Genomic DNA, 130,734 nt, shown 5'->3' on the forward strand with positions numbered 1-130,734 from the left:
AACCCAGGGGACGCTTTCACGACGTCCGCACTTTGAGAAAGGGTCTTGCTAAATTATCCAGGCTGATCTCCAACTTGCAATCCTCCTGCCACAGCCTCCCAGAGTTGCTGGGATTACATGCCTGCCGCAAAGGGCAGGGCCTGAAGTGTGTTTTTTAGAAAGTTTTTGTGACGTTCTGCACAGAGATGCACATTTTGCTGTCCTGTAAAGAAGTTGGAAAATGGACAATTTCACCATGAAATTTAATGTAGCCATTCAGAATATCTCTGAAAAGTGTAAAACAGGGTGGTGGAAGGTTGAAAGCAAAAGCATTCTACTGTCATGAATAACTAATTAAATTTAAAAAAAAAAAAAGAGAGATAATTCACTTATATTTACTTCTTAAAAAAAAAAAAAAAAAAAAAGTAAACTAAACGGGGACAGACCTGGATGGATCAGTAATGTTTTATTAAGCACCTGAGGGGCATATTTTCAAGAGAGAAAATGGCAACTGGTTATAATAGGGGTCTGAATTTTATAGGGTTCAGTTAGACTTGAATCAGCAGAATGTGTCAGTTGGGCAGTCAGGTCAGACACTGTTGCTGGGAAATGGTGAAAACCCAGAGCCCATTGTTTCCCTTCTCTTCCTGGGTGGGACCCATGTCCTCCTTTATTCCCTAGGGATTGTGGTTCCCCTTTTTTCCCTGGGGGTTGTTGTTTTCCATATTGAGGTGGCACACCTGTAATCCCAGTGGCTTGGGAGGCTGGGGCAGGAGAATCATGAGTTCAAAGCCAGCCTCAGCAAAAACAAGGCCCTATGCAAGTCAGTGAGACCCTGTCTCTAAATAAAATACAAAATAGGCCTGGAGCTGTGTTCAATCCCTGATACCCACTTCAAAAAGAGGTTATATTATGATGGAAAGTGAAAAGAAAAAACAAAACCAAAAAACAAAACAAGACACAAATAGTACGCTAAATAAATAATTTGTTTTTTTCAAACTAGGCACAAAATCAAGACTGATATACAGTGATTTAAAGTGGTTATATTTGTGTGGTGGAATTGCAGTACTGTTTTTGAAAATTCTCATGTTTCTCAAAACTTTTTTTCTTTTTTTTCTCCATAGTTATGAGTATGTGGTACCAGACCACCAACAGCACTGCAGGTATAAACTCAAGACTTTCTGATAAAGAATGAACAGATCTTTCTGGTTGGTCTCCAGTTGCCTGCCTACTGAGCTGACGGGGACAGACCTGGAATCTGCATGTGATAGTGTTAGGGACAGACAGATGAGGATGGTGGAAACACGAGGTTAAGAGAATAATTCTATAAAATGGGCCTCCTATGCTGACCCCCCGATGCTTTTTTTTCCCAAGAAGCAATTTACCTGCAGCCCTGCCTGGCCTAAATGATTAGGATATGTCACATTCCTTAGCAAACTGCCTGTTCACTGGAGGAGAAATGCAGGCCCAAAATAATTGTTAAGAGGGACCCAAGTTACCCTGAAGGGGTAGACTTTTGTGACCAGATTCTGAAACTCTGGGAGATAAGGATTCCTCCTAACCATAAAATCTGTAGGAACTCATGGTTCTAATTAGAACTGGTCAGCATGGGCCAAAGTGATCTAGAGTTGTCATGGCAGTGGGGACTTGAAAATCTGATGTCATCCTGCTGTCAGTCAAAAGTCAAAAGGTGGACCCGGGCAGGAGTCTCAGAAAACTTCTCTGGGAACCCCAGTAAAACTGGAGTGCAGGACAGGCACATTGTCTCTCTCCTCTTTGAGGGGACCTACTGTCTCCCTTGAGAGTGACTCCTTTGCCTTTTCCTATCCCTTCTATAAACTCATTTCTGTTACTCTGAGAGACATATCTGAAATCTTTCTGACTTAGTTGCAAGAATCAGCGTTTGAAGGGCAGATCTTTGCACTGCCTCAGTTTCTTGGAAGCTTCCAGCTCTGTAACAATAGCAAAGGCACAAGATGAAGAGTGGGATTCAGGTACATCTATGAGCCTCAAGGGGTAGGGTCTTTTACACGGGGCATCATTCATTCATCTCAGGATCACAAGGGGATTATGCGGCATGGGATAATGAACAAACAGCTAGATCTACTAAGAAGGCTTCTGAGAAAACACCATTCCCAACCCAAAGCCAGGTTTCCATTAAGATAAGAACAATCTATGACAAAGTTAAGGCTGCAGAATTTCAGAATAGGCATTCTAGAATGCATATTAGAAGAAGGGAATTGGTTACATTTGTGCCAGCAATCAAAGGATTCCCTAGCCCCCAGGACACTTTGCCACTGAGCCCCTAGGCCCCTCAGCGTTTTTTAAAAAAATTTGAGATAGGTTCTCACTAAATTGCCCAGGATGGCCTTGAACTTAATCTTCCTGCCTCAGCCCCCCCGATTTGCTCAGATTACAGGCATGTGCCACAGTGCCCTGCCAAGAATTCCTTTTGACAAGGATTTTCCAGTAATCCATTCTTATGAAACCAGCAATGACTTTTCTCTAGGTTTGTTATCTTTCGACTGCTAGTATTGAGGCTTTCCAGCCATTTTTTTCCTGATAATTTTTAGTCTCTTGAGAATTTTCTTTAGTTTATAAACCTAATGTTTTATCATCTAGGAAGTCAAGGGAAATTGGGTCACCCAAAATTTCCTCTGGTAGACTGTCCAGATGTTTGTTAATCCCAGCCTGCTTTCTGTTTCTCTTACCAGAATTACTTGTAGGATATTGCTCTTAAATCTGAAATGTTTATTGAGATGATTATACATTCACATGCAGCTGTAAAAAACAATACAGAGATCCTCTATACACTTTACAAGTTTAACCAATGGTATCATTTTGCAAAACTATTCTACAATATCACAACCAGGATATTGACATTGATAAAATCCACTGATCTTATTTCCATAATTTTTCCAATTATATATTCCAAATTTTTTCCATAATTTTACTGTATTCATTTTTGCATTTATCATACATAGATTCACATATCCACCACCAGTAATATACTGAACACTTTAATAAATAACACAAGAATTGCTCTTTTTGTGTTCTTAGGTCTATTGAGGGACATCTGGGCTCTTTTCAGTTTGGAGCAGTTAAAATTAAGCTGTTATGATCATACATGTACAGGTTTTTGTGTGATCATGTTTTCATTGCTGTGGAATTCATGCCTAAGTGAGCAGTTGTTGACTACATTGTAAATGCATAGTTTTTTATTTTCTTTTGAGATGGTTTATCTCACTATGTTGTTCAGGCTGGCCTCAGCGTCCTGAGTAGCTAGGATCACAGGCACATGTCCTCACACCTGGCACATATTTAGTTTTTCTTTCTCTTTTTTTTTTGGTTACTGGGATTGAATTTAGGGGCACTTGACCACTGAGCCTCATCTCCAGCCCTATTTTGTATTTACTTAGAGGCAGGGTCTCACTGAGTTGCTTAGTGACTCACTTTTGCTGAGGTTGGCTTTGAACTCCTGATCCTCTTGTCTCAGCCTCCTAAGCCGCTGGGGTTACAGGCGTGTGCCACCATGCCTGGACATAGTTAGGTTTATAAGAAATTGCTAAATTTTTTTCTAGAGGGACTAGACACATGATCAAATCAACTAACAACACATTTCTTAGAATTTATTCCTGTGATTAAGTGACCTGTGACTTACTTGTAACCAGTGTTCATAGCAGTACTTGTATATCAGTGTTCATAGCAGCAGTATTCACAACAGCCAAAATGTAGAAGCAACCCAAGTGTTCCAATAGGTGAACAGATAAGCAAAATGTGATATACACACATACTGAATATTATTCAGCCTTAAAAACAAATGAAATTCTGATATATGCTACAACATGAATGAACCTTGAAATCTTATGGTAGGTGAAATGAGCCAGGCATAAATGGACAAATATTGTAATCTACCCACATATCTATCAAGAATGGACAAGTTCATAGAGAAAACCAGAAGAGGTCATGGGGGTGGGGAAAGGAGAAATTGGAGAGTTTGTGTAATGCTTGTGCAGCTTGGGATGATGAAAAATCCTAGGGTTGGATAATAGTTGCACAGTATTTTAAGTATCTTTTAGTTCCAATGAATTAGACATCTAAAAATGGTCAAAATAGTAAATTTTATCTTGTGCAGAGTTACTGCAATATTTTTTGTTAAGAAACCGAGCATCTTTTTGTGTGGGTCTAACTACTTTTCCTAATTCCTAAAATAGATTCTTTCCACAGTTCCCCACAGTACCTTTATCCATGCTTATTTATCTTCTTTTTTATCTTAAAATATTTTTAGTTGTAGGTGGACACAATATCTTTATTTAGTTTATTTATTTTTATGTGGTGCTGAGGATCAAACCCAGTGCCTCACATGTGCTAGGCAAGAGCTCTACCATTGAGGCACAACCACAGCCCTTATATATCTTCTTAAAGATAATAGGATCACCAAATAGTTTCCCTCACTGAAATTATTCTCTCTCCTACAAATAAGCAATATAATCAGTGGTTCCACTTACTATCAGAAATGAAACTGAATTGAACAAAATCAGAAGGAATTGCTGGATTTAACTGTCATTAGTCAAATCACAAACCTCAACTTCTTTCAAAAATAGCAATATTATCCTTAATCAAATAGGTCATGAAAATGCTTTGTAAACTGTGTACTGCTCTTTAGTTACCTGTATTATTTTAGTAGTAAGGCATTTTATCTTTATTACTACAGATTTAGCTGTTTTGCCTCATTTTGGAAGTGCTGCAGCCTAAAACCATGGTCCCATTTGGCCTGGTTTCATTGTTCTCCATTTTGAATCTTTTCAGGTCTAAAATACAATTTGGTTTTTATTCTGTGAGTCTCTTTGGGCTAGACTTGAGTCATGGTATCGATGACAGGTAAACCAGGAACACTAAGGCACTAGTTTATATTCAGGTGTTGTGGCCTATATCCAAAGCTTCTCCCTTCTCATAATCCGACACTCATGAAGACAAGAGTCATCACAAAGGTAATATGAGCCTGAATTAAGAGCAAACAGAAGCAAATTGCCTTATTTTTGGCCCAAGATTAAGCCTGATTAAATTATACTGCTCAACACTTATTAACCCACATAGATAAAAAAATGTTCATTTACTCCAGGTTCAAGCCCCTTCTTGATGGACGTTCTGCGATGGATTTGGCTTTGTTGGCCACTAACCTCCAACAGACTCCCCCAGCACATTTTGTGTTTTAGCCTAACATCGTTTTGGCCATTATCAAGTCTTATTTTACCCATGGAGCTATTCTAAGATATGTTTATATGTACAGTGATCTCAGTCATCATGTTGACTTTATTAAAAAACTCAATGTTCTGCCAAGACTTAGCAATCCTTAGTCCCAAGGAACTCCTTGATGGATGAGATCTACCCTGGTTTTCCACCAAGCCTTCCGCACAATAGATTAATAATGTAATTTTCCTCCCTAATTTCTCAGTTTTGTTCTTGGCTCATATGTCAGTCTTGCAAAATATTTGGATGAGTCACCTGATTTCAGTAATTATCTGTTTCTGTCCTGTTGATGAGGTCCCCAAGGCTTCATGCACTTACTGTATTTACCATCTCCATAGTAAAGAGTATATGTAGGTGAGACCTCCTCAACCTCCTTCTTAGAAAGGCTGAAACAATATTGACTAGCATTAGGTGGCAAAAAACAGGTGAAGGGCCTAGTGATGGCAACAGGGAGAGGAAAAAGGACAAAACTGAATGATGAGAGAGATTCTGCTAATGAAAAACGGATAGGACTTGGTGATTGGTTTAATGATAAAAGAATAGGAAGAAGGAAAGATGCCCAGGAGATGACAGTGAGCAAGGGAGGTATTGCTGACAGGATGAGTGACCTAGGAAGGGCCGCCAACAGGGAAGACAGCAAATATGGTATGAGATGAGGTGAGATTAAACATCATTGAAAGGCGTGATGGCAAAAATTTACTCATTCAGTTTCACCAAGGGAAAAAATCATCAAAGTTATGAAAACTCACAGAGAGGACTTGATCCTGGGTTCCTCCAAGGGGGATAACCACATGCTGACCTCTATTCTAGACCCATCTATCACTGCTGAATTTAGAAGAAATTTGCCTCACTTTGTTATTGCTAAAAACAAATTCTTTCTTCTCTCCTTAGTGTTTAAGGGTTAAAAGTCTCTTTTTTTTTGGGGGGGGGGACTGCAAATAAAAAACTTAATTTCAGAACCTGAATCCATCATTTATACAGTCTCTCTTTATTTAAGAAGGAAACAGCTGCATGTACAGGGCTGGTTCTTCCCCTACACTGATCCCAGGTTAAAGCATTTACTGGGAAAATAGCAATCCAGTCAAGGCTGCCACACATTCAGTTTACCTTTTGAAATTTGAAGGGCTTTCAAACAGGAAAAGCATATAAAGTTATTGACAATCCCACTATTGGATAACTTTAGATCAGCATGGTTTTGGCCTAGTAGCTATGATGTAGCTAGGGCTATAGATTTACATGGGGATGAAATCTAAATTCAACTTCCTCAAACTATATGAGCAGCAGGCTCATCTGTGAGATAAGAGGCAAGACCTACATGAACCAATCCTCTCACGGTGGAGCTTGGACCACTCCAAAATTCTGGCTTTGTGTTAAGGAAAACTATACTTAGGGACTCAACTGTGGACTCAAATTCCAACTCTAACCACTAGAGGTCGCTGTTGCTCAGAAATTAGAAATAGGTATAGTCATCTCTGGGTAACTTCAGCAGATAGGTCCCAGGACCCCTTGTGAATATCAATATTCTTGGATTGTCAAGGCTCTTATAAAAAATCGCATAGTATTTGCATGTAATTTATGTAAATACTCGAATAAGTTGTCTCTAATTATAATACATAACTCTCTCTCTCTATATATATATATATACACATAAACAGTTGTTAAATTGCTTTGTTTATTGACAAGAAAACAGAATCTGTACATGTTCAGTAAATACACATTTTTTTTCCCTGAACATTTCTAATCCAAAGTTGAATTCATGGATGTAGAACTTGCAGATATGGAGGGTCAACTCTTAACTTTTTTCTAGGGGTGGCAGGACTGTGAATGTAAAAAACCCAAAACCTTCTCTAAATAATTCAACAAAAATATACTGGATACACCCATGCTTCAACATCCAACATTAAGCCAAGAAATCTAATTTCAATGAAAATCAACATACCATGTCCTTAAAGTAGAATATTGCTTTCTTGAGGAGACCTCTTCCAACCCCAACCCTGGGATAAGTCCTTCAACCAGATGTCCGCATTGCATCCCGTACCTAGTAGTCATCATGTAATAACTTATTTAAACCAGCCTCCCCTCCTAGACTTTGTATGTGGAGAGGGCAGGGCCCATTTCTCCTGTGCTGCTGCATTCCTATACCTAACCCAGTAATAATGGCAACAGCAACCACCAATTGAGAATGTATCACATGCCATGTTGAGCCCTTTACACTTACTACTGCTATCTTGTCCTCATTTTATAGATGAGAAAACCATGGCTGTTTAGTTAGAAGTGGCGGAATCAGGATCCCATTCAATAAAACACAGTATCACAGCCACTTGAGCCACTTCTAAGAACTTCCACCCTATTCATCCAACTTATTTACCATTCCCTCCTTCAGGAAAGCACTCCCACTTATTTTCTCTTGATCATATAATGCTCATTATCATCTCAACACTTCACCTTTATTCTATCACAACCCTCTGCCATTTGTCTAGAAAAATGATTCTCAAGTTAATAATTAAACAAAATCAATAGGGTACCTATCTAGTAAAATGACAATTTTCTGAAAACAGAGAGAACATAGAAAGATAAACACCAAGACTAGTATAACTGAACATAGAAAGATCAACACCAAGACTAGTATAATTGAAGTTTTGAACTTACTAAAGAATTTGAGCAGACAAGCAAAAAAAGAAAATTCCTTATTTAGGGGAAATTTCACAAGACTTAGGCTTCTCTATGTCAATATTTACAATATTCCCAAGAAAAATGTAAACTAAGAATTTTATATCTAAATTGCTTTTTACTGTGTAAAGGTTACAGATAAAAATATTCAAACATGCAAAAATTCAGAGGAATTTTTCCATATGTCTTTCTTGAGGAAACTATTAAAAAACTATCATTAATTTCTGCCAACCAAGAGATTACTGAGAATGTTTGTCTGTTTTCAATGTTTAAATTGTAGAACCAGAGAGAAAGAAGTGTGCAAATGGCAGAACAGAACGTAAACATTATATATTCCCACAATGTAGAAATGAAACAACTAATAAAACTCTCGAAGGTAAGGAGAAAGAAGGCATGGGATATAGAATAAGTTCTCTGGTCATGTAATCTCTAATGGTTGGCAATCAAGGCCTATCAGTTAAAAGCTGAACTGACACATCAAATAGAAGTATAAGCATATTTAAAACAGTACAAGAGAAAACTCTTAGGAAAGATAATATTGGCTAGTATTAGAGGTGGAGGGGAGACTACACTAGTTTTAAATATGGTTCGTATGGCTGCACAGGGATGTGTGCCTGTAATCACTGTGACCCAGGAGGCGAAGGCATGAGAGTTTTAAGTTTGAGGCCAGCCACCCTTGGCAATTTAGTGAGATCCTGTCTTAAAACAAAAAATAAAAAGAACTGGAGTTATTGCTCAGTGGTAAAAATCCTTGGGTTCAATCCATAGTAGCAAAAACACTAAAAAAATAAAAGAAATTGCTCATATGAAATTATTAGTGGCTGCAAAGAATGTTACAACTGCCAGAACAAAAACTACCCACAAAGAAAGCATATCATATATTAAAATACCTTAAAATTCACCTAAATAGCAAAATATAATTAAAGTAAGGTACAAAAAAAGGGGGAGGACAAATTTCTGAAACTTATTCCCAAATTTGTTCCTTTATAAAAAGTTTATCTTTCACAAAACAATTGCTAAGATTGCCTACGAGCACCTTGTTATCTGTCCAAAGCTGAAAAAAATAGTTTCTAATTAGAGCTCATAATGACCTATCAGCTAGACAGGACCACAGAAGTTCTCTAGTCTAAGCTCTCATTTCATGGGTAAGAAAAGACTAGAAAACTCTGATTTAGTCCAGGTAATTCCAGCATTAATCTTACATCGGCCAACATCTCAAGTACCTAAAACCAGTTGGTATGAACCATATTACTTACCATCCTGGGATTTTCTAAAAAAAAAAAAAAAAGTTCCAAAATAGTAGATTGTTACTCTTCTTACGGAAAAAGTCAATCCATCCAATCAAAAGACACACACACACACACAAATAACCATTTGCTCAGTTCTAGGGACAGCATAATATAGTGGAATACTGGCTGTTCAGCAAGGCTGCTCAGGTTCTAGTCCCACACTTAAAACCTTCTCTAGCTACATGACCTTGGGCAAGTTGCTTCTGCTATCCTTGCCTCAGTCTTCTCACTGTGAAACAAGAATAATAGTTCCTACCTCTTAGGGTTGTTAGGAAGCTTTAGTGACACATATAAAAAGTTCTTAGAGCATGTGCGACACAGTAAATACGCAATATATATTATTTATTATTTCCACTTTATAGGTATTCTTAAATGGTGGTTCCTACAAAAAGCATAAAACATTGTTTTTTTTTGGAACCTAATTTTTGTGCTACTCTGAAGAATGAGTTATTTTTCCAAACAAACAGATACAAGACATTTGATGTGTTCGTTATTTTAATAACCACACATATACCATGTTATCACCATGGAATGTAAGTTCAGGTTAGACAAGGGAATTTTACAAGTATACTAAAACACGCTATAGTTTACCAAAGCTTGTGTATAATGTCTGACCAGACCAGCTTGCTCAAAACCAGCAATCACTTCCATTTTAGGTAATTTGTTTAACACTTGCAATTCATACAGAGAAAATAATTATACTGCACACATTAAAACCGTGTTCTTAATTTACCTTTGTATTAGCACTTAAAATACATATTTCTCTTTCAAGATAACATTTAAAAATTATTCTAATACAACAGCAAAAATATAATTCTGCAATTATAAAAGAGCTAAAGTGGAACCAATAATTAAATTATTATGTTTATAAGTGTGATTCTGAAATAAATACTACTTCTATGCAGTTCTGTTGTGAGCTTTCCAGGTATGGATTAAACACACACACACTCTCCCTCCCTTCCTCTCTCTCTCTCAGTTGTGGGAAGATTTACAAGTTACATTTCATGCACGTTTGTGAAATGTGAAATAGTTCTTTAAGAGCCAACTAACACTAAAAAACTGAAGTTCTTAAACCAGTTCACAAGGCAGGTAGAAAAAAGTTAAATTAACTGGGTTAAGTAGGATTCCCACCCAACATTCAAAATATGTGTATGATATTCTGTAGTAAACTGGGAGTAATTCAGGCCTGGCCTTTTGTCTTCTTTAGAAGTAATTTCTTCATAAGCATTTAAGAAGGTGAGTGTTGTAACACTATCCAGTATATGTTTCTTTTGTGTTAACTTGACTTCCCTGAATGATCCAGTCAATGAAGTCATTAATAATTTGATAACCAGGCAAATCAAGTGGGCAAGAAAAGAAGCCATTATTCAAAATACCGTGTTACAGCCTGAACCCACTCAAGGGATTTATTTTTTGACATAAACATATAACTTTAACATAACAAAAACAAGCACTTCCAACAAGACCAAGACAGCATCTCTTCTTCTAAGGTTTAGGTTTTGCCCAGAATTCCTTATACAGGGAATAGCCCATACCTAGAGAAAAAGAATGCTAGTTAAGTATTAAAATATTCTCTTCAATAGTAAGAAAATACAAAACATTCACAAAATAGCTAAAAATAGTACCCTTGCTAGTACAGAATATTTACAAGAGGAATAAGATCCTATTTTCCTAAACAATTTAAATTTCTAAAACTCTTTTTATATATAATTTCTCAAGGCTAGTATGAATATATCACAATGTTACAATATTTGTTTTAAAGATCAACGAATATTGATCTAGCATTTTTAAAAGGAGTCACAATGTTGCCATAACACCAGATAGTCAATAAATTATAGCCAGGCATAGTGGCCCACACCTGTAATCCCAGTGGCTTGGGAGGCTGAGGCAGGAGGATTATGAGTTCAAAGACACACTCAGCAAAAGCAAGGCACTCAGTGACATCCTGTCTCTCAACAAAAATACAAAATAGGGCTAGGGATATGGCTCAGTGGTTAAGTGCCCATGAGTTCAATCCTCAGTAGCCTCCCTGCCAGAAAAAAAATTATAATGCCAACCAAAGCATATATATAAAAACATTTTAAAGGGCTGGGGTTGGGGCTGGGGATGTGGCTCAAGCGGTAGCGCGCTCGCCTGGCATGTGTGCGGCCCGGGTTCGATCCTCAGCACCACATACAAACAAAGATGTTGTGTCCGCCGAGAACTAAAAAATAAATATTAAAAATTTCTCTCTCAAAAAAAAAAAAAAAAAGGGCTGGGGTTGTGGCTCAGCGGTAGAGCGTTCACCTAGCACATGCGAGGCCCTGGGTTCAATCCTCAGCACCACATAAAAATAAACAAATAAAGGTATAAAAAATTAAAAAAAAAAAAACCATTTTAAAAATCTTTTTCATCTTTAAAAACTCAGTAAAATAGCAATCAGGTCTTTCTCAGAAAACTGATGTTACTACCAACCCTATTTGCATGTCTAGATTCTTCAATGAAATTATAAATTCAGTGATAGACTTTAAAACCTAAATCTTTCTTTAAAACCTTAATAGGATATGTCATAGACAGTAAAACTGTATCACACTTTAATTATTTTTATTAATTCAATTTTTAGGTGAAAATGACTTGTATTTTCAAACTGCTTCAAGGTCTGCTAAAAGTTCCTCTCTTGTTTTGTTTTTAGAGAAATACATTAATGGGAAACCACCAATTTGAAATTTCCTTTAGAAACCTACCCAGAGTCATCGCTCCTACAACAAAGCCTTGGGCTGCCACACGCATGTGAATCAGGTGAATGGACATTTTAGTATTTCCCCTGTTCTTTAATTTGTATAATCCATATGCAACAATTGCTGCAAAACCTGCCATTCCTGTAAAACAAATAGTTGTAAATATGTTAGATGCATAGAGGAAGGGGACCAAGAGGATTTTAACATTAATCAATGTCTTTTCTATTATTTCTATAAGATAATTTATCAGATCATTAATTAGCTGAACACAAATAACAGTTTAAAAAAAATTTCCCCCTAGAACCCAAAAATCTATAATTGATAGCAAACATTAGCAAATTCAGAAAGTCAGGGTTATTTTTTTATAATGTGGTTTGTGGAGCCACTAAATAAAGTCCTTTTAAAGGTGTATCAGGGAATAATAGGAATTAAGCTAATGATTATTAAAACACAACAAATATGCTCAATGTCTTATATGTTATGGAATGAGTTTATAACTCTTCCTTCCTGTCCTACTGCTCTTCCTAAAGGCAATAACTTAATATCACAGAGACAATCTATACTTTACCAGCACTGAGAGATCTTGCCTATATACTTCAAAATCTGAGATACTATACTGGAAAGTATAGCACTGCATAGACAAAGCAATAGAGCAATACTAAGAGTTTGAATTAAATGGATAATGACCCTAACATTCTATGCAAGGCCAAGCTCTCAATCATTTAGAAGACAAAAAAAATTCAGGAATGACATGATCTTGGATGTTTTCAAAGTGTAATCACCCATGTACTTATATAAAACCTTGAGGAAATAAAAAAAAAAAAGACAGTTCAAGAAATTAATAAGTGAGAAAGAAATAAACAGAGTGTGAGATATGGTGGAAAGCAATAGAGTTAGTAAATCCTATGAAAAATACCTGGGTGTGATGGAGGAAATTAATAGTAAAAATTAATAATCTGAAATTAAAGTTATAATTATTATAACAAAAAATATGTGTGTTGAAAGTCTTGAGTTAGGGAATGATTTACGTTCATTTTTACTTTTGAAGTAAGTGAAAAAATACACCCCAATTAAAATTGTAAAACTAACTACCAGTAGTATAGGAATAGCTGAACTTCCAAATCATTAAAAAAATAAATAAATAAAAGAACAAACGAAACAATAAGCACAACAGAAAATAAAGTATATAGTAGAAACAAAACTAAGAGAACTTATTACAATAATATCAACATAGGTTAATGTCCTCTTCTAGGTTAAAAAAACAAAACCTGGACATATTCTTCCAGGAGACATAACTAATTTACACTAAAGAGTTAAAAATAAAAGAATTTGCCTAGATAAGACTAGGCAATGCAAACAAAAAGAAAGCAGGGGTGTCAATACTAATATCAAAGTAGAATTCTAGGTTAAAAAGCACTGATTATGTAATACATGCAGGCATTTTATAATAAAAGGTTAGTTTATAATAGTCATAGACTTTAAATAATCTAATCAACATAGCAACAAAATAAATGAAGCCAAAAATTGTTAGCAACATAAGGCATATCATACTTGAAGATGACAAAAATGGGAAAAATAATGTTTCTTTTAGAAAATGACCAAATTAAATGGTGTCATTATAACTTTACTAAATTATAATATTTTAAAATAAATAAAATTCAATATTTTAATTTAAAACATAGAGATCACCTATTCTTTCAAATGTCTATGAAGCTTTGGCAAAATGAGAACATGTATTAGGCTACAAAGAAACTTTCAAATTCCAGAAAGGCTGTATTCCAAGATTGTAAACACAAAATCAAAATTTAGCTATCAAAATAGCCATATATACACACCACTAACCACTGAGAAGTTAAGTACTTCTACTTGAGTGTGGAGGTTAAAATAAAACCTGAGAGATTAGGAAATTCAAGCAATTACATTAGCACTGAAAAGGATCAAGAGTACAAGCTCTAGGAAGACTAACCAAAGACAAAGAAAATCAAAAGACACCATTAGAAATGAGAAAGGATTTAAGGAGAATGGAGATCTTAGAATGTGGTACATTTATCAATTTCCATTCAAACCTTTTGTGTCCTTAAATACAATTTTGTAGTTTTAATTTCTCTAGGTAAGCCTTAAATATTCCTAGATATTTTGTGAGGCATTCATGAAATTGATTTCAGTTGTTCTTCACTTATTTTCTTAGATTTCCTATACAGATAGTTATACATATAAAACTATATGTAACTATCTGTATAGGAAAAATACACACACACACACCCCACTTCCTAAAGTATGTACAGCTTTTTTCATGTACTTATACAACTTCAAACAACAATAATAGTGTTCACATATATTCCTGTCTTATTTCTGACTTTAAAGGGTATGTTTTTAATGTTTCAACTCTAAAAGTATAATTTGTATTTCTTTTTGATTTCTGGAATAAACTTGATTCTAATACACCGATTTTAAGATTTCAATTGAGATGATCACGTAGTTTTGTATTTTATGTCTTCCAAGGGACTGCATGCCTATGTGACTCACCCCCAGTAAAACCTGAACACCAAGGCTTGGTAAACTCCCCTGGATGGCAGTACTTTGCATATGTTGCCACATGTCATTGCCAGAAGAATTAAATGTCACTGTGTGACTCCACTGGGAGGGGATACCTGGAACATTATGCTTGGTTTCTCCTGGACTTTATCTCACATGCCTTTGTTGACTTTAACCTATAACCTTCTGCTATAATAAACCATAACCATGACTCTAATGCTTTTTTGAATCTTTTGAGTCTTGCTAAGTCATTGAGATTGAAGGTAGACTTGGGATTCCTCAACTCCTCACTGATATATGAGTCAATAAGATAAGATGTCTGAATACACACAGAAGAATTTTGTATTCGGCATATTTCAATAACATAATAAAAAATACTTGAAAATAAATTATTTTAGGATGTGCTCAATGAATAAGCTTATCATGCTTTCATTGTTTTAAGCTTATAGCAGACTGAGTATTAGAATATCGAAGTCCAACTTACCAATAGGCACAAATGGTGCTTCTTTAGCTTTTCGGATAAATTTAGATCCCTGATCTTCATCATATGAAGAAAGAGAAACATCTGTGTTGGTTGACATAGTGATTGCTTGAAGAAACTTCCTGAAAGAGAATTTCTATGAGGTTCTATAAAAGCATCTAGAACACTATTCAATACCTGAATGAATGTAAATATTCCTAATATCCATGAGTAACCTGATATGTGTTATTCATGAACTTTGAAAAATATTTTTAGAAATTACTATTTTAAATCTATAGCCATCTTTAGAGTTGTATATATTTGTTACTCCATAATTTTACCTTTTCTCCCAAACAACCAATTTCTTTTAAATGTCATCATACTATTAAAAACAGTACTCAAAACAAAGTGATAATTCCTACTGACTCTTCAATATCATGTTGGAAATTCTATTAAGCACTTTAAAGTATAGTTAAACACAGTTTTAATTGCCCTCAACTGCTGATTTGGTAACTCCAACATGCCACCTTTGAATATTTCCACTGTATTTACACTAATCTCTGCTATTGATGGTGGGATTTTTTTAAGATTATTTCAAATAGCCAAATTTTCTACCTAGTTTATTATTTATTCCTTTTAGAGACAAAGACTTATTTTAAATAATGTTGCTAGAAATGGCTCCTTTTAAAACTACTTTTTTCTTATATTGTTCCTTTAATGGTACCCAAAAAAGCAAGTGACCAGCCTGACACTTATCTGAACTGCCCATAAACTTTACCCTACAGATAAAATAAAGAAGTCAAACACAATACATAAGTGCACTGACCATATCACATTATCCATATAAAATCCTACCTTTACTTCTGAATTTCTCATGTGCATCACACTCCCTTCAATAAGAGAAGCCCTCATCAACAATTTGCTATTCGAACAGGATAAATGGCAGTAAGGGCCCTCAAGAAAATGCAATTCTAAAGGGGGTGGTATTTTTAGTATTTCTTTAAATTAATTTTTTTGTTCTAATTTGTTATATACAACAGCAGAATGCATTTCAATTCATAGTACATCAAGGGCATGTTTAGTTTGAGAATTGAATTCATCCCTCAAAGCCCCATTCCATTGAGAAGAACCATCTAACAAAGAAGAAAACTTTACAGGGGAAAATTCAAATTAGACTTTTTTTTTTTTGGTATTCCATTATTTCAAAAGTGAATAAACTCTTATTAAATTTTATTATATACAAGGCTTAATAAGGTCCAGGTCCAGAATGCTTGGTATATTTAAAGAGATAAATATAAATACTAAAGGAACTAATGGTTCAAAAACTAAGTACTATTTAAAAAGAAAAGTGAAAATGTGATTAATTGCCAATAATGTAAGAGACAAAACTGAATTTCAAAGGAGTGATGTCTAAAGAAGGCTTGAGAAGTTTCATAAAGAAAAGACATGAGATTTGATTTGAAGAACTAAACAGAGGAATTTAACACTGAGTTTATTTTAGGCTGGGATGTTTATTAGCTGCCTTCATACCTATTCATAAACTTCTCAAATATATAACTGTGTGTATCACAAATCCTCTTTCCACCTTTTTTTCTCAATGCCACATTGTAATGACATTAAATCTCTTAGATTTTCTCTATACTTCTGGCCTTTGCAAAAGCTGATTCCTTTTCCTATGACAGTTTTCTTCTCTCTCCCCACTTTTCATCTCCTTCGGAAACTTTCTTAGCTAACCCCTATTTTTTCAGGTTTACATCCTTACTAGTTTCCTCTGGAAAGTCCTCTTTGATCCTTTAAGTCTACAATATGTACTTTGGTTATGCAATCCTATACTTTCTGTATCTATCTCCATGATTTACTGCAACGACCTGCACAGAATAAGTACACCACAAAATGTTTGTTGATTAAAAGTTATGTTTCTCAACAATTAAAAATAAGTTATATGTATTTGTAGAGTTAATCAGTCAGTATGAAAAAACCAAACTGTATATACTTCAGTGATAATTTCTTTTTTCTTTAAATTTTTTATCTTTATTTTATTTATTTTTATATTTATCTTTATTTACTTTTCTTTTATTTATGTTTATAATAATCAAACCCAGGGCCTCGTGTGTAGGAGACTAGTGCTCTACCACTGAGCCACAGCCACAGCCTCATTAATTTATCTTATTATTCATATATATCTATGAAAAAAATAAATGATGAGCTAAGGTCTTGGTTTCTTGCAGCCTCAAGAGACAAAACCATTACAGACCACAACACATTTTCTTTGGCAGATACGTTTTCCTCCTTTGCCTTAATTATTCCCAATCTAAAATATCTCTTGACTATTGACTTTAAAATTTAGAAAGTTGGTGGGTTTTCCTCTAATTATTTCACATGTGGATGACTATAATCATCCACAGATCCATTAAGCAAAAAGGTTTTCTCCTTTCAGGAAGGGGGGAGATAACTCTCTCTTTACTGTATATACAAAGAAGAATAGACGAAGTCTGTCATTTTCCATTCCTTATCTATGATACAGACTCTGAAATTTGTATGAGTAGTATATTTGATTTAGCTTTCTGAGAGAAGCTTTGCAGTAAGAATCAGGGTGTAGGGCTGGGCACAGTAGTACACACCTGTAATCTCAGTGACTCTGGAGAAGGAAGAAGGATTTCAAGTTTGAGGCCAACCTCAACCATTTAGTGAGACCCTCCCCCCACCAAAAAATAAATAAATAAAAGGACTGGGGATATAACTCAGCTGTAGAGCCCCTCTATGTTCAATCCCCAGGACAGGGGGGTGGGGGTGGGGAATCAGGGTGTGGAAAACCTTGTGGTTATTATTTGCTTTAAAACACTAATGATTAGGAGCTGTGGCTGTGGCTCAGTGGTAGAGCACTCGCTTGGCACATGTGAGACACTGGGTTCGATCCTCAGCACCACATAAAAAATAAATTAAAGGTAAATAATGATTATCTGTCTCTGATCTGGAACACATCATGTACACATTTCAAGATAAAAGTCAGTAAAGATGAATATTAAAAATCTAACACATATCACAGAGTTGTTGTTCTAAATTCAAATTATAACTCTATATTATTTTTATAAATGATAATTCTAATGAAGTCTATATATTCTATATAACTAAAATACTTTCTGAATATAAATTTTTGATAATTGTCTTAATGCCACCTAGAGTTTCCCAAGTATTCATGATTTATAGCTACTAAAATTGAAAATGTCATTCTTAAAGTTTCAAAGTCAATAACCACAAATCATATAATTTGAAAGCAACACGCACCAGATGATTATCAATACCCTTATTTTATAGGTGGGAAAAGGGTCCTGAAGGATTATATGAATTGCTCAAAACCAGGAATACATCTCAGGGAGAATAGAATCAGAATAGTAGGATTAGATCCAGCTCTCCTGATAGAGTCCAGGGTTCTTTTGGATTGTTAAGAGATTACTAAACCATCATTCTATTGATGCTGGTACAAATTTAATCTGAAAAAATAAAAGTACATTCTTTAATTAAAACCCACAACACTCTCTTTGAATTGTAAAAAATTGTTTAAGGCATGTCTACATTAAATAGTCTTATTCCCTCAATGATTTTAACTAATCCAACAATTTTTATTTCTTTGATTTTCAATCGTCTTTTTCACTAATTTTTCTTTAGTATCTCATTCACCCACAGTGATTACTCCAGATCTGCCAGAAAGTTGAACAGAGACAAAAAGAGGAAATGATAACAAGATATTCAGTTTGTAGAACACCAATTATTCTGTAAGCTTACTACTACTAGAAGAGGTGAAAGGGAAAATGAGCTGCCTAGCATAGGGTGATGTAAAGGATCTGGTCAGAGTAACTATGATCTAATACAGTGTGTCAAACTTTGATTCTGCATCAATCACCTGTCAGCTTGTTTAAAATGGCTGCCAAAGCCCCAGCCTGGAAATTCTGATTCAGATGATTTGGGACAGGACCCAATGAATCTGTATTTAAAGAGGCCCCCTTAAATGATTCTGGTGCACAAAAAAGTATGAGAGTATCTGCTATACAGGACTCCGAATTCGTGTTGTGCTGAACTACTTCAATTTTCATAACTTTGCCACCAAACCGGTCACACTGAAAAGTGCCTTGGTACTTTCTGAAGCATAGATTCCTTTGGTGGGTATTACCCAGAAGAAGGAAAGAGCTCCTTCCAACCAAGAATAAAAGCGAAAGACGAATAATACTGCTAAATCATTTTGGCTTCTCACAGTTTTGAACTCACGCTACGCATTTGTAACCTCCAACTGGCAGGTTTACTTGTCAGAAAGAAATTTTAATGCTGCTACAGATGGTTTATACCAGCCTTAGGCCTTCTCACCTTCACTGGGTAGGACAGGGTCGCAAAGGATGGAAGGAAACACCGGACTGGGGATCAGGGAAGATCTAGGTTGGAACATCCTCTGGTTCCACGCCCTTTCCTCAACCTTTCACCCTCTTGTCCTCTCTCTTCCCGTGACCTTGTCAGGGCTCCAAGGCCGGAGCGCTCACGCTCACTATCCCTCCTCAGCCCCGGATCCCAACACGGTTCCGAGCTCAGGGCGTGCTCAGGCTCCTCCTCCCCACAACCGGCCCCAGTAGCATCCCCTCCCCAGGGCCCCAGGGTCTCACACTTCTCTTGCTTCAAACCTCTCTGCCTCCGCATCCGCTCGCCGAAAGGACCCGGCCTTGTCTACCGACCCTTCCTTCCCACGATACGCGAGACCCGAGGCCGCCAGCTACACGTTCCTCCCTTGCCCCGGCCATCGCTCCCCTTCAGCCACTGGCCCCAAACCTCCCAAGATCCTTTAGATCCAGCCCAGCGCTGCCCGCTTTTTCTGGGGCCGCCGTCGGGTTTGCCGACTCATAATGCCCGCCTCACGACCCTCTTACCGAAAGCGACAAAACCCTTCACCACCGGACCCGCTTGTGTACCCAGTCCGCGCGCCCCGTCCGCGCGGCTACTCCAACTCCAGCCCACAGCCCATCCCAGCCAATCAGAAACTGGCAACCGGTCGCGGGGAGGGTCGTGTCCCCGCGTTGCGTGCGTGTGTGCACGGCGCGTGAGGCTACCGGAGCGGATCCCGGATTGGCTGGGACGTCGCGGGCGGGCGGGCGGGGCTCACGTCCCTGGCTCTTGCGCCTAGTGCGTGTTAGACGTGAGGCCTCACAGTTGAGGGTTGGTACTGGGTTGTTCCCTGGTTGCTGGAACCGGTTCTGAGGCTCCTCAGATTTCCTCTCTCTTTTCCCTTCCGGGAGCGGGAGCGAACTTCGCTCTAGGCCTGGTTCTGAACCCGGCCTCTTGCGGAACGCCGCAGGCACGGAAGGGCGGGCGGTGAGCGCGTGGGTCGCAGCTTCTCGGGAGGCGGCGAGTGTGACGGGAGCTCGCGCCGGTCCCGGGGCGGCGGGGCTGCTAAGCTTACTATCCATTCCGCGCCCCGGCGATTATCCGCTCTGAACGTGTGCAGTCTGGTCTCTTTGGAATCCCTTCAAGTTCACACTCCAGTGGAGCAGTGGCCGCTAGAGTAGCGACTTCATACAGGGGTGGGGAACTTTAAAGAAAAGTCAGAGGCCTGTGGCTGCCAGTTTCTGGGGACAGGACTCCTTGTTTGTTAATAGGACAGATAATCAGTGAATACTGACGAACTGATGGAAAACGTTGTCGATTGCATTGTGGAGGTATCTGTGAGTAAATTGGAATTTAACAAGGCTGACTGCTAAGTGCTGTAGCATACAGGTAGGTACTAAAATGCCATGGGCTGAGGATTTTGAAAATCATTTGAGTTAAGCCTTGTTGGAAACAGTTCATGCTATGTATGATAAATTAAAAAATCCGTACTTTGATTTTTGTGGTAGCTTTCACTACCCAAAGGGGCATATTTATTTTTTGATCCTGGTATTTCCTTGTACACTATTTGTGTTCAGTAGGAACCCAATAAAGGTAAATGAAGTAAGACGAAACTGCTGCAATAACTGGAGAACTTTAAAGATAAACTCAGGAACTCATTTAGGATTATTAAAATTAAAGCACCCCACTGACTAATACGAAGGTAAACCAAAAGTCATTAAGTCCTTTGATTCTGGGAATACAAAATCTGACAACCACAAAGACCAAAGATTAGTCATTCCTGAAGGGGATTCATACACTTTACTGCTAGGTAACTTGCTTAGTTCCAGAGAATGAGATAAGGGGTCAGGCAAATCTGAGTGGAAGTCCCAGATTGGCAACATGTTAGTTATGATCTTGAGTTTAACTTCTCAAAATGTCATTTTTTTCACTTTTAAAATGGGTAACAGTTGTGATGGTTAATGAGAAAACACATGTAGAGTGTTAGCTATTGTGTGAAAAGCAGACCTTGCCCTCTAGGAATTTATGTGGTAAGTATATGCACCTGTAAAGCCAATTACTATTAGACATGATGTTGGGTATAAAGTCATATAGCTACTAAGTAACAGAGTTCCAGGATGGTAAACTAGGAATTTTGTTTCCACAGCAGGTCATTTTTTAGAAGTAGAAGTTTTATACCTACTGAACTCATTACTCTAAACATTATATATAATATTATTTAGAGTTTAGATTAATTCTGGGATGACCAAGCCACTTAGGTAATTTAAGTAGAGTTAGGTAATGCACTTCCTTTGCAGCTGTGACTATGTGGAAGATACACACATATGTCCTCAAATCTTTCTCTTGAGACTATTATGCATTATTTGACATAATTTTCATTGATCTGACCCAACTTGAAGTGATATTAAATTTGAAGGAGAATAAAAGATTCATCTTTTGACAAAAGTATAACAGCCCTGTCAGTTTGGGTTAAGGGAGAAAGTATGAACTGAGTCAAGAGAGGATGTCATAGAACATTAAAAACAGCACTGACAGATATTTTCTCAATTTCAAAACAATGCATCATTTAAAATCATTTTTATTGAGATTAGTCACATAAATGGTATAACTTTCAGTCCAGTCTATTAGTATTTGATTGAAATATGAATCAAGTAAAATGTAATCAGTTTTTGGATGAAATTGTTTAAAAAGTTGGGTGAGTAAGTAAACAGGCCTCATTTCCTTTTTTTTTTTTTTTTTAAACAAATCACAGATATATCATTGCCCTTTCCTATACCCCAGATTTGTTCAGTGCCTAACAGCCCTTGTCTAGCTAGGGGTGTTACAATAGGACCACATTTGTTGTGGCAGGCCCTTAAGGAAATTATTGGGATGGATACAGTTTTTCTTCAGGTAATCATACCTTCATATTATTACTTTTTCAAGAGAGATAAAGTGTAAATGTTTATGAAAGATTTTAAACAACACATTTCTAAATTTTTTTGAAGATTTAGACTTGTGTTATTAAAGGGACCTTAAAAATCATCTAGTTCACTTTTTATGCAAATAGAGATTTTGAGAATTTAAGTGAATGATTTAAATGACACAGGCAGAACCTAAATAAATGAGCCTTCCTGAGAACCAGCCCCAGGTCATGGGGTCAGACCATTTAGTATTGTAATGTTGTAATGCAGAGTAAAATGAGAAATCTTTTTTTTTTTTTTTCCAGAGAGTGAGAGAGAGAATTTTTTAAAAATATTTATTTTTTAGTTTTCGGTGGACAAAACATCTTTATTTTTATGTGGTGCTGAAGATCGAACCCAGAGCCCCACGCATGCCAGGCAAGCGCGCTACCGCTTGAGCCACATCCCCAGCTCCAAAAGAACTCGTACACCCGAGAAACCTTTAATGAAAGTTTTTAACCTTTTGATTTACATCCTTGGATGTGATAAAGTGATTGATTTAAACAGTTATGTAATGTGAACAATGCTATTAATGTTGGTCTTGATTGAAATGAGCTCTATTTTAACATCAGGGCCATCAGAAAAAATAAGATAATTTTCAAATCAAAATTTGTCACAAGAGCTGTAGTATGGCCTTGTTTTGATTTTGATTTTTTTTTTTTGTTTTGTTACCTAGGATTGAACCTAGGAGCATTTAACCACTGAGCCACATCCCCAGCCCATTTTTAATTTTATTTAGAGACAGGGCCTCACTTAGTTGCTTAGGGCCTAGCTAAATTGCTGAAGTTGGTTTTGAACTCGTGATCCTCCTGCCTCAGTCTTCCACGTCAATGGAATTACAGATGTGGGTGGGCCACTGTGCCTAGGGATTTTAATGTATTTTTAAGTAAGTCTGTTACAGTGGATAATATTAAATTGTTTTAGTTTGCCCTCCATCGTCTGTATACAAATTCAAGAATTTGTAACTCTAGTACACTATGCCTTTATTCTTTTATGTACTGTTTAAATACTTCACTGTTTCAGAATACGAAAACTCAAAACTACCTTATTTGTTAGGAAGTTGTATATTTTCTGATCTCTGGCAAGGAACAGAATATGGAATTTATTCCATAGTGAGATGTTTTTAAGTTTTACATCAATGACCTCAGTCTCATCCTAAGAAACTTTAATTCTTGCAAATTAGAACATATTACAAGCTTAATGTAATAATAAGGGACTTCTGTTTGTGCCAATTTACTTGCGGTTTTGTTGCCAATTTGTGTGAGAAATTATTTTTCTGTTTAGTAGGTAGATACCCAAAATTTTTATAAATGTTGATAAATATCTGAAACAGATCGGGGGGGGGGGGGGTGACATGCTGGGAAGCACTTTACCACTGAGCTACATTCCCATACCAGAAGACTTTTTAAATGGAAATTGTTCTTCTACACTTTATTCCATATCATGTTGTAAGAAAACAATAGCAAATTTACATTTTTTATAATGTCGACATTATAATTGTTAACAAATGTGTAAGATTATTATTTCATTCTCTTTACTGTGTGTCATTTTGAAATCTAATTGATGCAGAAGACTTTAAAAATGATCTGGGTTCTAAAGTATCAAATCAACTCACCTATAGTTTATAGAATAAAGAAAAGCAGTGCAAGAATGTCTGCCAGCCTTGCTCTTGTCCCCTCTTCATAGAAACTTTCTGTAACTTCTTATGCTCCAAGTAGCTGTCTAGACATCATCATATCAATTGCAAGAGAAATGGGCTTCTAAACTTAGATGTCTGTTTAAGCTAAGGCCCAACGTAAAGGGCATTGACTTATTCTTGTCATCCTTTTAAAATACTGTGCTGTCTTTGTTGAACTTTGTTTAAAACAAATGTTAAATCTTTTGAGATGATTGGTAATATCTACAGGTATTTTTAAACCAGAGTTGGGAGTCACCATCAGCAATTATTGAACATTATTGTGCTGGGTACTGCACTGGACTCAACCTGCTTTGAAATAAGTTATAGTGTGAGTAGGTCAAAGGAATGGGTATATAGACCTAGTAAAGATAGTCTGTAAGTGCTTTGAATGGAATTTCAGGTCCATATCATAGTAAATGGAACAGTTTCAAAGGCTTCTTGGGACTAGGATTTTAATGGGCTCTGGAGAATAACTAGAATGCAATTATATTGGGAGGGTATTTCTGAAGGAGCAAACTGGGGGCAGAATGGAAGTAGACTATGTAGCTCTGTTGACAATAAGTAGGAAAAGGAAAATCTTTGTGACCAGAGTCAGAATAATGGAAAGTAGACTTGAGTAACAGTTGGGAGGACCTTAAATGCTAATTAAAGTATTAATTGGACAGTATTCTATTAAGTGTCCCTTGAAGGTTCTGGAGCAGGATGTTGACAAGAGCAGGGTGCATATGAGGTTCTTGGTAGTAGAGTAAAATGGATGAGATCTGTCCATTCTCTCATATGAGAGGTAGTGTGACACTGCTTAAGACCACAGACTCTCAAGCTTGCTTTGCTTCTGTGTGATCCCAAGCAAGTTATTTAATCATTCTGTGCCTCAGTTTCTTCATTTGTACATTAATAAGGACTTACCTGGTAGAACTCTTAGGGAGTGTTAATAGTACCTAAACCCTAACATTGCCTGGCACGTAGTAAATGCCGTATGTGTTCATCATTATATTTGGTGGGGGGTTGGTTTATAGATTTTTTTAGGTCCCACTTAATTACCTATAAACAGTAGTTTCATTTTGTGTGTATAGTGTATGTATGAGCTTTACGTTTGGTTATGGAAGATTTCCATAAAAATGATAAATATAGGATGCTCAGAACTAGTATGGTATACTTGAGCAAAAAAATAAGCAAATAATAGGTACTTTTTATCTCTAGTTTACATAGTCTCCTATTTTTATATCACTGGTTTCAGTCAACTGTATAAAATATTTTTTCCATTAGTAACCACAGTAACAGTAGGATTTATGTATTTATGTCATAGTGAACAAAGATATTATATTTAAAATATTTTAGTCTTGAATGGATTTTTCCACTGATGCACTTAGTATGATTTATTTTTGTTCAGGGCAGTAGAACACTTAGCAAGTACTAATGAGAAAAAATATAGAGTGGAAAGAGGCCTGGCTTGGTGCTCCATGATTGCTACCACACATGAGGTCAGAAGACATGGATTTGAATACCAGTTTGAATGCTGATTAACATTATGACTTGCACAGGTTATGTAGCTCTTTGGAACCTCAAATTTTTCATCAACAAAATGGGGGTATTAATAAATAAATACCTTACAGGATTGGTTTGAGAGATCTAAAGGCCCTTATTACACCACCAACAGTGTGTTGTAAAGTATTAATTGGACAGTATTCTATTAAGTGTCCCTTGAAGGTTCTGGAGCAGGATGTTGACAAAAACATGAGGCTCCCTCTTTAGGCAGCCTCCTTCCACTTGCTGCCATGTCTCTAAGCAGTAACCAGTGATGCAACCGCAGGAAAACCACTTTTCTTTAGACCTTCAAGTTTCCTGACCCCATGCTCAAAGTTGTCCTCTTGTTTATCTCTGTTCAGCCTGTTCTTCCCTTCCCCTGATTTCACCACTAACCCTTTTCTCTGAGTCCATTGAGAAATTATCTCAACTTCCTTACCTCTTGCCTCCACTTGTATACTTACATATACCCTTTTCAGTCATTTCTTGTGGTCTTGAGTACCATCTTCCTGTGCACAGCAATCATTGCCAGCTTTGGAGAAAAAAAGTAGCACATATTCTCTCAACCTCTCCCCCAATCCATACCATTAAGCAAACCCAATGGTTCTTGTTCCTATACTTCCAAGCCTATGATGGTGAAGGACATCATTCAATGTACATATTTCAGTTTCTCTGTTCATATCCTACTTGACCTCTGACATTATTGGCATTAGGAATCTTTGATTGGCACCTATATTCTTATTCTTCCAATCTGGCCATTCTTTTCTCAGTTATTGTTACTGAATTAACTTCCTCTAACCTTAAATATTGGGATGTTCCAGGATTCTGCTCACTCTCTTTCTTTCTTACCCTCTTTCTTCCTCTTGGAGTGATCTCATGTACCTTTGTGGGATTTTACTTTCATCTGTATGCTGATGTTCTCTTTGCTGTACTTCTTGTGTGAGTTCCAAAACTATTCAGTTGTGTGTTAGACATTTCCATCTTCAGATTCCACAGACAACAAGTTCATGATGAACTGAATTAATCATCTCTCTTCTTCCCTCTGCTTGGGATAACCCTTTCCCCAAAGCCTGCACTTTTTCCTAAATTCCCTAACTTGATTGGTCAAACTGCTATCCACCCCATTCATCAAATATGAAATGTATAGATCCCTGATGCCGTGCCCTCCTTTCTCCACATCTAACCAGTGACATCTTTGCTGAGAACCAAATGATGAGGGGACAGCCCTATAAAATTTATGGCCATAATGAGACTGTCTTCACTTTCATAGCACTGTGTTCTTACCAGACTGGGCCAGATTTGCAGTTTCCATAAGCATCAATACTAAGAGGGTCATTTGAACAGGAAAGCACTTAAACAGACCTAAGAAAGACATTTGCATAATTTTAGGCTTGACACAAGATGGTTTTAATGGCAGTATTTTCAAACAACAACCTGTGAGATTGTCACTTAAAAATGGATCTTGGATATATCCCAGCTCCTCAAATTCCTGTGGGGAGAATGGGCAGGTGGGGTTCAGACTTTTCCTGACTAAACTCAAGTTTGCCTTCTTTTATGTTTTGAAGACATTATATTCAGAATGAACAACACAACCATGTCTTAAAAATGTACATAATTTTATATCATTTTGTCATTAAATATATTTTCAGTAGATATTGAGAAGGCAAAATTTGATCTTTTTAGTATTCAGTTTTATGTGGGACATATCCTGATTTTTAAAATTTGGAAAGTTATAACTTTAATTAATAAGATTGCTTTATTTATAATCTGTATTTATACAGATATGAGAGTATATTACACAAAAACATCATTGATTGCGAGGCTGGGGCTGGGGATGTGGCTCAAGCGGTAACACGCTTGCCTGGCATGCGCGGGTCGCTGGGTTTGATCCTCAACACCTCATAAAAATAAAATAAAGATGTTGTGTCCACCGAAAACTAAAAATTAAAAAAATCATTGATTGCTAGAAGCAAAAGCTCTTTATTGACCACAGGCAAAAAACTCTCTCAAGTGGAAAGGATAAACATGATTTACTACCTGGGTTCTCTGGCTTGTTGCTGTCACGTGGGATTATGTTGAGCACTGTGGTTATGCATGGACATTGGGTTACAAGTACCCTGGCAGCAGAACTCCTGCTGTATCTGTATTTGTAATCTTCCACAGAGCTTGCTAGTGTCCTGCACACAGAAGGCCTCCATGCAACACTGGTTGAATGCTGCAGGCTGCCTCTTTGCAGAAGCAAGCAACTGAGTACAGTGACAGTGACACTGGCTGCATTCACAGCTGCTAGTGCTGCAGTGGTCTCTGACCCTCTTGATCACCTGCCACCTATAATCTTCCTTCCATACCCCTTGAATACTGATACCTCTTGGATACTGATCTCTCCCACTGTGTCTTCCCAATAATGACTTATGGTGATTTTTATGGTCTACTAATCCTCCGAATGAGCTAATTTTCCAGGAGGCACTGCCATACTCAGTGGTACTGCAAATAGGTTTTTATTGACTGATCTCCAAGCTCTCCAAGCCATTCTGCCCTCATACTGATTACGAGGCACCATCTGTTTGTCTTGACAGCTTAATGAATTGAGGGCTCATAAGTGTAGCTGACATCTAAATTAGACCCAAATCACAGTAAGGACAGGGTAATGGTCTCCTTTGCCAGAGATGAATTAGCAATTACTTTTATAGCTCTAGGAGAAAAATGAATTATGCAAACAGATACTTCACCCAAATTGGTGTCCCTGAGTGACTCTCCCTGTGCTAATGATTTTGCTAGGAACAGGAAACTGCTTGCCCTGTTTGAGGGAAAATCAGAAAAAGATGATCTCTGCTTGACCCAAGTAAATCAATAGTTAAATACTAACTATGAGTTATGAGTATTAAAATAACAGTCTAGTAAACTGAGCTAGTAACTTCTGTCTATTGCTGAGTACAATATGGCTGACAAAAGAGAAATTACAAATCAGTGAGAATGAACTGAGTGCACTGTGCAGCTTATGGTGTCTCCAGAAATTGTGTGGGCTGTTGCTTTTTTTTTTTTTTTAAAGCGTTGCTGGACCTTAATTTTATTCATTTGTTTATGTGTTGAGAATTGAAACCAGTGCTTCACACAGGTGAGGCAAGCGCTCTACCACTGAGCCACAACCCCAGCCCCTGGGCTGTTGCTTAAGGACAATTTAATAGTTTTCAAAAGGCTTGTTACCATTTCTGGCTAATGTGCTCTTATGGCTAACCAGGATCTGGAATCCTTTTGATCCATGGGCTGAGTGAGTTGTTCCTGGCCTCCATCTTACTTGGATATATTATCCACCAGAAGCAGCAGAATTATCATCAGACTCACTGGGTCCATCTCTTGGTGGGAGTTGAATCAGATCAAGACTCCAAGAATACTTGTCACATAAAGTGAAATTTGTTTGCAGCAAGTAAGGAGAACACAGGGAATCATTTCCAAAGCTAGGACTCCCCAAAGCTAGCAAACTTTTTTTTTATTTGTGCAACAATGTATATTCCCAAGGGGAAAGGGCATCCTCACATGGGCAGAATGGTCCTGCACAGGCACAGTCTGACAGCATCTCCTTTATACTTTCCATAGAAACAAGGCTTCAGCTCTTTCTTGGATGCAAATTTTTGGTATTATAATGAAGTAAAGTTTGCCTCTTGGTCATTGATGCATGCTCATTAGGGTAGATTGTGGAACATTGTATCTGAAAAACGTCTTTTAAGGGGATTTCTTAAAAAAACTATGTTAGAGCAAAGGAACAGGATGGGAGATGGTCTGCATCCTGCTTTCTCAAGCTACTGAATGGGAGAGACAGTTTACATCTTGTTTTCTCAGGCTGCTAGTGGTGAGAAGCCTCATCCTGCTTCCTCAGGCTGCCCTTCTGCTCACAGAACCACATGAAGCTATACAGACACCTACTATACAACACCATCTCTTGTTCAGAAACTACCATTCTCTGGGTATGCTAGTAGATAACTTGATACACATAGACAAGGTGTGTCTGATAATCTAAACTACTTATCAAGTAAGTACAATTATACCCACTAAATACAGGAGAAAACAAGGTTAGCATGGTTAAAAACTTTCTGGGGTTCCATAGAGGCAGAGGGAGGATTTGAACCCAGTCCTTTGAACCCAGCTCATGCACTTTCTGGAACACTCTTGTGTCTCTGTCCTTTCTTTTCCCTGCCTGTGCTCATATTGTATTTTTTTTCTCATGATTTTTTTAACCTTCAATTTCCCCTGTCAGAACACTCATCAATCACATTTGTCTATGAATATATTTATGTTCATGTACTTTAATATTTGTATTTATATTTATCTACTTTATATTTATGAATAAGATATACTCCCCAATTGGTAATGGTGGTTTAATCTGAGTAGTAGAATACTTTGCAATTTTTATTTTCTTCTGTGTTTTTCTATATTATTAAATGAAATTTATTACTGTGATCAGAAAAAAAATCTTTAAAACCTTTCACATGCTTTTAAGTTCATATGCTGCTGTCTGAATACAATCTTTTCTTGATATCCAAGCTGATCCTTTCTCATCCTTGTTTGAAACACATGCCTTTCCTTGAGAGCTTGTTTGGAGGTTCTAGCAGGGGAGCACAGCTACTCGTATACCCTTGACCGAAGAACGGTCCTCCTCTATTGGGGAAGGTCGTCCTCTTCGACCGAGCGCGCAGCTTCGGGAGGGACGCACATGGAGCGGTGAGGGAGGAAGGGGACACCCGCCTAGCCAGCCAGATCAGCCGAATCAACCCTGGCGATCAATGGAGTGACAGATGTCGCAGCCAGATCACCCTCACATCCGAAAAACACATGCCTTTCCATAGCATGTGTTTCCCATGCCTTTTGGGGTCATTTTTAGTGTTTTGCTGTATAGTCTGTGAAACTTCAATTATTCTAGGCCCATCAACTTAAAAGAAAGAGAGAGGCACAGCTACCAATAAAAATGATAGCAGAATAGTTGTTACTCTAAGGGTCTGGGGTATAGCTCAGTTGTAGAGTACCTGCCTAGCCCTGGGTTCAAGTTTCAGCACACACACAAAAAAAGTTACTCTAGTCACACTCCCTCCCTCCTCCCCATCATGATAGCATGATAGCTAGGACTTTCCTGCTGTGTCTCTTCCTATGACTTGAAAGCTATGTCCTCCACAAAGCTGATCATTTGACATGGGTCAAACATGCGCACTTGGGGGTGCTGGGGATGTGGCTCAAGCGGTAGCGCGCTCTCCTGGCATGCGTGAGGCCCAGGTTTGATCCTGAGCACCGTGTACAAAGATGTGTCAAACAAAGATGTAGTGTCCTGTTGAGAGCCACAGCCAAAGGGGCCCCAGCAAACTTCCAGTTGCCAGCTGATGATTGGCTCACAGTGGCCCCAGCAAACTTCTAGCTGCCAACTGATTGGTTCCTCTGCGGTGATGCTCATTGGGCTGTTTCCCTACCCTTTCAGACCAGGGAGCTACTCATTGGGGAACTTTTTTTGGCTCCGCCCACGTGACCCAGCCAATGGGCCTCAAGAGCAGGAGGATTGGGGGAGGTGGAGAGGCTTGTGGGAAGCTGGTGGTGGCAGTTGGGCTTTGAGGGTTTTTCTGAGGAGCTGTGTGGTGTGGTATGTGTGTGTTCTAAAAATAAAGTTAGTTTCTTTTGACAAGTGGCTCCTGAATTGTGCCCAGCCAGACTGCGGCAGTGTCCGCCAATGACTAAAAAATAAATATTAAAAAGTCCCCCCCCCCTCTCTTTTTTTTAATGCTCACTTGGTATTTGTCTTTGCATGATGCTGTCCCTCTTCCATCACTTGGGCTAGACTAGGTTACATTTCATTTATTGACAGCCAGACCCACCACATCCCAGTTTGTCTCTGGTCTTTTTCACTTTTCTAAAAAGGGAGAAGGACTCTCTCTTCCCACCCAGGTTGTATTTTTTAAAAGTTATCTCTTGCCTGTTGAGTGTTATGAGTGAGCTGTACCATTAACATGTCAGAATTTATTGAATAATAGTAAATTCACAAGCTTTATCTATTTCATCAGCATTGATTCACCAAGTACTTATGGCTCACTTGATAGCCCTGAACAGGGCAATTCAAGTTCTTTAATTCTGTTCCTATCTTAATTACTAATATCTGTAATGCTGAAGTTACACATCATACTTTACACAAATGATCTATAGGTTATGAAATGAATAAGAAAGTGTTAACAGTGGCCATAGGGTTTAAAGAGGTAGCAAGAAAAGCAAAATAACAACATTTAATTGTAGGTCTAATTAGCTTTTATTTGTGATTTATGAATCAAAGAAGCCTTTAATGAAAGCTCACTTGGTATTTGTCTTTGCATGATGCTGTTCCTCTAATTTAGTTGTTTTTTTTTTTCCCCCCAAGGTTGAAGAAGAGGCAACTTCCTTGTTCTTTCCAGTAGACTGTAATCTACCATTTTCAGGAAAAAAATTTACTGGTCTGTTTTGGGGTATATTTCATTAAGAGTTTCAGTGTGATGATGTGGCATTTGGCATGAATGGCTCCATTTTGGTTTGGTCTGGTCTGTTGGGGCCTAGTACAGGAGCTCAGTCCAAAATAATTCTCTTAACATAATTTTTGTTTAACAGTGCTAAATTAATTCAGGATTCAGAGTAATCTGGTCCAGTCTCTCCTCAACTGGGGCCCGAAAGGGTTTATGACTATTGACTCTTCTGTCTGGTAAATAAAGGTGTGACTTTCATTTTATAACTTATTCCAGTGTCTCTCCTTGGCAGACTGTCAGCCTTCATCTCTCCAGTCATTCTCTTCCTTGGGAGGCCTGTGTGGGACTCCCAGAACTGGAAGTCTGGTGGTTTTCCCCAACACGCCCAGTACTTAGGTAGGCATACAGAACCAAACCTCTTTTGGCCCTCAGTTCACTCTTCTAAATTGCCCCATTAACTTCTAAACCTCTCCCTAGGAGAGGAGCTGTGTTTTATTCAACTTTGTATACTCTAAAGCAATTAGTACAGGTACATAATTGGCAAGGACTCCCCTGAATTAACTTTCTTTTCTTTTCTTTTTTTTTTCTGTTCTTTCTTTTTTTTTGATGGGGTCTCTATACATTGCCCAGGCTGGGCTTGAATTTATTCTCCTCTTGCTGCAGCCTCTCAAGTAGCTGGGTTACAGGCATCACCATAAACTCAAGTAGCTGGGTTATAGGCTCCATAAACTTTTGCAAAATGTATTACTAAAATCTATTGCTTTTTTTTTTTTGTAGTTGGATGCAATACCTTTATTTTATTTATTTATTTTTCTATGGTGTTGAGGATCGAACCCAGGCTGCATATGTTAGGTGAGCGCTCTACCACTGGAACACAACCCCAGCCCCTCTATTGTCTTTTATACTCTGTTTTTCTCCCTTAACATGATTACAGTGAACAAAAAAATTTAATTAGTACCACTTTGTTCTATACTAAATATGTAATATTGTGATTCTAATACCATGACCTGGGTCTGAGTTTTAAAACACTGAGATAATTATATATAAAAATTCACCCATCTAAAGTGTAAAATTCAGTGGTTTTAAATATATTCACAGAATTGTACAATCATCACCACTGTCTAATTCTGGAATATTTTTTATCATTCTGAACACAAGTGACACCCATTAGCTGTCACTCCCCATTGCTGTCCTCATCTCTACCCTTGCAACCACTGTTTTATTTCTCTATGTATTTGCCTATTCTGGAATTTCACGTAAATGGGATAATATAATATGTGGGCTTTTATATCTGGTTCTTTTACTTTGCATGATGTTTTCAAAGATTCATCCATGCTGTGGCATGTATTATTCTTTAAAATGGCTGAATAATATTCCACTTCAAGTATATATGCCACTTTTTTTTCAGTTTTCATTTTTTTTCATTCATCGGTTGATGGACATTTGTATTGTTTCCACTTTTGGCTATTATGAATAATGTTGTTAGGAGAATTCACATACAGTTTTTTTCTAGGGACATATGATTTCAATTTTCTTGGGCATATTCCGAGGTGGATAATATTTAAATTTTTCAGAAACTGCCACGTTATTTTCCAAAGTGGTTGCAACATTTTATATTTTCAGTAGCACTGTGTAAGGAGGTTCCATTTCTTCACACTTGTAATTATCTTTCTTATAAAATTATAGCCATTTTTAATGTGTTTGAAGTAATATCTCATTGTGATTTGTATTTCCCTGAGAATATATATTATTTCAGTTCTTAAGATATTGTGTTCAACTACAACTAAAAAAATTTTTTAAATTTATTGTGACTTGCTATGTAGTCTGTCCTGTAGAATTCTCCATGTGTCCTTGAGAAGAACATGTATTCTACTGTTGTTGGGTTTGACTCTTCTACTTATATGAGTTTTTAGATGTTCACTTTTCACCTGGTAAACACTGTTCATCTTTGGAGATTGAGGTCCAAAGAATTTCATCTATTTTATCTTTCTTAACCCATCTCCCTGTGGATTAAGAAAGTAATGTACAGTTTCCTCATTTGAACTTCTATCACTTGCCAGTTTTTATAACTGTGTTATAATATTTAATACAAGTCAGTCTTTCTAAATTCTGATTTTAGGGTTTCTTTGTGCAGGGACTATTTCTGATTTCTTCCTCTGAAACTTTATATCTGTTGGTAGCTTTAAAGCATGCCACTGGATGGATGAAATAATCTAGTGGTCACTGAGGACCTCTTAAACGGTGAGCCTCTTAAACATAGGCTATGTACTGTGGAGACTGGAGCAGAAGAAAGGCAGTGCATTCCACCTCTTGGGAATCTACAGTTTAGTTCAGAAAACAATATGTCTACAAGGGAAACCTTAAGACAGGATTTGACCAAGTGCCAAGATGGGGGCCCTAGGAAGTTGGCTTGTCTACTTTATCTTTCTCCCTATGAATGAGAAAAAGACTTGTGAGGTAGGAACAACCCTAGAGTCTTCTGGTATCTGTTCATCAGCCTCCACTTGGACACTGTCACCCAGAGGGAGAGGCCCCAACACTCCTTGTCAGGACTTGATGATGGTTGTTTGCCAACTTTGGGTAGTGAGGAAAAGGCAAATTGCCTTTTAATTGTAATACGCCCTTCAATATTCTCCATAAAAGAAACTATAAGCCCTAAAGAATATCTGAAAGTCAACAGGGAGAGGAAAGCTCTGGTCATAAGCTCTAACCCTGCTGGAATAGGTAAAAGGATGCTTATATTACATTTCAATTACAGATGAGGAAAGTCAGATTGAGCTCACCTGAGAGGGTCACATCAGGAGGAGCCCAAAGGGGTTGTTTTCAAAGCCTGTTTTTCTCCTAGAGCTCACCTGTTTTTTGAGGCCTGTCAGGTCTGAGGGCATGAGACCTGGAGGGGTGGATTCATCTCGCATGCCAGCTAGACACTTTATTCTTTCAAATTTGGGACACAAACTGATGATTTCTGGGATAATTGGGGGGTTCCTGGTGCTTTCTTATCAGATACAATGTGATGAAGAAGGTGTCAAGCTAGATTTAAGCTCTTCAGTAACCTGAGAATAGAATTATTTATGAAGTGTAAGACCTTCATTTTTAGTAGTACCCATAAGTAAAGCAGGAGGACAATACAAGCAGGGACTCACAGTTTTACAGAACAGTGGATTAAAAGGTATCTTTATAATGATGGTCATGGACACATTTATTGACAGCCAGTTGAGGGCAGAGCACTGCTAGGAGAGGGGAACATCAAACATACTGAAACTGGAAGGAATTAGAGCATTAGAAGAGGCACAGAGCAGGTCTCCTGGTATAGAATGGATTTGAGCAGGGTGGAAAAGTGGGTGAACTTTACATGGAGAGAAAGGGGAGAACACCAGGGGTCAGCGGGAGGACCATAGAGGTTGGCATGTGTAAGATACACATTTCATCAATGCAGAGTATACAGAAGGTGGCAAATTGGACTTTGGTAGGGGTAAGGCACAGGAAAATTGCTGTGTACATGTTCACATAGGTGTGTCAACTTCCAAACAAGATTAGCTCACTTGGGGCAAATAAATGATCCACATAACTGTGCTCCAGGCAATAGCTGATGACTCAAGTAATCCTTCTATGACTTCTCAAATTTTCTTCCTGAGGAGGTCAGGAAAAGGGGAGAGGGTGGGCCAGGAATAATGGGCAATTCTGGGTGGGTCCAGGTGAGTCACCTCTTCCCCAATGCTGATACCAGGAGGCCAGGCACAGAGCTTTTGCTTTGGCTCCTTATTCTCTTCACTTTCTTCCCAGTCCCAGCTGTCACCTCTTTCACACTTTGATTTTTCAGGTGGGCTTCTGGAGTGTAGAAGCTCTCATTGTATAGTTAGGACAAGGGACAGATTCTTCCTAAGCATGAAGATTTCAGAGTGAAGACTAGAATGGTCTATTGAACACCAGCCCCTTTCATCTCCACTCTATGCTCTGCCATGTAATTTTTTTTTCCGAGTCTCTTCATGCCATCTGAGAGGCAAAAGGGACATAGAACAGGCCATAGGGAAATTTGAAGGGGCTGTCCTTTGACTGACTGCAAGGTGTTCCAGGGAATATGTGTAGAGGTAGAAGGAGTTTGACGCATTCCTCCCAAATGTGTCATAGCTAACAAAATATGAAGTAACAGCACCTCTCAGAGGAGCAGAGCTGTAATGCAGGACACCAAGTGCCCACCTGGTGAGATGTGGTAAGGTCTTTTGTGTCCTTCCTGCCTCCCACCACAGGTGACACTGTGTTTAAGTTCCATCCCTGGGCTCTTTCTCTTTTCTGAAATGTTTTGCTGTTTCTGGCAAACATCAAACACAGGACCTGTTGGTCTGTTGGACAGTCTGAACTCTCTTGTATCCCTCTTCACACTCTTCAAAATCAGGTACATTCTGTTTTTCTTTAGTCCCAGTAGATGTCTATGAGCAGCTCCATGTAGGTGAAGAAGGGAACTCTAATCTCCCTCAAGCCAGTTAATTCTAATGTTTTTGTTCTGTAATATTTGGATTGGTGTACCAGAGATGACTCACAACCCATGGTTTTCTGAAAGTGATCCTGGAACTAAAATTTCCTGAAACAGAAAAGGGAACTCTCATCATGGCCAGATGGATTCAGAGATCTGAGGAGACAAGGCTTAAACGGTAAAAGATGGACTCTTTTACTGCCCCCCACACCCAAGAGAATTGGCAAAACCTCATTAAGGATATCAGAGAAATTCTTTTCAGGGAAAAACTTCTTATGGACCCATTCAAACACCCCAAGAATGAAAATACACATCTTCCATCTCTAGAGGAGGTGTGCCTGGGGTCGCTTAATGCCTGCCTTTTTCAAATCTTCGCTGCTCTGATTGTGATGAATGAAAATCTCTCCCTTGCTGCTGCTACAATGTTAAGATTTACCAATGGAACATTTTGGCGGGCAATTACTTCTATTGTTGGCAGAGAAATGCCCTCTAAACTTTGCCTTCCAGTACTCCAGTTGTGGAGGGTCCTACTGGTCAAGTCATAGCCCAGGGTTTCCTGCCTGCCAGCCCCAGCTGCTGACTGTGGACAGCTCTGGCTGCAGCAACCCAGTAAGCTTCTCTGCCATCCAGTGGCTGCAGTCACACTCTCCCTAAGAGATCTGCATCCTAGCCTTGAAAGGAGCCCCTCCCCTTTCAAGGTAATGCCTTCCTTAAATATTCTCCTGCACCCCATGGTATTTATTTAGAGTTCTCTTTTATTCTTTTGTAGTAGTTATGTCTCCTGAGTTAATAAGTGAACAGCTTCCTGTTCAAATTACTGTGGTTACTGTCCTGACTCTCCTTCATGGACCATGATGCCCAAAATGCAATTATTCGTATTAAGAAATTTCTTTTTATTAGGTTTTGGTAAGTTCAAAATCAACTGAACATGTGGAAAAACATGGGTCCTTATAATACTAGAAATTAAACAAAATAATGCAGTACCAGTTTATTCAGTCAGAAACCATGCCTATGAATTTTCTACTTAGAATTGGTTTTAAATTATCTTATGGTTTTATGGTAGTGAAATAAAACTCTGGAGACTGAGATTCTTGGAGAGAGCTAATTCTCCCCTTTTTCTAAGAGTATCTGTACCCAAAACAATCTAATAGCAGAAAGCGTTCATCTTTTAAGATGTTAGGGCCATTAGCTGTTAGAAATTCAGTGCCATCAAATTAGAATGGAAAAAGCAGCACCAGTCCATCTGCTAGATTCAGGAACTACATTACTACACACAGAATGTACAACTAGGAGTGATTCCAGACTAGGTCTATTCAATAGAAGTAAGTGAGCTATGTATCATTTAAAATTCTCTAGTAGTCACACTAAAAAGGTTAGGAGAAACAGGTGAAATGAAAGCACAAAAAATTGAAAATGTCATTTCAAGATGTAAGCAACACAAAAATATTGCAATCTTTTCCATTCTTGTGCTTGTATTGTCTTCGAAATTTGGTGTGTATTTGTATTAGGCAGCATATTATTAGTACAATGAAATACCTGAGGAAATTAATTTTATAAAGAGAAAAGGTTTTGACTGATGGTTCTGGAGGTTCAAGTCCAAGATCAGGTGATTCCATTGGTTTGGATATTTTGTGAGGGTGGGCATATCATGAAAGGAGTGTGCTAGAGTGAGCAGAACAGGGAATAGGGCAGGGTCCTACTATTCCCTTCAAGGGCATGTCCCCAATGATCTAAACCACACCAGTGCTTTCTACTTTTAGAACTTCTCAGTTTGGACGAGTCACTTCTCAAGTTCTCAATGGCCATATAATAGTTAGTGGCTATTGTACTGGACAGTGCAGCTCTAAAATACAATTTACATAACTAATGAGAGTGACAGTCTAGGAGACAGTATTTAAAAACAAACTATTACAAAATCAGACTCTATTCTGTAACTTTATTGATCATATTAATATTGTATTGAAAAACCATTTTCTTTTGTTAGATAAAAACGTTATTGATTACATGTATTTTTTCTAGGAATCAAGATTTTCAACATGAAAGAAGTACAAACACAGAATACCACACAAACACAAAAGTACGACACAGAACTTAGGAACACTGTTGTAAGAATTAAATTTTAGGTATCATATGAACTCTCACCCATATGTGGAAAAAAGTATGTATGTGTTCAGCTCTGTCAGCTGCAGTAGCTCAGTAGCAAAATCATTTCATGATTCCATTTTGACTTTAAAATGCCTTTATTCTGTTAATAGGGTCCTTAGAAAAATGGCAGATTTTATGTTTGGGAGCTTGGAGCACTCTTGTGTATCTGCCAGAAAACAAGGATGTTTTAAAAAATTAATATGATTATCTGAAAACGACCCAGGAACCAACCAAAAGACAGGTTTTAAAAACTGAGAAGTTGTGACAGTTGAAGCATCAAAAGGAGAATATGGCTGTGAAATACTTGAAGCTGTTAAAAGACATGAGTTCATAAGAATAAGGAAAGCGAAAAGTGAAAAAAATATTCTAAGAACCAGGCATAGTGACACATTTATAGTCCAAGTACTCAGGAGACTGAGACAGGAGGATGGCTTGAGCCCAGGAGTTGGAGGCCAGCAGGGGCCAGCCTGTCTTTTAAAAAAGTGTAAGAGATAGTAGATGGCTTGTTCCTCAATCCTGTTGATGTTAAATTATTTATTAGTATCATGGAGAATACAGAAATATTAAAAATAGCAGTTAAGAGACACTTTTTGACTCGTGGAATATTAGAATGAACCTGTAAATTCTGATCTTGAGTCAATCAAAGTCAGGTAAAATATCCAAAATCTAGTTGGATCTAATTTTAAGGATTCTAAGCATTTATGTGGCCCTATGAATATGAATGAATATGCAGTTCTATACAGTGTTAATACTGTAAAATTAAACAGAGACTTTACTATGGAACATTAAGTTTAAAGATCTTGAGGTATTTATATATCTTTACCCTTAGATATAAATATGTTTACATATCTTAATATAGGTACATTTATATGAAGATTTCAAACTGATGAACTTGGATAGGAGCTACAGACTTTTAAGGAGAAAAAAATGGATAATATATAAGTTGAATACAGGGAAGTAGCTTAGATGATCATTCCCTTATTGATGTAGTTAGGTATGTATTTATATGGAAGCTTTCTTTTCTGAAGTACTTCAAAGCAAATCTCAGACATCATCATTCAACCCAGTTATGGCCCCCTTGAAGTTATGGAATCATTAATATAATTATATAGAGAGTCTGGTGTTGCCCATTGGGGTATCAGACAAGATCCTCAGCCTCTTATAGACACTGTCTGCTAGTAAATAGGTTCTGGTGTAGTAACTGCCTTCTTAGGTGAGTAAACATCTTTTAACCTAGAAAGCTTTGGAATAAAACAAATACTTAAAAGACCCATTTGTATTAATATTTTGTGCATGTTAAGAAGCTACTTTGTATATTTGCTCTTTTATGTATTTGTTAAAGAAGGACAAATTTAGTTGGGGAGAATGATGACTCTGTCAATCCAATTTGGAAAGTTTGAAGAATTTAGATGTTTTTATTTTAAGGTGAAATCTTACTAAATTATTCTTACTATTGGAACATCTATGTTACTTTTATTTATAAGCTTAGTGTATTGGGTTTATTAGTATGAATTAGTACCAGGAAAGTTTTAAATTAAAGCTGTTGAAGTACATGAAGATAAATGCTTGAGATAAAGCAGTCCACCTGGGAGACACATCCACAAGCACACTGTTCTGATCCTCAACCCCTTGTCACTTTCTATGTTGAGAATGATAGCAGAGGCCTGCATAGAAAAGGCTGGCTGGACACCTGTATGTCCCTTTCATCTAATATAGCCTACATTGAGGTCCTGCCCCCTGCCCATCTAAGTCTGAGCATTTTATTAAAGGACAAAATTCATCGAATAAGAAATGTTTGGTGTGCACCTGGGTTCGCTGAACACATGCACGCCCTTTCTTGTGTCACTAGGAGTAAGGGAAACACCCTGTAAGAGCACTGGAGTGTTGGAAGCCATCTGCTGGATCTGAGTAGGCATGATTTATTCTCCAGGAAGTCTTAGGAGACCCCTACTGGACCCTGTATGCTACTGCAGTCAGAAGAATTTACCCAGAAGTTCAGAAAAGATCCTCCAATCTAAACAGACTAATATTCACATTTTGTGGGGCAAATTTTCTCAACGTGCATATAAACCACAAACAGTATACCACTTAAAAACTTCAAAGTTGCAGTGAGATAGAGCAAGTCTGCAGCATTAAAAAAAAACTTTGCAATAAACAGGCTTGCAGTGGCCTGAAGCCCTTCCAAGGATTAAGGTGAACTTGAGCTGCAACTCCACAATCCACCAGGTTCCAGGTCTCAGGCCCTGTCAACCTAGTCATCTAGATGGTGTTTCAGTAGTTTCATTCCACCCCAAGGGGTTTCTTTTTTGTGTCCCTTTCTTACTATCAAGGTGCTCATTTAGGTCCTGGGTTCCTCTGCTGGCCAGGGCACCTGGAATCCATACAGCATGCTATTCTAGCGGGATACAAGATCTATGAAAGGAATTTCAAGAAAGCTCAGGCGGAAAGAGCCCTATGACATTCTCTTGACCAAACAAGCCACAAACAGAACAAAGTGAGCCTGGGTACAATTCAGAGACCACCAAAGCCTTGTGGCAGCTTAGCATAGAAAGGAAAGGGGGCTACTATGTGGGATTCAAGATGAACTCAGAGGCTGAGAGGAGAGTTGTGAGTTCAAAGTCAGACTCAGCAATGCTAAGTGCTAAGCAACTTAGAACTTTTCTCTAAGTAAAAACTGAAAAGCGGCTGGGGATGTGGCTCAGTGGTCGAGATGCCCTGAGTTCAATCCCTGGTACAAAAAAAAAAAAAAAAAAGATGAACTGAAAGACAGCTGCAAGGTTGTTTCACAGGACTGCAGTAATATTCCAGAGGCACAGCCTGAGGACTTGTGTGTGAAATGGGAGACCACTGGGCTCATAGCCACCATAGTGTTCTTATGTCCTTACCTTGCTTACCTCTGTAGTTTACTGTGCCCATAAAGAAGGTCCTTCTTTGCCACTGCTTCCCACCATGTCTTTCTTTCAAATGTCTTGCAGTGGTAACCCAGTAGTTGGTGTGCAACAGGTTTTAGCATCTTCCCTAAAATTCTGATTCTTGCATGTATCACTTTTGGGACACAATGTGTAAAACCCCATAAAATTTCTCCCATCCCTGAATGCCTCAGACTTGGATCTTCCCTGGAATAGACTGTTTTGGTTAATGGAATTCTTTGACTAATAAAGGATATTTGTATTCAGGATATATAAAGATCCCTCTAAAAATAGTAAGAAAATCATGGATTTATGAGTTTTTTTCTACCTCTGGTCCTGGGAATTGAGATTGTGAACTTGAGAGGCTCATTTTAAAATTTGTGGGGATTCTTGAACAAGGTCTGTGGACTTAGGGATGCCATTGTGGGTTGACAAACTAAGGAATTGTCTCTTGCCTCTGTAAAGGAAAAATAAAATGGCTCATGAACTCATAATTGTGGCTCAAGGTAGATAGAAAAGGATACCCATAAAATTACAGGGTTATCCCAGGATCTTTGTTCCACAAGAGAGGAACACTCCTTTAGTTGGTCAGGAGATCCTAGACATAGGTGGGCACTCATTAAAAGTTATTAGTTACAAATTAATTATCTAGGTTGCAAGGTGCATTCCTAATGTACCTGTTATGCTGCTTAGGGTTTGCTTGTCATGTTATTAAACAAATCTCCTTCCCACCTCTTAACTTTTTGAAAGGCTAGAATTCTTTGTAATGTCAAAGGACATATTTATAGTCTACTAAATATACACTGTAGCAGAACATCTATAAATGGTAGGAAACAAAGAGGAGGGCACTCATATTGGTCGTTTATTCCAAAAGTTCAAGTCTGAATGGACAGAAACCTTTAACATTTGACTTTCTGTACAGAAACTATGACCATTCTTATAAACCTTCAGTGTTTTGCTGGGCATAAACCATAACCTTTTAAAAAATGTATTTTATCAGAACCCCTTTCAAAGAACCTTCCAGGGGCTGGGGTTGTAGTTTAGTGGTAGAGTTCTCACCCAGCATGTATGAGGCATTGGGTTCAATCCTTGGCACCACATAAAAATAAAATAAAGGTTATTATGTTCACCTACAACTAAAACATATTTTTTTAAAAAAGAACTTTCCAAAGTTTTCCATTATAGGCTCATGAATCTTAGGCCTAACTATAAAAACTAAAATTATGAAATTTCTAGCAGAAAACAGAAAAAATCTTTTATGACATTAAGGTAAACAAATATTTCTCAGCTAAGGCACCAAAGGCACACTCCGTCAATAAAAAATAAACCATTTGGACTTCACCAAAATCAACAACTTCTAATATTCAAAAGACATTGTTAAGGGTTGGGATATAGCTCAGTTGTAGAGTGCTTGCCTTGCATGCACAAGGCCTTGGGTTTGATCCCCAGCACCAAAAAAAAAAAAAAAAAAAAAAAAAAAAAAGTGTTAAAAACACATCACAGACTAAGAGGAAACACTTGCAAATCATATCTCTGAAAATGTAATACCAAGAAAACAACCTGGTTTTGTACCAAAAAGGGGGGCAATATATTTGAAAAAATACACTATCAAAGAAGATATATGGGTGGCAAGCAAATATGATCAACACCAGAAGTTTGCAAGGAAATGCAAATGAAAACCACAAGAGATACTGCTTCACCTTAGAGTGGCTAAAAGTAATAAGACTGATGATATCAAGTACTTAGGAGGGTGTGAAGCAATAGAACTGATATTTTGCTGGTAGAGATGTGAGAAGGTGGAGCCCCCCTGTGGAAAATAGTTTGGCTGGTTTCTTACACAGTTAAACATATTACAACAGCTATTCAATTCCTATGCATTTACTCAATTGAAACGAAAACCCATGGACCCCCCTGCAAAATCTGCACATGAATGTTTATGTAAACATAATTTGTAAACATAAATTGTAAATATATGTCCCTCAGCTACAGAATGGATAAGCAAATTGTAGTACGTCCATCATGTTGGAGGGAATGTGATTGGGTACAATTATTTTGAAAAATGGTTCTTCAGTATTTACCAAAGTCAAACCCAGAAATTGCATTCCTAGAAATATACACAACAGAAAAAGCTTATACAAGAATGTTTACAGCATTACTACTCATAATAACCCATAATAAAGAGTATATAATAACTTAGAGTATCTAATAAAGACTCCAGTTTGGACGTTCTTCCATGACAACTTTCAATCCCCATCACTCTGCTTTCTCTTTTGCCTACACCTGGATATGCCCATAGGAAAGCCCACGGTTCCCTTCCTTGGCACAGGTGGGAAGTTCGACCTACACAAACTCCAGCCTGGATCCTCCTGCCCTCTGCCTGACCACCGTATACACCAGAGCCACTTGCCCCTTCTTTGGCCCAAGCCAAACTGCCCCACTTGAGGGTGGGCCTGCCTTTTGAACCCTCCTATGAGTGTGTAGCATCACCAGTCTGGAGCTCTGAAGAAGTTTGGGGTCAGGGGGGTGATAACTTCCCTCCACAGAGCAGCCTCGAAGCAAACCGTAACCTGGAAACTACTCAAATGTTGAGTGAGTGAATGAGTGGATAAAAGAAAAAAAAAAGCCTATTTACCTAATGGAACTTATAGAATAATGAGAATGAATTACAACTTCATGTCTCATGATGTTGATCTGAAGAAACCAAACACAAAAGAATATAGAGCTGTTCCTCAACAAAGATCCCTGATAAACCCATTACAAGTTGAAAATAATGTTAAATTGAAAATGATTTAATACATTTAAATTGCCAAGCATTGTAGCTTAGTCCAGCCCACTTTAACCATGGTCAGAACTTATGTTAGTACCTAGTTGGGTAAAATAATCTAACACAAATGAAGTTCTGAATATTTTGTGTAATTTGTTAATACTGTACTAAAGGTGAAAACCAGAATGGTTTTGTGGGTACTCTGTCTCACCATTGCAAAGTTGAATGGCAGGATGTCTGTATTCCTTGACTACATTTTTAGAAGCGACCTATTATATGCTGGCAATCAGGGAAGTTACCACTATTATTAGGGTGGTTAGGACAGTAGGTGACTGTAAAGGGGTACAGAGGCAGTGCTTTTCTGTATGTAAGACTCAATCTGGGATGGTAGTGGGGAAGGAGAGGGAGGTGAGAGGGGTAAGAGAGGATGGTGGGATGGAATGGTCCAGCTCTGAGAAGTTCCTTGCTCCCATTTCAGCAGATTGAGTGTGAACCAGCCCCGCCCAGTGGACAAATGTGGAAGTGCACATCAAAGCTTAATACTTTGGGTGGCATCTCTCAAAGACCTCTGGTGGTGGCAGCTAATTTTGGGGATGGGGTGTAGATTATGGACTCAGCAAAGGAATAGAGAATCCCCAAACACTCTGAGGCCAGCCTTTTTTTTTAAAGAGAGAGAGAGAATTTTTAAAATATTTTTTAGTTTTCGGTGGACACAACATCTTTATTCTTTTTATTTTTTATGTGATGCTGAGGATTGAACCCAGCGCCCCGCGCATGCCAGGTGAGTGCACTACTACTTGAGCCACATCCCCAGCCCAAGGCCAGCCTTTTTGTCGTACTACAGAAATCTGGGCTCATCCATACTGAGAAGACAAATGACATCTCACAGGAGAGAAAGGAAAGTGAGAGGGAAGGTGGACCCTATACCAGCTTGAGGGCTCCACTGTCTCCAGCCTTGACCTCTCACCAGGCAGTCCTGGACCGGTTTGGGAATCACCTTTACTCAGGTGCTGGATGCTACTCTAGGAAGGTAGGTAGTAATGCCCATTTTACAGGTGAGGGAACGAAGGCCCAGGTAATTTGGCTTATAAATGGCAGAGCTAGGGTTCAAACTCAGTTCTCCTGACTCCAAGTTCCAGCTTTAAACCATGACTCTCTTCATAGAGCGTGTCAACCTTTTTTTGTGTGTCATGGCTCCCCCTGTCCATCTGGCAAAACCTACGGGCCTACCTCAGAATTATGTTTTAAAAATAAGTAGAATAAAATACTTATGATTACCAGTTCTGTTGAAATTGCCAAGAATTCCAGTCTTACTGAAAGATTTTTTAAAGTTGTGACACACACACATATATATATTATTGATTGATGTCTTAAATTCAAGATCTAGCTGTGGTTCTGGGAAAAATAAAGTTTCCAGGAAGTGATTATAAATATTTTTAGATGTCTGGTATGATGGTAATGTGAAATGAAACTGTCGTGAATTTTATGGGTGAAAGAGTCATGGGTCACATTCCCATGGAAGGAAATGCTAAATTTCCATCAGAGGTTAGAGAAGATAAGGGCGTAAACTTGTTCCCATCGGAGCCCGAAGATTACTCTTACATGCTAGGTGTGGGCCCACCAGGGTCTGTGGACCCTGAGTTAAGACTCTTGGAGTCTGTTGCCTCTGACTCATTTCCCCTTACCCTTGTCTATTCCCAGGTTTCTCTAGAAAACTGCCTGCAAGTTGGTAACTAGCAGAGAGAGCTGGGTGCTCACTAAACAACAAGGCCACAGACTCCACAGACACTTCCTGAGGCCTTCACTGCCTCAATGGTCTGTTGGACCCAGAGATACATAGAGGAATAAGATGCAAACTTCCCTTTAATAAGCCCCCTTCTGGTAGAGGTGAGGTCCCTTAGTAGCTTATAATGAAACTTCAAATGAATCAGCAGACAAGATGTGAGGCTCTGGGAAAAGAAGCTTCATCCCATGGCCAGGAAGTCCAGGTGGAGTCTCTAAGAGGCAACACAGGCGCTGAGGATGGTGATAGGTTTGTGGGGCAGTGAGCTTAGTGATTAGGTACACAGACTCTGTCATGAGATGGCTTGGGTTTAAAACATGGTTCTATTGCTTACTAGTTGTGGAACTTCATGCAAGTCTCTCTGATCCCTCTGCTCCAGTTCCTCATTTGTAAATGGAGGTGACTCTGATACCTCCTAGCAGTGGTATAAAGATTAAGTGACTTTAAGTGCTGTTAATTATGATGATGGGTTTGATGGCCATTGGAGAAGTGGACAGAAGGGTAAGGCCTTTCTAGGTGTCAGGGACAGCTCGAGCTGTGCAGAGACTGGAGCCTTTCCTTATGAAAGGAACTGGGTAGGGACTAGGGGCTGCCGGTCTGATGACCTAAGGTGGAACACAGACAAGCATGCTTTTATTTTATTTTGCATCGGGAATAACATCAAACCTGTGATTTTACCAATATTACTCCCAAAGACAGGGTTAGACTGAGTAATTTAGGTTTTAAAAAGTGATAATTTGATTAGAGAGTGCATTCATACGCCCTACGCCATGGCAAAAAAACAGGGAAGCTGTAGTGATGGCTGCTTTGAGTCACTGTATTGGAAGATGGGAACTGCCTTCACTTAATGGAATTTTCCAGATTCTCTTGGCTCAGCCCAAGAATCCCCCAAACTCTGAATAGGACCCAGAGGTTGATGCAAACACATGGTATGTGGAAAAAGCCCAGCAACACCACACCCTTTAATTTCTAGTAACACTAATAGGCAAGATTTCAAACCTCAGGTCACCACCCAGAAGTGGGTTATGAAATTAGGGTCATGGCTAGCATTTAGAAATATGAAACAGATTAGAATAAACGTATCAAAGTGCATTCTGATAGTTAGGGTTATTATTACTTTGAGACATCTTCAGGTGTGTGCTTGTGCACCCAGATGACCAATAGAATGCACTTCCTACTGTTGGTTGCAGGCAAAAACATCTGCTGCATTGGAACCAGACCTGGCTTCTCCTCCTGCTCCCCCACTGCTATCTCACAGTGTGGTCCTCGGATCTCTGAGCCTCAAAGGCATCAAGTGGCTGAGAAGGTGAAGAGCTATGTTTATGCCAGGGTTTCTGATTTAGCCAAGGTGTTCCTGAGCCTGCCTGGATGCCACATCTGTGGGATCGTGTTCTCTGGGAAGGAAGATGAGGATCAGGACAGTCATACTCCTGGGCTTTCCGCAGTCCCCCAGAGTTCCCTTTTCCAGACTTCAAGTCCACACCCAGGGTTTCTGCTTCCAAACATTCCATCACTTTTCCAGTTACAGCGTTCCCTTATCTCTCATGATTTCCTTCTTTTGTGGACACCCTTCCCACTGTGATATGTGATTGGGTGGAGTGCTGCTCACTCTTGAAGTGGTCTCTCTGGGCTCCATCTCCACCTCTCCAGAGACCCACCCACTGTGCTGTGGAGTTGGAGGGTTTGGCGGGGGCTCCTGGGGACTTTGGCTCAGCAGTTTCCTCCCAAAGACTCATTCCAAGTGTAGCTGGGTGGCGACCTGAAAGACAGTTTTTGGATAGAGTATGTATATAATTGTTGTAATGTGGGTCATCCTGGAACAGCTCTAAGATAAAGATTTGAGTGTAAATTTTAGGTTGAGCTATATTACATTGGCATTTTTTTCTTTAAATTTGTTCTTTTTATACATGACCGTGGAATGTATTTTGACATATTATACCTACATGAAGCATAACTTCCCATTCTTGTGATGTAGAGTTATACTGGTCATGGATTCATACATGAACATAGGAAAGTTATGTCCAATTCATTGTACTATCTTTTCTATCCCATCCTCCTGAAATTGGCATTTTTTATAAGTCAAAGAAGGCCAAATATCAGTAATATCATATGATTCCATATTTGCTTATTTACATTTCAGAATTGAGGATTGAACCCTGAGGGTACTCTCCCAATGAGCTACATCTCCAGCCCCCTCCCCTTTTTTTTTGAGACTCCATAAGTTGCCAATGGTCTCACTAAGTTGCTGAGGCTGGCCCCGAACTTGTGGTCCTCCTTCTTCAACCTCCCAAATTGATGGGATTACCGGTATGTGCCACCATGCCCTGATCTGCTAATATTCTATTTGGCAGGTGAAGGAGACATGAACAGGAGAGTGGAGGAGCGAGGCAGGAGAGAGAAGGCAGCCAGCAAAAAGATTCATTTTCTAACCACTTTCTCTGTGGGCAGTTGAAGCTTCATCCTCTTGGATTAATTGAGGGAGACAGCACACATCACATACCTCATTATCCCACCAGAGGAGCAAGGAAAGTGAGTTTTTATACACACCGACCTTAGCCTTTGGTTGGGAGTTCTTGGGAGCCAGGGGCTAGGGACATTATGTTCTTGGAACTGCTGGCACACTGCACTGGTGGACTGGGGCACAACAGGCATTGTTCACTACAAAGACACAGCCAAAGACACAGCAGTGTGAGTAAGGACTGTTGGATATCGGCCATGGTGTCCTGAGTACGGGAGGGAAAGGGCACCAGAGGGCTGCCAACAGCACGTGCTGCAGGAGCTGTGCCAGTGCATTCCAAAAGTGCCTCTAGTGTGCACTTTGGGGCTCAAACTCAAGTCGACAAGAAAATGCAATCACTTTTTTCCCCCAACAGTTGTTTTCTATCATGGGACCCCATTCTACAGAACTAGGGAAGTGAAATCTCAGCACTTTGACAGTCTTACCCCTTTCCTAGAATTGCATCAATTCCAGGCAATTGGTTGATGCCCAGACCTAGGATCGTGGTGGGCTCTGGTTCTTGGTGGCATCTGTCCTCATGAGCCTCTACTTAGTCCTCATGTCCTGCTTTCCCTGGTGATCATCAGCCCCACACATCCATACTCATGGTAGTCCACCAACACCTTCAGGCCGGACTCTTTATTGAAGATATCATTTGTTTGCTTCCATGCCAGTCTAGGACATGGACTTGGGCTACCTGTGGCCTTGTTCACCTTGGACTCACCATGTTTCAGCTTCCTCTGCCCTTGATTCCTACCAACTCTAGGATTCTGGCCAGGAGGCAGGAACAGGGTCCCTCTGATGTCTACACTGGTCTGCGTCCCTCTTACTTTCTCTTCCCCAGTTCTGGGAACATTTTTTAATTTTATATGGGCTAGAAAGAGAACCTTAATTTCCTATACTCAAAATCCAAGAGAAAATTTGGAGATCTTCCCTAAGGTCTGGCCATTTAGGTGGCAGGAAGGCCATATGGGAGAAACATGACTGAACGTTTTAAAAGGTTATCTTGCCTTAGCCCCCAAGGAACACACCCTGGCCCCAGATGAGGCATTGCAGCACTAACCCTCCACAGGTTCCCTGTCTGCTACTTTCTGCCTTCTGGCCCTGATAGTTTGTGTGATGCAAGAGAGAAAGTTGTTAACTTAAACAATTAGGTCCATGGTATAATTAACTTGGAGTCCATGGTATAATTCAGGGGATCCCTGAATTTGGATGGGAAACAATTTACATTTTCATTTTCATTAGCTCCCTTCATTAGCCTCCTTCAATTACAACCATAGGCAACAAAGCACAGTAATATCCGCAGGACCTGCCCCAAGGATCTTGAAATATCGTTCATATTCCTCACTGCCCTGGACTGGGTGTGTGTGTCCTTCTACCCTCCATATGTTGGAACCTAATCCCTATTGGGATGGTGTTTGAAGGTGGAGGCCTTGGGTGGTGTTTAGGTCACAAGGGTGAGCCCTCCTGGATGGGATCAGTATCCTTATGAAAGACCCCCAGCAAGTTCCCTCTTTGCTCCCTTCCCTCAGAAGGGACCTTCAGCAGACACCGAATCTGCACGTGCCTTGACTTTAAACTTCCCAATCTCCAGAATTGTAAAAAATAAATTTCCAGAATACACAGTTTATGGTATTCTGTTACAGCATTCCCAAGGGACGAAGACTATCACTATTGTGGCAGTTGTAGGATCCATCACTAGGTCATTTTTCATATGTTAATCTTGATAATGCATATATTGCTATATCATGAGGGTTTTAAAATGTTAGTAACTATTTCAGAATAAATATTTAACATTTTTTAAATTTTTAAATTGTGGATGGACCCCAATACCTTTATTTATTTATTTATTCATTTATTTATATGTGGTGTTGAGGATTGAACCCGGTGCCTCACACATGCTAGGCAAATGCTCTACCACTGAGCCCCAGCCTCAGGTTTAAATTTTTAAGATACATGTGGTTATGGATCTGTAAGAAATAATACAGAAATAATCAAGAGTACTTTCGCCCAGTTCCCTCAGCAGTGACCTCTTGCATAACTGTGGTGTACCCTCACAACCAAGGATTCCACATGGATCAAATCCACGGGTCTTATTCAGATGTTTCAAGTTTTACATGCACCAGTTTGTGTGTGTATTTTGTTCTGTATAATTTGGTCACACATGTAGATTCATGTGACCACCACCACTGTGAACACACGGCACGGTCCTGTGGCCACATGGATCCCTCACATGGTCCTTTGAAAACCAGACATTCCCCCCTTCTCCCTTCCCTAGGCCTTGCCATCCACAGATCTGTTTTTTATTTGTATAATTTGGATTATGTAAATAATGTCATGTAATGGTATCTCTTACCTTTGGAAATTCATGACTCTCAGAAATACAAAACTGTTGAAATTGTTTTTTTTTCCCCATCCAGCACAGTCCTCTTGCAACCCATCCGACTTGTTTGTGCAGATCAACAACTTGTTCTTTTGTCTTATTGGGTGATGTTCCACAGCAGGCATGGACTGATTGCTTAACCATTTGCTTGTTGAGTGACCTTTGGATTATTTCCAGATTGGAGCTATAATTGTTTTTTTTTTCCTAAGTGTATTTATTATTTTGGTATTGAGGACTGAACTCAGGGCACTCTACCTCTGAGCTACATCCCCAGCTCTTTTAATATATTTATTGATTTTTGAAAAAGAGTCTGTCTCAGTTGCTGACACTGGCTTCAAACTTGTGATCCTCCTGCCTTAGCCTCCCAAGTAGCTGGAATTCCAGGTATGTTCCACCATACCCGGTTATAATTTGTATTAAATATATTTTATTTTATATTAAAAGAATATTGTTCTGAGAGGGAACTCAAAGACTTTGCTGGACTGTCCAAGGGACCCATTGGTACAAAATGTGATTCTAAGGGGAGAAGCATCTTTCCCTTCACATGATTCCTTTCTGTCCACAGAGACTGCGTGGGAATGGAAGCAGAAAGGGGCAGAAATCTGAGAGCTTTACCACGTCCTCTGAGCTCTTGGGGTGAGATCTGAAGCAGATAGTCCCTGTCACTGAAGGGACAACCAGAGTTGAGCTGCACTATAATGACAGGAAGTGAGCCTGTGGCCTAGGGAGTCAGAAGATGACAAGGGACCCAGCCTCAGGGCAACTTGAAACCTAATCACGTCCCAAACCTCAGGAAAATCTGCCCTGCTCAGAGAGCTTTGAGGAGAGAAAGCACAGAGATAGACAGAGCCCCACTCCTGCATACAGAGGAATGAGAACAGCTGCAGTAAGTGAGCAGTGGAGAGGATGGGAAGTTCAAGGAGCAAAGGCCCAGAGCTAAAATGACAGATCCCAGGAACTGTGCAGGGGCCATCCCCAGCTAGAGACAAACCCATTGTCAAAGGACAATGTGATATCAGCTGACACTGATTTCATTTGTTGAGAGTTTTCTTAGTTTAGTTTTAGAAGTGAGGAGAATTCCCTTAGTGATGACCTTCCATCCTCCCATCGCCTAAAACCAGCCATCCATTGGGCAGTTTCAGGTGGAGTTTGTATTCTGTCTCCTCTTTGTATGCCCAGCCCTGGGTGGTACTGTGGCTTGCGTAGGGATCTGGTAGCCAAGTGCTAAGGAATGCCAGTAGCTAAGAAGCCATTTAGAAGGAAGATGCTCAAGCAGATAGGAAAGGGTCTACAGGAGGAGAATATGTCGTCAAAGTTAAGCCAGGTTCCTATCACACAGCCACAGAAGCACAGCGTCATCTGTGAAGGAGTCTGGTGAACATCTTCAAACCCAAATCTGATCACACCTTAGACTTTCACTTTAAAGGAAATGCAGAGGACAGAAAGCCATGCTAAACAATACCAGAGGATGCAGTCAACAACATCCAGACCTTGGGAAAATTAATGTACAGCAGGAACAACCAGTTTCTTCAATAAATAAGTTGAAAGGGAAAGCATGAAGATGGAGTTGGAGAGGGACTGGGAGATGAAAAACATCTGTCTACAATCATCATCATCATGTGCAGCTATCGTCTGTCTATACGCATATATGTATACAGGTACGTCAATCACTCATAGCATGGGGACTTTATTTGAATTCTGATTCAAATACATGATAAATGGAAACATTATGGCATTTATATGGGAGTGACTAGATATTTGATGATAGGGATTCAGTGTTGACTTTTTTAGGTGTGACAGTGGTCAGAGTCCTTATCTTTCAAAGGTACCTCAAATATTTACAGATTACATGATATGATATCTGCTATTTGCTTCAAAATAATACCAAAAGTAGTAAGTAGGTGGCAGAGTAGGCAAAAGAGATCGGCTGCTCATTGGTCATTGGTGGGCTGGGTGGGGGATGCTTTGGGAGCTCATTATCCCCATCTGGCACTTTTGGAGGACATATTTCAAAATTGCCATAATAAACAACTTATTTAATAAAATGGCAGGAAATATCTGGTGAGGAGGGGAAAACATCTGGATTCAGAAGGGAGGGTGCAATAAACCAACAGGGTGGAGGCTGAGGGTGGAGTTGGGGATAGTCGGGTCCAAATCCCAGCCCTGAAATTTGGAATTACCTAATCACTTTGTGCCTGATTTTCCTCATTTTAAAATGGGGTTGTAGGAGGATGGGACAGCTTAATATGTGTGGGTCATGGAAAGCAGATCTAGTCCAGTCAAGTGCAAGGTAAGCCCGAATGAGTATGTTATTCTGCCTTTTGTGCTCTGTCTGGGGTGTGGCCCAGAGAGGTACTTGGGGAGGTCGGGTGAAGAGGTGAAAGAGTGGTTGGGGAAAGGTCTCCAGTTCTCAACTGTTGATTAGCAGCCAGCTTTTTGAGTTTCCAGAGACACTGAAAGTATTTAAAAGGAAATAACTCTAAAGAAATTAGACTGGCTACTCAAAGCTGGCAGCCATCCACCCACTTCCAAGCCCAAATGCTACTATTTGCCATTCCTGACCTTGAACTGGCTGGGTGTCCAGTTTCCAGTCATGGGCTTGCAGAAGCACAAACAGCAATCTCCAAGGGTAAATTCTTAGAGTCAAAACAGGATGTCACAGATGATGGGCGCATGGATATCACTGAATCCCACCCTCTACAACTGGTCCATGGCAGGGAAACTGAGCTCCTGGGAATTCTGGGGTGGTGGGATCTTTGTATATAAGAATCATTGAAACTGGTGTTAGGTAAAAGCAGGTAGCCTGGCCTAATCCCCAGAGAAGATATCTGGAAAGCCACACTATAACTCTAAAAAGTAATATATGGCTGGAATAAATGTCTTGATTTCAAAGAAATACATTTACATCAAGGCAAGAGATTGAGATCAGGGGAAGGGTTACAAACTCCCTGTTTAGTGTCAGCAGCCCCTCCAGAGGCCCTGAGCACAAGTCCCTATGAAGATGTAATAAAGAGGAGACATCACAGGTCTGGAATGGACAGACAGCCTGGGGGCTGTGCAGAAAGAGGAAATGGGAGAGGTGAGCTGAGAGACATTTGCTTCCTGTTGTGCCGTCAATGGAGCATGATAGGAAGAAGTTGGTCTGAGACTCCGGCAGAACATCTAATCAAAGTGAGTAAATATGGGCACTAACCAAGCTTCTAAATTGGTGGGTAAGTTTGTGGTTTAGGAATTCAAGAGTCTTAAGGCCCTAGAGGAAGACTTGACAACCTGCTCATAGGCTCAGCTAGAATGAGATGAGCTTTGTCTCACGAAGACAGAGAAATGGAGAGAAAGAGACAGAGTGAGCTAGAGGATGAGGCAGGGCCAACCAGGCCTCTCCCATCAAAGTGCCAATCTGCAAAGTGCCAGTTGGGTGATGCTGGCAAATCAACTCCTGCTCTGCGTGGGGACAGTGCCAGGTACTCCATGCAGATGAACAAGACCCTGACTGTGAGGAATTTGCAGTGTGGTAGGGAGATAGATGTGTCCCTAAATGATACAGGAATGAGAGCAGGGGAAGAGAGAGGCCTGGAGAAACTCATGGAGGCTCCCAGGGGGTGGTGGGCCTAGAGCTGAGTCGGGGGATGGGGCGTGGGGGGGGCGTGGGAGGGTGCAAGACAGGAAGGATCCTCTGCAGCCCAAAGGTTCACAGGTGCACACTCCTGGCTCAGCTGAAGAGAGAAGCAGGTGTTTTGAAAATATGATGCTAATTTTCACTGTAACTGTGGATGTAGCCCATATGTTAAGAGTGGAAGTATGTTAGGAAGTACATCAGAACAGTGAAGGAGTCTAGGTCTACTCTGAAGGTGAGGCAGCATTGCAACCCTGGGAGGAGCCCTGTGTACCCAGCTCCTGACCTCAAAAACTGGGTCCACTTCTCTCCCAGGGCAAACAGAATCCTTGCATGTCTTAAAACAAGAGAAATGTATCCACAGCCTTCTCCCTTGGGCTCACTTCAACACTGGCAAATGCTTCCTTTCCTGGGCTAGAGCTTCTCTGGCAGCTGTGTACTGCCTTGTCTCCTTTGGCTGCCCTTGTAACTGGTGGAGAGCAGCTGGTAATCATCCCTTGGGTGGAGAGTATTTCCTTTGCAAATTAGGAAAAAACTTCGGGTAGATGTTGCCAGCTGCCTGCTGCTTTGGCTTCTCAGCCCAGCAGGAAGGGGGATGCAAGCAGGAACAATTCAGGATGTGAGTTTGGTGGTGCAGAAGGGAGGATGAATGGCTGGATGGCAAGTGGCAGGACCAGAGGCCACCTGGCTGGGTTCAACCCTATCTGTAACTTCCTGCCTATGGAGCTATGACACATGTTCCCTGACTGCAGCCTGTCTATTCCAGGAAAAGGTCCCATCCTTGCTGGGATGGTGCCTTGGTGGGTTCCAGGGAAACCCAACTACCTGCCAGACAGTGTTTGATGTGTTCTGATTGGGAAGTGACATGGAGGGCAGGTGACTTAGCCTCTGGACATGTCTCATTAGAAAGTTGGTGCAACAGGAAGCAGATGGGTTGAGATATTTTAAAAAGGATGAGACAACTTGATGAGCAAGATAAATAATGATAGTAATAGAATTAAATAAATGCCCTTGAATCCCTATTGATATAAAAAAATAAATAAATTAGGAGAAGGACCAAACTCTTTCTTATAGCAAAACTCCAATTAATAAATATGGAAAGAATGAAGGAAATGGAAAATTGTCAAATGGCAAACACCACAGTAAAGATTGATTGTTGGAAAGTATCATCAATGGATACTAAAATTAGTGGGCAAAAGGATGATGAGAAACAGGATAGTTGCATCGTTTCCAAGAATCTGTCCACAAAAGTCTTACTAATTAAAAGGAATAAATAGTAATTTTACAGTGGAAAAACTTGGCAGATACCAGCTTTCCTAAATGATCAAAGTTAACACCACCAGTAAAGAGACATACTGAAATTGTGTACCTCTGATATATGATGCAGTGAGGACACCCATCACTTCTGTGCTGCTCTACCCAAAATGCATAACCCCAGTTAGATCATGAAGAGACATCCTAAAAGAAGTGGACAGCATTTTTTAAAACCATCAAGGCCATGAAACATCAATGTTCACACTAACAGAACATTAGTGTGACAGTTGATGAAATTTAAATAAGATCTGTGTATGAGTCCATCTTATGTTGCTATAACAAAATACCCAAGGCTGGATGCTTTATAAAGAAAAGAGGTTTATTTAGTTCACATTTCAAAAGCACAGTGCCACCATCTGCTCAGCTTTGGTGAGAGGACTTCAAGGCAGGTAATATCATAGTGGGAATCCGTGTGGAAGAGATCATGTGGCAAGACAGCATTCTTTGAAGAACTAAGCTACTCTGAGAGACCAACATTAATCCCTTTCAAGGGCAGTATCCCCATGACCTAACTACCTTCACTAATCCCACCTCTTGAAGTTCACTATCTCTTAATACCACTACACTGGGGGCCATGAATCTCTGGGAGGACATATGGCTCAAACCATAGCATTCTGTAAGTTAATAGTATGGTGTCGATGTTCATTTCCTGGTTTGGATCATTGCACTATGACTATATCAGATGTCAATGCTGGGGAAAGCTGATTGACAAGTATACAAGAATCCTATATATTATTTTTTGCAAATCTAAAAATAATTTTAAAACAAAAACCTAAAAAGCAGGAGTGGTGAAGAAGGAGCCCAGTTTCTAGAATTTAATTGTTGTCTGAGAGGTAGCCAGGTCTTCGTGGCTCTTTTGGGCAACTCTCTGGGCCTTATTCTCTGGAGCTATTGATAATTCACATTTGGCCTGGAAAGATTTAGACATCCATCTTCCTAGAGGATCCCCTGCTCCCCTCTGTCTGAGTGAACATTTGTCATGGGCTTGATCTCTACTCTGGGTGGCCTGTGGACCCCAGAGAAAGGCATTGTCTAAGTCCATGTCTACCCCTGGGGACATTCAATTTCCTGATGCCAATCTGAGGGATCAACCCCACCCTCAATACAGATGCAAAAACAGAGCCCCAGAGAGGTGAAGCCATCCTCTGTAGGTCACACAGCTGGTAAATACAGATCTAGATTCAAGGCCAGCTCTTTGTGACCCCAATACCAGGGCCTTGAATCCACTTGGCATTACTGCTGTACTACATCTGCTATGTGTCAAGCAAATAGCAGCCCTGGAGTTGAAGGTGTCCGAGACCCTGATCCTGGACCACATGGGAGGGGAACCTTCATACTTCTGAGCATATGCAGACATTTATTAAATCAGTCTCTGCTTTTACCCAGCCCTGGGCTTGAGCTAGAGGATCAGATATGGTCCTTGCTCTGAGAGCTCCTTATCCAGTGAGGACACAGACAACTAAATCTAGCTCTACAGTGCTGGGATGGAGTGGTGTGGGGAGAAGGAGGGGAGGAGGAAAGATGGTTTGGAAAGTCAAGGAGTTTGGATTATTACTGTTACTCTGGTTGAAACTGACAGCATAACTTGGAGAGAGTTATGGCTGGAGGAGATTCGGAGGAGTTTAGGGTAGAGGAAGATGGACAGGGGGATCCTGCTGGGGGCATGTCCAGCGTCTATGATGCTGGGTGTGAGATATCTGGCAGTGGGGCTGGAACACCATCCAGATGGAGGACACAGTCAGACCTTGAGGTCTGGACTGGGTGTTATTATCCTTGGTCCAGCTGCTAGGGAGTCATTCCAGAGAGATCTGGTTGGGGATGCACTTTTTCCAAAGTAGTTAGAATGTCCTTGGGGATTCTCCTCCTTGAGGTGCAGTGGGGTGGGGGTTCATTCAAGCTTGACACATTTGTCAACTTCTGGGCAGCTGATGGGAGGGCTGGGGCTCTAGTAAAGGGATGTCCTCCCCCGACCCCACCCCACCCCACCCCACCCCAGTCTTAAAGCAGGATGTGTGCAGCCTGCTGTTTAGAGAGTTGAGAATCACTCCCACAGCACTTCCCCGAGGAAGAGGCACCGGGACTGCTGCTCTCCTCCCAGGCTTGGGTTACATTTCCAGGAAAGTCTTTCTGACCCTGGTAGGTTATGGCCATATTCAGGGAAGGGTGGGCCTGCCCAGAGGCCACAGGGAGGGACAGATGCAGTGGCCTGGGGAGTGGGCACCGGTTCTGGGAGAGGGAGGCGTTAGGAAGGGTCCTTGAGGAGCTTCCTTTCTAGTGCAGTTTTTGGGATGATTGCCCCAGCACCTGGAGAGCAGGTTGGTTAGCTGGCCTCTCCCCCCTGACTCCCCCTGGCTCTGAGAATCTTATTTGTGGATTTCCATCAGTCCTGTCTGCCTTCTGCTTCAAGCAGAGGCCCTCTGCAAAGAGCCTCGTTCTGCTTACACTGTGCCTCTGCCTGGTTCTGGTTCTGGGAGGCTGCCTGTCCATCATCCACCCTGGGAGCAGCACATTCAGATAGAACATGATTTATAAATTGTGGTGAAAACAGTAGCAGGGGCTGGGGATGTGACTCAGGCTTCGGCCTGCCTGAAGCCCTGGTTCAAGACCCAGCATCACCAAAAAAGGTAAAACAGCAGCAATCCATCCTGACATTTTGGGGGAGCTGAGAAAACTGTGGCTCAGAGAGGTTAAATAATTAGCCCGGTTACTCAGCCAGTAAGAAGTGGATTAATTGATCTTCTGGCTATATCTACCACTCTTCCTGCAGGTAGGGAGGTGTTTCATTTTGAACTCAGCATCCTGCTGAAATACAAATACAATGTCTGCCTTCTGGTTCAAGCAGAGGCCCTCTGCAAAGAGCCTCGTTCTGCTTGCACTGTGCCTCTGCCTGGTTCTGGTTCTGGGAGGCTGCCTGTCCATCATCCACCCTGGGATGGCTCCAGCACAGGACAAGGACGCATAACTTTGGCGTCTGTGGGGTAGGGAAATTGCGGTCTCTGGAGGTCATCCCAGCCAGGGGTGGGGTTTCACCTGCACCTGCTGTTCTCTGTCATACTTATTCATGTGTCACAGGTCTCGAGACCATCTTCAGTCCCTTCCTGCGTGCATGCGTTTTATTCTGCTGATAAAATCAAGGGAACCGAAGTTTCCTTCAGTGACTATTTTATCCATGTATTTGCCTCAACTCTGGGAAAGAATTGTTTTCAGATTGGGATGTACTGTTGCCCTGACTCAGTGATCTCGTCTTGGTGCTTTTGCTGCCTGGCTCCAGCTTCTTGGTGTTTCTGCCGACATAATCCAGAAAGAAGGCTGAGCTGAGCTGACTTCCCAGCCCCTGGCATCTTATCTCACTCCCAGAGCCTTGAAGGCTGACACACTTTTTTAACTCCTAATTTTTTGACATTACTGTTAACCCTGCAAGAAGGAGAGCTAACTTAGCTCTGTTATTTCTCCTGAGAGGTTATAATCCCTGGACCCTTAGAGGGCCTGCTTTTTATGGGAGGTCCCTGGCTGTGTCACAAGGGGGATTTGTTCCAGGACACCCTCTGCCCCCAACTCTGTGAAAACAGAATCCTTTGATGCTTTAGTCCCTTATAGCATAAACTAGCATAGTACTTACATATAACCCCACACGTCCTCCCATATACTTTAAGTCACCTCCAGGAGACTTATGCCCCTTAATGCAATGTACACGCTACTATGTAAATAGTCGCTGTACTGTATTTTTGAGAATATAATGACAAGAAAAAAGTTGGTACATGTTTAATACATATGGAATTCTTTTAAATATTCTTGATCTTTACTTGCTTGAATGTATGGATACAGACTCTGTGAATATGGAGGGCTGACTGTACTTGCTGTGTGCCCTTGGGAACGTTATTCTCCCTCTCTGAATTTCAGTTCATCATCTGTAAAATGGGGCCTATCTCATAAAACTGTGAGTCATCAGTTTATTAATACATGTAAAGTTCAGAGGAGGAAATCCACAACCTGCTGGCTATTTTCTTTGAGAGGTAGAGTATTTAGTGTTTAAGTGCACGGATTCTGGCTTTCAAATCCTGGTTCTACTACTCAGTTGCTCCATGACTTTGGGCCAACTCTTTACTCTCTTTGTTACTTTTGTGTCCTTGGTTGTAAAACAGAGCTATTCTATCCGTGTATTTACTTCTATAAGCTAAATTGTGAAGATGAAATAATTTAAAATATTTAGAGCCCTTTCGCAGGGCCCAGTACATGGTTAGGGTTCAGGATTACATCAGATTGAATGTTCATAAAATCCTTTACTGTACATACGGATCATTGTGTGGGTGAGAAACTTGACTAGTGGAAGACGAGGGCTCTGGATGAAAGCCCTGCTTTGTCCTGGGAAAACTTTGGCAGGGCCTGAAGGTTTAAGTCTGAAGGCACCTCAAAACAGACTGGGGAAGTAGAGCTAGGTCTGCCTCCCGAGGTGGCCACCCACAAGTTCTTGTCCCTAATGTGCCATTCCTAAGACACTAAATGGCTTTCCTGTCTTCCATGTGGGACTGTGCTGCCTTTTTCATTCATGGGCCATCAGCCTTCTAGCCAGCCTCCCATTTAGACCTCCTAAGTAACAGCAGTGTGGTCTCTCATTACTTCTCCATCTCTAGTTTCGTGAGCTAGCTTAGGCGTTGGGCCTAGATTCAAATCCCAGATTAGCTATTTATTAGCTGTGTGACTTTGGGCAATTTCCTTAGCCTCTCTGTGTCTCAGTATCCTCAGATGTAAAATAGAAACAATACTACTTGCCTCCTAGTGTTATTGCAAAGATGAAATGAATGAATACAGGGAAAGTTTTGAGAATAGAGACTGTTCTGTAGTATGTGCTATATAATGGCTGCATGTCATTGTTGTATAGAATTTAATATCTGGGGTTCTCCTGGCCCAAGAGAAAGAAAGAAGAGAGCTATAACAGTTGCCAGCTTCCCCAGAGGCAGGTTTTCTGCCATCTGGGTTTAATTTCTCTGGGCCTCTTCCAAAGCCAGAGGGCATTTTGCAGCCATGTGCTATGGTTGGGGTGTGGATCATTTCAAAATTCCTGTCTCGACTTTTCCAGCCACAATCAGGCCAGGAGTGCAGCATGGGAAGGCCAGAGTCATGGGCAGAGGGCTTGGGGGCCATCCCAAGCTGAGCCAGGACTCCATCTCTGTGCACGCGCGCGCGCCCACACACACACACATATCCTCCCCAAAGGAGCTGCAGGGCTGCCTCCCTGACACAAGTCAAGAAGGCTGTGCCAGCTGGATGCAGCACTTAAACATGGTTCATGTGGAAACGGGGGCTCTGAGTCACACTGCCTGGTCACGGGCTCCAAGGCTGCAGGGGCAGAGCTGGCCCAGGCTGGGGAATAACTCATAGAAGGAGGATGTATCTTGGAGAGTGGTGGAGGGGCTAAAATACAGGGAAGGAAAAAATGACAAGGGAGGAAAGAGGAGGTTGTGCTGATGGATTCAGCCATCATCTGCTCAGCGCCTCTCAGATGCCGGCCCTGTACTGGCATGTCCTGGAGACACGACTGTCACCCTGACTAACAGGGGAGGCAGGAGATCGTCCAAAGGCATCTCTGAGGCTGAGGAGTGGCCTTTGGTGAATGCTTGCTCAGAGGTTGGGGCATGAATTCCCCAGCCAGCAGTCTGACAGGCTCCTGGGATGGGAGGGATTAGGGGGCATTTTAAAGGATTTCCAGAGTCCAAAGAAGCCAACATTAGCATTCTCCTCTAGGAATAATCCTAAATGATGTTCTTGGATTTACATTCCAAAAACTGGTGTGCCTCTTGGGGTCAGGTTTGAAATTGTTTGTTTGACCAGTGTGTTTTATCAGGTGCCCAGTAAATAGCACACTCAGCAAAGGTACACGCCTAGCACCTGTGACCCTGTCCTTAAGGGCTCTTGGCTGGATAGGGAAGGTGGCTGCAGAACTGATGTGGGAGGTGGGAGAGGAAGATGTGTGTGTGTGTGTGGGGGGTGCTGTGCTAGTGAGATCTCACAATAGCTCTGGGCTGGGAGCAGGTAGGTAGAAGAGGAAGGTAAGGAGGGGAAGCCCTAATTTAGAGTATTTGCCATGGCGTCAATATTTCCCATGCCAAGCAAACAACTTAACATCACTGAATGCAGAGTTGGTATATTCCAAGATCAGTTGTTGAATGCCTCTGAGATGCTACACTGCTGGTTCTCATAAGCCTGTGGGAGCTAGCCCTGCACACTACTGGCTTTGAGTTTTCTCTGCCACTTGTTGCTGAGGCCAGAACTCCCATCCTCTGAGCCTCATCCTTCAAGTTGAAGTTTGATCCATTTTAAAAGAGGAACCTCGGGGGAAGGGCTCACCAATTCCATCCAATCCTGGGTCCATCATTTGCTAATCTGAGGCTGTGGGCAGTTGGATATCAACTCTGTAAGCCTCAAGTTCCTCACCATTATGGAGACCATAATGATATTGCTTCCCAGGGCCATTATGAGGATCAATGAGAAGGTTACATGTAAGCGGTCAGTCACAGCAGGAGCTCAACTTACATGGCTGCCTCCTTGTCTACATGGACATAACAATATCTTCCCTTTAGTTGCCTCAACTGCAGCCTCTCTGAGAGACCTTTGGTGGTAAACTCTGGTTACCCAGCAGGAGATATTACTTTGTATCCAGAGATTCTTGCAAAGCCAAAGCTGCAGTTAGCAGAGGCCAGCAGCTCAGGAAGCACCAAAAAGATAATGTTACTGCCCCAGAGATAAGCTGTGGCTTGCCTCTTTGACCTTGACCCTCCGTATTCTATAAGGCCTCCCTCTCCAGTCCCTATGTAGTTCTCTGGATTCCTCAAAGCTTACTCTGCAGAATTTCACCCAGGATTGCCTTCCTACCTGCTGCTTTATACTAAGATGTAAATGACTTCACTCATTTCCTATCAAGGTGTTGCTGGAAAGCCAAATGAATTCAGGCAATAAACAAAAGTGCAAACAAAAAAGGAAACAGAGGGGGGATAGATGGGGGACATTTCAGAGAGAGGTGAATCAAGATCTGAACCATAGTCAGGAGCGTGGGGTTTAAAGGCTCAGACAAAATGCTCATTGCATGCTTTGTACCAGTCATTCCCCTTCTTCAGGTCTCAATCTACCTGCCTGTAATGCAAGACAGGTAGACAGGATGCACTTGTGTTCTCTCAGGCCAAGGTTCTCAGAGCACAATAGGCCTCTGGAAGTGCATTAATTTCCACTGCTGCCGCAACAAATGACCACACATTTGGTGGTTTCAAACAACACAGATTTATTATCTTGCTATTGTAGAGGTGGTAAATCTAAAGTAGATGGGCAGGGCTGGGCCCCGCAGGAGTTTAGGGGATCTGCACCTTGTTTCTTCTGGCTTCTAGAGGCTTCTGTGCCCGATATGTAGCCATTGTGCCATTCTGACCACCTCCCCCACACTTACTTCTCCATGCCTCCTTCCCTGTTTCTGACCTTCCTGTTCCCTCTCACAGGGATCCTTGGAATTTTGTTGGGCTACCTGTGTAATCCAGGGCAATCTCCCCATCTCTAGGTCTTTGATTGACTCTATAGATATCTAAGGTAATGTATCCACAGGACTCAGGATTAGAATATGGATATCTTTGGTGGTAGGGAGGGGGTGTCTATGATTCTGGCTTCAATGGGGGGCTGTGTTTCACAAGGAGGCTCAAGAAAGCCTTGACATTGATGTCATTCTGACATCTAGAGTCTCCGGAACAACCAGCGAGGGTAATAATTCAGTCATACTTTCCTTAGTGTCCCCTTATGGTGACAGCTGGGTGGGGTAGAAAAGAGGCTGAGGATGAGAGGAAACTGGGGGCAAGGTACCATGTGCCCAGAGTCTGAAGATCCAAGTTTGGGGTCCTATGTACCCCCGGACAAGTTGCTTTGCTTTCCTGGTTAAATAAGGCCACAGCCCTCCCTGATTTGTGTTATAGGATGACCACAGCTGACATGAAGGTGTCCAGCCAACTACAGTGTACATATGGGGTGCTGGTTGCTGAGCCATTGTTGATATTATTGATAAAAGTGATAGCTCGTTCCACAAGCAGGAGGACCTGGAAGGATTCCCAGAATCAAAGATCAGAGGGTTGGAGGCCTTGGGTGGGTAGGGGTCAGAGTGTTCCAAGTGAAGAGAGACTTTCAAAAGTGGCCTGGACCAGACCAGGTTCTGCTGATTCTGACCTTGAGTTTTGATCTAAACATTCGTCAGTCTCATTTGTTTGCTAAAGCAAAAGATTGCTGAGCAAAGAGACTTTGAGAAATTGGATGAAGATCAAGGCCAATGCTGGCAGCTCAGAAAAGAGTGGTGTGCAATTACTGTTATCCTGACTAGTAAGTCCCGTGTAGACCTAAGAAGGGCACCCCCTCCTCCTCCCTGGCCCTCCCAGCATCTCACAGACTCCCAACACCAGTCATGTGCTGGGATGATCTTATCACTGCCCATGGGGGAGGGGCTAGGGCTCAGATGCCCAGGATGGGAATAGAAGAAGGCACAGGACCAAGTTCCTGAGGCTAAGGCTTGTCAGAAGCAGAGCTGCTTAGATAAAGCTGCTCTAACTGAGCCCCTGGAGTGGGGATAGGACACATGTTATTTTACCAACATCTGCTTCATATGCCGTTTGATAGGAGCCCAAGGATGGAGCAGAGGTTCATGGTTGGGAGGACTCTAGGGCCCTGGAGAGAGATTCTGCCTCAGCAGCTATGAAGGTTTCCATCACAAGTGAGCTCACAGCATCGTGAATACTAAAAGGATCAAAAGAAGCCCTCTCAAGTCAACAGTTCTTTTAAAATTCTGCCTGTTAACATTTCTTTAAAAAAAAAAAAAAGGAGGGGGGGGGGAAACAGAGCAGGGTGGTACTATAATCCCAGCAGCTCAGGAGACTGAGGCAGGAGGATCAAAAGTTCAAAGTCATCCTCAGCAACTTAGCAAGGCCCTAAGCAACTTAGTGAGACCCTGTCTCAAAATAAAAAACAAAAAGACCTGGGGATGTGGCTCAGTGGTTAAGTGCCTTGGGTTCAATCCCTGGTACCCCACCTCCTGCCAAAAAAAGGGCAAAATTTCTGCCAGAAAGGACTAGGGAAAATATTTGCATTGCACATGAAGAAAACAAAAATCCATACTACATAAGACCTCTTATAAAATGAGAGCCCCACCCTTTAAAACCATAAATAATTCACAGAAAAAATACAAACTGGCATTTAACGTATTAAAAATTTCAATTGCAGATTAAATAAAAGAATATGAAATAAATGCAGAGGTACACAGTAGAGTTGATTTGCATTATCTTCACCAGCTGACGGGGCTCACTTTAGTGACTCTCCATAATTGTCTCTTGGGTCCTATGCACCTTTTTAACTTCTTCCTCTCTTTTCCCCAAAGCCCCTTCCCCATTGGTGGACAATCTAATGTGCTCAATAATTCTTGGTTTATGACAGACTTGCATCCCTGGTTCATATGAGGTTTTCTTTTAAAAATTACTTTCAGTCTTCAAGACATAAGTCTGGGCAAAGATTTTTTGGATATTACCTCCAGTGCAAAGGCAATAAAGTGAAACTAGACAAATGGACTTATTGCAAACTAAAAATCTTCTGCATAGCAAAAGAGACACTCAATAGAGTAAAAAATATTTGCAAACTATCCATCTGATAAGTGATTAATATTGAGAGTTTATAAAGAACTAAAACAACCCAATAGCCAAAAGCCCCCAAACAATCTGATTTTAAAATGAGCAAATAATCTGAATAGACATTTATCAAAAGAACACATACAAATGGCCAAAAGGTATATGAAAAAAAATTTCAACATCACTAATCATCAGGAAAATGTAAATCAAAACCACAATACAATATCACCTCACCCCAGTAAGAATGGTTAATATAAGAAAGACAAATACCAAATGCAAATGCTGGTGAGGATGCAGAGAAAGGGGAACTCTTATACATGGCTGAGGGAATGTAAATCAGTACAGCACTTATCAAAAACAGTATGGAGGTTTTTTGAAAAACTGGAAATAGAAATACCATGATGCACTCAAATGTGAAATGTAAAAAAGTGGATCTCGTGAAGGTTGAGAGTTAAATAGTGGTCACCAGAAGCTGGAGAGAGGGAGAAGAGAGAGGGCTGGGGCGAGGTCTATCAGTGGGTACTAAGTTAGGAGTAAGAAGTTCTGCCTGCTATTGCACAATAGAGTGAATATAGATAATTATGGTGTGCTGTACATATTTTTTTTAAATGTTCAAAGAAGGATTCTCATTAGAAGATGGTGGAAGAGAAGTACCCTTCACTGGACTCCACAGGAGAAAAAATTCAGGGCAGCAAAGGAGAAAGTATATTCCAAGGAGAGCGAGGAAGAACTCTGAGAACTGATAAAGTAGCCATGAGAAACCTAAACAGCACAGAAAATCGGAAAGGCCAAATAGAGAAGTGGACAAAGCAATTTTCAACCTCAACTCCTGCTCCTCAGCTGGGGGCAGGGAACCAAAGGGTGCGGAACATAACCTAAACTGTAAAGTGCAAGTGGCCATGGTAATAATGGCATCCTGCAGTCCTAATTGTAAGAGAAATAAATTCATGATCCTTACATGCTTTAAGGGGTTTTGGTCTAAATGCGACTCCTGAACAAGCTTGCTTTAGAGAACAGATTCACTACATGGTTTAGCAGATACTCAAGACCTAGAATCAGGAGCCATCTCAACTAAATTGCTCTGGGGTCAGAAAACCTAGAGTACTCACAATTCAGAGGACCTGATTGGGTGGGAGAGGGTACCTGAGGCAGTGGTGGCTTGGAGATTGAGGGATATCTGACAAGAACCCCAGGGGAGCAAGGGCTGTGATATGAAGAGCAATGGAGGGAACAAGGTCAGTGATCCCACCCACTGTGACAAGAGTGACAATAGGTGCAGTGGTTTTGCACTGGGATCAAGTCTGGAGGCTCCAGGACAGAGGCTCGCAGATGACAAGTTTCTGTTCCTTCACTTTCCAGTGCGGAACAGTGGTTGGCTCCTCCAAACCTGAGGCATGCTGGGGACACTTAGATGATTGCCAGGCCTCGGGGGCACACACTGGAAACCTCAGACTTGCCTAAATACACTGAAACTTGGAAGAGAATCTGATGAAAATTGACAAGGCTCCCCACACCCCGGGGGACCCATACTAAAAACCTCCAGAGGGACTCCAGCCCTGGTGCAGTCAGCATTCCCTCAACCTGTCCAGCAAGAAGCTCCAGGCACAGCATATTCTGCTCTGTTCATTTGGTGTGACATGAGAGGACGCACAATAGGTAGTAACTGAGATCCACTACCCCCAACACCCAGAGCATCCCAGGAGGCCCAGAGACAAACTTCTCTGAGAATCCAGCTAAGAGCTATTTTTTTATTTTATTTTATTTTTTTTTTTTAATTCTTTTTTTTTTTTTTTTTAATATTTATTTTTTAGTTTTCGGCGGACACAACATCTTTGTATGTGGTGCTGAGGATCGAACCCGGGCCGCACGCATGCCAGGCGAGCGCGCTACCGCTTGAGCCACATCTCCAGCCCTTATTTTATTTTTTTACAGGTTTATTTTGGCTCATAGTTCTGGTGATATGAGATCTAAGAACCTCATTGACCTTCTTGCTGGCTGAGTCCTGAGAATGATACAGAGTGTCATATAGCAAGAGGCAAGGATTGCCTAATGTCTGTCTGGTTTTGCTCTCTCTTCTAATTAAACCCCCAAGATGCAGTCATGCGGGCTTCACCCTAATGACTTGTTGTTGCTGTTGTTCTAATTAGTTACATGCCAGTAGAATGCACTTTTATATATCATACATAGATGGAATATGATTTCTCATTCTTTTGGTTGTACACGATGTAGAATCACACAGGTCGTACAGTTATATATGTACATAGGGTAATAATGTTTGATTCATTTTACTATCCTTTCTATCCCCATACTCCCTCCCCTCCCTTCTACCTAATCTAAAGTAACTATTTTTCCCTAGGCCCCCCTCCTTATTGTAAATTAGCATCCTCTTATCAGAGAAAACATTTGGCCTTTGTTATTTTGGGATTGGCGAATTTCATTTAGCATGATATTCTCCAGCTCCATTCATTTACCAGCAGATGCCATAATTTCTTCCTTCTTTAAGGCTGAGCAATATTCCATTGTGTGTGTGTGTGTGTCACATTTTCTTTATCCATTCATCTGTTGAAGGACATCTAGGTTGGTTCCATAGTTTAGTTATTGTGAGTTGAGTTGGTATAAACACTGATGTGGCTGCATCACTGTAGTATGCTGATTTTAAGTCCTTTGGATTTAAACCAAGGATAATTGCTGGGTCAAATGGTGGTTCCATTCTAAGTTTTCTGAGAAAACTTAATGGTTGCATCGATTTGCAATCCAACCAGCAATGTATGAGTGTGCCTTTTCCCTCACATCCTCACCAACATTTATTGTTGTTATATTCTTGATAATTGCTATTCTTACTGGGGTGAGATGAAATCTTAGAGTAATTTTCATTTGCATTTCTCTAAAATTGCTAGTGATGCTGAACACTTTTTCATATATTTGTTGATTGATCTTATTTCTTCTTCTGTGAAGTGTCTGTTTGATTCCTTAGCCCACTTATTGATTGGGTTATTTGTTTTTTTGGTATTAAGTTTTTTTTTAATTTAATTAAAAAAATTTAATTTGTCATACATGATGGCAGAATTCAATTCATTTCATATTACACATAGAGTACAATTTTTCAAGACACTGATTGTACACAAAGTATTTTCACACCATTTGTGTCTTTATACATGTACTTAGGGTAATGATATCTAACTCATTCCACCATCATTCCTACTCCCCTTGCCTCCTCCTTTCCCCTCCCTCCCCTTTGCCCTGTCTAAAGTTCCTCATTCCTCCCATGCTCCCTGCTAGTTGTCATTATGAGTCAGCATGCTCATATCAAAGAAAACTTTCGGCCTTTGTTTTTTTGGGATTGGCTTCCTTCACTTAGCATTATATTCTTCAACTTCATCCATTTACCTGCAAATGTCATAATTTTATTCTCTTTTAATGCTGAGTAATGTTCCATTGTGTATATACCAAAGTTTCCCTCTCCATTCATCTACTGAAGGGCATCTAGGTTGGTTCCATAATTTAGCTATTATGTCATTTTAAAAGTGAGGAAACTGAGGGATGATAAGTGTTAGTTGGTTCTGGGTTCTTTAACATGAGGGATCACACTTTCTCTTATACATAGAAATATTGGATAAAACTCTTTAAAAATATTAATTGTTTATAAGTGAAACTATTGATATAAAATTAAATATTTTAAAACTATCAAGATCAAAGGAATTCCTTACCTGTTAAAAATGAAGAAAACCCCAAAACAGAGTGGACATGGTGTACATTTATAGATAAGAGAAATCCCATTGAAGGGAAGCTCTCATTATAAAAAATTAAAAGCCAAAGAAGGAAGCATAATTATAAGCTGTGCATGAGGAAGATTCAGGGGACACAATAAATTGGTGAATTGGTATCCCTAAACAATAAAGGAAAATCTGAAAGACATTATCAATCATTTTAAATGATGAGGGAGGAAAAATAAAGCATTGAGACCACAATGAAAGACCTGAATACTTTACCAACACCTTAATGATTAAGGCACTTATCCAAGGTGACACAATGGTAAGTGGTAGGGCTGGGCTTCCAAGCATGTGCTCTTATTTGCAGGTTCTGCCCTAGATTTGAAGAGTCTATTAGACATTCCAGGGCAATAGCCAAAGTGGGTTTGGAGAGAGGCAGGGCATGCAAAGTCTCACCATATTTTTCTCTCACAGCACCGCAGAACTTCAGTACTGAGTGTGTCTTCTCAACATGGCCACCGCCATCTCCCCTCTGCCACTCACCACCGAGGATGCCAGTTCTGAGAACAGTTCCTTCTATGACTACTACTACCTAGATGAGGTGGCTTTCTTGCTCTGCAGGAAGGATGATGTCCTGTCCTTTGGTAGAGTCTTCCTGCCAGTCTTCTACAGCCTGATCTTTGTGTTGGGCCTGAGCGGGAACCTCCTTCTTCTCGTGGTCTTGCTCCGTTACGTGCCTTGCAGGCGGATGACTGAGATCTACCTTCTGAACCTGGCCATCTCCAACCTCCTGTTTGTGGTGACTTTGCCCTTCTGGGGCATCTCCGTGGCTTGGCATTGGGTCTTTGGCAGTTTCTTATGCAAGATGATGAGCACCCTGTATACCATTAACTTTTACAGTGGCATCTTTTTCATCAGCTGCATGAGCCTGGACAAGTACCTGGAGATTGTTCATGCTCAGCCCCTCCACAGGCTGAGGACTCGGGCCAAAAGTCTGCTGCTTGCTGCCATAGTGTGGGCCGTGGCCCTGGCCATCTCCATCCCTGACATGGTCTTTGTACAGATACATGAAAACCCCAAGGGTGTGTGGAACTGCTACGCGGATTTTGGTGGACATGGGACCATTTGGAAGCTCTTCCTTCGTTTCCAACAGAATCTCCTGGGGTTTCTCCTTCCACTTTTGACCATGATCTTCTTCTACTCCCGCATTGGTTGTGTCCTGGTCAAGCTGAAGCCCCCAGGCCAGGGCCGGGCTCTAAGAATAGCTGCATCACTAGTACTGGCTTTCTTCTTGCTATGGTTCCCATACAACCTCACCTTGTTTCTGCACTCACTGCTGGACCTGCATATCTTTGGGGACTGCCAGGTCAGCCACCATCTGGACTATGCACTTCAGGTGACAGAGGGCCTTGCCTTTCTTCACTGCTGTTTTACCCCTGTCCTCTATGCCTTCTCCAGTCGCCGTTTCCGCAGGTACCTGAAGGCTTTCCTGGCTGCTATGCTCAGGCGGCGTCTGGCACCTGGTACTGCCCAGGCCTCATTGTCCAACTGTTCTGAGAGCAGCAGGCTTACTAACCAAGAAGAAATGACTGACATGAAAGACCCTGGGGAGAGGCAGACTGAAGGAGCCATTAACAAGGGGACTGAGGGGAATAGTTCAGCCTGAGTGGCCATACCACAGTCTGGAGAGAGAAGATGACGCCTACTCAGTTGGGCTTCTGCCTGAAGCAATCCCTCTGAGGATCTCAGTGACCATGCTGCTAAGCCCAGTGGTCACTTTTTAGTTCCCAACCATCAGCATCACCTTCTCGCTCCTTGTTTCTTCCTTCATTTTCTTCACTGGCTTTCAGGACCACACACTCTCACCTGAATTGCTGCAATAGTTTCCCAACTGATCTCTGTATTCCAGTCATCGTGTGCTTCTGTTGCTTAATGTGCCTCCAACAGTCAGAGTGATCATGACACTCTTGGCTGTCCTTTCTTCGCCCTCAGAGTAGCAGCTCAAGTCCCTACAGTGCTCCTTAGAGGGCTCTGTGATCTGTTTCCCAGCCTCTGCCCTCATCTCCAGCCCACTCCCTCCTGCTCACTCTGCTCTGGACACACTGGCCTCCAGTGCTGTTTTCAAACATTCCAGGCATATCCCTTTAAGGAGATTCCTCTGTGCCATCTTCCTGGAATACCCTCCCCCCAGGAAGAGCTTGGCTCATTCTCTCACCTCGTCAGCTCTTGACTCAGCTCCCATTTTCTCTATCAGATGTTCACAATATTTAATGCACAATCTGTTGTTTCTAATCTTCTTCCCTCGGCTCTCCTTTTTGTTTTTCAATAGCACTTACTACTCTCTCATATTCTATATATTTCTCTTATTTTTATGTTTATTGGTTATTGTCCCTCTTATGGTTTGGATTTTCAATGACCCCCTAAAGGCTCATGTCCCTAGTGCATGGTCCCCAGTGCAGCAATGTTCAAAGGTAGGTCTTTTAGGAAATGATTGGATCATGAGGGATCTGACCTCATCAGTAGGTTAATTAATTGAGGGATTCATAATTTGAATGGACTGTTGGGAGGTGGTGAAAACTGTAGGAGGTGGGACTTGATTGAAGGGAGTGGATCCCTGGTGCCGTGCCCTTGGGGACTATATTTTGTCCCTGGTTTAGCCCTTTTTTTCCCTCTCTCTTTCTTCCTGGATGCCATGGGGTAAGCAGCTTTGCTCTACAACAACCTCTCTACAATAATGCTGTACCTCACCAAGGCCCAGAGTGATAAACCATGGACTGAAACCTCTGAACTGTGAACCAAAATAAACATTTCTTTCTTTAAGTTTATTTTTTTCAGGTATTTTGTCACAGCAATGCACAGCTGACTAACATAGTCCCCAATCCCGTTGTTGCAGTGAGCTCCACAGGGTGAGGATCTTGGTGCACAGCTCACTGTTCTTCCAAAGCCCCCAGCATAGGACCTGGAGTGTAGAAGGTATTCAGGAAATATCTTTGGGATGTGTGCATAGAGTTTTTTTTTTTTTTTTTTTTTTTTTTTTTGGTGGCACTGCTGGAGAAGAAAAGCCAGAGGTCCTCCACCCACCAGAGTGCCCTGTTTTCTGCATCTCAGTTGGGAAAAGATCCTTGTAACCTTGATGGCAGCTCCAGGGTCTGGCCATCAGAAGAGGCTGCAGATGCTCCTCCCAGGGAACAGCCCAGGAACTTGCACAATCTACAGAAGGAAACACAGTGAACACACCCTCTTCCTGCCCTGTCTCAGGAGCCTTTCAGTCTCCCTGGGGCCTAAACAATCAAGTCCAGAAGCTTTGTCATTCTGCCCTGTGCTTTGGGTGGAGGTTGGGTACAACATAGGGCATAAACTGCTATGGTTTGGATAAGTGTCCCCCAAAGGCCCATGTATTTAAGGCTTTGTCCCCAAGGTGGCGCTATTGAGAGGTGGTGGAGCCTGTAAGAGATGGGGCCTAGTGGGAGGCACTTATGTGATGGAGTTGTGCCCTTGAAGGGAATTGTGAGACCTTGGCTTCTTTCTCTCTCTCTGTCCTTTTTTACTTTCCTAGATCATGGGGAGAGCAGGTTGCTGTGCTATCTACTCCCCATCATTACTCTGGCCCACTACAGGCCCAGAGTAATGTTCTGCCTGATCTTGGACTAGAATCCCCAAATTAGGAGTCAAAATAAACATTTTCTCTTTTAAAGCTCATTAGCTCAGGCATTTTGTTATGGTACCACGAAGCTTACCATATAGAGACCAGTTACAGCCTTCCATTTCCCTTGCCTTGGTGCATCATTCAGGGATGGGCATATGACCTAGGAAGAGCCAGTAAAATATGATGCAGCTAGAACATGCTAGAAACAAAGTATGAAACTGACGATGAGGGGGTATGAAGTCTGGAGCTGCTCCTTCATCATCTGAATTTTGGAAGATGAAAGGAATAGCACAAGTGAGTGAGCAGAGCCTGGGGACAGTATCTGTGCCTCAGAATCAAGGCAGGCTGACACTCATGCCAAACCTGAGATTTTGACAGTTGCATGAACCAATAAAGCCCTTCCCAGTGTGGACTCATGTTGTTTTGTTGCAACTTAAAGATTCCTGATGAATATTCCCCACCTGGATGCTTTTCTCTTCAATCTCCCATGGTTGCCATCTTTCTGCCCTCTGACAGGTCCCCTGAGAAACCTTTCTCTAGGGAGCCCCCAAGACCACAATGGCACTCTCTTTCCTGAGCTTCTAAAATGCTCGCCATTTCCCCTACCTCACAGAACCACCACAGCTTGGCCACATCTTGAAACTTCTGTCTTGTATGACCAAACAAAGAACCTGGGACACAGGAAATGAATCATCTAGGAGGATGGAATGGGGGGTAGCATTAGATGATTGGGTACTGCAAGAACAGGGACTTCACCATGTGAAAAATCTCTATCCTCCGTGTTGCTACCAGTGCTGCTCATGATGCAGTAAAATTTCACTAAGTACTTCTTGTACTGTCTTCCTCTTATGTTTTGTTCTTTACCTCTTCCTCCTCCTCCTTTTCTTCCTCTTCCTCTTCTCTCTTCTTTTCTTTCTTTCTTTCTATCTATCCATCTATCTATCTCAATTTCTTACTAAGCACTATTTTGAATGAATGGCTAATGAACTGAGCCACAGTGAGGATTCTACCCACTCTTTTCTTCTCTTCCCCTGAGCGTTGTGTGGCCTACTCATGGTGCATAGGTTGTGAGCTCAGCTGCTGTTTGATGCTGTCTGAGTTGCCTCTGGTGCTCTTCCACCTCTGCCTTTCCTCCTCCATCTCATTCACCACTGGTGCCTTCAGTTCTCCCTTTCCAAGGCCCCAGATTCCCCACTGTCAGGAAGGACTCTGAGCTTGCTTAGTCCCCTGGGAAATGAGGTGGTGATTTATTTGAGGACGTGGAGGATGACATTCTATTTTAGAACTCCTGAAATCTTGCCCCACAACGGACTTCTGACCTGCTCACACACCAACAATGCTGATGTGATGCAGCTTGAGCTGTACCAATAGGTCTAGGTACACCCCCCCAAAAATCCCTAACTTTGTGCCCTTGGTGCACTGATTGGATGGAACAAAGTATGCCAGGTAAGGGACATCTGGCAGGGCTTGTCACCAGCACTGGTAGGTATGTGGATGTGATTGTATGTTAGCCTGTGGAGTCTGTGTGCATGTCTGTGTTGATATGCCTGCATGTATTACTGTGTGAGCTGTGCACAGTATATATGGATTCAAAATGAATATGTAACTCTGTTCTTGTGGTGTGGGTATGTGCCTGTGGATTTTCTTTCTTCTTGTGTATCTTTGTGTGTGTATGTGTTTACACACATGTGTGTACTCCCTGCAAAAGACAGATGTATAGTAAGTAGTTCCCACAGGGAGTAGGGGGTCTGGCCCTAAGTACATTTGTTCCCTCTCACTGTCTTAAGTGCTGTGTACCTAAACTCACCAGCGATCCCAGCCCAGGCCAAGACAGAGCTTTCTCCGTGTTGACCTTACTTCCCAGCCTGGTTCCTCTTCCTGCTCTCTGTCTTCCCAAAGGTCTGACAAGGCTTGACTCCCCAACTTCACTCTCTGAACCTTCTCCAGGGGTCTCAGAAAACCCCCCTCAATTCCCTTGACCCTCGGGCTCTGAGAAAAGCCGAATTCTTCTCTAGGGCTCACTCAGAAGAAAATGCAGGGATGGCTTTGCTGTGGGCAGGGCTGCTGCCACCCTTCACTCTGTGGAGTGTTCTCGCCTGCAACCCTCGCTGAAGAGAGCTGGGTTCAAAAGAGCTGGCTGCAACATTAAGCCGAGAAAACGGTGAGAAAGCACAGAACACAGAAGTAATTTTCATGTCAAGGGTAAGACGGCCCTTAGACTTTAAGGGTCAGCTTCCATGCTGGAAGGCGCTGAAAAGAGAGAGTGCACCTGGAATCTCTTTATTTTTATAGGGGGGTGGGGGCGACACAAAGGAGTTTTGATGGAATGTTCTTCACCAAATAAGGCAGGGGATAAGATTTCAAAGGAGGGTTGTCCAACCCCATTGGGTAACACTCAGATCCACAGCTGAAGCAACTTCTTTGCTGAGCGAAGGTGAAGGCCACTTGTTTTGCACAGTGTGTGGCATGCGATGCCAAACCAAACACCTCCCTTACTCAAGGCTGAGAGAGGACGCTCAGCCCTGGACAGGCAACCTCCCACAGAGTGTGATCTGCATGTTCACAGCAGTCACTCTGTATGGAAAAAAAACATCTCTTTTCTCTTCCAGAATTTCTCTGCCTAGAATTCCACCACTGGAGAATAATACCTGATCTTATTTTGTTATAAGTGATCCTCAGAGAGAATACATTTTCAGGCTTTACTCTGAGGTCCTCATGAGAAAAGGGGTGAGAGGGAGAGAATATTTGGTACAGAAATGAGGAAGCGGGGTGCAGAACTACTGGGTCAGGGCAGGTGGTGACTAGTTGCACCTTTGGGGATCTCAATCTTCTTACTGCCTCAGGGCCTCTTCCAGGATTGTTTTTAGCCATCCTCATGCAGAAGGCACAGAATCAGAGGTGTCCCAATTCCTCCCCTGCCAGCAGGTGAACACTAGGTTCCATCTGCACACCCCAATCTGGGATGCATGCTGTTTCCTGGGAAACCCACTGTTTACATTGTGTATCCCTGACTGTGGGATGGAGCACCTGTGATCACATTACACCTAACCCTCTGAAACTTCCCTTGGTCCCAAACATTCTTTCTGGGCTCTCAAACAGGACACAAAGTCCATGAATTTCCTTAAGATTTGCATATGGTCACTCCTAGTTGAGTCCTTTTAGTCCTGACTCAGTGGACTCAAGCTTCAGCAGTGTCCCAGCCTTTCCACAGGCCAAGATCCTGCTCCATTTTCTCTTGGGTGTGGGGAAAGGGAGGGGACATGGCACTGAGATCTCAGCAAGGGCAAGGAAGGTACCTTGTCCCCTTACCCTCTTCCCTATTGAACACAGGGCCTGGCTGTCTGGGGAGGTTGTTGGTAAGTCCCTTGCAGATGGCTTCTGATTTCCAGCCCCCTTCTCCTCCTCCTCCTGTGCCCTCTACACAACTCCTCTCCTTGTGCTTCTGGACCTTGTGGAATAGGATGGGATATCCTAGCCTTTTCTCCAGGCAGACATCATCATTTGGGGACAGCTAAACCCAGAGAAAAGCAGACCCTGACCCAGGGTCACACAGCTAATTGGGGGAGAAGCCAATGGGAGATGCAGGATAGGAGAGAGAAGCCCCATTGGCTGGACCTTGCTGTGAGGTTCCATGCTGCCTGGGCCCACCTTCTCTGGGACCCTCTGTCCAGCTCCCACAGTTACTCCTCGATCTGTCCCAATTCCAGATGGCTCTATCAGATAGCTGTAGTTCTGGCGGCAACACCCTCCCAACTCCTCTTGGCCATGATAAGCATGCTTCCAATGGGAATTACTTCCATTTCTTTTTTTTTTTCTTTCTTTTTTTCCCTGATGTCATTCCTTTTGGTCTCTATATTTGGCTACAGTAGATATCTCTCATAAACAGAATTATCTGGTATTTTTACTTTTTGTGAATTACTATTTTACTTAATATACTATCTTAAAAGTTGATCATTGTAGATATTGTATAATTTGTTATCTTTGTAACATTTTAAAACTTTTCATAGTTCATTTTAGATTGGCTTCATGTAGTCATGTGAAATGTGATTTGATTGGCTTGCCACATTGGTCTCTATTGAATGTTGTTTTAATGAGAATAGATCTGTAAATATATTTTGATTTGACCATCAAGTTGTGGGCTAGTTGATGTACTTTCAGTTTTATTACTCGTGACTTCCTCATTTAACCTCCAGTTAATATAAATCTATTGAATATGTAACTTTTATTATTTTTATATAAGGAAGCTTTTTTAATTTTAATATGTGTAGTTATGTGTGCACCCAGAATATTCCATAGAATTGTTTTTTTTTTTAATTTTTTTTTATTTTTAATTTTTTTAATTTTTTATTGTTGGTTGTTCAAAACATTACAAATTTCTTGACATATCATATTCCTCACTTTGATTCAAGTGGGTTATGAACTCCCACCTTCACCCCATACACAGATTGCAGAATCACATCAGTTACACATCCATTGATTTACATATTGCCATACTAGTGACTGTTGTGCTCCGCTGCCTTTCCCATCCTCCCCCCTCCCCCCTCCCCACCTCTCCCCTCCCCTCCCCTCCTCTCTCTCTACCCCCTCCACTGTACTTCCATTTCTTATATCAGAAAGCTGAGGCCAGGGAGGGGCAGGAAGGGATTTGAGGACACAAAGTAAATTAGCTGAGACTAGAAGTCAGGGTGCTAGCATTTAATCTACATTTAGAGAATTGGGAATCATAAAAATGAATAAGATATCATCCCCTGGTGGGCTCCAGTCTGGGACAGGAGGAGGCAGTCAAGACATAAAGCAATGACATATATGTTCTGTGATACCAGTGGTACTAGGAAACCCAAGGGGACAGAGGTCATTTCTGGGATGGGGTGGTTGAAACACAGGAAACCTTTTAGAAATAGCTGGCACTCGGGTTGGCAGAAAGCAATCCTTCTGCTTTAAGAACAATTCCATCAGAAAAAGTTGAATTTCACTGGATGGAGATATTTGGGGACCAAATATGGCAAAACTCAAATGTTCAGTGTGTAGAGGTGATGGGGAGCCAGGAAAGTAAAAAGGTAGCAATCAGAGGTGCTTTTGGAAAAGGGCCTCTAGTGGCTGTATGAAGCAAGGACAGGCAGGCCTAATGTAGAGAGAAATGCAGAGGTGTTACCAGAGTCCTAAGCTTGGGCCTCACTTGTCCCAAAAGCCAAATGGGAAAAGGAATGGTGGAAAGCAGGAAAGGGACTCTCATCAATGTGACCATATTGGGAAGACCAATGAAACCAAGCACCTCAGCCCATCTTGGGTGTTGACATGAACTTTAGGTTTAAATACAGGAAGTACTGAGGCAGGGGTGAGAGGTGAGCATAATTAAGCAGTTTCGGTCAAACTGTGTTCTGGTGGATCATTATCTCAGTTCTGGTTCTGTGAGGTGACTCTGGAAAAGTCCTTTATTAATTGAGGGGGCAATCTTCATCTGCGTCACAGAATTCTTATCCATCAGACTTTTGTTTCTGGAAGGGGGACATTCAGTTCCCATGAAACAATTGCTTCTAATTGCTGGGGACAGTTTCATCATACAGCAATCTGCCTGGGAGGCTCTGCTGTTCCTGGAAGGTGTAGGGCAATGATTGGAGACTTCTAGGCTCCATTCCAGGAATCTGGAACAGATTATTGTAAAAGCTGTCCAAGATTTTTGATGTCGCTTAAAATCTTGAAAATACCCTGGTTTTCCTTATTTTGATGTCTTCAGCCTCCATAGGGGGAGGATTATTAGCTTTGGATGAACATTCCTTAAATATTTACATGCCTATATACAGAGCTGAGCAGGGATGAGACCCAAAGCTTAAGGCAATAAAGGAAACATACAAAATGAAGGCAGAAATGCCAAGTTTTATGCTGCTTTCAGTTACCCACTGAGCATCTGCATGCCCAAGTAAAAAGTGAGTGCTTTTAGCAAAAGCAGCTTTTAATTCTCGTTATAAAGTCATGGGTCTAAAAATTAGCTGTGGGTAGGAGGAGAGGATACATTTCAGGGCCATTACAGGGGATTAAGCTGACTGGACAAGGGCCTAACTATATGTGGGGGAGGGCAAGAGAGGGTGAGGGTGTGCCTTTGGCAGTGGGATGTGGAGGAAAGTCCTGAGCAGAGAGAGGCAGGGAAATCAGGACGGAGTGTTCCGGACAATTCCGGACAGCGCTCAGGAGAAATGCTTTATTCTGGGAGGACAAGCTGGATCAAAGGTTGTGGTCTCCCATGGGGAGATGGAGGGTCTGGGGCTAGAGAAAGCTCCAACTTAGCAATGGTTGAGGTAACTACAGGGAGATTGAAACCACGCTGGGGTGGGGGTGCACAGAGGAGATGAGGGCACCAAGGAGGGACCTAGAATAACTCTTACATCAAAGGGAGCGTTTCTCTAGATCTGCGTGATAGCCACCACCCACCCTTGACTACTGAGTGCCTGGAATGTGTCTATTTTACATTGAGGAATGCCGCACTACCAGATTTTGAAGATAGGACAAAAAAAAAAAAAAGAAAAGAAAAAGGAATGTAAATTATTTCATTATTTTTTTTTAATATTGGTCACAAATTGAAATGTGAGTTCTTTAGATATATCGGGCTAAATAAACATACAAAAGAAATTTTACTTTTATATTTTTGAAAAATATATCTACTAGAAAATTTAAAATGACATACATGGCTTGCCTCATATTTCTATATGACAATACTGTTCTAGAGCCTGAGTTTCAGGGCCAGGATGTAGCTCAGTGGCAAAGCATTTGCCTCACATACATGAAACTCTGGGTTAGACCCCCAGTTCCAAAAGGAAAAGACACCCCCCCACACACACACACACAAAAAAAACCCCACCCCCACCTCCTCAAACCCCACAAACCCCCAAAAGGATGTGGAATAAGTGTCGTGGAACAATGTGGGGTGAGAGTTCCATGTTTGCAAGATGCCATGTTCTGCGTGGGAGCCGGTTTCTGTATGCAGGACTACTCAAGGCAGGCACCATGTCTCAAACTGAATTGCTCTTAGACATCTCCCCTTCTGCTTGGACTTCCTGCAAGAAGAGGGTTCTGCAGAACCCGTTGGGAGAGATGGTGTTTTAAAGGAAGAGTGGTAAACCTGACAGATGGCTAGGAGGTCAGACAGCAAGGACAACAGGATAGAGTCAGAGTGGCCATAGAACCAGAAGGAGGGATAGTCAGAGAGGGCCTGGAGCTGCAGAAGAGTGAGAAAAGGCGAGAGACCACAGTGGGCCCATCTGACCAGGCTTGGCTGCCTTGGCAGAGCTTATTCCATACACTTTAGGCGGTATCGGAAGCGCACATCGTGCCTGGGCTGTAAGGTGCCAAAGCCCCAGCGCTGTGGGTCCATAGAGGGCACAGGTGTATCAGGGTCCATCAGCTCCAGGTCAAAATATGTGACCATGATCAAAATAAAGAGTTTAATTTCACTGAGGGCAAAAAACCTACCAGGGCAGATGGAGACGCCTGAGCCCCAAGGCATGTTGTAGTGGTGGATCTTCTTGCCCTCCTTATAGAAGTGCATTTTTCTGCTGCCATTGGGGTTCAGGAATCGATCATACTTGAAGGTAGTGGGCTTGGGGTGGATGTCAGGGTCCATGTGCACTGAGAGGTAGGGGAAGAGAGCCACTTTATCTCCATGACGGAGCAGGTACTCTTGTCCATTGGCCATCTTCAAGATATAGTCCTTCTGTATTGCCCTGAGGAGGGTGGGTGAAGCTGCCAGCCTCAGGGTCTCCTCCATTACGCTGTTCAGCACTGGGGTGTGTTGTAAGGCGCTCAGTTTGAAGGTGAAGAACTGGGTGGCTTCCAGCCTGGCTTCACCTAGGACCTCAGTGGCCTCCTTCCTCACAGCCTGCATGGCTTCTGGGTGCTTCAGGAGGAACAAGAGAGCCCAGAAAGAGGTTGGCCCTGTGTTCCCTTGGGAAGCCCAGAGCATCATGAAATTGAACTTGTCCTGCATAGCTGGGGCCACTCCCTGCTCCCTCAGAAACTGAAGCATGTAGCATAACCAGCCGCTCACGCCATCCTTCTCCAGGTTGTGTTCCACAGAGAGTGTCTTGTGAAAGAGACGCTGGAGCTGGCCCACTTCTAGCCACTCCCGGGGACTCAGCAGAGAGTAGACAAACCTTGGAAAAAGAAGATCAAACCTGCGGAACTTCATGAATAGCTCTTCTGCCTGTAGCAGGTCCTGTGCCACGTTCTTTGTATAGCCAAACAAGCTCAGGTAACCAGCCTTGAACAAGGTATTGTAGCAGAACTGGAAGAGACCATCCTCATGCCAGAAACTGGCATCCAGACTCCAGCCTTTGGGCCCCAACATTATCAAGGACAGGCTGTTCAGCATGACCTTATTGAGATCCTCCAAGCTATCTCCCATCAGATGCTTGCTACTGGCTGAATGTATCATCTGGTGGTCCCCCTCTGTTGGTTGGTATCCAAATACCTTTCGTACCAGTTCTTGCGCATACTGCACAAAATCTAGTGTTCTCTCAGTGTCCTTGATGATGGGGCCAAAGGAGAGGGGATCCATTACAAAGGTGAAGTACTGGCCCCCTAGCTGCACTGTGAAAACATCCCCATGCTTGGCCCGCATTCCCTTTAAGAATTCAAACATATTCTTCCGGAAAGCTATGGCATGGCCCAGCCAGGGCACAGAGCCCTTGTCTAGAGGAGGTTCCTGGGGCTTGCGTCGTCGGAGTAGCCCTGGAAGACACAGGTATCCCACAAGGATCACCAGCAAGACTCCCAGCACTTGACCCCAGAGTACCATGGCTATGCTCCTGCAGGCTAAGCTCTGGTGTTTTCTGGATGCCAGAAGAGTTTTGTGAAGCTTTGACAGGTCGGGAATGCAAAGGTCTGTCCACCTGAACCTTGCTCTGTGGATGAAAATTGTGGTAAATAACCCTAGTGAGCTAGCACCTGGGAGAAATATATGCTCCTGATTTTACACGTGACTGAGCCTGATCAGGTGAGAGCAGGAGGAGGTGCCCAGAAGGAAGGTCAGAGAGAAACCTCTAGTTATGGCCACAGCCTGCTTACCAGCTGCATTCTTTGCTGTGAGCTGGCACTTTCTCTCTAAGCCTGGCTCGAGCCTACTCCTACCTCTATGACCTATTGACAGCTCATGTTGTGTTGGTCATCTTTTTGTTACTGTAATCAAAATAACTGCCAAGAACAACTTAGAGGAGGAAAAGTTTATTTTGGGTTCATGGTTTCAGAGGTTCAATTCACGTCAGCCTACTCCATCGCTTTGGGCCAAAGGTGAGGCGAAGCACCGTGGTGGAAGGGAATGGTGGAGGAAAGCTGCTCAGCTCATGGGAGCTCAAAAGCAGAGAAAGAAAATGAAGTACAAGGGACCAAATATAAACCCCCAAAGGTATGCCTCCAATGGCCTACTTCCTACATCCTACCTGCTTACAGTGGTAAGTATAGTAATACTCAACATAGTAATCTTTTCACAATTATTAATCAAATGGGTTTATCCACGGATTAGGTACAGCTCTCCCAATCTAATCATTTCACATCTCACCATTCCAGCATTATCTCATACATTAGCTGCCAGCGAATACATCAGATCCAAACCATAACACAAATCTTTATTTACTCACACATTCGTTTGCTAGCTCATTCACTCAGCAGATGTGTACCAAGCATTTACAAATTTTCATATGCACCCCTTTCTCATTCTTAATAGCTTCACTAATGCTCCCCTTCCTAGTTGGTTAGGTTACTTAACCTCACTGTGCCTCCATTCCTTCATCTGTGAAATGGGGACAGGGAAAAAGAGATACAACATGGAAAAGACTTAGAACAGTCCCAGGCTCAGATTAGTATTCCATACATGTCAGTTCATATACTGAAACCTCTTCTCATACTTCTACCCCGCTCCCCTGGCCCCCAGGGCCACTTTGTATTTATTGCTTCATCTTTCCCCTAGTCTGTCTTCCATTCTGGCGTCGAAGATCTTTTCTGGGGGTGGGTGGAGCCTTGTGGGAGTCATGTTTGATATTTGCTTCTAGCTGCATACATAGTCCAAGGCCAGGGAAGAATCAATGTATGTCTTTCCATGGTGGCTTTTGCTATCCTAACCCAGAGGGAAAAAGCAGCAATGCTGGGCTTTAGACCCTAGAAAAGCTGAGCAGGTGGAGGGGGGTACTGACTTCATTTGGAAGATACTGTGAGTGAATTTCATCTGAGGGGCTCACAGAACTTTCTAGACTGAGGATCCTTCAAGCAGAAGCTCAGCCCTTAGTCTCTGAGCCTCTCACCTGGAGCCCTCCCTCCCATTGGCTCCGCTGCCTTGTCTGTGCACTTCTCTAACAAAAAGTCAGAATACCAGAATTACGAGATGCCAAAGCCAATGGGGACCTCAACCAATAGCTTCCTTTTACCCCGAGGCTCTAGGTTCAAGTGCAGCAGGGACTTTCTCTGATAGCTGTTCTTGGCCTGTTGACCAGGGGTCTTCCAAGGGGTGTCAGGCCAGTTCCTGCCAGCAGGCTCACTGAAGAGAAAGCTATGACATTGACACCAAGGCTTTAGTCAAGCAGCCTAGCCTACTGGTGCAATTGATGTGGTTCAATCAGTTCTGAAAACCTCTAAATTATTCTTTAACTTCCTCACCTGCAAACAGGAGCTCTGGCTCCTCAGACAAACATCAGTCCTTATGCCTTCCTGATTGAGAGCTTCCTTGCTTGTGTAGTTCTTCTTGGTAGAGAGCAGGAACCATCCACATTCTGCCTCCAGGAAGCCCTCTCTCACTGCAGCTACAGCAAGAACTTAGCACTATCACTTCTTAGCTTTAGAATTCACAGTCAGAAACCTTGGGCCAAATCCATCGAGCTGAAATGCATTCCCTGGCTTTTAATGGGTGAAAGGCTATTTTACATTCATTCTTACCTTCGTTCATTCATTCTTGCCCATATCCACTTGTTCCCTCCTTTCTGGATTAGCCCTATCCATCCACTCAAAAGGTATTTATTGGTCACTTACTGGCAGAAACTTTGCTAAAAGCTGGAAATATAGCCATGAGTGAGAGAGACACAATCCCTGCCACTTTTGGAGTTTATGGTCTAATAGAGGGAGAAAGATATTAAATCATTGCCCAAATTAAATAATTGTGTTAAATGCTGCAAAAAAGGGCAGAGCATGAAAGGAGATGAGGAGTCAGGAAGTCCACGTGGATCAGGTGGTGATCAAGCACAGTCCTGGAGGGCTAGGAGACCAAGTCCATGTGTGCTGTGAGTGGCAGTGGTGATGGGAGGGGAGGTGCTACTCAAGGGACACTGACAAGTTTGTCCCAAGGTGCAGGAGCACTGCCCTCTGGGGCACTGTGGCTGCAAAGCTCAGAAAAGGAGTGAGTCTCTCCCAGGGTCTTTTCCGGCAGGCGTAGAGGAGATTCTGTCTTTGACCAGGCATAGAGGGGATTCTGTCTTTGAAACATCATGCGACAATGATTCCTGTAATGCCAGCCGGTCCAGCCACCTTCCTTACTGGTAGTGAATGTTGGCTCTTCCTCCAGCAGAGCCTGGCCTGTTCCTGGGAAATCTGCCCACGGGCTGTCAGCCTGCCAGCCCTGGGGACTAGCGATCCCCAGCTCCGTGGGAGGTTAAGGGCGGAGCTACGAGGGTGGGCGGAGCCCAGGAGGAACCACCCACACGCAAGCCGAGGGGGCCTCTAGGTGTGCTAGAGGGGGGCGCGAGCTGAGGGCAGGAAGGTGGGTGATGCATTTCCGGCTCTGAAGACCTCCGGGACAGCAGGCCTGGACAGGTGCTGGGGTCCTGTCAGTGCCAGAGGCGACCTGGCCGCTGGTCTGCGGTCTTTGCGCCCAGGCGAGGTGTATCTGTCAGTCGCGGGGCCAGCCGGGAGGGGATGGGTCCGGGGCTGGGGAAGGGCGCGAGGAGGGGACTGATTCCTCCCCTCCACGGTCGCTGCTCTCCACGGGCGCGCTCAGCCAGGTCATCTCTTCAGTCCACAGCCCCGGGAGTTTTCATCGCCCAAGGTCCGCGGGAGCGTCTTTTTGGCTGTCCTGTTGCATGTTTTGGGTGCTCTGTTCTTGCTCACTCATTGGCTCATTCCGTGGAGGGCAGGAGGGTGGACTGAGTTCTCTAGACTGGGCCCAAGTGGGTCTCTGGTCCCGTCTGATCTCGTCTTTTGAGTTGCATATATGATCCAGAATTTTGAGAACCGACCGAGAATTCTCTTAACAGGCTCTGGTTCCTATATAGGAATTCTTTGCTGTAGGCTTCTGCTCTCTCTTTAGTCCTTTTTGTGCCTTTTTCCAACTCTGGAATATATTAACTGTTCCCCCAGGGTGTGCCACCTTCTGCTCACTGCTTTACCCCTCATCCCACCCTCGGAGTAATACTGTTGAATTGGAGATGCAGAGGAGAAATCATTTCACCCTGCCTTTAGATCAGATAATGTGCGTTTTCTTTTTATGGCTCCTTTTCCTTTCTAGCTTTTCATGTTCCTCGCCCCCCACCGCACTCTCGCTCACGAAAAAAAGAAAAAAGAAAACCCCTTCATGGCAGCTAGGTTCTTGACAGCCTGGCTCAAGGCTAACTATATTTATTCGTAGCCTGCCTCACATATACCAGGCGGCAGTGAAGCCAATGTAGGACATCAACGACAAATTTGGTTTCTTCCCTCAGCTCTCACTGACCCATGACATGACTTGGACCATTTCATTTGATCTCTTTGGGCCTTGCTAATCTGATGTGGCACAATAGGAGACTGAATTTGAGATACTTGTTAGTAAAATACTATTACAAAGGTGTCAGGTTGTGTATTCAATAAGAGGCTAAGAGATATGAGAGCATATAGTGGGAGAGGATGAAGGGATAGGGTTTATGGTTCTATGAGCACCATCCCCACTGCCACCAAAACCATCCCCATTCTTATTTTGAGAACTGTTCATGACCTAGGCATTATGTTAAATGTTTTACACATATTAGGGCATTTAATGTTCATATTAACCCGTGGCAGGGAGTACCCAAGACTATCCTCACAATCCATTCCCTAGAAGAATTCATGGGACTCAGCATGTGTATATTCATGCTTAGGATTTATTCCAGTTGTATAGTAAGGACACATATCCAGATGATAAGGGGAAAAGAAACAAATCGAGTGTAGGAATCCATGTGAAAGCTTTCTAATGCTTTCTCCCTCCGGTGATGATCACACAGTGCTCACTCCTAGCAATGAAAATGCAGCAACATGTATGTCACATCTGTAGCCAGGGAAGTTTGTGAGAGAGTCAGTGCCCAAGGACCCTCTGCCTAGCACCTACCAAAATTCCAGACTCTAGGAGGAAAGTAGGTGTTCAGGATGGACCATATTGTTTATGTAAATAGTCTAGGCATAATGAACTAACACTATGGTTAAGTGTAGGTGTATTTTAAGTGGAGTTAGATGAACACATGTTGTCTGGGAAGGATAATTTTAGGAGCATGTTGGAAGATCCCAGGGTTACATTAAAGAAGTTGACAGAGGGAAAAACACCAGGAATCTGCTCATCTAAACAACAATTATATTGGTAGAACTGTTGGAGGTGACTTGTTTTGAATTCTAGAGTCTATTTGGATGCTTGCTGCTTCCAGAGGGAAGTTTGACTGGTACTATGCTGTGGTAGTACCAGTTGATTTCAGCCTTTTGCATGGTAGCAGCTACCCACCCCCCAAGTCTCATAGCAGGCAGCTGCAGCATGTTTCCAATGTGGCTTGCTAGAGCCAGAGTGCACTGGGGCCAGAACCCCTGTCCTCCAAATATCAGGATTCTGTGTTGTAATTGCTGGTTCCTGATCAATGAAATGTAAGCACAGAAGCTGGCTACCATTGTTTGGAAGCAGTTTCCAGAACACTTAAAGCAGCTGTACGTGTGTGTGTGTGTGTGTGTGTGTGTGTGTGTGTGTTTAATTAAAAACCAATTCTGAACATGGGGCTGGTTGGAAAGCCACTAGGCATACCCAGGGAAAGACTTGGGTTCAAAAAAGACCTGAGAAAACCTTAAACTTCTACTTAAGTCTGTTTCCTGGCAGAGAGATACCCTAAATAACTTAAAAAAATTAAACTCTGAGATAAGCAGGGAGGATATGGTTTCCAGAATTATTCCAGTATATGAATATTCCAGATTCAAGTGTCCAGGTTCAAAAATCACAACAAAAATTAACAAAAGCTTATGAAGAAACAGGAAATTTAGGCCATTCAAAGAAACAAGATAAATCAATAACAACAAAAAATAACCAGAGGAAGCACAGAAATTGGACTAAATAGACAAAGATTTTTAACAACTGTCTTAAAAATACTCAAAGGGCTAAAAGAAAACATGGAAAGAAAGGGAAATGATATATGAACAAAATCAAAATATCAATAAGGAGATAGAAATTATAAAAAAGTAATCAAAAAATTCTGGAACTGAAAATAAATTCATAACTGAAAGGGAAAATACACTAGACAGATTTAAAAATGGATTTGAGCAAGCAGAAAAAATTCAACAAATTTAAAGATAGGACAACTGAAATTATTGAATCATTAAAAAGAGTGAAGAACAGTGAACAAAGCCTAAGAGACTTACGGAATGGCATCAAGCACACCAACATGTACATATAATGCGAATCCTAGAAAGAGGAGAGAGAGGCAGAAAATCAGGGAAGGGTTGAAAGAAAAAATATTGGAGGAAATTTATGTCTGAAACTTCTCAAATTTGATGAAATAAATGAATACAAATCCAAGATCCTCAGCAAACTCCAAATACAATAAACTCAGATTCACATTGAAATGCATTATTATCAAGTGGCCGAAAGTCAAAGACAGAGAAATGTGAAAGCAGTTAAGAGAGAAGTCCCTTGTCACATCCATGAGGTCCTAGATAAGGTCATCATCTGATATCTCAGAAAGCATGGAAGCCAGAAGGCAGTGGGTCGATATATTGGCTGAGGGTGGGTGGGTGGGCAGAGTTAGAGCAGAAGGAGGAGGAGGAGGTGAAGGAAGGATGGAAGAGAGGGAGGGAGGGAAATGAAAAGAAAGTAAGTCTATTTGGTAAAACTGGCCTTCAAAAATAAGGGAGAAGTTAAGGCATTCCCAGATAAATGAAAAATGATGTAGGTTGTTACCACTAGACATGTCCTACAAGAAATGCTACGGGGAATCCTTCAGGTTGGAATAAAAGTTAACTGGATAGTAACTCAAAGTTGTATGAAGACATAAAGTCTTTGTGAAAGGTAAGTACATGGACAATAGGCAATAATAAGACCTAGTATTGTAATCTTGATTTGTAACTACTTTAAATTTTCTAAATGACTTAAAAGACAAATACATACCCCTTCAAATCCATTAAGAAGGCTACTATTTAAAAATATATAGAAAATAACCAGTGATAAGATATGGAGAAATTGGAAGGTTTGTGCTTTGCTGGTGAGAATGTAAAATGTAGCATGTGTGGAAAATGCTATGGTTAAAAAATTAAACAGAATTACCACATGATCCTGCAATTTATCTTCTAGATATACACCCCAAAGAAGTGACTTAAGGTATTTGTACACTTATGTTTACAGCAGCATTATTTACAACAGCCAATAGGTGGAAGCAACTCAAGTGGCCATTGCCAGATGAATGGATAGATAATATGTAGTATTGTACATACAATGGAATATTATTTGGCCTTAAAAATGAAGGACATTTTGGGCTGGGGTTGTAGCTCAGTGGCAGAGCACTTGCCTCACACATTTGATCCTCAGCACCACATAAAAATGAATAAACAAAATAAAGATATTGTGTCAATGTATAACTTAAAAATATTGTTAAAAATGAAGGGCATTTTGTTTTGATACTAGCTATAACAGAGATGAACCTTGAAGATATGCTACATGGAATAAGCCAGTCATAACAAGACAAGTACTATGATTCCTTTCACAATAGTTTCCTAGACTAATCAAATTAAGAGAGACATAAAGTAGAATAGTGATTTCCAGAGGCTAGGAGAATAGGGCGTAAGTGCTTGATGGTATAGTTTCAGATTACAAGAAGCAGGTTACAAGATACAAAGAAGGACATTATATATAACTAAAATATTGGGGCTGAGGTTGTGGCTCAGTGGTAGAGCACCACAGCACCACATAAAAATAAAATAAAACAAAATAAAAGTATTTGTTCATCTACAACTAAAAAATAAATTAAAAAATAAGAGGTTCAATACAGCAGAAAGGGTAACAGTTATAACACATCTACTAATAGACTCTTAAAACACATAAAACAAAATTGATAAAATTGAAGGGAGATATTTTTACAAAAACTATGGAAGACTTTTAAAAATATATAGACCAATCAGAGGATAAATAGGAAAATAGAGAATGTGAACATCTCAGAAAACCAACTAGACTTAACAGATGCATATGGAACACTTTACCCAACAACAGCAGATGATATATTCTTTTCAAAAGTACATTGAACATTTTCCCAGAGAGACCAAACATTAAGCCACAAACAAGTTTTAGTAGATTTAGAAAGACAGGTATTATATATTTCTTCTCCAACCACAGTGGGATGAAGTTAGAAGCCAGTAATGGAAGGAAAAGAAGTAAAAGATATCAAAATTAAAAAGGAAGAGGTAAAACGATATTCAAAGATAACATAAACCTATATACAGAGTATCTCAAAAGAAACCAAAAGAGAACTATCAGAGCTAAAAAAAAAAAAAAAACTTATCAAAATTGCAAGGTATCAAATTAAAACACAAAAATCAGTTATGTTTTTATATACCAAAATGAACAAAAAGAAAACTAAGAAATCAATTTTGTTAAGAATACTTAGAACTAAATCTAACCAAATTGATGAAAGATTTATATGCCATGACTACAAGACATGGCAGAAAGAAATTCAGAAGATCTGAATAAATGGAAATATATCCAGTGTTCATGGGCAGGAAGACATTTTAATATCATTAAGATATTAATACTGCTAGGCATGGTGGCACATGACTGTAATCCCAGTGACTCAGGAGGCTGAGGCAGGAGGATTGCATGTTCAAAGCCAGCCTCAGCAAAAGAGAGGCACTAAGCAACTCAGTGAAACCCTTTCTCTAAATAAAATAATAATAAAAAAAAAAATAGGACTGGGGATGTGGCTCAGTGGTCAGCTGCCCTGAGTTCAATCCCCGGTATCCTCCCCCAAAATATGTTAATACTACCCATAGTGATCTACAGATTCAGTGTAATTCTGATCAAAATTCCAACAGCCTTTTTCACAGATATGGAGAAGCTGATTCTTAAGTTCATATTGAATTGCAAAAAAGCACTTTGTGTTACTCTGTACCTGATACTATATCAAAATAATAATTTATAAACACAAATTTATTGTACATAGTTCTGGAGGCTAAGAAGTCTAATATCAAAGTACCAACAGATTTGGTGTCTGGTGAGGCCCATTCCTCATGGATAACACCTTTTTGTTGCATTCTCCTATGGCAGAAGGGACCAGGAAGCTCCCTTCAATCTCTTTTATAAAGGCGCTAATCCCATTCATGAGGATGGAGACCTCATAAGTTAAATCAGTTCCTAAAAGGCCTTACCTCTTAATACTACCACATGGAGATTGAGCTTCAGCATGAATTTTATTTTCTTTATTTTTTTGTTACTGGGGATTGTACCAAGGAGCACTTTACCACTGACCTATATCCCCACTTCTTTTTATTTTGATACAGGTTTTCACTAAATTGCTGAGAGTCTCTCTAAATTGCTGAGGCTAGCCTTAAATTTTCTCTCCTGTTTCAGCTTTTGAAGTTGATAGGATTATAGGTATGTGCCTTTGCACAAGGCTCAACATGAATTTTAAAGGAACACATTCAGACTACAGCACTCTGTCCTTGACACTCCAAAATTCATGCCTATCTCACATGTAAAATGCATTCATTTCATTTTAATAGTTCCATGTGTCTTAATAAATTCTAGAATCAACCCCAAAACCTAAAGTCCAGAGTTTCATTTAAACTAGATGTGGCAAAACTCAAAGGTGCAACTCATCCTGAGGCAATTCTCTTCCTGTTGGAAGTTTGTGACATCGAATAAATTATGTGCTTCCAAAACACAATGGTGGGACCAGCCACAGGATAAACACTTCCATTCCCCAAAAGAGAAACAGGAAATTTGAAAAGGATAATAGGTTATAAGTAAATTCAAAATTTAAAAGGGAAAAGAGCATTAAATTTTAAGGCTAGAGAATCATCTTTGACCCCATGTTCTACCTTCTGGACCCATTGGGGTGATGGTCCGGTCTCAGGGCTCCAGCTCACCTCACCCCCACAGCTTTGCTGAGTACAGTTCATGAAACAGTTCCCTTGGGTTGGTGTCTCATGTGTGGCCTTCCTAGGCTGGAGTTGCCCACAGATGGGTCTTCTAGTCTAGGATCTTGGGAGTGGTTCTGCCACCGTGGCTATACTCCCAACCTGTGGTGCCACCAGGACTGAATAAGGAACTGGATCTGCAGTCCAACCTGGCAGCAGCAAGATGGGGTGAGTTGGCCCTGTTTCCCCAACTGGCAGAAGAGATGAAAATGGAATTGAACTTCCACCTCATCAAGCAGCAAAGCAGCAGAACTAGGCAATACAAAGCAGTACTAGCTGGTACTTTGGTTTTTCTGCTGGGGAGGAGTCATGGGGTCCCAGTGAAACCTGACCTTCCACCCCCATCTGAGACATAAGTAGTATGGTATGGAACACTGCTAGCTGCCACTCTATTCCCCCAAGCTCTAACCAGTGTCAGTGGAGTCAGGCAGGGCATAGGACTTCTACCCTCACTTCAGTAGTGTACAACTCAAGATCATCAGTTGAACTCTTAATTTGACAAGTCCCCCTCAAAAGTGCTTCCCACTTAAATATAATGTGTAATCATGAGGTTCAGGAATGGAAGAAGGTCCCAGTTGGCTGCAAGAGTCCCAAACCACATAATTCATCATTCTCACCCTATTTTTCTTCTCATGCCTATTCCTGAGAAACTGGACTTCTAAAATTTGAAAGTAAGAAACATGAGCCAGGGAGTGGGAGAAGAATGTGTTTGTGTGTTTATTGCTATTGTCACACAGATATACTTACTGGATGTGGGCAGTTACAGATTATGATGATGATAGTGATATGAATATGAGATGATAGCTCATGAGGTGGTTTTGGCATGGCCCACATGTCAGGAGGGAAGGAGATATTCCAGGATGCTACAAATTGCATAAGAAAGGAACTACTGGGGCTAGAGTACGTTCAGTGTGTGCTTAGCACGCATGAGGCCCTGGGTTGAATTCCCAACATATACATGGGTATGCGCACATACACTAGAAGTCCGGAGCTAACTAGGGATGAGTCTTAGTGTATTGCTGAGGTCCAGCCCCGGTGGTAAGTAGAGGGGGAGTAGTGGGATTCCAGGGGTCCTGAAGGAGGAGTGACGTCAGTGAAAGAAGAGTCGACAGGTTGCAAGTTATGAGCAGCCTCCAGAAAAAATCTCTGCTGCCCCTGGACGGATCTTTATTTTTATACCTTTTTTTACAGGTGTTTTTTTTTTAGGTAGTTAATGGATAGCTTCAAAGCTCGAAACTTTTTGATTTACATAATTTTCAAGAGTTACAATCTTTTCTGACATACATTGATTACCTAAGATATTGAGTACATTATTCAAAATATTTTTTCTGTAACCTTAGTCAATCATGATTAAGCTTTTACGTTTTCACCTCAATCACTAGGTGCTAGGCGACGCAACTGGACTACATGACTCCTGACCTATTATTCACTTCTAACTTTAAAGCATACCTATAATTATTTCATTAACCTTAAACTTTAAAGCATACTTATGATTATTGGTAAGCTTTCTTACTTCTAAACTAAAATCCCAGTAAACACACTTAAAGTAGTGAAAGTCTATTATTTAAAAGCCTACTACTCTGAAGTGCCTCTAAACTATATCTATGTTATGCCGCAGTCCGGCTGCAGCAAAATAACCGGGGGGTGACGAATAACTTGTGTACGTTGATACAGCAGGAGTAGGAGCCGTTTATTGCAGGACAGGAGCAGTATTTATACATTCCACACAGCTTATCTAATTAGCATAAACTAGATACATCAGTCAACCAATCAGGAATCTCTACACTTAATGGCTCGGTTTTGTTACTTCTCAAATCACTCCCTCTGACATTTTGCCAGGCACCATCCAGACTTGTTTACGAACTCTAACATTCCCCTGGCAGAATGCCAGGTGTTATTTTGACTTGTTTACAGACTCTAACAATGTTAATTTTACATTATTCTATTTTTAATTTCCAAGGTAATTTCTTTTTTTTCATATGACCTATTCAACTGCTTTCTTAAAGAACTTCCTTGATCCTTGGTCAAAGCACACCAATTCTTACGTCTTAGTAATCTTTAACTAAAGGGCATGCTTTACACCTCAATCCATTTGTCATTTATATTAACTATGTGTTTTCCATTTTCATCATTAGTTTCTGTTTAAGGCAAAGGAGGGTCTATTGGTTGGAGGAATGTATTTTTATTAGCCTCTTGTCCTCAAAGAGGATACCATAAGCTACATAGATGGTCTTTGTACTGTTGGCACAGCAATTGTTTTTCTGTAACTAGGCTATTGTGCAAGTTGTGGCTTTAGCATGGGGTTAGGTGGGGGCTAATGTAAATTGTTAACCATGGGATAAATATTTCTGTTGTTTAGGCTTCAGGAATAACACCATTGTTTGTATCCTGAGAGGTATTGAAACACATCTCATGGCGTGTCTCAATTATATCCTTAGTCTCATTCTGGGAATTTTCCTGCAATCTCAGGCAATACAATTGACAGGGCAATACAATATGCCCTGTTATCCATATCATGAGTATCATAAACAAAACACTTAACATTCCTAATGGTTCCAGTTTCCAGATGGTGCGGCCCTGACGCAGCATCCCCCACACTGTGACCCTGTCAGACAGCAGGTGCAGGAAGGCCTTCACCAGTGTATGGTGTGGGAAAGACATGGGGAGGGTTAGGGAAATGGTGAAACAATCGTCAGAGAGACTGGTCATATTGATTTTGGCTGTGGAAGGTAAGGAACAACCCTAATTGGTAAGAAAAGAATATCTTCAGCCCTGGAGGAGTCAGGATCAGAGGGAGGGACCATTAATTTCTTTCAGCCATTTTCTGCAAGATATCTGGTCAATTTAACCCAGTCTTCTGCCACCACTCTCAACCACTGGCCAACAAATAATCTTAAATATTTTCAGAATCATCCCAGTAGGCACCAACTCCAGATGGAATACTCTCAGCAAGAAACAACAGAAGAAGGTTAACTTTGAAGACCGACAAATTTCTCTTTAGCCTCATTCTGATATTTTTGGTCTCTTTGGATGCTTTCTCAAAGACTACTTACTGTTTGAAATTCTCTAGCACAACCGATAGTAGACAGTTACACTGCTCTGGATTCCCTACTAGTAATTTTCAGGTGGGGCATGTGCCATTGCCAACACCTGATGAGAACATATTTAGCTGGCATGGTTCCAAATGGGAAGCCTGGCTGTGGTCTACCCTCCAGTGGGCCTCTTTAAATCATAATTGTAGTCACTGTAGACCAAATTGCTTAAGAGAATTGGATTTCATCAAAGCCCCTATCAGTAAAATTAATTAGACTATCTTATGAACCTAGGTGGTGTCTTGTGAGCCTGGGAATTATTAACTGTATGTGTAAATGTTGAGGTGGAGTTCTAGGGGAATGCTTCTACTATGCTACCTTGGCTTTCTTGTACATCCTATAGATAAGTCATGCTGGCAAGGTATGAACTACAGCTAATCTAAGTCTTGAAAGATTATCTTGAGATCCTTCCAGAACACGAGAGAGATGAGAGGAGATTTTTAAGGTGTTCTCCCATTCCCTTCCAGGTCTTCTGCCCACTCTCACCAGGCTTCATGTTGAAATTTAAACCCCCTTGAGAGGTATTCAGAGGATGGAAACTTAATCTATGATATTTAGAAGTGTTTAGTTATATTTTGAAAAGGGATTATATTTAGATAAGTTCATTAGGGTGGCTAAACATTGAATGCTGGTGATTTTATAAGAAGAGTGAGAGAGACTAGACACACAGACACACACACTTCTTCTTGCCATGTGATACTCTGAGCTGTATCAGGACTTTGCCAGAAAGAAGGCCATCACCAAAGCTTTTTAAACGTTGTACCTCCAGAACTCTGAGCTAAAACAATCCTCTTTTCTTTATAAAGTAGCCTGCCACTGGTATTTTGTTAGAATAAAAAGGACTAATATATTTCTTTTTGGTGCCTGGGCCAAATACCTGGGGAGCTGGCATATTTGACTAGTTTTGTTATCTATTTTAATAATACATTGTTTGAATCTTAAAAAAAATGGCTTTTTTTTTAACCTTGCCTGCTACTGTGTGTTTTTACAGAAAGAATAGTGGAAAGAGTAAAAATATGGCCAAGTAAAAGAGACTATTTATTCCTCTCCTCTTTAGTTTTCCAAAAGTTTTGAACCAAAACACTGCTTATAGCAAGAGAAGATCTTCCTGGTGGACCATGGCTGAATAATCATACATCTCAAAGAGTTTCTTATTCAGAACTAAAACCCTCTGAGTTGTTTTGTCACCAAGTACAGTTTTCTCCATCTTGTTCTCAAGAAAACCATGGGGGCCTTTGTCATATTCAATCTACCTAGTAATTATCCCCATGGTAAGAATCAATATTTCCTTCTAGCACTCACAGGCTATCAGTTAGGGTCCATTTATGAGCCTCCTCAGTACCCTCTTGAAAACAAACCAGCCCTGGAACCCATTGAAGGTTTCCTTTGCACTGTATTTTTTTTTCTTTCATGTTCTGGTAAGTATTTAGTATCTGGGGAACTTTTTTTGTAAGGCACCTGAGCATCTCAGCCTGTGCACTTGAATTCCTGTGAAATAGAAATCTTCCTACTGTGCTCACCCTGGCTATATGAATGGATAATGACTAGCCCATATAGGAAAACAGAACTCTACCTACAATTTGAATCAACCAGTCCATGAAGCCAAGTCTCCCCCCCCCCCCCCACCAATAACCACATCAGGAAGTCAAACTACTACTTGTATCAGCCAGTCCAGGAAGAAAAACAATGACTCCTGTTGCAATCAGCCCCAAACAGCAAAAGATTTGATTAATAACTGACAAATTCCTTAATTTTTGCCCCTGCTTCCAACTTGGGACCAACTAGAGAAAGTCAAATATGCTCCCCTAACCAATCACTTAAGATGCTGGGGTTCTCCTTTGAGAGTCTCTAGCTTTCCAGGTCAACAAGTCCCAATTAGTATCCACCTGAAGTTTTCCCTCTTTATCACTATAAAGCTCTCCCTGATAAAGCTCTCTTCTGCCTGATTTTCAGTCTGCCAGATGCAAGTGGTGGTGGCTGACTCCCTTGCTGTAGCAAGTTCTGAATGAATAGTGTTTGCTTGTTCTGATTTGGGTGGTCTTCATTTGTTGCCACAATTCTGTTTAAAATTTTACCTTCCTGGCATGCTGTGTGATGTTAGGCAATCCATTTCCTCTCTTTCGACCTTACATTTGTCAACTGAAGAAACTGGTTCCACATGTAGTTTTCTTCTATTGAACAAATATTCCTTGGTGCTTAAAGAACTGAGGCTCATGGTTGTGAAACAAATGGTGAGAATTTGAATTGGTCCCTCTTATAGTATTGCAATTAAGTCTACTTATCAAACAATGTTCATGCCCTGATGTTATATACTTGTATCTATCCATAAACATGGTGATACTTGAAAAAAAAAATTAGGCTCCCAGAGATGCTAGACATTGTGATATTGGTGGTTATCGGTGCAGAGTCCTGCTTCCCCACATGTTGAAGTTTGAACACACATGTTGAAGTTTGAAGCACACCGAGGCAAGATCTAAAGCAGGGTTTATTTAAAAAGGGGTGACATATACTTCTTCCAGGAGGGAGAAGGGGGCCATGGTATCCCAAAAAGCGAGGTGTTCTGCCCTTTTTGTGTCCTAGGCTTTCTTTATTCTCCTGCCTCTTCCTCCTTAACTTTCTCCTTCCTGCGACTAGGCCCAGGAATGCTCCACGGGATTGTCAAAAGGTGGGAAACAGGGGGGTTGAAGGGGGAAGGGCAGGAGGGAGTAGCCAAGGACCCATAAACAACCTTATAGCTCCCAGTAGGGGGGACTGGTTACTTTGGCAACAGGTTGGAGCAGGGGCAGGTTCTTGATAAGGGCGCAGAAAGGGATCTGAAGGAATTAACATTTCAACTCCTCAGGGGACAGTCTCCAACTTTCCAAGATTCACTCAAAATTGACCTCCTTGATCCAACCTGACTCGACTTACCTATCTACACTGACTGCCTGTCTAATTCTGGCTTTAGTTGGGTGAACATTAGAGGCACAAGGATGAAAAAAATCACGGACATAATCAGCTCTTGGATACGGGAGAAATTAGTAAACGGAGGCAGGTAGGCGAAGGTTGCAGTCAACATGCTACCTCCCGCCAGCATCACGATGCAGCGAGGTGGAGAGGAAGGGGTGATCAGGAACATGGGAAAGGATTCCCAGAGAGGCCTGCTTCTCCAACTGCTTCCCCCCAGCGCCCCACGGTGCAGCGGGGCTGCTGGTGTCTGGGGAGACGCGACCACTCTCTCCTCCCGCCCCGGGCGGGAAGAAGAACCACAGAGACGCGGCGCCTCCGCCGTCCTAGAGAAGCCATAGCGGCAAGGCGTGCGGCTTCGGCCTCCAGCTGCTGGGGTCCAGGCCGCTGAGCGCGGCTGTCCAGAGCTGGCTGGCTGGACGAGGACCCGGCTCTCATCCGGCGGCTCCTAGGACTAGGGTGTTGCGTCGGGCCGCCGGCCCCTGCGCTCGCCTACCCGGAGGGCCACCGGGCCATGGCGGCCGCGGCCCTGGAGAGCGGAGCGCGCCTCCGCCGGGTCCTCGAGCTGTTGCCGGGACGGGCGCGCCCGGTGAGTGCGGGCGGGCGCTCCTGCAGGCTCGGCGCTGCCGGGCTCCGGGCGCAGATCGGAGGCGGGGAGGGGGCGGGAGGCGGCCTGGGAATGAGGTGTAGCCCTGAGGGCGGCCCCGAGGGACTGGCAGGGTCCAGAGTACTGGGCACTCTCCACGGCCCACCCGGGAGGGGAAGCAGGCATGCTCCGCGCAGGCGGGAGTCGAGCGCTGGAGCGCTGTTCGCTGATCAGTGTGGGCGGAGGCGAAGGACCAGAACTGGTCAAAATTCGATGAGGCTGTTTTTATAGAGCTGGTTATGTTTGGGCTGGGTTCAGGATGAACCAGAATTGACAGGTACAGGAGGAAGCACTTGTTTAGGCAGGGGGAGTTGCAGGTGCCAGGGCACAGCCATGGGGAGGAGAGTTTGGTTTTCCAACCGAATGGTGAGAGAGTAGGGATGGTGCAGGTAAGCTGGCTCTCTGAATAGTGAAGGAATTCTCTCGGTGCCCAGGAATTGGAATCTTTATTAGGTAGGCAGAGGGGAGCCAGCCAAAGCCTTTGAGCCCCGTGGTGCTTAATAAATCACTGTGGGGACTTTGTGGGCAAGGATGGTAGTGGAATAGAGCAGAACTTGCTCCTCAGTAATATAAAGACAGATGCTGAGTGAGGCAGTGGATAGAATTATAAGAACTCTTGATGGCTGTAGGTTAACACTGTTGGTGTTTCCTGAGGAAGAGGATGAGATAAAAAAGAGAAGATGCAGAGGCTCCTACAGATACAGATCCGGAGATAGGCCCTTGGGGAAGAGAGTGGGGTGGGACGTTTTGGAGAGTTTATAGGGGTGGGGGATTCTGGGAATAAAGCCACAGTTCAGGATTTATCCCAGGGTAACCTGGGTGGGTCAGAGGCACTTTGGTGGCTGGGAGGGAAAAAGAGGAAGGGTCCTACACAGCAGGAGTGGTGATCTTAGAAGGCAGTCTGACACAGTATGCAAGAGTCAGAGTCACACAGGCTGTTTCAGCTCTGTAGCTTTGGAGGAAACTAATCTCTCTGAGCCTCAGTGCCCTCTTCTGTAAAATGGATCTGTACCCTTCTCCATAGATAGTGAGATATTAAGTAATATGTGAAAATATACTGAACTTGGCACAGCTCAGTAAAATATAGTTGTTACCAAGGGGTGGTGAACTTTGAAGGAGGACCTCTTGTGGAGAAAGGATGGGATCTAGACCACAGAGGGTGGTTTTGGAAAGAAAACTTTGGCAGAGATTCATGAAAAAGAAGGATGTTTCTATTACTGAAATAAAGATGAACAGACATGAGAAAATTGATGGCTGATCTCTTATATGTTTGTAAGTAGGGGGCAAAAATCTGAGCATTTCCATAGATGTTCAGAATCCATAAACACAGCAGATATCCCTGCCAGTACCTCTTGGTATCCTGTCTGCCATTACGGCAAGCCTGAGCCTGGGATTGACCTAGGACACTTAAACACATGTTGTTTCAGGAATCAGTGACCTTTGAGGATGTGGCCGTCTACTTCTCTGAGAATGAATGGACAGGGCTGGCCCCTGCTCAGAGGGCCCTGTACAGAGATGTGATGCTGGAGAATTATGGGACTGTGACTTCCCTGGGTAAGGATCTCTTCCCTTTGGCTCTGCCTCTGCCCTTTAGAGTTTCCTGACTCTTTCTTAAAGGCTCAGGAGTTTAATAATACCCAGATCAGTGGTAGCTTCAGGATCTAACCTGAGCAGTTGCTGGGAAATGGAAGTCCTGGGATCAGTTTGGGCCTTGCACAGGATTCCCTTGCTGAGCAGTTAGTGCTGCCCAATGTCTCACCCCCATTGAGTGCCCCACTGAGCGCCCCACTGAGTCTTTGGTTCCCCCTGTAGGGAGATCCTGCCCAGTGGCAAACATCTTCATGTAGATGTCTAAACTTGATTGCTCTAAAAGGGAGAAGATAAGAAGGTTCCATTCCTTAATCAGTGGAATCAGGCATTTCCTGACTGAAACTGTCATTGAGCACCTCTTATGTACTCTGTCAACTTCTGAATCTTTGTAAGAATAAAAAATATATAAAAAGCTTCCTGGTCCCTCTCCCCTGGGTCTCCTGCTATTTTCCCTGGACTTCCTTTCCCTGTTCTTCCTAGTTATTTTCCTTTTTTTACTCTTCTGCCCCTGAAGACACAGGCCTGGGAGGAGCCCTGGGATTGCTCTGTGTCACCCCACTCACCTGCCTGTCCCATTTCCTTCCCCTCAAGCGGCATTTCCATTTCCCATACCGACTCTGATTTCCCAGCTGGAGCGAGGGGAAGCACCCTGGTGCTCAGCTCCTTGGGGAGCTCTGGATGGAGAGGGTCCAAGGGCCATCTCCTCAGGTGAGTGAGGACATATGCTAGTCATCATGTCTTTTAAAAATGTAATGGATATGTGTTCTTTTAACCTAGTGCCATAGATACTAGTTGGATTTCCTTTTTTCTCTGTATTCTCATGGTTTTCTTTGAGTTCTTGTTTTATTCATTCTAGCTCCTCTGAGCCATCTTTATTCAACTCTCCCTCTTCCTCATCTCTGCTGTTGTCATAACCACCATTTATGTATTCCCTGACTTTCCTGATTACTCCCACTGGAGGTGGCCTTTCTACTTTCCTGACCTGCTTAGAGACTTCCAGCAAAAGATTCTGGCTGCCCTTTGGGACATGAAGGCCTTCTTTATCATTAAAGAACACAGAATCTTAATAACCCTCAGCCAAATAGTTCTTATTCTTAAGGGATTGCTGATAGGAAAAGCCCCGGTATTACTTTTGCCCCAAACAAATCTTACTTGTTTTCCTAGAAAGAGCTTGTTCTCCTGCTCTCCTAGTGAGAACTGTGTCTCCCTGTTGCCTTTCTGGAAAACTTCCATCTTCCCCCCCCCAGAGCTCTTTGACCGCTCAGTGAGACTTGAACTGTGCCTGCAACCTCCATGTTCTTGTTCTGGCAGTCTTTTTTTATATTAGGATACTTTTGATTGCAAGTATAAACCCCATTAAAACTGGCTTAAATAATAAAGAAGAATTTATTGTTTTATGTAACTGGGAGGGCTGTCGTGAGCTGCAGGTACAGTTTAACAGTTTCTGCTCTGTCTCCATGTATTTGGCTTTGCCTACAGTCTGGGCTTCTCTTGTGGTTGTAAGGTGATTTGCTTCTTCGTACCTAGGGAAAGAAAACAGGATAGATCTTCCTTAGGCTTTATCCGAGAAAATTAAAAGTTTCAAGTATTGCTCTAATGTACCTTCTTAAGTCATAAGCCAGCCCTTAATCAGTCACTTGACCAGGGAAATAATGTATACTGATTGACTGGGCTGAATTGCTGATCCCTGAACCAGTTTTCCATGGTGAATGGGATAGGATTAACTTGCTTGGCTTAGACCATTTCAGAGCCTAGCCTAGGAGCTGAAGTTGGGATCACTCCCCATGCTGCTGTAGCTACTCCACAATGGTGAGGTGTAGAATGAATGTAGAAGGAGTAATCAATGTCTCCTGCATTTTCTCAGGATCTCAGTGCTTCCTTTCCTCTCCACCTTTGCGAATTTATCCCCTTTGCCTTAGTTAAAAAATCAACAGCTAAGTTATTCCTTGAGCAAAACTCTAACTCCCTGACCTGAAGCAGACTTCCTTGGAGTAGATCTGTCTTCACTCAGTCCACTTTCATCTTAGAGAAGATGATCTCAGGGGACACAGAGTCTTTGGCTTCAGTCATATATAAGATTGTCGTTTGAAGGTGTAGAACTGACCTGTTGCTTAGGCAGTTATGGATAGAACTACACAGTGACAGATGTTAGGTAAGCCTGAAGTAAAATTGCTAGAGTGAACTTTTGTGAATAGAGATGTCTGTCATAGACTAAGAAGTGACTTCTAGAAATGGCTTAGTGAGGCTGTGATATTATTTCTTATGGATGTCACAGACAAACCCATCATTGATCCTTTGTGGAATAAATGGTATTAGATAGAGAAGAAGAAAGGAAACCAAGAGACTATGGTTTCCTAGAATATCCTGCCTAGACAGAAAGTCCTTAGGAACAGCTCTTCTGAACTCTATCCTATCCTGATTCTTTTGTATGTGAACTTTTTACAACCCATAGAAGAGGACTTGGTCTTTTCTATTTCTTCTTGACATTTTACAATGAGTGATATGCTTTCATATCATTGGGAAGGGATGGAATTGCAACTTTCCTATTCCACTGTTTTCTATTCGTTATATTCCTATCTCCCTTGAATTGCTGATCATTTGTGTAATCTATCTTTCTACCTACCTTAATTCTTCCCTCACCACTTCCATTTCTGCTCCATTCCTAATGGGTCACACTCCTCCAACTGAGCCAGTCTTATTTGTACCTTGCCCCTGGCAGGATATCCATTTCTAAAGCCTGCTGGGATCTCCCATCTTGAGCAGCTGGAAGAGCCACTGAACTTGAAACTACCAGTAGAGAGTCCAGGCCTAATTTATACTGGTAAGAGAGAAGGAAATGAGCATTTTTCTTTCAGTCATAGAGTTTCCTCTGTCTTTTCTTTTTAAAATATTAAAAGCCCATTTTGGCTGTGCACAGTGATGCATGCCTGTAATCCCAGCAGCTCAGGAGGCTGAAGAAGGAGGATCTTTATTTCAAAGCCAGCCCCAGCAAAAGTGAGGCACTAAGCAACTCAGTGAGACCTGAATCTAAATAAAATAGAAAATAGGGCTGAGGAAGTGGCTCAGTGCTTTAGTGCCCCTGAGTTCAATCCCCAATACCCCCCCCCCCAAAAAAAAAAACCCATTTTGCCATTCATGTTCTAAATAAATGACTTTCCAAAATTTTCACATCAACCAATTTATTAAGAGGAAACTTAAGACCAAGCTTCCACATTTTAATAGGATAAGCTCAATTAATTAAATAGTCATGGATTGGGGTTTTATGGCTTAGCTTGGTTTTGTGGAATTACAGTCCCTGAGGAATCTATCTAGTTTCCACCTTTTACTTTTGGTTGCTTTTCATGTGTTAGCCCTATTTTTGTCATTTTTGGCTAAGATGGGGCCATCGAGACAAGGGGTGACCTTGGAGAGACAGGGATATATTTATATGACTTAGTGACCTTTGTCACTATTATAGGTAATGATATTTGCAGCTCTGATTTCTTCTTTCAGAGAACATGTTGAAGAGTGAGAAAGAAGATTTTATTCTGAAAGAGGAAGTTTTTGAGGAGACACAGGACCTCATGGTGCCATCAAGTGGATCCCGGTGGTATGGCTCCCAGGATTTCTCCTTTGGAAAAACCTGTGAAGAGGAGAAAAGCAGGTTAAGGAGATGGCTTAGCTACTCCAGTAGGAGAAATTTGGAAAACACTACAAATGACATTGTAGAAGTGATTGTCAAGGATGAGATGGTCTCAGTAGAAGAGGGTTCAGAGAATACTGATGTTAGTAACTACCTCAGGATGCATCAGAAAATTCTAAATGAGCAGGTATTCTACATATGTGAAGAATGTGGCAAATGTTTTGATCAAAATGAAGACTTTGGTCAACATCAAAGAACTCATAATGGAGACAAGGTCTATGGATGTAAGGAATGTGGAAAGGCTTTCAGTTTTAGATCTCATTGCATTGCACATCAGAGAATTCACAGTGGGGTGAAACCCTATGAATGTCAAGAATGTGCCAAAGCCTTTGTTTGGAAGTCAAACCTGATTAGGCATCAGAGAATACATACTGGAGAAAAACCCTTTGAATGTAAGGAATGTGGGAAGGGTTTTAGTCAGAACACAAGTCTTATACAACATCTGCGAATCCACACTGGGGAGAAACCATACACATGTAAGGAGTGTGGGAAAAGCTTTACTCGAAACCCAGCTCTTCTTAGGCATCAGAGAATCCACACTGGGGAGAAGCCTTATGAATGCAAAGATTGTGGGAAAGGATTCATGTGGAACTCTGATCTTGCACAGCATCAGAGGGTCCACACTGGAGAGAAGCCTCATGAATGTACTGACTGTGGGAAAAGCTTCATTTGCAAGGCACACCTTATCCGACATCAAAGGATCCATACTGGGGAAAGACCCTATAAGTGTAATGACTGTGGGAAGGCCTTCAGTCAGAATTCTGTCTTGATTAAGCACCAAAGGCGCCATGCTAAAGAGAAACCCTATAACTGTTGGACCTCTCACATTCTTGAACATTAGAGATGCATATTGGTGATCCTTGCTTATAATTTATAGGCTATAGGAGCCCCAGAGACAAGTAAGATGCCCTTCTACAATTTGCTATAACCCTAATAGCCAGTATTATCTTGAACAGATACCACTCTAGCAAGTCTAGATCCTCTGTACTGCTGTGTTTATATGAAGCACCACTTGATTGAGCACCTACTCAATTAAGCAGACCTTTCTTCCTCTTCTACTTGTAACCAGTGCCACCCAAGTTAGTATCTAATTATATGCTATCTCATGTTTTTCAAACAGTATCATGTCTCTTAGTTTTGACTCCATCTGAATAACTCTATGAAGACCAATATTGCATTTCTTTTGTTTCTCAAGTTTTAAGCTTATTTTTTTAATATTAGATAGAGCATGCTCATGATTTAAAAAAAAAAAAAAAGAGTTCTGAAGGATGCTCAGTGAAAAGTAAATTTTCTTGTCATTTGTCTCCCAGTTCTCCCCAGAAGCAATCACTTTTATAGGTTGTGAATCTTTTTGGAGATTTTCTGTATATGCAAATTTTAATATTGCTTTTCATAAGTCTTCCTCACAGAAAACCTTATTTGATATAGGTCACATTTGCCAACTTCAGGACCTTCCCTTACTCTGAAGTTGTGGTCCTTCTGGAGGTCTCAGGGTAACTTAGGGAAAGCAGCAGAGAGGGGTTCATGTTGTGCAATGCTGAGAGACCACATTGCCCTGTGTTATGAGACAGCACTCTAGGATTGGGAAAACATAAACCCCGTAAAGATTTTTTTTTTTTTCATAAAAATATGTAGAGTTAAAACCCTTTACTGCTCTATTATCCTAAATCTCCCAGGCTGTCCCCTACTCATCACTATGATAGTCCATATCCTAAAATAAGTCATGGGGCCATCACCAAGGGTAGGGGATAGTGGTTACTCTGGTGGTGGTTAATGCTCTGTTAGGTAACATCCTTCAGTTAGCAGTTGAAAAATTCCCATATAACCCAATGTCTTGGTATCAGAGTTAAATTCTTCCTAGGCCCAGGATCAGAGAAAACAAATGCTAGGAATACATAGATTCTATGCAGGAAAGTAAGGAAGCCTAAAATTAACTCCTTTTGAAATCAGGAGTCTGATTTCAACATTTTAGAAGGAGAATACAAACTGCCAGTACTGTGAAAGATACAGGATGTTAGAAAGTGGCCCTAACCACCTTAAAGGTTGAGAGGATGAAAGGCCTTGTTCAGCAGAGAACGTTGATCCAAACAGATTTGAAACACGAGACTCTTCACCTGTAGAACCACTTTTTGTGGATGGTGCAGTTTGCTTCACTGTTGCTGAGGCATCCCATTTTTTTGACCAGGGAGCAAGGAAGAGAAACCGTGGGCCTGCCTGCCCCAAACTTCTGCTTCCTGAAAAGTCACAAATATTCGTAACTTTAGAGTTCCTGATTGCTGAAACCTAATGTCATTTAATAAAGTGAACTTTTTCCAGGGTAGCCCAGCTTGGGTAACATCTAATAAGCAGTAAAACTTGTGTACCACATGGAACCAAGAAATGGAAATGACTGATGTGAACAGTGGGAAGTTGTATGCAAATATTATTTGGGAAACTACTTGTGTGAAAAGCACGCTGTCAGGTGCTTTTTAAATATGTCAGACCTGTTCCTGCCTTCCTGGAACATTTAACCTAATGGGAGAGAGTACCCCTTCAGGATAATTAGACAAAATTATTAAAAGTCTAAATGTGATGAAGAAAATGAGCAAGGTACTGAGATGGACTGATGGGAGGGGCCCACTTGATATAGGTGATCAGTGAAGGCCTATCCTAAGAGGTAACATTAAAACCAAGAATATGAGAGCACTTTCTACATAGAAATCATTTCTATGATTTCTATGTAGAAATGATTTGTAAAAGGACAAGAATGGAAGATATGTGAGAAAGAGCCTCTTAAGAACAGGAAGAACAGCAGGCAGAGGGAACAGCTGTGAAGACTCCCTGCTGTATGAGGAGCTTGGTATGTTCAAGAAACCAAAAGAGGGGCTGGGGATATAGCTCAGTGTAGAGCATATGCTTTGCATTTGCAAGGCCCTGGGTTCAAATAAACACACTACCCCCCACACACACACACACAAAAGATTTTTAGATATGGTATAACAATGAAAGGTGTATGGCACAAATTGGGTTTGGAGGGAATTAGGCAGGCCAGAATATTATTTTTCTTTGAATGAAAAGAAGCCATCCAATGGAAGAGTGATATTTTGAGTCATGCTTTAAGATGGTCACTCTGCTACATAGAAATGATTTGTAAAAGGACAAGAATGGAAGGAGATATTATGTTGGGGACTGTAGTAGCCCCGGTTGGAAAGGATGATGGCCCAGAGAGACTGGTGGTAGTGGAGACAGAAGTAGGTGGATATATTTTGGAAATAAAGCCATAATGTGCAGATGCATTCAATACAAGGAGTAATGGACTAAGAGGGGTCAGGGATAGTTTTCTGATTTGAAAAAGTGAGTGAACAATTGATTGTAATGGATGATACTAGAAGAGGAATAGGCTCGGGAAGGGAGAAGTCAATAACCCTTATTTTGGATTAACACATTTGAGATATGGGTGAGATATTCAAGTTGGCCATTGTATATTATGGGCTAGAACACCATGTTAGCCATGACTAAAGCTGTTTATTTGGGAGATATCAAATGAGCAGGAGACCTAAAGGATGGGAAGCAATGAACAAAATCCCCTGGAGGATGGGAAGAAATTTATAAAATCTAGAGCTGTACTGTCCAATGCAGAAACCACTAGCCACATGTGGCTATTTAAAATTTTTAAATGCAGTTCCTTTATACACATTTCAAGCATATCATATGTGGCCACCTTTCAAGCATACCATATGTAGCCATCTTATTATGTAGCATGGATTTAGAAGGCTTTCATCATTGCAGAAAGTTCTACACAGTGCTGCCTTCAAGATGTAGCAAGATACCAAGACCCCAGGATAGAGAGCTATGGAATATCAATTCAGTATTTGGGGAGCTGGATAGAGGGAGGTACCAGCAAGGGATGCTAAGAAAGGGCAGCCCTGAGGTGTTGACAACACTACAGGCAGCAGTTGAAATAGGGTTGATACATGGACAAGGTCTGCTAGGAGATGATGGTCGAAACCCTAAATATTCATAAGCTCCCAAAGTCAGAATGATGAATATGTGCTGGATGAGGTCAGTATCTTAAAAATTGGAAAGAGAGTTTACGCATCAGAAGCCTGAGGAAGTAGAATCATGCAAGAGAAGGAACAGTTTGGACCTACCAAGGAGCATCAGGGAAGGTGATCAACCCTAGGAATGCCATTGCTCAAAGATGGAAATGTTTGTAGGTTGAGTGGTTGGGTGGCAAGATTCATAAGTAACATAATGAGAAGTACCAAAATACAGCAAAAGATAGGTATTCTAAAGGATTAGGAAGATGCATGTAGAAATGGGTGGCCCCTACTAGGAGAGTTCCAACTGTTTTTTTCCTTACCAGAGGCCTATAGGCAGGCACTTAGAAGCCCTAAGTTCCTATCATGAAAGATGTAATTTGTAATGACACTTTCTAAACATGTAAAAGTCAGAAGATGAAAAAAATATTAATACCTAGTTCCTAAATTTTGGAGAAATATAAACAGTGGAAATTAACATTTTCTGATAAGTTACAATAATAATATATTAAAAAACATAAAATTTATTATGGTAAAATTTTGTCTTCAAATTAAAAAAATATAGGATTAGAAAATGTGGATGTATGGAAATAGAATACTGAAAAGTAGCTAACCTACCCAGAATTCCCTAGGGGAATGAATAAGTTCCTGCTATATTGCAAGCTGTAGCCAGTTAAAAGTTGCCTGTGTTAGAAGCAACTCAATTGCAAATTCATGTCTGCAGTTCTGAGCATCTGCCTTTGAGGCTTTCAGTTAGGACTCTGTAATTGTCATCTCTGACTTGTTTTCTATCATCTGTTCAACTTCTTTCTGGCAAGAGTAACCCAAATATTCTTTGGGAAGGTATCCGTTCTCAGCGAGGTGGTTTGGATCCACCCACAGTTTCATGAGTTTCATGTCACAACCCTGTTTAGCTTGTCAGTCAGCTTTCCCGTCCCTTTGGCCACAAAGCTAGTGTGGCATGAGATATTTACTGAGTCTTCTGGAAGAAAGACTTTTTCATCTTTGAAAGCTACCAAAAGAGATTCTCTGTCCCTTGTGTGTCATATAAGAAAATGTTAGGCCTGGGACCCTAGCAACTATTTTTTTTTTCTATGAAAAGGGGAGATTCTAGAACTTCCAGATGATACCTCGTAGAGCCTGTGGATAAAGCTAATGCCAAAGAGAACAGTGGCAAAACGGGGAAACTAGTTCCTTGCCAACATTGTTTGAGCCACTAGGTCAAGCATGGCCTGAAGCAGACCTACTTCTAAACTTTTTAGCTATATGAGCTGATAAAAATATTTTGTAGATAGATTGAGGGGCTAGGGTTGTGGCTCAGTGGTAGAATGCTCACCTAGCATGCACGAGGCACTGGGTTCGATCCTCAGCACCACATAAATGTAAAATAAAGATATGGTGTCCACCTAAAAGTAAAGAATAAATAAATAAATAGCTAGTTAGATTGAGTTTTCTGTCATTTGTAACAGACTTTTATTTGTAAGCTCTGTTTTATCATACAGCCCCTTACTATTGCATTCCCCCCCTTATTTTAGTAGTAATACAAGCTACTTATTTTTATCTCAGTTGCACAGAGGTTGAGTGAATAAGGTGACTTTTGTGTCCTAAAGTTGATTTCATAAATACCACCTAACTGATCTTTTAAGTCACTCCATAACATTCCTTCCAAATTTGATGAAAACATACTCATTCCCAGATTCTTTAGTACATAGCTTCCTATCTTCCTAACTTGCTCTATGTAATTTTTTTTAACCACATTCACTTCTATGTTAAGTCAGATCATTGTGGAATAACAAGGTGTTAGGTTGAGATCTGCTAGGTACTTAGTTATTATTGCTGAGTTCATACCTCGTGACAGAGCCTATAAGGCTCAAAGTCATCTCTGTGGTTGAGTTGAAAGTTGCTTTTATAGAGTGAAAAGTTACTTTCTTATTTTAGCAACAAAAGAAAAAAAACTGGCTTTAATCATTTTTTCTTCATATTTTTTTTCCCTAAAGAAAGGCTGTCTGTGTCTGGTTCAAGTGATACACACGTTAGAGTTGAGCAGTGGTATTTCTCAGCCCACCCTCATTCCAGCATGTCCAGTCCAATCAGAACTATAGTATCCAGAATGAATGGAGCTTAAGACCCAGTTCCTTCTGATTTTTACCATATTGTACCCACTAAATTTAGTAAAAATTTATTCATTTGTTTTCAGGTGATATATAACAAATGGATTTTAATTCTATTGCTAGTAAAAAGAAAGAAGAAAGAATTGACGTGTAAGAAGAAGTCAGAAAGTAAGTTTGTTAATTAGAAAGCAACTGGAGTCTTGGGAAGTGTCCTCCTCTATAGGTTTCTTTTATCTTGGAATGAGTTTTCTGCCCATCAGGAGTATCCTGGGAGACTGACATAGTTTTTGGCTCTGCCTCCTTCTGTTTGAGAAATTATTCATTCTGAATGCATGGAATCTAACTGCCAGGCCTCAAATATACATTATTATTTTTCTAGGAGGCTGAAGAAATCTTCGTGCAAATAGAGCTGTGATCCCTGAAATATCTGCCCTAGGTGTGGCAGATCAGATTACCTGATGTTCCTTTGAAAACATGCCAATCTGTATGAATGGGCCATGAGAAAAAGAGGGAGGTGTGCATGCTGGAAATTTATGGTAAATGAGATTAAAAATAAACAAGCCAGGATGCATAAAATGAAAGGCATTCTGAAAAAAGTGACCGAAATACCAGATGGAAGCATGAGTGATGATGTAAATATAGACACTGAAAATCAACGCACAGCATACACATCTGTCCATAAAGCCTTGATGCTGACTCCACCTACATTGGGTCCACATGCTCCTCCTGCCCCTCAAAGTGGAGTTGTCCTTTGGACTAGTTGTTAGCTATACTTCTTCTCCATTTCTTTTCTACCCCTCATTTCTTAACCCATAGAGATTGACTTCCACTTCCACTAAACTCCCTAAGCTAAGGTTACTAGCACAACTGGCTTCTTTGGCTCCACCTTCTCTATGGTCTTTATCTCTGTTGATTACTTACACACCCTGAAAATGTCTTTCCTTGACTCCCAGGATGCTACTTTCTCCATATGTATAAGAATTGCCATTCTTAAAATGGCAATCCAATCGTATCACTCCCATTCTAAAAATCCTTTAATGGTTTTCTGTTACTTGTAAAACAAAATCCAAATTTCATAGGTACATATTCAAAACTGTATTACTAATTTGTTTAATCAATGATTTGGTTTTCTCTCCCTTCCATCTCCCCCTTAGGTTAACTTCAACCCTCCTTTTCTTTCAAATTCTCAATCATGTCTTTCTCTTTCATAGAATGAGTGAATGTATTTGTATAGGCCAGTGGTTCTCAATGGGAGGTAATTTTGCTTCCCTATCAAAGGGACATTTGGCATTTTTTAGACATTTTTTGTTGTCACAATTGGTGGTGGCCTGCTTCTGGCATCTATTGGTGAAAGGTCAAAGATGATGCTAAATATACCACAATGCAGAGGATGGAATAGAATCAGATCCCACAGGTTAAGGGTGTAGTCCCTCAAGACTGCCTCCTACTTCAGACATCAATGACAATGGTTTATCACCTATACTTCTGCCTGAGTGGCTCTGAATCAGGGTTCACATATTTTTCTTCTCAGGTTTCATTAATTTGCAAGGACATCTTGGAAGTCAAGGACACATGTTTACCACTTTATTTTAAAGGTTATTACAAAATTCCCAGCTATTTGAGAGTCTGAGTCAGGAGGATTGCAAGTTAAAGGCCAACAGTAAAAACTGGGGATATAGCTCAATGGTAGAGTGCTTGCTTAGCATGTACAAAGCTCTGGGTTCCATTTCCCAAAACCCAAGAAAACAAAACTACAAAATAGATAAATGGCTGGATGAAAGAGATGCACAGGCCAAGGTATAAGGGTAAAGATGAGAAGATTCCTGGCTAAGTACTTCCAGATGCTCAGCATTCCAGAAGCTCTCTGGACCCTGAACTTTTTAGTTTTAATGGGGCTTCATTACATAGGCATTATTGATTAAATTCTTAGCTGTTGGATGTTGGGGTTTTTAGCCCCCCTGTCTCCTCCTGACCAGCGGGAGAAGTGGGGAAAGCATGCCCCGACCAGGACAAGCCAAGAAAGTTAAAGGTCGACTGGCGGCCTGCACCCAGCCCTCCCTCGCAGACATGCCAAGGAGAAGAGTTGAAGCAGGATCTTATTTATTGAGGAAGTACACACAGCTTATATACTGCACAGGAGCCAATCAGGATAAAGGTCAGAGGGGCGGAGCGAGTTCACGTATACACCCATCCCATAGTCCGTAAGGGAAGGCAGGAACTGTCCCCGAGGGCAGAAGAGTCCTGGACCTATCCTGGAGGTGGTCCGCCTTTTCGGTCACCACCCACAGCACCGCCCCCTGGCTGATCGCCAGGCGCCATCCCAGCCACATGTGTGGCCCCAAGACCACGAAGTGGGCAGCAAGTCATGCCCTACAGTTGGTGATCAACTTAACTTTAAGTCCCTCTCCCTGAAGAATCCATTTTCAAATTCCATGTGACATTTATTACTAAAATGATAGAAACTATCTTCTGATTTAAGGAGGATAGGAAGAAAATAAGACCCTGAGGTCTTACAGGGTTTTATGTGATGCAATACCTTTATTTTATTTTATTTATTTTTAAATTCTTTTTAAATTTATTTATTTTTTTCTAATCAGTTATACATGACAGCAGAATGCTCTTGGATTCATTGTATACAAACGGAGCACAATTTTTGACTTCTCTAGTTTACCAAAGTAGGGTCACTCCACTTGTGCAATCATACATGTACCTAGGGTAATGATGTCTATTTCATTCCACCATTTTCCTACCCTCATGCCCTAACTGCCTCTCCCCTTTGCCCCATCCAAAGTTTCTCCATCCATTCCATGCCCCGCCCCCAGTATGAATTAGCATCCACTTATCAGAGAAAACATTCGGCCTCTGATTTTTTTTGGACTTAATTCACTTAGCATATTTTCCAAAAACCCCATTCATTTACCTGAAAATGAATAATTTTATTCTCTTATTGCTGAGTAATATTCCATTGTGTATATGTACCACAGTTTCTTTATCCATTCATCTATTGAAGGGCATCTAGGTTGGTTCCACAGTTTGGCTATTGTGATTTGTGCTGCTATGAACATTGATGTGGCTGCATTACTGTAGTATGCTGTTTTAAAGTCTTTAGGGTATAGACCAAGGAGTGGGATAGCTGGGTCAAATGGTGGTTCCATTCCAAGTTTTCTAAGGAATCTCCATATGGTTTTCCAGATTGGCTGCATCAATTTGCAGTCCTACCAGCAATGTATGTGTGTGCCTTTCCCCCATATCCTTGCCAACACTTATTGTTTGTATTCTTGAAAACTGCCATTCTGATTGGAGTGATATGAAATCGTAGTTTTGATTTTCAATTCTTTAATACTAGAGATTTAAACATTTTTTCATATATTTGTTGATTAGTTGTATATCTTCTTCTGAGAAGTATCTGTTCTGCTCCTTAGCCCATTGGGTAGTTTGGTTTTTTTGGTGTTAAGACTTTTAGTTCTTTATATATCCTGGAGATTAGTGCTCTGTCTCATGTGCGTGTGGCAAAAATTTGCTCCCCAAATGTTGGCTATCTGTTCACTTCATTGATTGTTTTTTTTTTTTTTTTTTTTTTTTTTTGCTGAGAAGAAGCTTTTTAGTTTGAATCCATCCCATTTATTGATTCCTGATTTTATTTCTTGTGCTTTAGGAGTCTTATTAAGGAAGTCGGGGCTTAATGCGACATGATGAACATTTAGGCCTACTTTTTCTTCTATTAGGCTTAGGGTTTCTGGTGTAATTCCTAGGTCATTGATCCACTTTGAGTTGATCTTTGTGCATGGTGAGAGACGGGTTTAGTTTCATTTTGCTGCATATGGATTTCCAGTTTTCCCAGCACCATTTGTTGAAGAGGCTATCTGTTCTCCAATATGTGTTTTTGGCATCTTTGTATAGCATGAGATAACTGTATTTATGACCACATGTCTATTTAGGTTAGGGTGAATGTTTTCTTTGATATAAGGTGACTGACTTATAGTGGGGTAGGGAGAGGGAGCATGGGAGGAATATACAAACTTTAGATAGGGAAGAGGGGTGGGAGGGAAAGGGAGGGGGCAGGGAGTTAACAATGATGGTATAATGTGATGGACATCATTATCCAAAGTACATGTATGAAGACATGAATTTGTGTGAACATACTTTATATACAAACAGAGATATGAAAAATTGTGTTCTGTATGTGTAATAAGAATTGTGATGCATTCTCTGTCATGTATTTAAAAAAATAAAAACAATTAAAAAGATAAGAAAGGGGCTGGGGATGTGGCTCAAGCAGTAGCGTGCTTGCCTGGCATGCGTGCGGCCCGGGTTCTATCCTCAGCACCACATACAAACAAAGATGTTGTGTCCGCCGAAAACTAAAAAATAAATATTAAAAAAAAATTCTCTCTCTCTCTTTAAAAAAAAAGATAAAAAAGATCCTGAGAAGGAAATAGTTAATCAGAAACTTCCCATAGAATATAGAAGCTATCTACAAAAGAAATCAGAAAGAAATATTAATGTTAGTTCTCAGCATGAAACACATCTGCAGGTATGAGGTATTTAAATTTTCCATAAATCTGATGTTGCCCTCATAATTCAGATTTTTTTCCAAGCATCAGAAAAAAAATGTAGTTATGTGGTAACTACATTGCAAGTGATACTTGTTAATTGAATCCATGAGTATTTCTAGGTAGTTGGCAAAAAGGGAATTGGTCCTTGAAATCTGTTTTTGAGATGGAGAGGAAAATGACCAGGTCAGAGAGGAGATAAAGGGGCCTGAGCTCTCATAAGCATCCCAGCATATTAAATTGGGACCAACTGGATTCTGTCAATCTCATTTATTTGTAATTGCCAGCCTATATGAAATGCCTTATGTCTGAGGCCATCCAAACATTCTGGGAACTGAAAATGTTTAGTGTGTTGCTGGGGGTTACCTTATGAATGAATGTTGGAGAAGTAAACAGCACCTAAATCACTGAGAAACTCATGTATTAGGCTAAGGAAACTGAACTTCATTCTTGCCAAGGGAAGCCAGTTGGGTTTGAAGTAGGGCTATATGTATGATTGATTTGTGTTCTAGCAAGGTCATTGGTAGCATGGTAAGAATTAAGGGTGGGTGAAATAGGGACCAGGAAAGCTTAATAGACCAGCAGTTCCTAAATGTGAGTCTAATAATAGTCTATGAGTGTTTCCACTAATTCAAAGGGAGATAACGACAAAAACACAGATAAAATGCTTCAGACATAGCTGTACATGTCCACATAAGATAACTTACAGTTGTCAGAAACTTATGCTTTCTTGTTTTTACATTAAATTTGTTTTTATGAATAATTATGAGAATTGTAGCCTTTGGTTATTTACTGTAGTTCAAAAATGTCTTTCATTGAAAAATTAAAAGATGGACATGCTATATTGCTGACCCTTTACCTTGCCATTCATGTTTTTTAAACTTTTTGAAAATAAAAAAGATTGCTAATGTGTTAAATAAGATTTTTCTGGATTGGCTTTGGAAAATTGAATTAAGAGATTAAAACAGTGCTTCTCAGACTACCTGTAATTAAGGATTAATCCCCTCCTCCCACTGCTGATCTTTCATAGAGAAATTTTTCTTTTGTACATGTCTAGCATACAGTATGTTACATAGGACTAATCACATGTTTAAACAACATGTGTTATAAACCCTGTGTGAGATGAGTCCAATGATCTTCAGTTTGGATATCTTGGTAATGTCAGGTTGCTGTATAAAAATTTAAACATTTAATTTTTGCACTGATGAATTCATAAAAAAACAGTCTACAGAGGACACCAACCCACAAATCACCTTTTAATTGTAGGACATTTGACTGTGCCTTAATGGGTCAAATCAGGATCCTACCAGGGTTAGTGCATTGAACAATTGAGAAGAATTGATTTGCCCTATAGTCAAGAGTACCTTGGGGGCAAAAGCATTGCTTTTCTTGGGTTCTGAGGGTTAAAGGGAACTCCGTTAGGCCTGTAGAGAGAAATAGTGTCATTGGGTAAGAGCTCTGGAATTAGGAGCTGGGCTATAGTCTAAAATTCTCAGGGATGCCTGTAACCAGCAAGAACCCTTCTTGAATAAGACCTATGCTTACTCGGATTGTGTAACTGCATTTTAGGTCAACTGTATAATTTTTAAAAGATGTTTATTATAGTAGATGGACACAATACCTTTATTTCATTTTTATGTGGTGCTGAGGATCAAACCCAGGGCCTCACATGTGCTAGGCAAGCACTCTACCAACTGAGCTATAGCCCCAGCCCTCACCTGTTTAATATGTATCTCCCAGATTGTTGCGCTGTAGTAGAGGTATAGGCTTAAAATAATTTTGTATTGTGAAGGGGGTGCTGTAAAAAAATGTCTACTTTAGAGTAGGTCAAGGCAAAGTTGGTTTAAGAACCTTCCATCTGGGAGCCTCCTGAAGTGACTAATTTGATCAGGTGGCTGAAATCTCACATGTCGACATAACTGCCTGCTACTGGCAGCCTTGAGTATCCTTGTGTGTAGTGCTTAACAGGCAGAGGGGAGGTGTGAAAGCAGCTTGTTGAGAAAACTCAGAACAAATTGCTGGCATGGCCTGCCCTTTGCTACAGATTCATATGATATTTTGATGCCTCCCTTATGTGAGCAGTGACCTGTTATAGAGAACAGAAATGTCCAGGAAGTCCTCTTCTCAACATAATAGAAACAACCATGTGTTAAGTACTTATCATGGAGCAGGTACTAGGTTATGGACTTTACATGCTTTATCTCAGTTCTACAATAAGTATGAGGTAAAGGGTTATTATTGTCAGCATTTTATGGATGGTTACACTGGGACTTATTGAGGGGTCAGAATTTAAGCCCACAGAATGACCCCAGGATTTACACTTGTGATCAGGGTTGTATCACCTCCCTTATTCATATACTGTATTGGTGCTTTGTATCCTAAACCAGGATCTTTGAGATCAGGAGTCCCAAACTTCTCTTTTTCATGCCTGTCCCTTCACACCTGAAGGACCACCTGTAATCCAGTCTCACATATATGTAGAGGCCAGCTCCAGCCTCTGTTTTTCTACGCTCATGATTGGGAATGGCTGGTATCTTACTCAAGGGCCTTTCTGGTTAAAGATCAGATATTTAAAGAAAAACAGGGGTAAGAGAGAAGGCTTGGAAAGAGCAATCGTAGGCTTGATCACAGTACGCTGGTGAGGAAGAGGATCAGAGAACTGTGTTGGTTGGAAACTGATGGTATATAAATGAATGTGTGAGGATCAGATTGTGTATTTAACACAGTCAATTGGTGAGATAGGCAGATGTGCCAAAAATATGATAACCACTTGGACTTATTTAAATTGAATTAATTTTAAGCAATATACTTGGATCTCAAGTTTCATTTGATTATGACACTGGCATTATGTAGCCTACATAATTCAGTTTGTTCACATTATGAATATTATTATAGGACAATGAAAATCTATCATAGTATTGCACAGGCTAGTTATTAACTACTTTAAATTTAAAAATTTATATTGAATCCTACTATCCTAGTAGATCCCCATTTTAATTTTTTCTGTGTTGATTGTTAGCCCATGTCTGTGTGCCAAAAATTGAATCATAACAGATAAAATGATATGCTTTGCTTTCATTTTTATTATTATAAGTTTCTTTCCTTTTTTCAATTCTCTATGATCTTCATAATTTCTGCTTCTGAGTGGAAGTACCCTTCTATATTTCCTTCTCCAAATTGTGAATTCTTGTTAGGGTAGAGACAGTTGTCTTTTTTTTTTTCTTTTCTGAGGAAAGGCTTATTTAGTTCACAAGTGTCTTATTCATATTTCCCCTCTTTTATCCATCCAGTAGATGGTAGATCATTTTTATTCAAGTTCATTGATTTGGGCATTAAGAAATTTCCATTCATAAGCCTATTAGTCAGCTTTGTGTTACTACAATGAAAACCGGAGGCAACTAACTTTGTAAAGCAAGAAGTTTTGTTTAGCTCACAATTTTGGAGGTTCAAAGTTCAAATGATATAGTGCAGGTTTGGTGAGGGGCACCTCTTGACTGCATTGCCTCATGGTGCACGGAGGAGGCGGTGGTGGGAACAAATGATGTTATCTTGAACCAGGAGCAGAGAGACAGAGTCCAGGCCCTGCAATTCCCTTTGGGCATGATTCCAATGACCCAAAGACTCTTACTAGACCTTGGCCTACTAAAGGTTCTATCACCCAACCAATGGCGCCACCCTGGGGACCAAGCCTTTAATATAGACCTCTGGGAGACACCACACACATTCAAACCATAGTGGTGAGCTGTTGTAAATAATGTTGCTTTGACCATGTCATGAATATTTTTCCCCCTTCTTTTGCATGATTTTCTTGAAATCCATTCCCAAGAATGAGATTAACCAAATCCAAGGGAGTAATAATGGTATATTTTAAAAACATGCTGCCTATGCCTTTTTAAAAGATTGTTCAAATTACTTTGCTATCAGAAATGTCTGAGGTTAGTACTGGATTTCAATCTTATCAGCAGTATTAAAAACTAAACTTAAAAATTATTGGTATAAAATGCTACTTGTTTTATTTGTGATCCTTTACTATGATTACTAAGGTTGAAAATTTTGCTATATTAGTTTACTGACTTAATTCCTAATGTGAAAGTTTTCTGCTCATGTTATGTCCCTTTTTAAATGAACATAAATTCTTAAAATTTTGCTTAAGATTTTAAGATCTTTAATACAATGTTTAAAATTCCATTGCTAACCTCCAGAGAAATAATACCTACTAATTTTCTATGTTATGCTATGTTTTTAAAACATAATTCAATTTAAAGTGTTTTTAAGTTTCTGAAGGTATTTCCATAACAGTAAATAACTATTCTAAGATGTGTGGTTTATGATAGCCCTGCAATGAAGTATTTAAATAAAAAATATAATAGGCTTAATTTTCAGGCTATTTTGCACATTAATCACTAAATATTTTTTCCTTCCTATCAGTATGTTAAGCTACTATATTAGTTGCTTGGAGATTTTTAAATGTCTGATCAGACTATTACCCATCAGAGAATCTTCTTCAAATACATTTATTCAACAACCTCTGTACTTTTCTGAATGATTATAATATATATATATATATATATATATATATATATATATATGCTTCATAACCTATAATATACATACTTTATAATTTTAAAAGGGCAAAAAAATTTTTTAAAATGTTAATCTGGTGTGCACCCATACTAATTCAGTACTAACTTTAATACATTCCTGTATTACCTTCCAACCAAACTTTATTTTGTTTTTTAGAGAAGTTTTGGGTTCAAAACAAAATTGAGAGAGATTTCCCATATAGTCCCCTACCCCAACACATACATAGGGTTAGTTAGCTTTCATTTCTGTAACAAAATACTTGAGATACTTAACTTAGAAAAGGTTTATTTTGGCTTATATATTTGGAGGTTCAGTCCATAATTGTTTGGCTTATTGCCCTGGGCCTGTGGTAAGGCTATCTCATCATGATGGGAGTGCATGGTGGAGCAAAACCAGGGACCACAGAGAAAGAGGAAGGGACCAGGCCCCACAATCCCCTTTGAGGGCATACCCTCAGAGATCTAAAGGTCTTCCACTAGGACCCAATTCTTAAAAGTTCTGAGAACTACCTCCCAATGGGGCCACCCTGAGACCAAATCTATAACACATGGACCTGTTGGGAACAATCAAGATCCAAATGATAATATTCTGCCCCCGGACCCACAATTTTATGTCCATCTCACAATGCAAAATGCATTCAATTTATTCCCAAGAGTCCCCAAAGTCTTAACTCTTCCAGCATTGCTCAAAATTCCAAGTACAAAGTCTCCTTTGAGACTCAAGGCAAAATTTGTGAGTTTAGTGAGTTACTGTAAGAAATAAAACAAATTCATGCTTCTAAGATTCAATTGTGTGATAGGCATAAGGTAAACATTCCTATTCCAAAATAGAAGTTTAGGAAAATAGTAAGAAGAGAATAGCCTGAAGCAAGACTGAAGCCCAGCAGAGCAAACACTGAATCCTAAAATTCTTTGTCCAGCATCCAGGGTACACTGTGGCAAGAGATACACTATGGCCTTGCTCCTTACATCACATGGCCATGATCTTAGGTTTTATACGCTGTTTGCAGTTTCATTTGGCAGGCACTGCATCTTGTTGGCATCTCTGTCTTTTTGGGGTCTCCATTACAGCTTTAGCTTCACTTCCACAGCTCCATACCTTGCCTTATCAGAGGCTTCTTGCAGGGATGCTGACCTTGCCATATATTGCTTGGCTTCCCAGGGTTTCCTTTGAAATCCAGTGGAAGTCTCTGTGACCCAAAACTCTTGGATTCTACATACCTACAAAACTAGCAACACATGGATAGCACCAAGTTCTGTTATTGGTGTAAACTATACTTGGGCCCATTTGAATCATGGTTAAAGCAGTTTCTGAAGGTGCCGTGCTAGCTGAACATGGGGAAATGAATCCCAGGGCAAAAATTACCCCATGATGCCAGGTAGACAGGGAATCCCAGGATTCTTTTCTGAAAACCTACTGCCTGGAAAGTCTCTGAAATACATTTGCATTTCTGTATCTCTGAGCTTAATGGCTGTAGTTTTGTCAGTTTGTGAGATGTCCTCAAGGTATCTTTCCCTTTGTCCTGGTGCAAAGCACTTGGCTTCTTTTTATGGGCACTAACAACTGCACCCTCCTGGCTTCACTTTTACACATGCTGCTTTCTTGGCAAGCTGCAAATTTTCCAAATATTTCTGCTCTGATTGTCTTTGCTTCTGATTTCACTATGAATTTGGCTATAATCAGTAAGTTATACCCATACCTGAATGCTTTACTGTCTTGAAATTTCCCCTGCCACCTAATCCAGTTTATTTCCTTTAAGTTCAGCCCCCCACAAGTTATAGGGCATGTTCAAAATGTATACAAAAGTTTTCCCATAGTGTAACAAGGGTGACTTCTGATCCAATTCCTAATAGAGTCCTATTCCCCTCTGAAACCTCATCAGCATGACCTTTACTACCTGCATTTCTGTCAGCATTTTGGTCTTGTGAGCCCTTACTAGGATCAGCTGTTAAGCTCTGCTTATAACATTCTATGCTTTCTTTCCTTCCATAATCCAATTCCATGATTGGCAGTATATAGTTAAGAGCAACGGCCCCACTTCTCAGTACTAATTTTCTATATTATCCAACTTTCCATTACTATAATGAAACATCTGAGATAATTAACTTAAAGAAAAATCTTTATTTTGGCTCACAGTTTTGGAGATTTCAGTCCATGATCAATTGGTCTCATTGCTTTGGCCCTACAGTGAGGCAATACAATATGTTGGGAGTGTGTGGCAACTCAAACTGCTAACCTCATTAATCAGGAAGCAAAGAGAGTGAGGAGAGGTCTCTTAGTCTATTTAAGGGTACACTCCCAGTGACTTCAAGACCTCCCACTAGACCCCCACTTCTTAAAACTTCCACCACCTCCTATTAGCACCACCTTAGGGACCATGCCTTAACACATGGGCCTTTGGGGTATATTTAATACCCAAACTATAGTATTACCTGTCATTGCTCAGGAAACCCCATAAATAGGAAGCTATACATGATGGAAGTGAGGACTGTGAAAGAAATATAGTTTCACAAATCCCACATGGAAAGATGAGCTGGCAATAAATAGTGGGATTTGTTCAGGTTAATGTCTATAAAAGACTCTGGAAAGGTTGTTGAGGTAGAGCTTAGTTATAAAAATAGGAGGCTCTAAACACTCAGAGCCACAGATATTCTTGTTAAGGGACAGATTGTGGCATCATTATGATCAATTACTCATTATCTTGAATTTCTCTTAGTTCTGTCTCCACCCCTGGGAGGCCAGGATATTATCAAGGCCTACAGCTGATGGGCGGGTGGCATGAAGTATTCCTGTAATCCCAGTGGCATAGGAGGCTGAGACAGGAGGATTGTGAGTTCTAAGCCAGCCTCAGCAAAAGCTAGACGCTAAGAAACTCAGTGAGACCCTTTCTCTAAATAAAATACAAAATAGGGCTGGGGATGTGTGTTACTCAGTGGTCCCGTGCTTCAGAGTTCAATCCCAGGTAACCAACCCTTCAGAAAAAAAAAAAAAAAAAAAAAAAGCATAGAACAACTTCCATAGGGGATGTTGGCCACACGGTGGCGCTGTTCGCTTCTTCAAATTCTCATTTAACACATTTCTTTCTTGTTCCTGGGATTCTGGGATCTGCTTGAATGTGTCAAAAGCTGCCTGCCAACCTGGAAGTTTAGTGCATTTCTTTTTTTTTATTCTTTCAGTGCAGGAGGTGAGACTGGTCAATGGCTGATGAGAGAAATTTAGAATATCCATTACTGTTGAGTTCTCAGAATTCATTTCAGATCCTAGAGGAAGCAGTCGACTAAGCCACAAGTTCCTAACTTGGAGAAGTACCAGGCATTAGCAAGAACATTGAGCTGATGCTACCCTTCATTCATTCTCTTTCAGGAACAGGATTACTGAAACTGTGTTTATTTTTTAAAGAGAGATGTCAGCAACTTAAAATTGATGAAAGAGAATTACCTTTGTTGACATAGAAAGGTCATAATATATTGCTAAGTGAGAAAAAAGTAAGCAAGTAGTCTTCGGTGGAGGGGAACAGGGAGTGAGCTTTCTTGTACCCTTTGCCCAGCACGATAACATAGAAGGCTTCCTCACGTTTGTTTCTTGACCATCAAAGTCCTCCCAAGGGTTAAGCATTGAAATGATTTCTATTGCTATAGTTAGAGTCTGTTCTACATGTCAGTAAGATCATTAGGTATGTACTCTTTTATGTTTGGATGCTTTCACCGCAATTTGTCTAAAAGATTTGTTTATGTGGTTGTACATAGCATAGGCTTAAACATTGCTGAGTGTGACTTCATTGACTGTTACACCAGTTGGTGAATATTTGGGTGGTTTTAGGTTTGGGACTGCTGTGAATAAAGCTAGTATGAACATTGTTTTACATGTCTTTTGGCTAACCTATTCCATCAGATCTCTTGGAAATGTGTGCTTGTGTGTATTTATGCACACACATATTTATATATGTAAGTGGAATTGTCATAGTAGGCATATGTTTAGTTTTAGTAGACATTGCCAAAAGTTTTATAAAATAGCTGTAATGAATTTTACTGCCTACAGCAATGTATGAAAGTCTTAGTTGTTCCCAGTCTCCATTTCTGCTAGTCTTTTAAAATTTTTTAATTTGTTTTAGTCGTGCATTACAGTAGAATGCATTTATGCACTTTGATATATCATACATAGATGGGGTATAATTTCTCATTTTCCTGATTGTACATGTTGTAGAATCACATCAGTCATGCAGATACACACACACACACACACACACACACATACACACACAAGATAATAATGTCTGTTTCATTCTACTAACTTTCTTATTCTCATATCCCCTCCCTTCCTCTCCCTTCACTCCCCTCTACCTAACCTAAGAGAACTCTATTCTGCCCTCCTGCCCCCACCTTATTCAGAATTAGCATCTGCATATCTGTGAAAACATTCAGCCTTTGTTTTGGGGGGGGTTGGCTTATTTCACTTAGCATGATATTCTCCAACTCCATTCATTTACCTGGGATGCCATAATTTTATTCTTCTTTAAAGCTGAGTAATATATATATATATATATATATATATATATATATATATATATATATATATATATCACATTTTCTTTATTCCTCTCCTAGTCTTTTTAATATCAAACATTCTGATGGGAGTATAGTAGTAAACTTACTGTGGTTTTAACATATATTTCAACTTTAACTTATATTTTAACTATGTTGATTACTATTTTCATATGCTTATTTGCATGTTTTAAAATGCTTCTTCAAATCTTTGTCCGATTTTTCTCATTGAGCTGTTTGTCTGGAAAAAATCCCTTATCATATAATGTATTATGAATATCTCAGTCTGTAGCTTACCTGTTCACTCTCCTAATTAAGAATGTCTTTTGACAAAGAGAGGCTTTAGTTATAAATTCAATATTTCAACAATATTCAGATTTTCTATTATTCTTGTGTCACTTTTTTCAAATTATGCTTTTCAAATGATTTGTTCATGTTGTCTAAGGTGTCAAATTTATTGGCATGAGATTGTTCATGATACTCTTTTATGTTTTCAGTATGTGTTGTGATTACTCGGCCAGGTAGGCTGGAACCCATTCACCTATCCATGCACTCAAAATTAGTTTGGGCATCAAAATTCATGATGCCACACATCCAAGGGGATATGAGGGAATTTATTACTTAAAAATATTATGGATTTCTGGGGAGAGCAGGGAAGGTACCAGAGCCTGGGTGAAGACAGTTTAAGAGAAGGGCAGGGCAGGGCATGTGGTTTGAAGTTTAATTGTACTTAAGGGTAGAGAGGGGGTGAGGGTTCTCATTGTGCCCCTGGGGCTTGCATGGTTTGATCTTCCCACTCAGGGAGGGAGCCCACAGGCTGTGTATAGGGCTGGCCCACATGTGACACGAGCGAGAAGGAGGAGGAGGAGCAGGGCTGGAAAGTGCAGGTGGTCAAACGTGAGTGGAGTTAGACCTTTCAGTCTAATGTCTGTAGGATCTGTAGTGGATAGAGGAGGAAATCAATCTTAACATTCATGGAAATAGCCAATACTTTCCTAACTGTCTACATTTGAAAAACAAGATAACTAAGTATAAAAATGGGTTACCGATGATCTTAACTCTTTGAGCTTGGCCAAAGAATTAGCTTTTAAATGTGAAACATCCTCACTGGCTGCACTATGACTGTCTCATAAGTGAGAACTAATGTTAGAATTCCAGAAAAAGTACAATTATTGACAGGGCTCATTTATCCATGTTCATTTATCTTTACTAAGCTTGGATCCTTGATTGCCCAAATAGTAGGAAGCTTAAAAAACACACGATGTATGAAATGTTCTTCTTGTTTCTTACAATAAATGAAAAGGGAAAGCACAATTTTTAGTTCTTTGAGCAGAATAGAGGCTTATTTATATATGTTAAATGGCTTGCCCATAATTATTGTTTTCTGGAGCAATGACTTTAGGTAAAGATATTGAAACATAATGTAAAAAATGTACTTATACATTCATACATTGCTGATGGGACTGCAAATTGGTGCAATCACTTTGGAAACCAGTATGGATATTCCTCAGAAAACTTGGAATGGAACCACCATTTGACCCAGTTATCCCACTCCTAAGTATATACCCAAAGGACTTAAAATCAGCATACTGTAGTGACACAGCCACATCAATGTTCATAGCAGCTCAATTCAGAATAGCTAAGCTATGGAACCAACCTAGGTACCCTTCAACAGATGAATGGATAAATAAAATGTGGTATATATACAAAATGAAATATTACTTGGCCATAAAGAAGAATGAAATTATGGCATTTGCTGGTAAGTGGATGGAAATGTAGCCTATCATGCTAAGTGAAATTAGCCAATCCCCCCCAAAAAACAAAAGCCAAATGTTCTCTCTAATACGTGGATGCTAATACACAATAAGCAGGGGGGGTGGGAAAAATGGAAGTTCATTGGATTGGGCAAAGGGGAATGAAGGGAAGGGAAGGGGAATAGGAATAGGAAAGAGAGTAGAACGAATCAGACATAATTTTCTTATGTTCATATATGAATTAACAACCAGTGTAACTCCATATCATGTACAACCACAAGAATGGGAAGTTATACTCCATGAATGTATAAAATGTCAAAATACACTCTACTGTCATGTATATCTAAAAAGAACAGATTAAAAATGTACCTAAAATTTTAGGTAACAATTTAATTATTTTAATATAAAATACATGTGTCCATAATCTATTAGGATGTAAAAAATGGCATGCTAGCTGTGAAGTAACTTAAGGCCCTGTCCCTGTTCATGTGCCTTGGGATCTGAATTTTCTCTGATCTGCCATTAAGGTGTGTAATTCTTCATAAAACAAGGTCCTGATCTTCCAGGAACAAAAGGAGTCACCTGGTAGCAATGAGGGCTTACAGAATTGGCACACCCTAACTGATCACCCTGTAATTTGTTGTTTTTCTCCAGCTAGTTATCTAGCTCTGTCCTCCTTGCTAGCATGTCTGACCCTTGTTTTACTCACACATGGTTCCTCCCTACCAGAGTCACGGGCAGAAGTCCGTTCTACTCTCCCCAAGTCCATAAGTACCAGAGTCTAGATTTTTAGCCTCAGCAAATTCATCTATAAAATAGAGAAAATTGTAATTTTCTATTGTGAATATTTTTTTTAAAATACATGTACATGAAAATATTTTGTGTTATTATGCCTGGTGGATGCTCACCGAGAATACACAATCTCTAGTTCAATTTATGCATCCTGGAAGTGAATATAACTGATACAGCTGCTGAGCTTCTTTTAGGCTACAGTGACCAGCAATCTCAGTTTACTCATTATTGTCCCAGTTTTAGCACTGCAAGTCCTATGTCCCATGAAACCCTTCCTTGGGACCTGAAAAACCCTAGCTTTTGGTAATGGGCAGGGAAGATTGAGGGTAAATATAGAACTCACATTGCCTGAAAAATAGGAGTTGAAAGCAGACCTGTGTTTAGGATAAGACATAGTTCATCTGCCTTTTGTAACTGCTGATGCTTATTTTTCTCTTGACCATTGATGTTGGGAACCATGGTTTATGGTTCACAGCAATGGAAAATTCATTGTAGTGTCACCCCAGCTGATGGGTCTTGGGTGTCTGGCTTAGGTGTGTTGTAATCATGGCATTAACAGTCTTTTTAAATTTTGTCTATAGATCAATCATTGGTTTAATTTTGAACATCATAAATATTATGACCACGTTTTCAAAGAGTTCAGATAATGAAAATAAGAATGATTATCAAATCATTGCCAGCATGACCCAGGCATCTCTGTGGTTTTTTAAAAAAAAAAATGGCTAAATGACTTACTTTAATGACAGATGGAGAGATGCAACTGAATTAGGGAGGTGAGTAACCAAAACAGAGCTTACTACACACTATATGGGAAAGAATTTGGGATTGAGCACACTGGAGAAGGAGATATGAAAGCCCGTATTTAGCCTGGATCTCACAAGCTAGGACGAGGCAGGCAAATGCCTCAAAATCAATCAAAGGTGGTTTTGTTTGTGTTTCTGTTTTTCCCTTGCCCTCCCCTAAGGACATCAATGCTTGGTCAAAAATAGAGGCCACTGATCTTGTTTGGATCACTCCCTTGATTGCTTTATGAAAGTAAGTAAAATTATTGCATTAATCAGCCTTTTGTCACTGCGATGAAGTGCCTTAGGCAGACTGCTTATGGGGAAGAGTTTTATTTAGCTCACAGTTCTGGAAGTTCCAGGGCACAGTAGCTGCATCAGCTCAGTCTCATCCTGGCAGGTGGAGATGGAGAAAGTGCACACAGTGTTATGCATTATGTCACATAACAGGAAGCCCTGGGGAGACAGGGTGGCCTGGCCTCAGGCTCTTATAACAGTCCTCCCACAAGAGCTACCTTAATCTCTTCCCAAGGCCAGCACCTTAGTCAACCTAAGGACCTCCCAATAGACCCACATCATCTCCCACTACCACCTTGGGGACCAAGCTTCCAGCCCATGAAACTTTGGAAGACAGATGTCATCCAAATCAGAGCATTCTGTGCCTGGTTGCCAAGGTTCATGTCTGTCTCATAATTCAAAATGAATTCATTTCATCTCTGGTAGTCCCAAAGTCTTAACTGTTCTATCATCACTCAGAGGTCCAAGTCTGAAGTCTTCTGAAAGTCAAGGCAGACTCTTCTAGCTCTGAGCCCCTGTAAAATCAAAACACAAGTTATATACTTCTGGAAGATAATGGCAGAACAGAGAGAGGTTAAACATTCCTGTTTCCAAAAAGGAGGAATAGGGAAGTTGAAAGGCATAATTGGCTCAAAGCAGGACTGAAACCTAAACCCAGTCAGGCAATGTTAAATCACAAATTCCAAGATCATATCTGTGCACCCTGCATGGAGGGTTGGAGACCCTAAGGCCATGAGCATCCCTGCCTCTACTGCTCTGCTGGTCACTGCCCACATGGCTGCTCTCTGGGGCTGCAAGCTGATGTTGGCGCCTTTCCCTATTGGCTGTTGCGCATTATTGATCTCTGTATTTCTGGGTTCTCCCCATTAGCTCCCCTCCCTCAGCTCTACTAGGCACGGCCTCATCAGGTTGTCTTTGTGGGGAGAGTCTTTGGCAGGCAGTTTTCTTCCAGGCCTTCCCAGGTCCTTCTTGGAAATCTTGGTGGGAGCTGTCATGACTCTTGCATCCTGCAAAGTCAACATCATGTGAACAATGACACCATGGTCTTCTGCCAGCACAAGCTGTGCCTGAGAACTTGAGCCACAACTGCAGGAGGCTTCTCCAATTGAATGCAGGGAAACAAATCTCCAAGTGGTCCTGGGTGGTGAACCTGCATAGAGTGCATTATTTCTCTGAAACAATTCTGCCCTGGAACATTTCTAAAGCAAATTTGCACTTGTGGGCTTTTGGGCCTGTGATGGCAGAAATTGCCTCAAAGATTTCTGAGATGCTTTTGAAGCCATCTTTTCGTTTGTCCTGTTGAAAAGCACTTGGCTTCTTTTTATTGCACTAATGTCTTCAATAAGTAGTTTGCCTATACCCTTGACTCTTGTACACATTTTTTTTTTTTTAATTTCCTGGTCAGGTTGTAGGTTTTCCAAATTTTCTACTTTGCTTCTTTTTGCTCTCCAATTTCACTGCAAGTCTAACTAAAAGCAGTCAATACCCATGCTACAGCCTGCTCTGCTGTTGAAGTTGTCAAAAGGTGTGGACACAATGTAGCCAAGTTCTTTGCCAGGAAGTAACAAGGCTAGCCTTTTGTCCAATTTCCATCAGAGATTGCTTCCCTGGAGTCCTGCCATCTGTGCCCTTACCAGAATTACCCATAACATTATTTGTAGCATTCTAGGCTTTTCCTGGCCTGCTCCTCCAGAATCTTCCAAACTCTACCAATAAACAAGTTCCAAAGCTTGATCCACATTTTTAGGTATGGTAACAACTCAATTCCTTGGTACAAATTTTCTGTTTTTTTTTTTTTTTTTTAAATCACTATAATGAAATATCTGAGACCAGCTAATTTGAGAAAAAAAGAAGTTTTGGAGGCTTAGGGTATGGTACCTGCATTTGGTGAGGGTCCTCTTACCTGCATCACATCATGATGGATAGCAATGGTGGGAACAAGTGATTAGCTCTGAAATGGGAATCCAGAGAGAGCTGGGTAGGTCAGACTCTGGTTGTTCTCACAACCTTATCCTGAGAACTACCAAGGGATTACACAAGAAGTACCTTAATCCTTTCCAAGGGCAGGGCTCTTCATGACCTAAGGATCACCACTAAGCTCCTCCTCCTAAAGGTTCCATCAGCTCCAAACACCACCACACCTAGGACCAAGCCTCCAACAAACGACATCTAAACCAGAGCAGTTATATTCCTGATTACAGAGGTTGCAACTAAAATGTCCTGTGGGCAAACAAAGGGAGATAATTTTATGAATGTGTTGGGCCCTTAGAGTGCAGAGCTCATTCTGAACAATCATACTTTCTATGATTATCTACATCAAATGATATGTCAAATCATGGCAACGACAGCAAAAGTTGTCCCTAGTCATTAGATGCTTGGATTTGAAAACTGGAGTATCAAATTGTCTTCTTGATTTCTATTAAGATCTTAATGAAACTGTGAGAAGCATAAAAAATTGTTGATATCGTGTCCAAGCATAAACTAGACTTTCCTTTTCAATCTGCCTATTAGGCAGACAGTGCAAATATAAATCTTTGGCAAATTCCATTCATCTGGTCTATGATCTTCATCCTAAAGAAAAAGAAAAGGCCTTGCCTGATACATGGCCTGCATATCTTGGCACACTGTCAGAATGGGGTGTCATGTGCTCACTTGGGATATTGAAGCTTTTAAATTGAAATTGGCCACTTTAAAATTGCCTCAATGCCTATAGAAGCACTTCATGAGATTTTTGTTTTTACAGAAATGGAACTTTCTAGACCTTTATAGATGTGACTAATTGTTGTTATCCATAGAAAACATTAAAATATTAGGCTGGAGGTGTGGCTCAGTGGTAGTGCACTTGCCTAGCACATGTGAGGGACTGGGTTTGATCCACAGCACCACATACAAATAAATAAATAAAATAAAGGTATTGTGTCCATCTACAACTAAAAAAAAATTAAAGAATTTAAAAAGATATTAAAATATTGGCCACCAGAAAATCAAATTTTCAAAGTGTGAGACAAGAAGGGCATCTGATTTAGTTTGCTTGGGCTGCCATAACAAAATCTCATAGACTGGGTAGCTTAAACAATGAAAAATTATTTTCTCATGGTTATGGAGACTAAGATCGAGGTGATATCAGCGTTGGTGTCTGGTGAGGGTTCCCCTCTTGGGTTTCTTGGGTTATAGATGGCTTCTTGTGGTGTGCTCACATGATATTGTTGTGCCATACAGGATGGAGGATGGGGGTGGTGGTGGGGGGTTGTGGTGGGAATGGAACACAGCAGACTCTCATAAAGATCTTACTCCTACAGGATCCCACCATTAGGACCTCCATTAGCCTTAATTACTTCCTTAGAGGACCCATTTCCAAATACTTCCACACCAGGGATTAGGGCTTTAATATATGAAGTTTGGAGAACAGAAATATCTAGTCCATAATGATGTCCTTTGATTTCAAAATATATTGAGGATGAGAATAGAGAAAAATGATTCTAGTAAAACCAAAGTTTCTCCAAAACTCTTTCAGGAGGCCACAGGGAACCTGAAAAGATTACCTCTGAGTTATGTGATGTTATGTGCCAAGATGTGACAAAAACTCATATAGCAAAACCTGCTTTTAGAAGTAAGACTGCTTCAGAACTCCAAAACTGCCACCAAAGGAGGATAGCCAAGATAAGCAGGAATTTTCAGTTTCTTTAATAGAAGTTGTAACTTATTTAGTCTTCAACTTCAATTTCAAAAGATCCCATTACTTCTGTGCTTGTTTTCACTTGGCAAATCAAATACCAGGATGCATGCAATGCTGCACAATTGCTCGTTTCTGTCTGCTCATGCCCTATCAGTCAAAGTTAGTCTGTGGCCAAACCCAACAACAAAGGAACAAAGATCCAAGCTCTGCTCACTGCAGGGGGAAGAAGAGTGAACATTTGCTAAACAATAATCTAAATTACTCCAGCCCCCTTCAAGAGCTTTCTGTAGGCTTCTCTCGATGATTTCCATTTACTCTTTGGCTGTCCTCTTTTGCAAGGAAGATTGTGAAATATGTCATTTTTTTTTTGACCAGGTACACTTCTGTCCCTAAATTATAGGGGTTCAGTGAATGATGAAAAAAAAAAGGAACATAAACTGGATGTTAGCAAACTCGGTTGCAAAATAAGCTCCTTTCTCATTTATTATTCACGGATTCAACAATTATTTTTCCACGTTGACCTTGAGAAAAGCCCTGTCCTGGATGATGTAACTTACTTGAACATATTCCAT

The 130,734-nt window shown here is 41.0% G+C and overlaps 4 protein-coding genes across 21 annotated transcripts; 2 read left to right on the top strand and 2 right to left on the bottom strand.

The window, feature by feature from the left end:
• Positions 1-10,568: 10,568 nt before the first annotated feature.
• On the bottom strand, positions 10,569-19,918 carry Higd1a (HIG1 hypoxia inducible domain family member 1A). Of its 3 annotated transcripts, XM_027932414.2 has the most exons (5): positions 19,811-19,910; positions 18,186-18,391; positions 14,925-15,043; positions 11,912-12,046; positions 10,569-10,723 (listed from the first exon to the last, which is right to left on the bottom strand). In XM_027932414.2, the coding sequence occupies exons 3-5, from the start codon at positions 15,019-15,021 to the stop codon at positions 10,674-10,676; spliced, it is 282 nt and encodes a 93-aa protein (XP_027788215.1). In that variant the 5' UTR covers positions 15,022-15,043; positions 18,186-18,391; positions 19,811-19,910; the 3' UTR covers positions 10,569-10,673. The 3 variants fall into 3 exon arrangements, with proteins under 3 accessions (XP_027788215.1, XP_027788214.1, XP_071456299.1); XM_027932413.2 differs by lacking the exon at positions 18,186-18,391 and having other exon boundaries at positions 19,811-19,918; XM_071600198.1 differs by lacking the exons at positions 18,186-18,391; positions 19,811-19,910 and adding an exon at positions 19,260-19,337.
• A 218-nt stretch (positions 19,919-20,136) lies between these two features.
• Positions 20,137-71,920, top strand: Ackr2 (atypical chemokine receptor 2). Of its 13 annotated transcripts, none has more exons than XM_071600211.1 (5): positions 20,137-20,654; positions 31,795-32,269; positions 32,651-32,725; positions 51,391-52,483; positions 69,575-71,920. In XM_071600211.1, the coding sequence occupies exon 5, from the start codon at positions 69,612-69,614 to the stop codon at positions 70,764-70,766; it is 1,155 nt and encodes a 384-aa protein (XP_071456312.1). In that variant the 5' UTR covers positions 20,137-20,654; positions 31,795-32,269; positions 32,651-32,725; positions 51,391-52,483; positions 69,575-69,611; the 3' UTR covers positions 70,767-71,920. The 13 variants fall into 13 exon arrangements, with proteins under 13 accessions (XP_071456312.1, XP_071456332.1, XP_071456339.1 ...); XM_071600203.1 differs by lacking the exons at positions 20,137-20,654; positions 31,795-32,269; positions 32,651-32,725 and adding exons at positions 42,871-44,943; positions 47,136-47,251; positions 48,297-48,474; XM_071600208.1 differs by lacking the exons at positions 20,137-20,654; positions 31,795-32,269; positions 32,651-32,725 and adding exons at positions 44,987-45,192; positions 47,136-47,251; positions 48,297-48,474.
• An 8,108-nt stretch (positions 71,921-80,028) lies between these two features.
• Positions 80,029-81,534, bottom strand: Cyp8b1 (cytochrome P450 family 8 subfamily B member 1). Its single transcript, XM_027932068.2, has one exon. The coding sequence runs from the start codon at positions 81,532-81,534 to the stop codon at positions 80,029-80,031; it is 1,506 nt and encodes a 501-aa protein (XP_027787869.1).
• Positions 81,535-97,469: 15,935 nt separating this feature from the next.
• LOC114090355 (zinc finger protein 662) lies at positions 97,470-104,170 on the top strand. 4 transcript variants are annotated; one of them, XM_027932537.2, is made up of 5 exons: positions 97,470-97,724; positions 99,209-99,335; positions 99,963-100,079; positions 102,091-102,192; positions 102,864-104,170. In XM_027932537.2, exons 1-5 carry the CDS (start codon positions 97,650-97,652, stop codon positions 103,892-103,894), a joined length of 1,452 nt encoding a protein of 483 aa, XP_027788338.2. In that variant the 5' UTR covers positions 97,470-97,649; the 3' UTR covers positions 103,895-104,170. The 4 variants fall into 4 exon arrangements, with proteins under 4 accessions (XP_027788338.2, XP_071456376.1, XP_071456371.1 ...); XM_071600275.1 differs by having other exon boundaries at positions 102,845-102,966; XM_071600268.1 differs by lacking the exon at positions 97,470-97,724 and adding an exon at positions 98,969-99,053.
• Positions 104,171-130,734: the final 26,564 nt, after the last annotated feature.

Source organism: Marmota flaviventris, chromosome 1, assembly GCF_047511675.1.
Source record: "Marmota flaviventris isolate mMarFla1 chromosome 1, mMarFla1.hap1, whole genome shotgun sequence".
Taxonomy (NCBI): domain Eukaryota; kingdom Metazoa; phylum Chordata; class Mammalia; order Rodentia; family Sciuridae; genus Marmota; species Marmota flaviventris.

Excerpts from the sequence above, each read along its gene's own strand:
- Higd1a (XM_027932413.2), bottom strand. The coding sequence starts at position 15,021 with ATGTCAACCAACACAGATGTTTCTCTTTCTTCATATGATGAAGATCAG. Across the intron at positions 12,047-14,924 it reads AGCACCATTTGTGCCTATTG|GAATGGCAGGTTTTGCAGCA; the intron begins GTAAGTTGGACT and ends TTTGTTTTACAG. Across the intron at positions 10,724-11,911 it reads TGTAGGAGCGATGACTCTGG|GTATGGGCTATTCCCTGTAT; the intron begins GTAGGTTTCTAA and ends CTTTTTCTCTAG.
- Ackr2 (XM_071600211.1), top strand. The coding sequence starts at position 69,612 with ATGGCCACCGCCATCTCCCCTCTGCCACTCACCACCGAGGATGCCAGT.
- Cyp8b1 (XM_027932068.2), bottom strand. The coding sequence starts at position 81,534 with ATGGTACTCTGGGGTCAAGTGCTGGGAGTCTTGCTGGTGATCCTTGTG.
- LOC114090355 (XM_027932537.2), top strand. The coding sequence starts at position 97,650 with ATGGCGGCCGCGGCCCTGGAGAGCGGAGCGCGCCTCCGCCGGGTCCTC. Across the intron at positions 100,080-102,090 it reads TCCAAGGGCCATCTCCTCAG|GATATCCATTTCTAAAGCCT; the intron begins GTGAGTGAGGAC and ends TGCCCCTGGCAG. Across the intron at positions 102,193-102,863 it reads TCCAGGCCTAATTTATACTG|AGAACATGTTGAAGAGTGAG; the intron begins GTAAGAGAGAAG and ends TTCTTCTTTCAG.